This window comes from Centroberyx affinis, unplaced genomic scaffold, assembly GCF_046629955.1.
Source record: "Centroberyx affinis isolate AG114_WGS23_722 - 3 ecotype Tasmania unplaced genomic scaffold, CSIRO-AGI_Caff_v1 ptg001163l_1, whole genome shotgun sequence".
NCBI lineage: Eukaryota > Metazoa > Chordata > Actinopteri > Beryciformes > Berycidae > Centroberyx > Centroberyx affinis.
The window spans coordinates 34,796-178,974 of record NW_027279694.1 but is presented as its reverse complement, the minus strand read 5'-3'; the positions used below and the strand labels follow the sequence as shown (position 1 = coordinate 178,974).

Sequence of the window (144,179 nt, the reverse complement as noted above, 5' to 3'; positions counted from 1 at the left end):
CACACTTTGATTGAGAACTCTGCCCCAAGGCCTCAACTTTACCAGCAAGTAAGGCCAGCCAAAGGCTTTGCTCTTCCTCATACTGTCCAGTTGCTGTTGTTTTTAGTCCGTTCTGCAATGCTCCTCCTCTGGTGTCCAAGTCCTCATGGCATCTCAAGATCAATCTCCCTGTATTGTTTGTATTGCCAACACCTCTTCATCCATTGCTTTTGACTTGTCTCCTCTTCTTGTGGAAAGTCATACCGATGTGGGCATGGCTTGTAAAGAGTAGTATGATGTGTATGCTTCACTGTCCAGTTAAATCCCTTCCTCACTGTCAGGTTTGTGTGTGCGGGCTGGATACACTTTATTCCCTGGTTACTGCTCTTTTAGAAAACACTCACAAGCTTTGGAGGTAGCCTAGCTAGCTGTGGGACTAGCCTAAATTAATAGCACAAGCAAAAGCTATGATTGCACGCAGATTGTCGAAGTAGGCGAAGCCACTTGTCTTTATTCCTGTTTTCGCTTGTGCCTTAACTAGAGGAGGTTGCAGTGTGTGATTCTTCATAACCCTGTGCAGAATGCCTTCCTTCTCATTAGGCAAGCCACCCGGAGTTGGCAGGAGGACTCTAATTGGTGTGACTTAATTCTGTGTTGCCAGACTTGTCACTCCTCCTGCAGAGCACAGCTCAGTTCATTATCCAAGTACTATGTTTTTTTTTCTGTGAAAAAATGAAGTGTCCTATCTAAAGTCAGCAGGGGATTGTTTTTAATGGCGTAATATAGAGGAGGCTGACTTTCACTTTTAGCATCCCTGTTTTAGTATCGGGAGGCCTAAATATTCCACCATCTTAAAGAAGATATCCGTGCCAACTTACAATACAGACACCAGCTACAATTCAGTTGGAGCCACGCAGTGTTGCCTTGTTTATTTGCGTCCTTTTCCAGTCAGTCAGATATTAAGACTCTTAAGACAGTAGGATTTAAGGGTTTAAGATTAAACAAACCGGACCTGAGCATACTCTGTGATGTAGGACTCTGTGCTGATAAGTATGCTACGGAGGTTTTTGGGTACACAGAGACAGCTGCTTTCTAGGTCTACTCTCTCTAACTCTTACCTGTCTACATTCCTCTCCCCACTCCCTCTTGTCATTCTGCTGATGGAGGGGATAAAGAGGGCCCAGCTTGCGTGTGACGATTGCTGTGACATCACTCTGCCACTTTTGACACCGCCTCTGGAGGTGTAAAAGTGCTGCCGGCTGCCCCCCACCCACCCCCACCCCTCCACCTCATTGGCATACCAGCCCAGCAACAGCTGCATTCCCACCTGTTCAGCTGCCAGAAGTCTGTCTCCCTCCTCCCCCACGTCACTAGTCCACACCACGCCACACCACACTGAAGCTCCCTGAGCTGTGGGAGAGCCTGCATGTTCTGTGTGGAATGCCACCTGGTTCACAGGTCCCACCTGCTTTAACTGTGCTGTGTAGTTCAACTGAGCAAAAAAGGTGTTCAGAAGAGAATTTGTGTGTCTGTGTGCAGGTTTGGGTGTCAAACCTATAGTATGTTTTTAGATTTAGAAGAGTGGGTGAATGATGAAGCATTATTTCATGAATGCATTGTCTGGAAACATGGAATCCAATGCAGTTGAAATAACTTCCCCTGCTTTTAGCAGTGTCGCTTTTTATTTCTTAAAAATAAGTAGAGGAATATAATATACGAGTAAAGAAGGCTGCGTTTTCCTGGTGACCTGGAGCTACATTTATGCAGGCCTAAAGGAGTATAGAGTAGTTTAGACTAGGCCGTTTTTCAAATACAACTGCAGTGCAGTCTGACATTAGCACCATGCTAAAGCAGTCATTAGAGCTGCCTGTGTTATTTAGGTCAGTATTTTGGCCTGGATTAAAGTAACTAAACTAAGACCTGTTTATCAATTTTCTGAACATTATAAGGTATATTAAAATTCACTAAGGAGGTCTGTGGTTAGTTTGTCAATCTGGGATTATTTTTAAGTAATATTGCAGTTTTACTAGACACAAACACACACACACTGAAGTTGACCACAGTTACCAGACAGGCAGATTCCTTGGACCACTTAGCTGTGCAAAGCATGTGCTGGAGAACAACACAACCGCTGGGCACAGCCAATGTCCTGATACTGGAGTTTAGTAAGCAAGATTGTTTTACATGCCTTCCCCTTGCACTGCCAATGAAACCACTACATTGTGCTGATGGAGACAAATGATTGTGGATGTTGAAATGCGAGGCACCAGAACCATCAGAATAGAGCCTATGTTTAGTCTGGCTGCTCTCCGACTGTTGGTTTGCTAACTTAGTTTGTCTGATTCAGTGGAAATATGAGTTCCAACCCAAGGACAAAACCCCTGGCTCTGTGAGAGAGCCTTGTCATGACACTGCATTAGATCTCCTGATTCTAATGTGTATGTGCATATTTGGTGTCTCTGTCCTGACATTATCTGTCTCTCTCCCCAGTTGAGTCCAGAGGACTACAGAGAGCATGCTTACATGTGCAGGCCGGAAGAGGTGGACATTGATGTAAGTCCAGTGTTGCACTCACTTTTTTTTATAACATGATGCTCTATTCAACTATATACTTTATACTGCTTCTTCTGTTGTGATCCCTTACAAGGAGCTGAAGATACAGGTAAGCTGGTATCTGATCCTAAGGTCAGTGGAGGCATGACTCTTTATTTTGTTCTCTTCAGGCCAAACTTAGCAGGTTGTGTGAGCAGGAAAAGGTAGTGGGGACACAGGAGGACAAACTTCAGCAGCTGCACAGAGAGAAGGTAACCAAACACCATTGCACTTACCTTACAAAAATCACTGCTCTAGATATATACAAAGAGGTGGGGCTAAGTGGAAAAATGAGAAGGAAAAAAAAAAAACACATTCGTGTGGTACATGCTCCTCCCTGCTTGTTGATTCCCATCCAAACCACTTCCATTTAAATTGTTGGTAGGCCAAATATAGCTTGAGTTTAGTTTATGGGCACAAATGATAAAAACACACACACAAAAAGAAGAGAGAGGAAAAATACAAACTGAAAATTAACATCTATATTGTATTCTTGTTTGCCTGTTATGATGCTTAGCCATGTCATCTTAAACATATTTACTATGTCCACTGTCAACAGAGTGTAAAATGGTATTGATCATCAGTTAGATGTTCCCTGCAAATACATGGATGGCTTGGGTTTATCTATGTACATTTAACATAATCTATTAGTGCGGTCACTAAAGTTAGCTTATCTAGGTGGTAATGATGACATATTACACGTTCATGCTGTGTGTGTGTGTGTGTGTGTGTATGTGTGTGTAATGTTGTGTACTTAATGTGTGTTTCTCCAGCACACCTTGGAGACGGCACTGCTGTCAGCCAGTCAGGAGATAGAGATTGGCTCTGATAACCCGGCTGCCATGCAGAGTGTCATCCAGCAGAGAGACGTACTGCAGAGTGGCCTGCTCAGCACCTGCAGAGAACTCTCCAGAGTCACCACTGTGAGAGACACACACACACATACACACACACACCCACACCACAGACACTCTAGTTCTCTTTCTTCTGACATGCTAGGGAAACCAGAGCTGGGGTGCATGTTGATATGACAATGCGATTCAGTAAGTGTTTCTCTGTCCCCCACCAGGAGTTGGAGCGGTCATGGAGTGAGTATGACAAGCTGGAAGGAGATGTGACTCTGGCCAAGAACAACCTGCTGGAGCAGCTAGAAGCCCTGGGAAGCCCTCAGGTAGGATCAGTCTTCGAAGTAGAGCTGCACAGCTTTGATCCTGCAAACACTAACACTGGCATGGTATGATAGTCTGTCTTTGGTTGAAGTACATATAGAGCTTCAAAGTAAGCAGAAAATGCAGAAGATTCCCATGAACATCCAGTCAACCTTTTTTGTCGGCACATATTTGGGAAGAACTTGAGTCAATTTCTTGGCTCTAACGCTTTAACTGTATTGCAGAGTGATGTAACAGAGAGATCAAGGCAACATGGGGAGTGACTGATGATTCATGATAGGAGAAGGCTTAATTAAGTCTTTTATCTTGCCATTCAACATGAGAGAAGTGTAGAGATGGAAAGAGAAAGTGTTCTAACTTTTATTCCTGGTTGAGCCTGAGTCAGAGTCCAGGCTAATTCAGGCTGAGAGGGAAGTGAGAGGGAAGTCAGAGGGCCAGCAGGGAGCCTGGGCAGCCTCAACCTGAGTGCCCTTCACACACAGACAAACCCGTCATCAGGAGGGAGGGGATAATTACCTGGCCTTTTGTCTCGCTCTCTCTTTCTCTCTCTTGTTCCGCTGCGCTCCCTCTCTCCCTCTTTCTTCTGCTCTCTCTCTCCTCATCTCTCCTCTCTGCTGCCATGGCCCTAATGCCTTTCTCACACAGGAGCTTGTCCAGGTCCAGGCATGACTGCACAGCTCAATAGATCCATTACTCTCCCCTCTCACTATTGCACTTTCTTGTGTCTTTCATTTTCTTCCCTCATCTTACCTTCTGCCTTTTGCTCACCCCTTTACATTGTTAGCCCTGGAGCTCAACATCAAATGTTCAACAGCAGTCTGTGTGAGTTGATTTGTGGATGTGTGCATAATATCTTTTTATCTGTGTGCATCCAGACAGAGCCTCCCAGCCAGCAGCATGTTCACATTCAGAAAGAGCTGTGGAGGATCCAGGATGTGATGGAAGCCCTCAGTAAACACAAAGCCCAGAGGAATGCTGATGGTACAAACTTCTACGGATCCAAACCCATCTCCAACAAGCACAAAAACGAGGTGAGGCATCACTCACAAAACAAAAAGACAGTATAGATACTGTTGGTCATACAGTTCTCGTTACCCAGACCTCTTTTAGTTGTCTTGATGGTGATCGCGTTGTGTTAGAGCTGCCGGCCCTGCACATGTGCAGTATGTGTGGTGGTATCTGAGTGGATGTGTCAGTCACCTTGTAGCAGGCTGTGAAGCTGTCCCTGGCTAATCGGCTGTTTGCCCAGCCTGCGGGCCGACCCTGTACCAGATGGCTGTTGCCCTGAGCGGGCATGGTGGTGCCATGTGTCACCTTGCCTCCTGTCCTGTCCTGTCATGCCCTGTATGATCCCCAGGAGGAGGACTCGGTACCCCCACGGCCGCCCCTACCCCAGTCCTACGAGCCCAACCCCCCCGCAGTGCCCCCCCTGCCCTCCCATGCTGGCGTGCGCCCTTCATCACTCCACAGGCCGGAGGACAGGAAGGCCAATCAAAGGAATGGCACGCACAGCGTAAGCCTGTTGACCTGCTGACCCCACGGTCAACCTCGCCCTCAGCTCTGTCATCACTCGTCATCGCCCACTGTGATCGTTTTCACTTTCATTTTGATGGACGTCTCATGTCTGTTGGATTGTTTTTGGTTGGATTATACCCCTACATTTAGTTGATGTTGCACCTCCATCATACATTTTGTTCAACAGCTAGTTTGATGAAGCCTCATCCGCAAATTACTTTATTTTGTATTTATTTGCTCCGAAAGGTCCTGTTTTCTCTTTTTTTGTGCTGAAACGTCTTGTTTTCCCTTTTTGTATGTTGAAAGGTATGTTTATTTTAGAGATTGATTCTGTTTCCTAGCAGCTTTTGTTGTGCCCTGTCCTTGCTTACAAAGCCATGTTAGTTGAGTTTGAATGTGTGTGCTTGCTGCTTATTTTTTCATTTCGCTGTATTGCGGTGTGATTTGAGCTGAAATGGTGTGGAGAGTTCTAGTCCAAACTGCGATATCCATTTATCTGTCAGTATCTCTAAAAAGATCCAGTCTGAAAAAGTTTTTGTCAACCAAGGACAAGTTATTCCCTCTATGTTATCTTTTACAAAATAACCACTATTCACTATTGAGCTATTCTGTAAGACAAATTTCACTTTTTTCAAATGCTGGATATCTCAGTTTGGAACCAAACTCTTCAGTCATAACTGTAGAGCAAAGCCATACTGCTTGTGTGCTGAATCTGTGTGTCTCTCCTCCACAGGGCCCAGACTATAGGCTGTATAAGAGTGAACCAGAGCTCACCACCGTAGCTGAAGTGGATGAGAGCAATGGGGAGGACAGATCTGAACACACGTCTGAGAGAGATCCCTCCGGAAACAAAGGTACATATACAATACTCTACAAGTATCATGACACCAAGAAGTATTAGAAGACTGCACCAAAGAATACTGAAAAACTACTTGATAACTGTCATTGGATGTTTGGAGTTAATAAATAAATGCTGAGATATGCAACAGATGCACCTCCTCTTGTAGCCCGTTCTGGCTGGGTGCTCTGCTACAGTCAAAATGTCACGACAAAGCAGTGGAAAACCTAGGGTAGCAGCACTCAAAATATATTAAAAACGGCGATATATTTAAGACAGCGAAGGTGCTGTCCATATGCACTAGAAATTTTTATACTAATGATACTGTGATGCTTTAGAATCTTTGGTATCAGAGGCAGATTAAAGGTTTTCTATCAATATACTTTGGTTGTATTTTAGTATTGTGCAACGTTAGTACACATAACAGTATCTGTCGTAAAACAGATGTATTACTCCTGATTGAATAGCTGTTACATGTAGTACAAAAACAGGTGAGTTGTGTGCCATGGCACACTGACCTCCTGTCCCTCTTGCCTGCCCAGGGATGTCCTACCCAGTGGGAATCGTCCCGCCCAGGACCAAGTCCCCGATGCCTGAGTCCTCCTCCATAGCTTCATATGTTACCCTGAGGAAGGGCAGGAAGCCTGACCCCAGGACGGTGAGTACCAGCTTTCACTCCTCACTGCTCTGGTGTAGACCTCGGCCTAATAGTCACTGCAAATAATTCTTAGCATTTGTGTTAACCTTTTGGAGTATCAGATGGATTATTTTTGCCACATCCTATAGTGTCAGCAGTTGTCAATGACAGAATTGCAGACTTTAAAATAGGCTTAACTTTCTGGCAGTCACTGTCCTATGTGGCAAACGCCACCCATCTCTTACTCCAAGCAGGTAAAAACAAATGTTAAGAATACTTTACAAAAACTTTTTGACTCAAGTCTGTCCTGCTATGCCCTGCTTGCCATCTTATTACTGCCACTGCTCATTAGGAGTCCCATGTGGGCAGCAGTGAAGTGGCCACCACTTGAATATCTAGAGTGACTGAAGCGTTTACTCCACCCTTAATGGGCTGTTTTGTTTATCAGGCTGTTTGTTGAGAGCTGACATGTGGCAGTGGAAGCCACTCATACTGTGGCCAGGGTGTGACTCATTCTCTCCCAAAAGGGCTGCAGTCAAATAAACGCCAAGCCTGATTTATACACAGTTTCCAGCCCCAGACACTCACAACTTTAATCTACTAACCATGTTATTACGGCACCACACTGTAGGGTGGTGCCCTAATAGAGGCAAACACAGGCATACACACAGCCCTGCCTGCAGGCTGTGGTCTACTTTAGCCACATAGCCTGTGGTGGTAAGAGATTGTGTCACAAGCCTGTAGAGTTCAGCTTAGGCCCTAGGATACTAGCCTCCTGAACAATCCGGCCAGTGGGAGCTGCCTTTCCTCAGGCTCTGGACAGGATCCAGATCTGCCAGCCCCTCCAGCATGGCACAGACCTGAGAGTGAACAACTTCTCCCCAGTTCAGTTCACATCATTAGCCTCTCCTTCTCAGGCATTAACAGGCCCTCAGTCTCTCTAGGTGCACCCATGTGTGCCAGCAAGAGCGTGTAAGTGCACAGCAGTCAGGTTATTTCTGTATGTGTGTGCGCGTGTGTGCATTTTGGTTCAGAGAGAGTGAACATTAAGTCTATCCATGCGTGTGTTTGCCTGTGTTTCTGTGTCCCTCTGTGATCTGCATGTGTGCACATGATCGTCCTCTCCGGCTAACAGGAGCGTCCACGCAGTGCGGTGGAGCAGCAGCTGTGTGCTGCAGAGAGCGGCCGACCCAGGATGAGCGTGGAGGAGCAGCTGGAGAGGATCCGCCGCCACCAGCAGGGGGCGCTCAGGGAGAAGAAGAAAGGCCTCAGTGTCCTGGGCAGCCAGGAGAACACACCCTCCCGCAGCCCCTCGTTCACTAAAGAAAACCCCTTCCGCAGCATGCAGGTATGGGGGAGTGCATACATCAGAGCTCATAATGTTGACACACTAAGGAAGCAATGAATTGAACAGGCTGAAATCTAAATCCTGATATTGTGTGTGTAATCCACTCTGTGTGTGTGTTTCTGTCTTGTGTGTTTTGTAGTCCCAAATGAGGCGCAGAGATGAGGTGATGAGCAGTGACATCCAGGAGCTGGAGGCCTCTCTGAGGCAGCAGGAGGTGGTGAGGGAGCAGGAGACACCCGCTGAGGAGATTGCTCGTCTCAAAGAAGCTTCGCAGACAGAACACTTCAACATGGACCGAGAGGTAGGGCACAGCAGCTGCCTGGCTGTCTTACTCACACAGAGTGGTCAGAAAAAGTGGCTGTTAGTATTGCCACGTACATAAAATTTTGAAATGGTTACCAACACCAGAGTAAGTATCATGGTTTTGATACGACAGCATAAACTATGTGTATCAAAACTGAAGCAGAATAATAAAAAAAAAACTTAGAAATAACATAATAATTAACATAATACATTTTGTTTTATATAGTTGAAAGCTAGAAAATATGATGTGAAGCACTGTGATACATGATGCTGCTCTGAAAAATTCTGCTATTGAACTGGTTCTCAAATTAAATTACCATGGTGCTTTACCACTATTGATACACAGTACAACACCCCTGGGTACCTATCTCACTTATTAGGCACATATATAGGAAAAGTTGGGCTGGATGTCTCACCCATGCAACAGAGGTAGCTGAAAGGCTGGCTGGGTTGTTGACTAGACTGAGCAGCACAGGAGAATAATATAAACTTGTTTCTCATTTGATAGGTAAATGAATTTGCAAATGCATGCTACTCCCCTTGGATATTAGCCAGATAAAGAGCCTCTACATGTTTCTGTGCGCCACCTTGCCTTTGACAGGCTACTTCTCTCTTTCTCTGTAGCTCTCTGTGCCTGAGAAAGTGCTGATTCCTGAGCGTTACGTGGAGTCAGACCCAGAGGAGGCACTGAGTCCTGAGCAGGAGGCTGACAAGCAGAGGAAAGTGGACCGCATCAAAGCCCTCATAGCCAAAAACAGGTAAACACACCACCAGGGCCTATCTGCACCAATAAAGTGACCGCTTGGGCTCCTTATCACAGGCATGGTCAGCCCCCAATATTTGATAAGAATCCCTCTGTGAAAGGGCATTCTTTGCAGGTGGGCAGTGTTGATATTTCCCAGCGGACAGCATGCATGACATAATTTCCGTAAGGACTAAAGAGAGGTGGGGAGAGGGGTAAGTTGGGGGACGTAGCAGGACATCACCAGAGACAGCTTAAAAGGAGCCACAATGCTTGCCTGCTCTTTTTATGCAGATCAGATGTGCAGAAAACTCCATGTGCATCCCTCCCCACTACAGCGACATTTCATTCTAAATGTCAGCCCTCTGGAATTGATTTAAAAGAGATATTTTGTGTCTGTCCTGGGGTAATTGTGTGTATGCCGAAGCTGTGCTTACAATTTGTTAGATCTATTGCACAGACCAAATTGTCCGTGTATATGTATGATTGTGTGTGTGTGTGCTTGGTCCCAGCATGCAGACTGTGCTTCCTAGTATGGCTCTAAGCCCAGAGGAGGAGGCTGAGGAGGAGGCTACGGTACAGGAGAAGGAGAAGATGATTAATATCTCCTATGAGCTGGCAGCAGAGGCCTCTAAACGCAGCAAGCTGGTAGCAGGTACACCTCTAGAGAGAGAAGAAGGGAGGGGGGGCAGTGAAATAGCATCAAAACAATACATTTGATAAAACAAAAGCTAGAGGATGGCTTTTTTTTTTTTCAAGGAATACTTTCTTTTGTGGGGTCTAGTTGGCTCCGCTTATCCACAGTATCATCAAACTGCTGCTACTTCCATTTATGTGCATGTGGTCAGTCGTTTATCACAATCCTACTCACTGTCGTCTCAGTAGTCTCTTAATTTGATTAATCTCAGTAATTATTTTTTGTGTAGTCTGCTAGGCTATTTAGTCGCTTAGTAGCTACTGACAATTTGTTTTTGCCATTTTGTCTGCATTCGTATTTATGTGTGTCTGTGTGTGTGTCCAATATGTTCCTCTGTATCGTTGCAGTGAAAAGCCTGTCGTCCTCATCCCCACCCCATCCACAATCTCCTAACACACCCCCCCAGCTCACTGACGGGTCTCACTTCATGTGTGTGTAGTAGCACCAGTAAGAGTCTTCATCAACCTGTTTTGTCTATACTCACAATGCATAAGTATTCTCAGTGTCAGGATTTTTAGTCTCGGGGGAGAAAAGATACATGAGAATGAGGAGATTGATATTTTGATGCCATTTCATTACTTCTCTCTGGGACAAGGGTTCTTACAAAGGTCTGGAAAAAATGGAAAATTAATTTGATAAGTCTTAAAGTAATGCAATTGGACAAAAAAGGAAACGTTATGAAAAAGTATGGGAAAAACTGTTCAGTCCTATTTATGCATTCTATGTAGCTGTAGACCCACCATTATTTCATATTTTGTGATATTTGTTTTTGTGAAGGATAATCCATAAAGTGATCCAGATGACAGTTATATTGCCCAACCATATTAGCATAACCTATTTATCTGACCAAATTCTTCTAATCCAGTTATGAAGTTAATGTCTGGATAAAGTTTGGGCCTTTGAAATGGAGAGTGCATGGGAATCCCGAGGTATCTATCTAGTGTCCTCTCATATATTGACTGTTGTGGAGTGTTATTTGACCTTTGCCCTCCTGATTGAATCTCTGCCTCTCTCTGTAGCCCAGGCTCTGGCCTCAGTGAAAACTTACACGTGAAGGAAAAGGCAGTGGAGGTATAAAGATGCCCAGCTGCCATGAAGACTCCCCCAAGAACATCAGCACAAAGCCAAGGCCTACAGAGAGAGAGAGAGAGAGAGAGTGAGAGAGAGAGAGAGAGAGAGAGACCTACCACACCACACTCTGGGGCCTTACCTCCACCTTCTGAATGCCTCACTGTGACTGACATCTTATGCTCCTGTGCCACCAACAACACTTCCTCTGTGACTTTTGCCCCGTGATTGCCACTCTCCGGGATGCCACACACTCGTATCGCTCTCCTCAACTTGGCAGCAGCGAGACAATAAGGCTTTGATACTGTTGTCATTGCAGTTCCATTTTCATTATTTACAAGGTTTTTAAGTTCATTTTCATTATTTATAAGGTTTTTAAGTTCTTTTTAAGTGTGTGTGTGTGTGTGTGTGTGTGTGTGCGCGTGTGTGTGTGTGTGTGTGTGTGTATGAGCAAATGGACTGAGCTCTGATGTGAGCGTACAGGCCTGTATATACACAGTCCACTGACATGACGTTTCCTTTATCATTGCAACAGGCCATGCCAAATTTTCCGTTCTTATTGGAACGCCTGTTCAATAGGGTTTTAAAAACATGTTTTCACATCATTTTAGTTTGGCTGAATCCTTTTTAACTCACCCAAATTCTGTTTTTATCACACATCAGTCATTAGCACCACCTTACTATTCATAGTTTGCCATTTAGTGTAAAGAACTGTTTATGTAAAAGATGAGTATATATGAAATATAGTTCATTTATAATTCAAGGAGGTGCCACTTTATTGCTGCAGATTAATAAGATTTGTAATTGTTCTTTTTTTCTGGGTTGTAATTATTTAAACATCCGATCTTTTGCAGTCCCTGTCGCATCGTTGCCGACACACATGTGAATGTTTTGGCTTCAGATATGCTATACTGTTTTTTTCTATTGCTGAGAGATATATTTAAACTGAGAAGGAATTTTTTTCAGAGTTTGGTTCTATTTTATGACTTGTTGGTTCAAGGTCCTGGAACTGAAAAAGGAATAGCACATGTAAAAAGCAATAAGGAAGTTTGTGGATCCAGGATGAATTGTGTTGTGTTTTTTTTTGTTTGTGTACAAAATGTAATTACCAGAGGTTCACTGTGTATATATTGTACATGGTACACTGCAGGATGGGAGGATGTATCCATATGGTTACATACTAGACTCGATATGCAAATGTTCATATCCCATCTGTTTTATATCATGTTAAATAAATGTTGCTGTTCTTACTGAGTGGTTTGTGTGTTTTGTTTGGTATACTTTGAAAAAAACAAAACAAAACAAAAAAAAAACATTTCATAGAAAATAATCAAAATTGTAGTAGACCACTGAGGGTACAGTCAGTCACATAAGAGTTCAGCAGTATGAGGAGTGTGGGGGAGTTGTATTCAAAGTGAAAAAAATACAGTGACATTAATTGAGGATGAAATAATTTGTGACTCAGCATGGAAAAAGAGACATTGTGGGAAATAGTTTTGCTTTTCCTAGATTATTGATCTTTGCATTCAGGTCTTTCAAATATTAGGGGACAATAAATCATTTTGTTTGAATTATTAACTATTGAATCAAAAAGATGCTTTTCAATCAAAACATTTCATGATATAAAATAGGTCTCCTGTACAGTTAGATGAACGTGGGTTCATGGCGTCTGCTCAGATTTTATCAGATTTGACTGGCCCTTACGGCCTGGATAGTAGACAGCGTGTTTAAAGCTGAAGCTATGGCTCCATCTTGCGGTCATTATTGTGCTACTGCAATCTAAACATTACATTACATTGTTGTATTTTATTATAACCATATTGTTATAATATTGCCATTGCAGTCCATGAAATATATTCGTATTCATAAAAGAATGGCAAAATGTTAAAACCATGCGTATATGGAGGATCATATTATATCCTATTATATCCTATATTATATATTATGTGCTCCATGTGTTTATGCGTGCATGGTTATGAGAACTTGTAATAATATATAAATAAATGATACATAAAATAATAAATAAATAGTAATTATTTTTCTTGTCGAGGACCCCCACACCGATAGGTTTGGACTAGATACGTCATTTAACTAATCTTGATTTTGCTGGGGACCGCCAGAGGTCCCCGGACCCCAGTTTGGGAACCACAGCCCTACTAGTAAACACTGGCTCCGTTCGTAAAAGCAAAGCTGTGTGATTTCGGAAACACGTGGAAAGCCCAAATACCAACGTCAGGGCCGCCCCGCCCCCTGCTGCCTCTGTCCAACCAGAGAGCCGACAGTGTGGTTTGTCACAGCCTTCCTCCTGCACTAGGACATTTGACGTTGCTACGGGGAAATTTTAATACCGAAAGTGTCCCCGGGTACAGGGTACAGGTAGGCCCGCTATTGAAATGGCTGCTACCGCTACGGAAGAAACACCAGCGTTGAGTATAACGGACGATGAACCGCTTGCAGAGAAAACCGCGGAGGAGGACCAGGAGAAAGAGAAAGGCCTTCCAGAGCCGAAAATAGAGGAGCCAGGCGGTGGCGTAGAGCCGAAAATGGAAGAGGCGGACGGCGAGCCTGGCGAGGAGCAGCCCGCTGCAGCGGCAGAAGAGGCCGCGGCCGAGGCGGTGACAGACGCCGCTGTAACGGCCAACCAGGAGGCTACAGCCGCTCCTGAAGAACCAGAGCAAAAGTCGGAGCCACAGCAAAGTCCGGGGGATTGCAATGGACCTGCCAGCGACAACACAGTTAAAGACATTAAGGAGGAACAAAGAGAGGAAAGCCGATCTCCAGGGATAGACTGCGAAAAGAGCAAAACGGTTTGTGAAGACGGGGAGAAACCCAGCGGTGGAGGCGGGGAGCTCGGCGACAAGAGGCGGCCGAGTGTTGAAATGTCATCCTCGGACGGTGAACCGTTGAGCCGGATGGACTCCGAGGACAGGTTGGGTTGGGGAAATTCATCTTGACCAGTTTTGGGTGGTAACGCGTTACAGTAATGTCATTACCGCCCCTCAATAACGAGTAGAGTAGGCCAACGAAATATTAGGTCAGTCTCAGTGATAGTAGCACTTACCACCAAAAAAGTAAGTCGTTTCTTTTATCACCCTCTGTTAACATACAGGTGGAATAACGTTACACCCCCCGATTGTTTTCTTTTTAACTAGTCGTCGTGTTCTCATAATATACTAGTTTAGATGAGAAATCTTAGAAACGTGTATCTCTGCTCAGATTTTGTTGATAAAAAGGATGACAGTTATGGTGGTGGAACGAATTGGTGTTCCCATTGAGTAGTGAAGTTTCATTAGTTTTGAAATAACTGATGAGTAAACTGTTACTTTTTGTGTTACCAGCCCAAATACTGATCCTGACAGCACTGCAACAACCCAGTCGTAGTGCTAGGAGCATTGAAACAGCATTGAGAAGGCGATATGTTTGATTTGGTATGAGTGATAACAGTGGCATGCGTGCGAAATCAGTGTCTGCCCTGAGGTTTCACGCATACTAGCTGCTTAATGTGGCTAGTAACATCTGCAGCTTTCCCTCAAGGCTGTGGAAAGCCTGATTGGGAATATTAAGATGGTGTTGATGGCCTCATTTCTCATGTTTTATAGCTGTGGACCTGTATTCTGTCTCTCTCTCCCCCTCCCTCCCTGGCTCTCTCCCTCCCTCTCTCTCAGTATCAGCAGCACCCTGATGGAAATGGAGAGCACGGTGTCCAGTGGGCGCTCCACCCCTGCCATGATGAATGGACAGGGCAGCGCCAGCTCCTCCGGGGCCAAGCCGGTGGCCTATACCTGCTGTTGGGACCTCTGCCCGGAGTGCTTCAACTCCAGCCCCGACCTGGCCGAGCACATCAGGGGCATTCACGTGGATGGGCAGAGAGGAGGGGTCAGTAGGCCTGGACTTGTGGATGACTTGTTGTTGATTTCTTCCTCTATTCTGGCTCACAGGTGTCGTAGCGAGCTAGACTTCACATCCAGCTGTAGCTGGAAAGTGACTGTCTAGAAACTTGAGATGGAGCTGAACAATGTGTGAAAGTTTTATTGGTTGCCAGATATTTCAGTCAAATGAGGGAAGGCAGTGTCATTGACTTGCTATGCGCCCATAATTTACCTGATGTACAACAACATGACAAACTTAAATAATGATGCCCATCATTTTGACCAAGCAGTGGACGCAGGTGTAAGCGAGCTTGGCCTTGTTGTGAAAGCCAAGTAGGTCATCTATATAACTTTTAAAAAAGGTTTTCTACATGTTGTAATGTGCAATTCATTTTCAAGTTCTGCTCGCACAGCCTACATAAGGTTTTACAAATTCAATCAGCTATGACGTTTGCACATTTTCTTTCTCTCTCGACAATGACAAGACGTATCAGAAAATGCTCCAATCACAACAACACCTGCCTCCTCAAAGGTGACGCTATCGCTGTAGACAGCATCAAACAAAGCCCCCTGGTTAGGACCAGACAAGCTCACAGACTCTGCCTTTGAGAAATCTCTCTTTTGCTTTCTCTCTAACAAAGCCCTCTGTGTAACTACCTCCTCTCTTCCACCATATGTTTTGCAACCTGTCACTCTTTTTCTTTTCTAACCCCTCTCCTGTATCTTCTTTCTCTTTGTCTAATTCCCTACTCTCATATATCCACTTCTCCTGTGGTAGTGAAAGACCCTCTCTTTGTGTGTGCGTCTGCATGTCTGTGTGTGTGTGTGTGTGTGTGTGTGTGTGTGTGTGTGTGTGTGTGTGTGTCTGTTCCTCAGGTGTTTGTGTGTCTGTGGAAAGGTTGTAAGGTGTACAACACACCATCTACCAGTCAGAGTTGGCTGCAGAGACACATGCTGACCCACAGTGGGGACAAGCCATTCAAGGTACGACTCCAAGAACTCTGATATGATGTACATTCTCTAGTTTTCTAGCCTTTTTGTCTGTAATTGTAACAATCAATGAAGTATCATGATGTTTTGGGAGACCTATCCCCAACCTGCTGTGTCCTTTCTGCTTTGCTGCAGTGTGTAGTTGGGGGCTGCAATGCCAGCTTTGCCTCACAGGGAGGGCTGGCCCGCCATGTACCCAGCCACTTTAGCCAGCAGAGCTCCTCCAAAATGTCCAGCCAGGCCAAACTCAAGGAGGAGTCGCCCTCCAAGGCCGGACTCAACAAGAGGAAGAAACTCAAGAACAAACGCAGGCGCTCCCTACGTATGTACCTAGCTGACACAACAACTGACTTCTTTCTAACCAATTTCTCAATGTGATTTCATACTTTTTCTTTTTTTTGTCAAGGATTACAAGTTTAACAGGATTTCCAGGCATTGTGGGATGAATTGTAACACCTTTCTAAATAGTGCTTTGGCTATGTGACATTTTTCGCTCACAGCTTAGCTGTGAACTTATCTTGTGAGCAGAGGCTGTGTGCAGTATGTCTAAAGAGATGACTTCAGCTTCTGACCTCCCACATCCCTTTGGTGGAGAAGCTAGAGCTGGACCACACACACACTCACAGGCAGACACACACAGGAACAGACACATCTGCCTCATGAAAAGCCAGGCTGACAGATTTCCCCCAGGGCAATTTGAAGGGATGTTTTGGCATTTCACAGAACAACTGTGAGTTTACTGCTGGAGCTTCTCTCTCCCAGCCGGGTGTCTGTGTTCAGGTAGCTAGTTAGCTCCCTGGGGGCAGGCTTAGCCTCACATGGCTCTGTCTATCACAGCATCACACAATCTGGGCTTCAGCTTTTTTTTTCGCTTGTACCCCTCTGCTTGACTTGGTTCAGTATGTCTCTGGAATTGAGAGGATTCTAGGAAATGGCCATGAAGTGGTAGCTGATGCATAACTGTGTGAGATGAAGTGCAAAAGAAAGATCTACATCAAGGTAGTGTTTCTGCATTCCTCTCTTTGTAACTGCAGGGATGTCATTTTTTTGTCGGTCCTGTGGATCTGCCATGGTGTTGCAGCAGAGCTCTGTCTCATATCTTTACACACACATGCACACACACAAGCTTTTACTCTTTATCTTAATTAGGTGTTCCAAGCACCGCAGAGGCTGGAACCCTATTGTTTTTGTTAGGAGTTTTTCTTCCGCTTCTTTTTCGGCTTTAAAACAATCTGGAGCTGACACCGTAAATCCCAGAACCCCCAATTTTAGTGGATTGGTTTCAAATCTCCCCCACTACTCAGCCAAGAAAATTACACTAGTTGTCAGATAGTGGCACTATCACAAGCAACTTTATGTTTTAGCCAATAACTCCTGAACTGTATAGCGTAGAATCTTTTTTTTTTTTTGGCCATGAACACAGCAATTAAATAATGGGCTCTAGCTGGATACTACAATGCATTTTGTGGTGATCCAATATTCATAAAAAAATAAATTCAATAAATTGGGATTACAGATAGGCTAATAAAGGTTTACAGATACAATACAGAACCTTCTGTGATTTTATTCTCATAGGCAGGTCAAAGTCAAGTGTCTGATTTCTTACTTAAAACATTCTTACCTAAAACTTAAAGGATAAGGCTGGTGTTTTTTAATGCATTGCTTACCGTCAACAAATCCTATGAAAATAACAAAATCAACAATGCGTTTGCACTACTCCTGTTACTTTCTGACTAAAAACTACCGTTTTTAGCCATCAACCCGGAAGTCATTAGCTCCAATTGTAAACTAAAAACCTTGAAATACAGCTCACAAGGGCATAGTTTCAATTTTAAAAATCGCTAACTGTTACCACGAAAAGTCAGGCTGTTGTAGTTATTACCAAATCAAATTCAATGGGAACAAATTCTTCATTACGCCGGGAACTATTTTCGGTGCTACGGAACTACTTTCCTGAGATTGAAAACGTGTTTACAGCCGTCTTATTAAGTTGCCTGAGGAAAAAGTTGGCTGGCCCGGTGCATCACGATGATGAAATATGCTGCCCAGAGCAACAGCATGTCTCTTTGACATGTTTTTAATGTTTTTTTTTTTAATACAATGGAGTTCTATGGCTGCTGGGACATGGCTTCATTGGGCACCGGCTACATGGACAAGACTTGTTGGTAAAACAAAATCATTGCTGATTTTGTTATTTTCATAGGATTTGTTGACGGTAAGCAATGCATTAGAAAACGCCAGCCTTATCCTTTAAGCCAAGCGACGTTAGCCCTGATCAATTAGTGCAACTGAAAGCAACACAAGATGGCATGTAGCAATCAACAGGTGGATAATTGAAAATGGAGTCACTATTCCTATGCTCATATAAGAGATTATTTATCTCAACTCATGCACCACTGAATATCCACATATTTACTTTTCAGCAGTTCAAAAGCTCCTGCCTACCAAATCAATGTACTGTATGTGCGTGAATGTGAACCTCAAAGTGCTTTGGCGCCATCATGTGGTGGTAATGTTCAACAACAGCACAAACATAAATCTTTGAGTGTGATTTCAAAAGAAAAGATCACTGGTCTGGGTGTCTATGTGTGAAAGTCAGTATGGTACATGACTGTACCTTATATAGCCAGCACTATATAAGGTCTTCAGCACTGAAAATTAACTGGGAAAATTCTTCTTGGCAGGACCGTAGTACTGCAACTGGCTGCTTGGTTTCTGCGTTCGAAGGTCAGGTGCATGTGGGGTTTTTTTTATTACTCTTGCAAAGTTGGCTCCACCAAGTTTTATAAAGTGAAGATGTGCAAACCTTAATATAGTTTTAGACTAATCAAATTTCACGCACATATTTGTGAAGGGGTTCCAAAGTGCGATATCCCACCTATCTGTGTGTGTTTGGCCCATGGGCTTGGACCCCACTAATGGCTGCTTGCGGTGATTTGGGTTTGCTTCTCTCTAGTCTCTTGTCATTAATTGTATGTTTTATGTTTTATGTATGTTTAATTGCTCTGTAGAGCACTACGTTTTTATTCAAAATGCTTTATAGAAATTTTTGACTTGACTTGGTTATTACTTGGTTGATTTTTCCCACTCCTTTGGCATTGATACTAAAGCATTAGCTGTTGATGGAGATGATGGGAAGGAGAGCACGCTGTCTGGACCTGCTGTAGATCTACTGGTCATAATGTGTTACTGTGTGTTACAGGTTCCCATTGGTCATGGGCTTCCTGGAATATCATGGAATTTGCGGTGTATTCCAAACAGGGAAAGTCAAATTGATAAATTATCTGGTCAGCATATTACAAATGGGTCACTTTACAGGAATATACTGAATGTATTTTACACTTCTACACAGCAAACCCAACTGTAGGGGAAACCAGACTCTTTACTAGGGTTTGTTAAATATTCGATGGCCAGTCAGTGCCATCCACCACCAATTTGATAGAGGTTCCTCCCTGACCATAGCTACATAAATACAATCTATAAAACCTGTGTATGATATTCTTTGCACATTTATTAATTACATTTTTCAATAATAGGTTTGTAAAATAATGGGTTTGTAAAATATTTTTTAATTTATAGTTAGTAATATATCCCAGAAAGATTTTCATTAGTATGGTTTTAATGTCCCATGATCTAGCCTAACTGCTATGTTTTAGTGTCCCATGATCTAGCCTAACTGTGATTTCAGAGGCTTTTCCATCCTGCCAAGGGTCAAATTCTGGGGGGAAACACAGAATACTTGTAATTTCTGGCATGAAAATGGTGAAATTTAAGAATACTTACTACTGGCACAAAATATTGGCTATTAGCAGCTTTGGTACAAAAATATTGGCACAGGTTTCCAAAAACCCATATCAGCCGAACCCACCTTTTTATCCCATAGAAAAAAGGCATAGAAAAGTCAAGGAATTTTACAGCAGGGCTGCAGTGGGAACCCTGGTGTTCTGTTTGTGGGACTTTGCTCTCATCCCTGTCTGTCCCCCTCTCCCTCCAGCGAGGCCCCACGACTTCTTCGACGCCCAGACCATGGACGCCATCCGCCACAGGGCCATCTGCCTCAACCTGGCCACCCACATCGAGAGCGTGGGCAACGGCCACAGCGTGGTCTTCCACAGCACAGTGAGTCTGTCTGCAGTTTCACTAGTTTTCAATAAATGTCTCCCTCTTGCCATGCGTTTCCATGTAAATGGTTTTGAAGATGGCCAGTAGCAGGGAGAAATTTGGGAGACTGGGGGTGAAGAACGATAGCATTCTCTTTGTTTGGAGAAATGATCTGAATCATTCCCCCCGGTTGACTACTGAATTTATGTAAAATATTTGCAAAAACAACAATTTACATGGTTGACTGCTCCGTAACTTGTATGCTGAAACGTGAAAATGTTCTGCAGAAACCAAAATCTCAATTTAAAGCATCACAATATTCAATGAATGAATGAATACTTGTGTTACAATACCAAAATGCGGGCTTGGTTTCAGATATATTACTACATAGTTGGTATAATTCAAATGAAGCCCTAGAATCAGTAGACAAAGAGTTTTGTCTGACATGAATCTGTGATAAAGATACATTTGTTTTTAATACCTTTTGAAGTTGCTTAAGGGGAAATTAAGTTTGTCCCAAGTGTAAACAGCTCCCTTATTTGTATTACTCTCTGTGTATTATTTTATAAATAAAAAGGAAATATAAGGAGGCCGATGATCTCCTGGTATTGTAAGCATTCTGATTGACAAATATTTTCCTTCTAAACCATTTTCAAACTCTTATCTTGAAAAGGTCTATGGTTTAGTAGTAGTGTTACAATACACAGAACAAAGCACAATCAAAACACAGCTCAGACACTGCTGAAAACATAATTAACATACAGAAATAGGAAACAAGCCTGTTTTTCTTTTGTTCTGTCCTAGTCCTCATCACAAAAGGAATTATAGATGGACTCTAGTCCTTTGATGCGCCTGATTGTTTGGGACTCTTTGGGACAGATTTTTTGTGACCATCTTTTTGTAATTTTCTTTTCAGACAACAGGGGGCATTAGAGACTCACTTAAAAAAAAAATGGCTTTCGATCACTGCAGATTTCCTCAATGCACTTGAAGTGAACCTTGTGAATTGCCCCAAGGCTTAATGTTGTTTTTCTCTGAATCAAGCCTCACAGAAAAGACAATTGGCTTGTTTTTGTGTATGGTGCTCGGTTCATTCTGAGCCTCGTGTGCGATACATTATTAATGAGCTCTAAAGTGCATTTGCACCATCCGAAAGCCCACGTGATACTGAGGGCATATATGAGCACACTCAGGGAGAGAGAGATTTTTTTTTTTTCAGTGGAAGATTCTCCATCTCTTACTGACAAAGGCTTCAAAGCCGAGTTGGTGAATGAATTTTAGATTAGTGGGGAGTTTAGCTATGATGGCATTTTGCATGTGGAGGTTGAATGGCAGTTTTTTTTTTTTTGAATGACTGCTATTCTTGTGCAGTTCCTCTAGGGAGCGCTGTGTCTCCTGTTGAAGAAGCCCAAATTGCAGGATGATATTATTTTTTCCTTAAAAGCAGAAACAAGTAAAGGTCATCATCTGCTGCATAACTCTCTCTCTCTCTCTCTCTGTCTCTCTTTGACATACACACATAAACACACACACTCCCACTCACTTGTTTCTCAGCACAGTGTCCCATCATATTCATATTGCAGCTAACTCATTACTCAGTTAAGTCTTAAGTGAATGGAGAAGGAGTTGCAGTTGACAGTGGGCAAAAATCTCTAACTTGTTATATCTGCCTGTAGAGCTTTGGAGAGACAGTTTGTCATTTGGCGGTGTTTTTTCCCCAAAGAGTCCATGACTGCATACATTTTACATTTATAGAGGATGTGCCACTCTGCTGTGCTGCTGTGGCATGCCACCGCTGCCTAATCTAGCAGAGACAATTAGAGTGTGTGCATGAGTAAAGGAACTCCACATTTGCACCCCTAAGAGGAAAGTGACAACAGGACCTAGGGCGCTCCAGATGTGGAATTAAACAGCACAGATTCACACACTCACACACTCAAGTGCAGATTTGAAGGTATGTATATGATGCTGTTTATGTGATGACAGATGTGAGTCATCACAGAGAGGAGCAGAGAATCTATAGCTTGTATAGGGTTTTATCTCTGTGTGTGTGTGTGTGTGTGTGTGTGTGTGTACGGGTATATGATACACCTGCAGGTTATATAGGCATGTTTCATGCATGTATGTACATTTCCATTACGCACACAGTGAACGATAGCCATGAAGCCATGTCTTGCATCTTTTGCACATGTGGCTGACTCATGCTTAATACAGTTTCACTTGCAAGAATGTAAGCACACAATGTTGAATGGATTTTTAGACAAACTCACTGCTAATGTTGCACAGTTCCTGTCCATGTTTAAGTGTAGCTAAGAGTGTTAACATCGGTGCTATCATTGCTATAGTACGGCTCTGCTCTCAGCTCAGTCCCTCTCCTCCTTTCTGCTCTGCTCTGCTCCTGGAAACCTCAACTGCTCGCCACCGGCCAAGAATTTTAAAAGAGGTGCTCAGAAAAAAAACCCATGAAGATAAAGCTTGGGAAGAGGTTAAGAGAGGTAACCGCATATTTGGACACAGACTCAGAAGGAGGAAGAACGAGCCAGGGGAGGGAGAGAGAGAAATGGAGAGAAAGAGAGAGACTGAGAAAGAGAGAACAAGGAAAGGGGGTGAAACGAAGGTCAGGGTCATGGAATCGGAAGGAGATCTGGCCGTGTCGGGCATCCATTCTTCTTCTCTCTGACCCCTGGAAGACTGTGGTTGAGAGGGAGGGGGGTGCTGCGTCAGACTCCCGGCCCCAGCGGACCCTCCCAGGCCTGGGGAAAAGGAACAGAGCCATGGGGGTCCTGTGGAGTTTGGCCAGTGGGCCTGCTGACACGCCGGAGCTCCTCAGCCATGTTTATGGTGGGATATTTTTGTTATTGCGCCAATCTGCGTCATCCACAGCTTGACCCCCTGACACTAGACAGGCACCCAGATTTAGCAGGCCTGTCCTCCCCGGTTCTGGCCCTGCATTTTTCACTGCCTTGAGTGCCTTGTTTTGGAGCCACACTAATATCCAGTCCTCACTCCCTACTCTTCACTCTCTCTCTCTCTCTCTCTCTCTCTCTCTCTCTCTCTCTCTCTCTCTCTCTCTCTCTCCTCTCTCTCTCTCTCTCTCTCTCTCTCTCTCTCTCTCTCTCTCTCTCTCTCTCTCTCTCTCTCTCTCTCTCTCTCTCTCTCTCTCTCCCTCTCCTTCTCTTAAAAGATAGATTAAGATCGATCCCTCAAGACACAGAGACCTGACGTGATCAAACCATTCAGCTCACACATCACTGATTTCATGCTTCTTAAAAACAGGCCAGCGTCCTCACTTTCTGCCTTTACATACATGGTCGCGGCCCCTTTAAGTGTGGCCCGGACTAATAAACATTAACCTGGCGCTGTGAGGAGCCCAAGGCCACAGGCTGACTCCCATGCTTCTTTAATTAAAAGGGCAATAAAGCAGCTGCTGGTGTGCTGAGTCTCAGCAGCGGGGCTCGGGACAGAGATGGCGGGGCCCGTTGCGACCAGCGCAGAATTCAGCCCAACGCTGCAGCAGGGCCTGTTGTTGTTGGACGGGGCTGGGAATAGGCCATCTCTCTTCCCCTCCCTTCGTGTGGATGTAGGTGTGGCTGGGCATTGCAGCAGTAGCCAGCCAAACCCTGGTGGGGAGCTAGCTGAGAGCCTCTCGGGAGACAGGCGCTAGTCCACAGCAAGCCTCTGGAAGGCTTCTACCCAAATCAAACACTCCTCACAGTCCGATCAAGATACAGTGGAGGCAGATAAGCAAGAGTAATGCGAGATACAGTGTGAATTTATCAGCTTTACTGGGACTTATGGCCAGGAAAAGCTGGGAGGGAACTTTTAAAACTTTTAAAGATTGCTTTTGAAACGTCAAATAGGGGCCTTCTTCTGTGTAATGGCAATTTAAGTTTCCACAAGCAGTTCAGCAAGAGGAGTATGTTTTGATTGTGTATTTGGGTAGATTGTGTCTGTGTCTTTGTCTGTCGGCAGCAAATAATGTCTAGTCTGGCCTATCACTCAAATCCAGCAATAGCAGAAGTCTCCACTTAAGTACCCTACAAAGTCAAGCTGCAGTAACTCATCTTTATGTGTTTTAAAGGTCAAAGGTCATGGCTAGCATTTAGATTTCATATTAACAAAAATTATCTGTATAAATGATATGAAATGATATCCTATTTCTGTATCAACAATATTCTGTCGGAAAAGGGGATGAATGCATTTTCTCAGTTTCATTGCTCACACAGTTACTGCTGTTTGGCTTTGTAGGGCATTAATTGTCAAGCTTGTTCCCCTTCTTGCCCTGCCGCTCAAAGGGTAACTTGCCAACTCTGTCTCTGAAAGAGAGAAAGATGAGTATACACAAACATGTCCGTACCTAACAGTCGGCTGCTATTTGCAAAACTTCTCCCAGACACTTATTAAGGCACCAACCCAGCAACAACAAAATTCATATCTCTTAACATTTTGCATCTCTCTTCCAAAAAAGTGAATCAAGCTGGAGCCAAACAAGCCTGTTTTCTCAAAATGCCTGCCAGACAACTCTACAACTATCAGCCTGTCAAAATATAAATATAAATCCACACACCGGTTTATCATCCACAAAGCCCCTCCTGTATTGGTAGCAAAAAGGTATTTCCTAACGTATTAGCCGGTCTTCCATAACAAGTTAATCAAGCTGCCAGACAACTCTATGGGTAGCAGCCTGCCAAAAGCAAATAATGTCCCCTAACATTGTCCTAGCCTAGCAAATGCTAATAGGCATAATATACTCATGACATGTATCTAGACCTATTAATCAACATCTATTCTAATGCACCTGTTTGCCTTCCAGACAAGTTAGTAAGTCAAATTCTGACCAGAGAGCTCTATAGCTAGCAGCAGAACAAAAACAATTAATATACACAACCACATATGTCTCCCAGACAAGTGAATCACGCTGTTTTCCTCTTCCTCTTTTTTAAAACTCTTGCCAGGGAAACTATGGCTAGCAGCCAAGCAAAAACAATTAATATATCTCATAACTTATGTCAGCCAAGTTACTCAAGGTGTACCCTAACAAACCTGTTTGGCCTTCAGATGAGTTACTTTAAAGTCAAGTCAGAATAAAGTCGACTCTATAGGTAGCAGTCTAGGAAAATAAATGTCTTCTAAAATGTTTTCTTCCAGACAGTTTTGCTCTATGTGGCGAACTCCATGCATACATGTTTAAACATCAAAATTCTGAGTGGACCAAACATGCAAATCCTAATATACTATATACCTAATGCTAGCATTAAATATCTTCAGGTCGTACAATATGCTGCTGCCAGAATCTTGACCAAAACAAGAACATTAGACCACATAATGGCTATCCTTGCCTATCCTCTCCTCCCAACACTGGTGCCCAATTCATGCCAGATATGATTCAAGGTGCTTATGCTAATATATACAATATTATATGGGCTTGCACCATCCTATTTATCAGATGCACCATATATATCGCCAAATGCCCTCCATTCGCAAGATGCTGGATTACTTGAATCCCAGCTGTCAAAAACAAAGCTGCAGGCAGCAGAGATTTTTTCCTACCACACTCCCTTTCTTTGGAACAGTCTCCCTGTTGCAATGAGGGATGCAAATTCTACTGATGTCTTTAACTCCAGATTTAAAGCCTGTTTAGTTTTCACTATCATGTGGTGAATCTTAGCTTTGCACAATTACTGAAAGTGACTCAGTCTCTTCATCGAGTTACTAGTTAGTGCTAGTTCCAGTTCCTGCTGATGGGAATTTTTTCCTGGTCTGTGTGCACCTGTTCATTCATGTTGTTACGTGTGTTTGTGGGAGTAGGAGTAAGCAAGTAAGTGGGAGTAAGCAAATGAGTTCTTCTGCTGTCTATATGGGTGCGTTTCCTATCTTTTCATTTAATTTTGTGGCTGCGACTGGGCAGTATTAGCTTCCTTTGTGGTCCTCGACTCTTTCTCCCTGCTTGCCTGTGTTGTAAGTTGTTGTTGTCTGAGTTGGCGCTGATGCCCCGCGTCAGACGTTTCATCCAAGCGTTGTTCATTCTGTGTGTTTTGTTATGTTCCATTTTTTAAAAAGTATTTAATTCGAGCACCCATTACACGCCTAACCCTCCTGGAATGGGGATTGCTCTCAGTGAGGCCCTTCCCAATGGCTCTTCCATGGTTTTTTTTCCTAATGAGGTTTTCATTGGAGTTTTTCCTTGTTCCCATTAAGAGTTTAAGGGGCGTGTCGTTTTCATTTATTGTTTCATAATATGGGCGTTGCGAAGCCCTTTGAGACTGTAACCATGATAAAGGGCTATTCGTATAATAAATAAAAATAAATAAAATAATGCTGTACTACACACAGCCATCCGGTGACATATCAGTTTTGTTTTAAAATTTGGTCTGTGCATTTAGAGGAAACACTAACATGTATCACCATGTAAGGCCACGGCTCTTCAGCAGTAGGGCAAATGGTGACACAGAGTTGTCCATTTCTGAGATGTTGATTTTTAACAAAAAAAATTGACCTTTTGTAACTGTTTTTTCACATATATCTGTTTTGTATATACTCAAAGAGAAAAGCGTCATATTATAATCTGTTTTTGACCAGCTACTTCCTGTCGTACAATATGTGGTCAATATGTGGTCCACCAAAGTTTTACAATAGCTGTGTTCAGTCAGTCAAGATGCAAGTACATGCAAATGAATTGCAGCAGCATCTTGAGGTCATTGGGGTTACCGTGCACGGTTCCTGCCAGGCTGTGGTGTGTGATGTCTGTGTTCCGCCGTGCCTCTCTGCATTTATCCCTAACTAAGGAGCAGACCTCAACACACCATGGGCTGGGTAGCGTCCCATCACAGCCCCGGATTTCACCCAGGAAAACTAATGGCGTGTGCGCAGATACACAAGCGCTGGGCACCTGTGTGATCCGAATAAACAAGCCTTCAGACAGCAGGGCCTCAGATTGATCCCTAAAAAGAGTTGCACAGATATTCAAAGGGAAGGAAAGGGGTAGTTAAGAAAAAGAAAGTAGGAAGAGAGACAAATAATGATATGTAAATGAGTATTCTTTTCCTGCTGGGCAGAAGAGAAGAACATGGATGTAAGGATAAAAAAATGCAAAATTGTCAGATCAGTGAGATAAATAAAACAGATTGAGGTTCATAATAATTAATGCGTGTTTGGCTAAAGAGTGGGAGGGCAGGAAGAGCTGTGGGGAGAGGAGGAGAGAGAGATTCTAGGTCTCTGTCTATCTCTTTTCTCAGTGGAGCCTCCTCTCTCCTGTCCTCAAACCAGTTTCCATCAATGCCTCAGCCAGTCCCTAGAGTCACAAAAATCATTTCAGATATTCATGTGCGTAAGAGAAGTTCTTCACGTGTGAGCTCATTCACCAGCCTAAAAATAGACAACCCTAACAAAAAAGAGCCAATTGACGCAAGAGGTTGTATCTGGAGCTATTTTTGACGATCCTGGTTATTTTTTCTAGCTTTTCTTTTCCCCACTGACAATATTTGTGCAAATTCCAGACCAGTTTTACTATAAACCATCACAGCATGATAGCAAAAAAAATAGGCCAGCTATCCAGCCAATCTGTTACTGTCCCTACTGTATTTTCAAAAGTAGAAAGCACTAGACTTTTGGGGCTTTGCAGGCAGATCAAGTCTTTATCCTGTTGAGACCGTAGTTAATTTAGGTAACAAAACTCAATTGCACTTGATATGACTTGCTCTGTTACTGCAGAAAACAATGGAAACTATCAGACCCAGGACTGTCAGAGGTGCAGTCTGTGGTGCTGACATTATCCACAAAGAGAGCAATGATTTGTTTATGGCGATCACTGTCTAGCCTCATGTTTATGTTCCTGGCTCTCAGGAATGTCAGCTATGTGATCCACAATTCTCAGTCAAGTCTAGATATTTTTGAGATATCTGGCTTGTGCCTGGATTTAAATGCCTTGTTCTTATATGTTGCAGGGGAAAGTGGGATAGATCCCATTGAAAATAGAAATCTTACTGAGCCCTTGCATGCATTATTGAGAGTGCTCACATTGGTTATTAGTGTAATGATCAGCCACTGTATCACTTGATGAGACGTTTGAAACACGTAGCCTCATTACTAGTGGGGGGGGGGGGCAGGATGGGGGCATGTCTTTGAAGCCAAGTCTCGATAGACGAATGTTGCAGTATGGGCCAGACACACTAATGCAAATCTAATGCTGGTAGAAGCACAAATTGGCTTGTACTTTCTGAAATTAGACTATAATCTGTAGATTCAATTCTATTCCAGCACGTTTTTGGTGAAATGGTGGTGCACCACAATTTTTGGCCACGCCCACTGAGCTAGGATTGACTCGTATTAATAAGTTGCTTGTGATTAGTGGAGCTGATTACAGGTTCTTGGGCCATGCATGCCCAAAATAACAGCAATGTGGCAGGGACAAGCTGTAGTGGAATGGCAGCGAGAACACAGCAGTAGTCAGTGTCTGAGGTTCTTATTCAGTGTGTGGTTTTCTGTAGCATGACTCGTGTCTTTACTCGGTCTTCTCTGTGCAGGTGTTGGCCAGGAGGAAAGAGGGTTCTGGTAAGGTGAAGGTCCTCCTACACTGGACACCTGAAGACATGTGAGTAAAGCTTGCCCTACACTATATCCATATATCCTTTACCATTGTAAAGCCTAGGCTTTTTTCCCTCCTTGAGCAACAGGAGCGTGTACATGCACATATGCATATCTATAGTGTATGTGTATCTGTCTCTGATAGTTGTACGATTCTCTTTCCATCGACTCCGGCACTCAACATGCCGGCCTTTCCTTTACGCCAGGACTCACTATAAATCTCCCCAATGTTCCTCTCTTGGCTGAGCTAATATTTGTCGTGGATAGCTCCCAGTGCGAGGAGCCCAGGTCCCATTACAGTGCACAGCACTGCCTAGCTCCTCTACTTGGAGCCCCAGGGCACTCCTCAAAGGGAGCTGGGGGCATTCATCAGTCATGGTTATCAGCCAGTAGACTCACTCAGTGGTATGATACTCACGTTCACGCCTCAAGTGCTGATGGTGAGAAAACTGGACTAGGCTGATGTCAGAATCTGCCGTGTCCAGCTCCTGTCCCTCTACGGGTCTGGCACTGGTTTTATACCATCTGCTTGGCTTAGTGTAGCTCAGATAAACCATGGACCAGTCCATTGAAGTGTCTCTTAAACGATGGACTGGGATTCAGAATGAATTGCAGGCCTATATTTTTGTGGGTCCCAACTAAACTTCTCATTGAGTCTCAATTTAGTGTCCACACCCATGTCGGTAGAAATTTTGTGCAACCTCTGGACTAACTTGTACTGTAAATCTAGTTCAGCCTATTGGGGCTTGAGCAGCTCAGCCCAATCCTCACTACCTACCTATTCACAGCTTAGCCTCACTGAACTCAGCCCGGTGTAGGTGAACCCCGGCACCGCTGAGCCCCAGCTCATTTAAGCCGTTGGGCAGTAGGGCAGCCAGGATCGGCTCTGTGCTAATGAGATGGATCTCTCTCACAAGGAGAGAGCTTCAGAAGACACCGTGATCCTCAGCAGGGCTCTGGCCGAGGGGAAGATCCCACCACACTTCAGCACTCCCACACTCCCATTAAAGGGATTGCCTGCACCCCCTCTGAAGATGATCAGAGAGCAGAGCGAGGAAGAAAGTGCGCGAAGGAAGTGGGAGAGAGGGAGAAGTGGGCGGAGGGGAGACAGAGGGTGATGGAAAAGAAAGACAGAGAGGAGGAGCAGCACAGAGGAAAAAAGAAATACTAAGGGCATGATCAAGGAGAGAAGGAAGGAGGTGGAAACGAAAAAGAGAGGGGGGCATGGAGATACAGAGAGCAAAGACAGCACTGGGCAAAAGAGCCGGGATGATGCAACGTGAAGTAGATTGCAGCTGACAGCTTCCGATGAACATACTGTAGCTAAAGCCCCCCACCTCCCCGCTCCACCCCCCTCTCAGCCCTCCGCTGCTTCATCCCTCCTTCCTGCCTCTCCCTCTCTCTTTTGTCCCCCTCTGCTACACCTCTGCAATCTCCTCCTCACCCCACATGTGATAGCTGAATCGTGCCCATAGAGAGAGAATGTGAGAAAGAGAGAGCGAGAGATGAAGTGCAGTGACCGGGAAAAACTCCTCGGATTAATCCCAATCAGAGAGACAGAGATGGAGATGGATAGAGAGACTCAATGAGAGACAGAGGCAGAATGGATCACGGAAAGAATTGGGCAGGCAGAGGATGGAAGAGAGTGAGAGACGGGAGTGGGAGCAAAATGGTTGAGAGAGAGGGTGGGAGAGACAGAGAAATGTGAGGAAGAGACAGAATGGAACCGGAGAGAGTGAATGATAGAGAGAGAATTGAAGAGAGAGATAGAAAATGAGAGAGAGAGGTCCCTTTTGGGCTCCGTCCATGCAGGAGAAATCAGTGACGCTACTGAGTCATAAATTCGTCCGGCGGCAGGCGAGTGCTCCGGTCATTAATAAGCAAAGCCAATCCATAGAGGGGTGGGGAGGGAGAGACGCATGCTGATGGCTTAAACTGTGAGGGTGGCTGTATTATCCCCTTACAGCGCAAAGTTTATCAGTTCAACTCAGGGGATTAAAGTGTGTGTGCATGTGTGTACATCCAAGTAGTGATTTTGTGCGAGAGTCTTTTTTGCATGTGCGTATGAATGTTTTGAGACACTGAGTCTTGGTTTTAAGTGTGTGACAACGAGTTTCAAGTTAATGTTTAATGTTTGACTCAGTGTAGATCTAGCAATCTAGTGATGTTTTAATTGAAGCTGCACAGTTCCATCAAGTGATATGACCCTTGACACTGAGGTCAAGTGTCTGGACCATGTGTGTGTATGTGTGTGTGTATGTATGTGTGTGTATCTTAGTGACTGGCTGTGTGATCAGCAGTGTGAATGTGGGAAGTCATGTTTATTAATGCTGGAGCAAACCATTCACATTCTGACTGACACTCATTAACTCCATTTGGATTAACGAGTAACTCTGATTAACAATTCTGAACATGAACATGCCATTCTGAACATGAACCCAGCAGCAGCTCACTAGGGAAGGAGGGAGGGAGGGAAGGAGGGAGGGAGGGAGGGAAGGAGGGAGGGAGGGAGGGGTGACCATGCTTGCTGTCTCATCTTTGACAGATGGTTGAATGGATCCCCTACACGCTGTTGAATACTTAAGAATAACAAACAGTAGAATACACAGTCACAGACAGTTAAGGCCTTGAGCAACTGGATCATCACTGGCACATCACTATGGACATGTACAGCATGATTTTAGCTATCTATTAGCTATCTATTAGCTATATTATTTCTGTGGTCAAATGATTTTATTACTTTCTTGTAGTTTAAACAGTTAATAAAGTACAGAAGAATTATTATTAGTAGTAGTAATTATTATTGATTGTATTCAAAAAGCATGCATAATTAATACCAGTTAGTGTTTATTGTGCTAAACAAGCAGCCTGTTGAGAACATCTTTCACTTATCCCCCCCTACAGTACACACACGCACACACACACAGACACACACAGACACACACACACACACACACACACACACACACACACACACACACACACACACACACACACACTCATCTCTTTAACATTTTATAAGAACTGAAAAAATTATATTGATTAAGCTGTGTCCGCCTGTATAGCAATTCAATTCATATTGCAATCACAATATTGATTAAATAGTTTTTGTCAATATTGTGCAGCTCTATTCAGCACCTTTGCTGTTCAGTCCCATTCTTTCAGCTTAAGTTTTTCTAGAGGCTGCTGTGAGTTGTGCAGGTCCTGAACCAGCTCCACTGCTGCCTGCTCTTTCCTGCTTTGCAAAATGATATAGTTTAAAAGGACATAGGACTTCTCCTGGAGTCATTTTTGCTGAGGTCTAAATATATACAGTAAGCTGTTTTATATTCAGTATGCTGCTTTGTGATGAACTTATTGCTCCTGCCACCACTGGGAGCTTCAAGGCCTGGAGCCAGCCATCAATCCAGGCTGGAAGACTGGGCTCCGCTCTGGCAAGCACCCCCAGTAGCTCTCCCCACAGAGGCCTCACTCACAATATACATTTCTGCCTCATAAAGAAGCCAGCCAAATAACAGTCTCCTGTGGAAAATAAAATAAATCCATTTGTCTTTATTTGGCTTGGTGTGACTGAATGGAGTCTTTGGGTGGAGATGTGGATGATGGTAGGCCCATTTTGTGTGTGTGCTGCTACCTTGGTTGGTTTGGTCTTTTAAAAGCTGAGAGTGTGTGTGTGTGTGTGTGTTGTGTGTGTGTGTGTGCACATAAACACGAGTGTATGTGTTTGTATGACACACATCTGTGTGACATGCAGACCCCCCCCCCCAGTGAAGCTCTCCTGTGTGACTCATCCATCAGAGCTTAATAACTCATCAGCACCACAACGCACTCTGACATGTTTACAGTGACTTTGGAGTGGAATGTACATACACACACACACACACACACACACACACACACGTGTTTACTGTGTGTTTAATGCTCACCAGGTCCTCCTCTGTCATTGGAGGATTGCCTTGTATGAAGACACCAAGTCACGACTAAACCAAACTTTAATGCTGCTTTGAAGGGGACTGTTTCTTGTCTTCCCACTGCCTCTTCCTCTCAACTCCCCCTTCCTTTTTTCCCCACCATTAAAGGGGATATAGATATCACAGCCACACAATAAAGAATAAAACAACTTTTCAAAAGGGTTACATTTAAGAAACAACTATAACCAAAGAGCCTTCCTCTACACTGGCACTACAATTTGGAGCAGTGTTTCCCTATCTTTAAGATCTATTGGTGCTCTCCCACATCTCAAACATCAACACAACACAAAGAATGCCTCCATATGGGTTAAAACCTGGTTAAAACACACAGTTAACCAAATCATGTTTTAGCAGATATTAACCAGACGTCTCTTGCCATCATTTCCCCCATGCTCAAGTACTGCCACACGCATGTGCAATCACTCTATTTCTCGATTGTTCTTTTTCTTTTGTCTTTTTTCTTTTTCTACTTTGTACTACTTGTATTCTTTTCCCTCTCTCCATTTAACGGGAAACCTGCTGAGAAGACAGTTTTTTCCTCGATGTGTGTGTTTTTGTTTTTTTACTGTGGCAATAAAAATTTAAATTGTGTTGTGTGTTTTATAATTGTGTTACTGCACACTGCTGTGTTTTTAGCTTTTATAAATAAATAAAAGCATAGTGAGTGTAATGTAAGTGTACAATTCAGTTGAGGAGCAGTAGCTGCCTCACTATCAGATGGGCCAGTCCATTTCTGTTGAAGCACAGGGGTTGGGAGTTGGGCTTTTTGGCTAAAAATCTTTTGCCTCTGGGCTCTGCTCCCCCATTCTTTTGTTCTCTCTATAACCCCTACACTTTTTGCAACACATGCATGCATGTGTACACACTCATGTTGGACTGTCGTTAACCAGATCTGTGCCTGTGTGTGCATGTGTGTTCACGAGCAGGCTGCACACACTCACACAAATTCCCAGGAATGATCCTGATTCACATCTGCAGTAATGTACAAATCAAACTTGGGTCATATGCTGGTTGCAAATAATTCTTAGTCATTGTGTTAACTGATGAGTCCCAGATGGGTTGGATTTAGCACATCAGGACAGTTGAGATTCAGGTGAATTTCAAGTACACTGCTGTGATTGTCTAAACTTTGTGATATTCATTGAATTGTCCTGTATGGCAAACCCCACCCATGTGGTACTTACGTAGGCTAAAACAACCCATAAAACTATAATTTTACCCAGGTCTGGTCCAAATTGTTGTACGTTAACTTTATTAAGCTACTTTGCTTTTTTTTTTCCCTTCCTCTCTCCCTCTACCTGTTTCGCTTTCTCCTTCTTTCCTCTCTCAATCTCTCTCTGTCTCTTTTGCCCTCTTTTGTTCTTCATCTCTACACACATACAGTGCTGAATGTACAATGTGTGAAATGCTACCTGCACACCGTCCCACTGAATGGGCTGACTAGGCGTGTGAGTGAGTGATTTGGCTGGCTGGCTGCCTGCTTGCCTGCCTGCCGCCTGCTGTGTGTGTGTATGTGTGTGTGTGTGTGTGTGTGTGTGTGTGTGTCTGTGTGTGTGTGTGTCTGTATCTCTGGGGGCTCCTGTGATGACGCACATGGTGACGGGGGGAATGCTGGGGGTGGAGACGGAGGGGGGCTGGAGGAGGGAGGGGAGGTGCAGTCGACTCGCTAAGCTCTTTGTTTCTTTCCTCTGCACCTCGACTCGCCACGCCAGCGCTCGCACACTCCCTTCTGTTGCAGGGGGATCACGCCGCTGCGGGTACAGTACGGTGCAACTGTGCAGTACAGTACTTGATGTGTGTGTGTGTGTGTATGTGTGTGTGTGCCTGTTACTCCAAAGACATCACCTCTCCACCCTCCCTCTCGTTTTTGCACCCTTCAAAGAGGTGTAAGCCTGTGAGGTTGTTTTGATTTTAAGGTGCAAGGTGGCTGTACTTCAAGCTAGTTTCATGTCCAATCATGCGGGATACAGAGGTGTGAACACTGGAACGTACACACACACACACACACACACGCACACACACGCACGCACAAACACCATTGTTACATTTTGTAATTCGTCTTTTAATCTCTCAGTGCCCACAAGTGAACGTCAACTACGCATGGAGATAGAGAGGTTACCTTGATAATTGTCTACATTGGAGGACAGTACACTTTGTCCTCTGTATGTGTGTGTGCATGTCTGCACGCTCGTGTGCACGTTTGTCAAGTCCCAATGCTGTGGTGAAGGCCATGTTACTTATGGAAATGTACTCAGTGTTCAGAGGAAGGTGTTAACATGTGCTCTGGACTCAATGAGGCTCTTTGTCCATCTCTCACCCTCCCTCCACTCACCCTTCCTCCTCCTCCATCCCCCCTTTTCTCTCCCTCTCTCTCGTGAGAGCCCATACCCTGACCACATGTCCTCTGTGTGTGTGTGTGTTGTCCTGCAGACTGCCCGACGTGTGGGTGAATGAAACAGAGCGATCTCAGCTGAAGACTAAAGTGGTGCACTTATCCCAGCTACCGCAGGACACAGCCATGCAGCTAGACCCCAACATCTACAGGTGAGTGTGTGTGTGACAGAACCAATGACCTCCTTGTGCACACAGACGCATATGCACACACAGACAGACACACAAGTACACACAACCGCAGATCCAGGTGGTGTCAGTCAAACACATGCTGCTTGTGTCTAAATATGATCTAGTCCGTAACAAGATCAGTGCAGTAAACTATTACGGTGCAACAAGAAAATGTGCTTAAAAGCTCTTGCCTTTAACTTCCACACCCTCTATCTGTGCATTCAATGGTGCACCACCTGTGTGTGTGTGTGTGTGTGTGTGTGTGTGTGTGCATGCGTGTCATCCTGAACACTTTCTTCCACCAGGTGGCACCAGCCCTTGGCCTCAACAATCAGGTTAGAAGGGACAAGCTCAGACATTACAAATTGTGTGTGTGTGTGTGTGTGTGTGTGTGTGTGTGTGTGTGTGTGTGTGTGTGTGTGTGTGTGTGTGTGTGTGTGTGTGTGTGTGTGTGTGTGTGTGTGTGTGTGTGTGCAGAGCAAACATTTTCTGCTGCACAACCTGATCACGAATGGCAGCTATGGTCAGACATCAGAAACAGGGAAATACTGTGGCCCTGTCATCTAAGTAGACGTCCCATCAAAACTAGATATTAGTGATATATTCAGGTTGCCCCTACCTGTGTATGTTTTTCAGCTGATGGATATATGAAAATAGATGCATTTGAGGAAGTGACACGATCAACATTGCATCATTTTTTTGAAAATAGAAATGATCACAGCTAAAAATTTCAAAAGGAAAAACCTTTTGTTGCTACTGTGCAAATGCAGCTCCACAGGCTACATCCTCTCTGTGTCCAAGTGCGCCACATTCCTCTACACATTAGCTATGATATGATTTGAATCCTGTCCAGGTCTCCAAGTCTCACCACTCCCATTGCCAGTGAAAGGCAATGAGAAAATAAGGTTAGCTTTATGGCACACCATAAAAGGCTGAAAATCATTCCTGAAAGAGGAACAATGTGCCTAAAATAACAAAGTGGTCATCCTACCGGAGATATATGGCACACAAGTGTGCTGATCAGCACACAGGCTGGCTGATTTTAATTGGACCTGAAGGCTCAGTAACTGTAAGGGCTGCTGCTGGACTCTGGTTTCAAAGTTGAATATTACCGTCAGCACTCAGCCAATTTATGTCAAGGTTGTCCTAATGTATGAAATCCCCAAACAAATGAAGTTGCTGGTGCCTATGGTGGAAGATATAGCAGGGTGTTCGGACTGACCAATGTACATGTGGATGTGGTGGAGCAGTTTGGGATTATCTTATATGAGCAATATTTCCCTGTCCATGTTGTTGAGTATTCTTTATGGTTGGCTGTCTCTGTCACAAGCTCAGTAATACTTGACTGAAATCAACATAAACAGGCAATCACACAGTCAAACATGCATACATATAGTACACACACACACTAAAACATTCTTGCACATTGGCCTCACAAGCGCTCTGTCCTTTTCTTCCCAGAGCACTTCCCCAGAAGCGGCTGAAGCGAAGGTAAGCCCTAGCCAGTTCAGAGGTGTGAGTGGGGGTTTGGGATGGGAGATGCAGGGTGAGCTGGAAACTACTAGTACAGTATGTTCACACTGCAAGCAGCTTGAGACCCCAATCCATTTCCAGAGGTCCAGTAATTTTCTATGACAGACAAATTGGCTGATGCTGATTGCGGTTGCTCCGTTTCCATGTTTGTTTTCAAGGAAAAGTTGCCTACAGCCTTTGAACAACATTGCCCATCAGCAGCCAATCATGTACTAGTTTTGCTACAGTATAGGCCCCACCTATATCTGCAACACCATAGAGCAGGATAGTCATGTGGTACCGTGGTTCAATAAGTGATTTTCCCCATATTATCTACCCATCCAACTTCATTCTATTGTTAATTCTATTAGTCAATCTGTATCAAGTAGGCTTACATGGCACATACAGTAACACGCCGATGTGGTTGCTAATGGTTGAAATGCATAGAAACTGCAGTCCTATTGTAGCTCACAGCCTACAATTAATTTAAATTATTTTAATTCAGCAAGTGCAACGGGTGCACAAAAATGCTGACTTTCAATTTGATGCTGACATGACAGTTACACAGTACAGGACACTAGGTACTGGACCAAATGTAACAGGGTCACACATACTGTATAGTGCAGACAAGACATACTATATAACAACAGAATAAACATAAACTACAAATATACAATGGAGAAATATTAATACCAGGGAGAAAATTTGAATTTGGCATGCTCATATTGAACCGTATATATACAGTATATTTGTTGAATAAATGAATTCAAAGGTGACTGCCTTCCAGTCAAAGTCCCGGATGTGTGTCTCAGGAAGCTGAATCTGAATTAAGAAAACTTAATTTGAATTGGGAAACTGTGCCAATATGGCAGCACTGACATAGGTGGTGCAAAGTACAAAGTACAACTAGGAGAAGAGCAAAAGAAGCATAAATGACAGATGTGTAAGGTATGACTAGTTTGATAGATACTCTCAATAGCTTTTATCAGTGTCCATGTGCAGATTAGCAGAGTTGAGTCAGTGTGTCAGTCCAGAGTGGTGAATGTGTGCGTGTGTGTCCACTGTCCAGCCAAAACAACCTTTTGTCTTATAATAACTGTAGCCGGTTAACTCAGCGGGTTAGTCTTGCATGTTAATTGTACCAGACACATTCAAGTTTCAATAGTCTTTCTGCTGTAACATAGATCTAACAGAGTTGATGCTTTGATGGTAAAGATCAGAGCCTCGGGAGTGTAACCCCCTAGTGCTGGCTCCCCTGTGGTGACACATCATAGTAGCTGATTGCTCTATCGCCCACAGTTTGATGGTTCCCATGTAGCGTGAAGCCAGTTAATTGGGAAACAGGCGATTTCGAAGCCACGACCCTTGGCATTCTCTGGTTTCACTCAAATATGAGGTCATATTTGATCGTTGTTCATTATTCCATTAATTGACCCGAGTAGCTCAGTGCAGTAAAAGGCACTAGAATACATAGTGTAATGTGTCTGCAAGCAAGTCAGCTCAGTGTCTGTGCATTCAGGATAAAACCCATCCCTCATACTGTAATCTCTCTCATGTCACACTGAGACCGACTCTCTCTCTCTCTCTCTCTTTCTCTCCTGTCTTTGTACTCAGCCTGTAAGGACTCGACTGTGGACTTGGTACTTAAAGGGAAATCCTTGTTCATAGGAGGTTTATCTATATGGGATGGGACGCTCTTCATCTGTCTCTGCTGAAAGGGAGGAGTGAAGTGGAGAAAAAAGGAAGAGAGACTTGGTTATGCCGCAGTTCTCCACTTTCCCCTTCTCCATCTTGTATATTTGAAACTGCTTTTGTAACCAAGTGTGGTATGGAATTGGATTAACCATTTTAAAAGGTTCTGTTCTTAACAAACCTAAATGAATGTTTTATAACAAGCGCCAAACTGAAAATAGTCTTAATACTCAATGTTGTAAAAAAAAACAAAAAGTGTTTTGTGTGATGTTGTCAAAAAAAATACAGCATATTTTATAAATGTTTTGTGTAAATATTTATGCAGATTTGTAACTTATTTTTATACCATAAAATCCTAGTGTACTGTGGATTTGTGTAAGGTTTTTGACAAAAACCGTATTTACTGTGATAATCTATGTGGACTGTCACTTTTAGGGGAATTGGACATTTCTAGTTGTCGTAATGGTGTTTTAAAGGAATGAAGTCTTATCAAGTTGTCCTATTTATACTTACTGTATTCAATGCTGTTGACAATGTCGATGATGATGATGATGGTGATGATGATGAAGCCTGAGGTGTGCCAGTCATCTCAGACACGTACATGATGCAGTGCATATTGTTACAGGAGCAATAACTTGATAATTAAGTGCGCTCCCACATAGCTTGTCATCTGCACATCTGGAAGTAGTACAGCCGAGCATGACTCTGACATTTCAACTCACATTTTGACCTTTGACCTCTGACTAAAGCAGTGTTAACCGCCCACCGCCGAAACATGAACTGTGTAATATCATTGTTGTCATGATAGATTTACAGTACCGCTGTTTAAGCCCTCAAGAATTTATGTTGTTAAAATATTTGTGTTTTCTACTGTATGTTGTCACTGTTGGAAGTGGAATACTGTCTTTGTAATAAAACGGAGGAAACAACGGATATTTTGAAGCATGCAGGATGTTCGACACGGATAAAGATGCGAGGTGTTTGCACCTTGCTTGGAATGATATACAGAGGAAATGCTTCCATTCTGGTATGAATATGAGTTGCTTATGACTGCGTTGGAGGGGTTGGCTGGGTTATTTGGCGTCCATTAACAGAACAGCTTTGGGAGCGTGCTGTGGAGGAGCTAATGACTGGGCCAGCAGGGCAGAAGCCCCGCCGTCCTCAGCTGTTAGCGAACACGCCTGCAGAGAAAACTGGGTTCAGGAAGAGGTCTGCTACAATGCTGCTCTCTTGCTCTTCACTATCTAATGCACACACACACACACATACAGAAGTCATGGGGATTTAAGACTGTTGTCCAGTGTTTGATATAATGAGATCTTCAGGTGTCGCTCCATTTTCGGTTAAAACGTATTATTTACAGACTTCTCCTTTTCAGAAAGAGTAAGTGCCCTCCCATTTCCCAGGATTCACAAGCAGTAGAAGGAAGAAACAATGTGTTTTTGACAGCTCATGTTAAAAGTTTAATTTTATCTAGCCCAGGTGTGTTGAATCTAACTTAACTGGTTTATTTTCTTTCCTCATTTCTTTATTTTTATGCATTGCTTGAAAGTTACTCAGTAATCCATCAGAGCCCATTCAAAATATAGACATTTATTTCATTGTTTTATTATTTATTTATTTTTTTTATTTGCGGTAACCCTGACTGGTTCATTCCAATAAATAATGTTAAGGAAGGCTTTATAGCATTCTCATATGATATTCCACTGAGAAGCATGTCAATGTCTAAGAATCGCTGCCATCAGACTGAACAGCCGCATTTCTTTGATGTCCACATCTCTCCTGGCGCACCGTATCTCCAGCATGTCCTGCGAGCATTGCCGTTTTATTCGCAGGATGTTTTGAAGATAACCCAATGACGTTGTTGCCGAGGCCTGTCCGAGCCATCATCACGTCCGCAGTGACGGCAGTGGGAGTAAACGGGCTGATGGACAGAAAGACCAGCAGATAATAGAGGAAGCGTCCGGCGTTGCCTGCAGAACCTGCTGTAATCCTGCCTCAGCCTGCCTGCATAAGAAACACTGGGATGCTACCCTGAAGTGACGTCTGCTCACTCATCCTACTAAAATGAGACGAGGTGCTCTTCCTTCAGCTCCTCCTCCTCTGTACACCCACTCTTTCGCCCGATCCCTTCAGTCCTGTCTAGATAGGAAAAGCCCAGATAAAAAGATATTTGTTTTGGAGCAAGCATAGCATGCGTGCAGATAGAAATGTATTCATGTCATATTTTTTTCATATTGATCCAAGTTACAGTGAGACATCCTCGGTAATGAATCTTATTCCGATCTCTTGTGACATGTGAACCTCATTAAGCCGGTTCATTACTCATGTTTGACAGTGTGTCTGTTTGTAGGTCTCGTTCATTGGTTCTGTAGTCCAACTGCTCACTTGGAACCTTTCCATTGTCTGCAGCTCTGCTTACACTCGGTTCTGAATCCCCCGTCTGAGTTTCTCATTGGGCACAAAATCTTTCCTTTGCTTTGGCTACATGCACCACTGTCTGAATGAAGAATGGAGGCATTACATCAAGAACAAAAGCGATGAGCTGCTGCTCTAAATCCCGGTCTGGAATTGTGTTTTCCCACACTGCTTCACATAGTTCAGAGAAGGAAATGCTCGGAAATGAATAGGAGTTGCTCGGTGGTAAACCTGAACAATTCAGGAGTATTATTTTATAGGCTGTGTTCAATTATTGTGGCATGCTAAGGGCTATTATCATGCTTTAAGGTTGGAAACAGTAGTCAGTAGAAGAGTACTGTTCTGGCAGTACACTCTGTGACAAAAAAATATAAAATGCATTAAAGCTTAGATTTTCAGCTCTGTTACTTATTTCCTCATAGACGATACTGTTCATGGTTTAGGATAAAATGTTTAACATTGGCCCAGACAGTCCTATAGGCCTCTGTATGGCAAATGCATTACATTTCACAAGGCTTCACACCTCATCAACAACATCTGGCTTTGGAAACGCTGAATGTAAAAATTACAAAATCAAAGAAATCATATTACACAAACATGGCGGTTTCACATGCACCAAAGTGTGACAATAGCCCATTTAAGGGTTTTATGAGGGGATCTGGAGCAAGTATATGCATGGTGCATGCGTGTGAAGAGGAGACAGGAGTATATGAGGCGCAAGACAATTTGTAAACAGTTTAACTTGAGGTACTTTCCCTCTTCCTTTGTAGATGTCATTTTCATTGGGTTTTCGTCATATTGCTGGTTCTTCTGTTGGTGAAAGAAGCTCTAATGGTATTTTTATTGAGTGGCCTCTCCATCTCAATCAGTCGTGTTTTTCTTTTAAGTCCATTCGAGACGCTGCAAATCCATGTTGTGACAGTACTGTCCGTCCATAGCTTCATCTCCTTGTATTATTCATTCCCATGGATTATTCATTTGTTTAAGCATTTGGCAAAAACATATTTTGACAGCTTTGGACCCTTCCTTTACTCCAGGCCGCATTCTTGAGGAATGGTCAATAATCTGTCCTTAAGTGGCCCTGACTGTTGACCCTTCCTGTCAACACAAGGACTTAATCCTGGCTAAACATCTGCTAGCTACTGAGGCTTGGGAAGTCAGTCATCCTCACTGGTGGTCCCTAGCCAGCTAGCCATCAGGCTATAGTGCAGGCATTCCCTTCATGTGGTGTGTTTCAGATTTCGTGGATCACTGGGATTCTCTGTCCTCAGAATGGGGGATACCTGCCATAAAAATGTTGGGGAAAAGCCCTTGCTGTAGTGGTTTATAATGCGTACACCATATATTATTAGCATCATATATATGTATATGATATTTGCTGTGCCTTTCAGCATACCTATAGAGAATGCCCAGTCCCCGAAGATCCGCATGGTTGTTCCCTCAGTGCAGCGGGTCTGGTAGACTGCAGTCTACATCATGCAAACGTCACAACAGGACCCTCTGAAGGAAGGAGTCAATGCATAGAGGTTACGTAAGTCATCATTACAGTTGGCCTCGGGGGAAGCCTGAATGAATGAGTTAACATCACGCTCTGCCTTTGTGCTTGCCCAAGACCCCTCATTGCTGTTTTGACATTAGCGTTCTTCTCCGAACGCCGCCACAGTGGTGGAGAGCCCTTTGGCCATTTAAGCAGATCCAGCATCTCTCTCTCTCTCCCTCTCCTCTCTCTCTCTCTCTCTCTCTCTCTCTCTCTCTCTCTCTCATAAGGCTGTGCAGCCGAACAATAGCAAAAGCTTTTATTTATAGATGATAGTATTTCATCAGATCCACAGTGTGTGTCATCAACAGTGGAGGAAAAGCAGTAATAATGGAGAATGGAAGAGAAACTATATATGCCCATTTCAGCTCAGAATAATGTTAAGTGTTTTCAAAGCAGATATTTTTTAGTAGTTTATTTACCTATAGCAGCCATCATATCTCTTTTTCAGAATAAGGAAGATGAGAGTTCTTGTGGGATTGGATCCTGGTAGGTGGGTAAACTGTAACGTCTAGTCAGTGATCATGATAAGGCAAACAACCACCAATATAAACACAAACCAACTGTTTCCAGACAAGCATCAATTTATGTTGGTTTTTGTTATTTTCTTAGAAGACCTTACATTGTCATAACTTACCCACAAAAGTGGGTAAACTACTGTATTGCACAAAAAAATGAGGTTAAACTGACTTTAGGTGGCTTTACCCTCGACTACACCCCTGATTCCTGGCCGGCACGAGCATGTTTGGTTGCAGAGGTGGGGCACTTAACTCAGTCTAGTCTCAGTTTTGACACCACGTCTTCACCGTGGCAGAGGTGAAGGGCTGATTCATGAGGGTCAAGGGCAGAGGATGGAAGTGATTGCAACATGCCGTGTTGTGACGTTGTACACGTAGACAGATGGATAGGGCTGTTTTCTGTGTTCTAATCTGAGGCCCTGGGGAGCACCGGTTAGTCAAGGAGCATTAGCCATGCCCAGCGTCAGCCTCCCTTGTACCACATGTGAAATGGAATAAGTCAAAGCTACTATCCCGATCCTTAAGGTATTGAGCCGTACCACATCTCCCATGCATATGTCCCTGGAGGATGGAGGTCAAAGGTGACTGAGGTTGCCACAAGGGAATAATGTCACGCTTCTGCTCTGCTTTTAACCTAATTTCCTCTTGTCAGATTGCTTGAGATCATCCTCAACCTAAGAAAGAATGGCAGTGACTAAATAAATGACTTTCTCATATGACAAAGGGGACGTGAGATGGAGCGATATTGATCAAGATAATGTCAAATTAAATGACTCATAGGAAAATAAATTAGACAGTAATTATTGCCAGTACAGTATATCTTATACTCATTGGCATTATCTCATATCGTTGGCATCTCCACTGTCATCTCTACTGTTCATAGCCACGGTCAGCGTCAACATGGTAATTGGGGCCTGCTGGTTGTGTTGAGTTTCTTCCTCTGACTGAGCTGGACCCCCTTTTTCTCTGATGATTAAATACATTTGTCGTTGAAATCTGATTGGCCCGCTGCCTTTCCTCTTGCGGCCTCCCATTTTCCAGGCTTCAGTGATTTGTCACAATTGCTGCTCAGCTTTCTGTGTGGTTTCTCTCTCTTTATCTCTTACCCTCCTTCCCTCCCTTCCTCCCTTCATTATCTTCTTATGATATTTCAAGCATTAGGTTTTGACAGCTACGACTCTATTCCTCTATTCCCCCCTCACATTAGGCATCATCTGAGAGTAAGAAGAAAGTCCATCAATCCCATATGGATTCAGTAGGCCTGCCAGCAGGGAATAGAGTATGACGTGTATGATTTACTGAGAGTGAGTGAATTACTCACTTACTGTACACCAGCATGTTTCTCTTGGCACACTGTGGTGTGCAAGCATCACAATGTTGACACATTGCTGTCATGTATACAATAAACAAAGCAGAAGATATGCTGGTAAGATGCTTTATTATGCAGTGTTATGGGTCTCATATTGTGCAGGGGATACAGCTCCATTCAGATGGTTCATTAGATGCTGGACATCTCTGGAGTCGATTTTTTTTGCTGTTTGTAAACACTCTCAGACACAAAAATGTACCTTTGTAAAGGTGCTGTAGTCACAAAAAGTACAGTTTTGTCATGTTTTTGAGGACACAGGATCACTCACATCTCGTGCAAATGAGATAGTTGAGCTTAGCTTGTTAGATCCAGCTGACTCGTGAGGTTGGTGTTTAGCTGCCTGCTCAGGTCAAGTTACTTAATGCACTGGTGTGTGACCAGTCTCAAACACACACACACACACACACACAAACACACACAAGGAATGGGCATGTCACGCCAACTCTGGCATGGATGCTACCTCTTTCATCTAAGGGCCAGCCCACCTCTCCTTCACTGAATGAATTGGCTCCCCAACTCCAGCTACATTGCCTGATATGGAAATAACTAGTGACTGTTAAAGTGTTTGCGTGTGTGTGTGTGTGTGTGTGTGTTTTTAAACAATCAAACGAGTCTCATCTCTGCTGCACTTAAGCCGTAGACGTAGGATCAGGCCCCAGACAATGTGAGAGCCGCTCTGTTGCCAAGTACTCCATAGCTTTCCAAGGACGGCTACGAGCGCTTTTTACTTGTCAGAATGAGTGGTGTTTGCACAGAGGTAATGGCTAATCCAACCATTAGCCTATGTTCCTTTTCCCCAGAAGAGACCACTTGACAGCTGTATCCTCCAGATAGCATCATGAGCCTCGGCTCTTCTTATATTAAGATGTTCCCTAGAAGATAACACCAAAAGATATCTAATCTATGATGACAACGCTGTAAACTCTAAACACTATTTCACTGTGCTTTTAACCAACACATTGCTGAAGTCAAACAGGGAGTTTTTATTAGACTGCCTGGACTGTTAAATGTTGCTTTTCTTTTCTAAATCTATGTTTTCCAGGACTGTACGTCATCTTTGTCGCTTGGTATTGGTCCCACTTGTGTGGTAAATCACAGTTGGGGAAATAATGGTTTAGCATGCAGGCAGAAAAATGGAGTCTTGTATAAATACCTGAGCAGGATTAATGTTGACCTATTGTCCGCTTCCTATTGAACACAGAGCAGATTGATTGGCCGTCGTGGTTTGGTCAGTTTACTTTAATCTGGACAGCAGCCAATCAGATTGCAGATCCCAGATGAAAACATAAACATTGATGTCTTTTTTCCTCTTTTAATGGATCCCATTTTAGGACCTCTCAAATGAAGAGTGGAACATTTTTTCTCATCCATTATGAAAATATTTAAGATCCATTCATCTTCACTCGGAATAGTACCCAGGTCTGTACCCTCTCACCCTCATGTCCTTATTGGCCAGATTATCTGACCTTAACTTCGCGGTGAGATACATGACAGCCGCACATAGCAGCGGTGGCTAAAGGCATGATGACAAGCTGCCTCCTGCTCTCAGAGAGACTGAGGGAGGACATTGATGATAAGGGCTGTGCACAGACCGCCGCGGTGCGTCTTGGTGTTGTAGTTGGGGACGACACGTGGAGGGGGCCTGTGCAGCCTCCTGCCTCTCAGGGCTCCTTTGGCCTGTGTATAATTGATGAGCGGAGTGAATAAGAGATGAGTTTGTGACTGTCAGCCGGCCTGATGGGGACGGACAGAGCTCACGTTTGGCTCTCCTCATCTGGCTGATGATGACAGTGATGGTGATGATGATGCCAGTGCTTTCCTCTGCTCCGTCCTGGACTCTTCCCCGGCCACGCATCACCACTATCATCACCGCTACCTCCTCTGGATGGCAACACAAAGACAGAGGGAGGGTGCTAGAAAAGGGAGAGGCAAGGAGCGGAGAGTGTGGGGGAGATGAAGAGCGCAAGAATGGAAGATAGATGAAAGGAGGGCAGAGGATAGGAGTGGGGGAGGGGATGACAGAGAGAAAGCGAAAAAGCGCTTAGAAGAAACGATGATGTGGAGTAGAGTGAGAGAGGGATTCAGTTGAAGAACAATTGAGTAAGTACAGAGAGGAAGTTGGCAATCATGTATTTAAGCAGGGAGAAATTATGGCAACATATGTAGCACCAGTTTAGCCTGGTGCAATACATTCTAGGTATCAAACCAAGACTATTCTCAACCATTCAGAACAGTGTTACGAGTATTGCATTCATCATAATCACACCCCTGTTCAACCTCCTCTCGCTTCTCCCTCAAAACGAGCGAGAAGATAGAAGCGGGTTGGTTGAGAAATGTGGGGGACTCAGGTGTTCGACGGTAGGTCGTCCCTCATGAATACTTCCATCACGGCGAGGTCAAGTGAGGTCACCGGGCTTTGGTTCGCCGTAAGCCTTTAAATCCCACGGTCTGATGGGATAGTTATTACAGTGGGAGATGAGCTCTCCCTGCCTGTATAGGTCATTGTTTTTCCACTACACCGCAGGGGTCAGGACCTTTACTGTGCCTCTACGCTCTGCTGAGCTCTCCCGGAGAACTGAGATTGATGTGAATCTACGCGGGTTAGGAGCAGGGAGAGGGAAAATGTCAGTACATACCTGTCATATAGGAGCCACCGTCTGGATATGAGATGGCAGGGCTGACTTTAATGATGCAGCAGAGAACGGGGAGGTGGGTGAAGGCGAAAAGCTAAAAGCCTCTGAAAGTAATTATTGGTGGAAGAGCATGGGTTTGATGAACACTTCCTAAGAGCTGGGGAGTAAGAATGGGTGCTGGCTTCACAACGCCCAGGAAGGAGCTGGACCTATTTCTAAGCTTGTGTTCAATGGAGATTTAGCAACAATGGAGCCATTCAAAAAGATTGCTGTGTTAGAAATAAACTGTTTAAAATATGACGTAGAGAGTCAAGGCTTTATTTTGGAATATTCGTAACACACCAATCTAAAATGGCCCGGAGAGAGCCTCGGTGGTTGTTTGTTTTCATATTTAGAATATCTATTTTCACTCCACCGTCGCCATGGAGTGTGAGATGGATTTATTCAGATATTAATGAGCGGTTAGGCCGCAGGTTTAAGTGGTTATTTTCCTTTAATTCTGCTCCATTGAAAATGTATCCAGCAGAATAATAAAGAAATGACTGAGGCAAGTACTGGTGGCGGCACATGTTACATTGGAAATGTTAGGACAGGAGTGTGCTGCCCCAGTATGAATACATTACAGGGGTCGTCCATGAATCATTTTCAATCTGTGTCCCCTTTTTAATAACCATTCTCCCATTCTGAGACAACAATTTACATATCAATGTGTTCCTTCAGAGAGGGATTACCAACAGAAATTGGACTTGTTACAGATTTGATGGAAAGAACCATTCTACAAATGGCTTATAAAGGAATGCATTTCTGCCTCCCTGACATGAATGCTGATGCTAAGTTCTCATTGTAGTGTCCAGATATATCTGTGTGCAACCTTGCTACAGGGCAGTTTCAGCACAATACTGTAATGGGTGGACTTGGCTCGGAGAGGTCAATGATAGTTGCCTTCTATATTTCATGAGTTTAGTATTATTATAAGGTTTGATCTGTGATAAGTGGAATTTTGAGAGGCTGAGAGTATACGTGTTCACACCCTGCACTGCAAAACAAATATAAACATTTTAATCTGCATTTTCTTTTTTTTTTACTTTTTAAACATTTTCAAAAATCTAACTATGATCACATGTAGAAAACCTGTTTGTAGAGCTGCATAATGTGAAAACCAAATTTTTGACCAAATTGCCAGATGGAATCTCATAATTCCAAGGTCACAATTCATCGTAACGGTGCCAGATGGGCTGTCTGTCATGAGCCAAAACAATGTTGCGAGGGATGATGTGGTTTACTTTTACATGCTGTAATCCACTTTCTACAGAAGACAATGCAATAAACAATAAAAAAGCAACACAGAAAATTGTAAGCACCGCACTTTGTATCTACTAAACCACTACGGTTCTGCAAATGAAATGACTTCATTTCCAAAACGCTATCTATCCATTGTGGAAAAAAACATCATCACCTGAAGGTCACCGTTCAATATCTCTAAAATATAGACGATTCGGTGCGTAACAGTGTTGCTATTTTGTTAACCATGGGTAGGCATAGTGAGTAGGGAGACTGTCCTTCACCTGCAGGACTCGGGTTCAAAACATCCACCCTGCTGAAGTGTCCTTGAACAAAATCCCTACCAGGTCCAAGGATGCTGTTCTGTAGCTCACACTGACCTCTGACCTCCCTATGGAAGTGGGCAAGTGCAAGGAGAATTGCCTCAATGAAGTGGCACATTATTTGAGGATTTGAGTCACCTACTGTCCTTTACAAAGTATGATCATTTGTTAGGATTTTGCTCTATCACTCAATCACTTCGCAATAATAGATGACACTTTTCTTAAATGGTAGATATCTCATTTTGGCAGACAAACTCCTCAAAGATCTTTCTGTCACTCAAGGACAGTGGTGTGCATGCATATCGTCTATAACTGTGTGCGTGTTCCATCTTTTAAAAGTGAAATAGTCAAGAGACAAGCTATGGGAATCCAATGGTTTAGTGGATGGCTGTGGTGGTGCCATGGAGAAAGACAGTCTGCCCTTTACACAACCGCTGGGACTGGGTGACTGACATTTCTGCTAATGCCATCACATGAGCCGTGCCATTTCAATGAAGGCATGGACGGATGCCACCCTGTGCTCACACCACTGTGACCACACAGGAAACTCCATGTCTCTCTGTGTTTTCAAGTGAAAGCCTGTGGAGGTAAATTCTTATAGCCATCTATGGAAGTGTGCTCCCTCCTTAACGTCATATGTTGAATTCTTCAAATGATCAATGACCGCAGATGACAGCGCGGAGAAAACGCAGCCGAGTATATGCTATGACATTGCGTGGCCACACCAAACATCGCATGGCGAACCATTTATATATTGCAGTTTTACAGCTTCAAATGAATGTCAGACATGCCAAGTTGCGTGTCTGAATGTCATTTACAGCTAACATATTGCAATGTGTTGACTTCAGAGAAATCCTATTCGTTCACAATATAAGGTCCACTTTTACACAGCCCCGCTTGTAATCTGAGGCGAGTAGGAGCTTGCAGAGCTCAAGGTCTTTCTCTCCGCTCTCTGATAGACTGCACTCTCCCTCCTCTACTTTGTGTCTTTTGGGGGAAGGTGTTAGTTGGATATGAAGCAGGCGGGTAGGCAGGCGGTGCAGCGAGGGGAGCCTGAGCGTGGAGTTTCAGCTGAGTCCAGCGTTTTCCTCTCCGCTCCCTGATGGCTCCCAGATGTTTTTTAAAGCAGCCGCTCACTCGGCTGACTGGAGCGTTTACTTCCCCCTCTCTCTCTCTCTCTCCCCCTCTCTCTCTCTCTCTCTCTCTCTCTCTCTCTCTCCCTCTCTTTGTGTCTTTCCATCCCTCCCTTCTCCCACATATTCTGCCCCCCTCCCCTCCTGTCTGTCCTTCTTCCGATTTTCTCTCTCTTCAGGGATCACACCCTTCACAAAAGTGCTAGGTTCACCTTGTCTGATCGTAATCACCCCTAGTCAAATAAACACAGTCGTCCTCCACACTTGTTCTCTTTATTTCTCTTTTGCTTCCCCCCCCTCTCTCCCACTCTCCTTCTCTCTCTCTCTCTCTCTCTCCATCCCCTCATCATTCATCACTCTGGTCTGATGCAGGGGAAACAGCGTTCCGTCTCTCCTGTATCATACTGGACTTTGCCATGTCATGCCAGAAGGCCTGCGGTGTTAAACCATGGAACCGACGACCAACTTCACCACAAGTCACAGAATGAGTCCTGATTCAAATGCATTGGCCATGCAAAATTCATGCAATTCTAATGCACTCCACTAGCAGTAAGATCTTGACTGCTTCCTCTCATTCACCAGCAATCCAGAATGTGGTGGACAATGGCTGAAACACTGAAACACCTTTGGTTCGAGTACAGAAATAGCAGCTTGACCTGAGTGCTCTCCATGAAAGCCCTCTTCCTCCCGTATGTGTGTGTGTCTGTGTTTGTGTGTGTGTGTGTGTGAGAGGGGGGGGGGGGGGGGGGGATTGACAAAGAGAGACTGAGGAAGACAGAAGTCTGCATGACCCCCTCCTCCTCTTCCTCTTCCTCAGCTCTCCTGAGAGTGCAGTAACTTCACTCCTGTGAATGAAAACAACAGCCTTAATGAGAGACTCTCAGGGCTCGGGGACCCATTCACCACACACTCAAGCACACAGCCTTAAAGGAATACACCATGTTTTTGAGGTATTGGCCCATACATGTAAAGTGATGAGAACATAGACACCAGAAGCATACATGTACCTACGTGTACCTTCCCACTGAGCAAAAGACGTGATTTCAACGTCACGTCTATGCTTTAGCTCTCATATAGCCCAGGATCATTACGGCTATGTATAGACCTATTTTAGACCAAGCAGTAAATACATTATTACAATGAATAAACATCTGTAAATACCAAAAATATGCACCAGAGAAGTCCTGTAGACTAGCCTACAAGATAATTATCTGAGCACAAGAAGTAATTTCAACATTGCGTCTATACATAGCTCTCATATAGTCCAGGATAATATTGTCTATGTATAGACATCTAATAAACTTTCACTTTTCAACCCCATTTAAACGTAATTTAGCCTAGACGGCTATGGCCATTTAGACGTGTTTTAAACGTCTAATCAACGTAAAATTGCTCAGTGGGTTGCAATCGCTTTGGTGCCCCATGCCAACACGTCAGCATACACTGTGTTGAGCGATTTTAGGTGACTAGTATTATCTCAAAAGTGAAAAGATGAGAACTTGCAGCAGGTCTAAAGCTAAATGGTAAATAACTTTAAATGTTATGCGGGCACGTCTGGCAGTTTTGTGTAGGAGATTGGAAAAATTTACATGAAATGTGATACAAAAATAACATACTAGATGATTATCAAGTCCAAGAACTCCAAGTCAGTACTTGTAACCTTGTGGAGAACGTTCCTCCTGAGTTGTCTTGGAAAGACTACTTTCCCCGTCGAAAGGTCTTTCTTCTCATTACACTTGGAGTGCGACTTTTGTTTCCATAGGAAATTAATGTAGGGGATGATGGGAGACTGTGTACAGCTAAATATCACTGCACAGCAGATGAATATGTGTTTACTCTCATTAAATAGTTCTAAAAATAAACTGAGTGGAAGATCTACATCAGATTTTCCATTTTTAAAATTTATGAATCTACAGTTCATATAATAAAAGCTTTTTATTACTAAAAGGTCAGTCTTCTTTCTTTGGATAATGCTAGTTGCACACAATCACTTAATATAGTGTATGCCAAAGTATTAGCATGGAGCTCAAGGGCAAACTCTTTACCGGAGACACATGGATGCTTTTGGTGTGTATGTTCTCATCACTAAATTGGGAAGTTAATCAATGTGCCAGTCTCCCAAAAATGTGGTGTATTCATTTAATCCTATTTATTTGACCATAGAGAAACGGGGGGAGGAAATTGCATGTAACTTTCCACAGCTTTCTCACATACTGCTTGAGCATTAGCTGGAGTGCTATATAACTGTGTCATTGTGCGACAGGGTTTGTCAGGGTCTATCTATCTCTCCTCTTACTGAAAGAGGCTAAGAGGCATGTGCGTTCCCACACGCGAGGCAGCCATTACATGCATGACCCTGGATGAAGGAGAGCTTCAAGTGAAGTGGCCCTTGTCTAACTGTGTTGGCTGGTGTGTGTGTGTGTGTGTGTGTGAAATACAGTTTGTGTACAGTCCCACTCCATTATTGTGAAATCTCCTAAAGAGACTCAGATGTTGACATGCGTAGTCAAAGATACGTAGGTTACAGTGGGTAGCTCTTTGTCAATATGAGTAGAGTATTGTGTGGAAATTTTTGCAGTGGTAGAACCTTTACTTTACTCTTTCTCAAATGCTGTAAACCGTTATGAACTTTGACAGCGCACAGGTACAGGAGTGAAGCTTCTGTCATCTGGCTGACGGATCGGAATTTGTCCTTTGTTGACCAAGGTGGCTGTGGCATCAGCACTGTGGGAAGAAGCAAATTTCAAGATAAGGCATCCACAGACCAAAGACGATTTGCCTGTATGTGAGCAGTTGCATGTTAGTCAGATATGAGGGTCATCTACGGCAGACGGCTCTTAGAGAGTGTGTGACTGTTGAAGGAGTTCTTCCTCCCTCTATAGATACAGGTTTCATATCAGTGTTCGCAGAGAGACAGTGAAGTTGACTGTAAACACTGGCCTGTTTGGATGACGCACGACACGGTGCGAGCTCATTGATATGGAGAGGGAACTGAGGGCAGTAGCTTCCTCTTCATTAGCAAGCACATTCCTGTGCCAGTGACTACTTCACTGTTTACAGTATATTTGTCTAAAAAACTAATTTCAAGCATTTAAGCATAAGCCTTCAGATGAAAATGGCTTTAAGATAATGAAAAACATATTGCATTCAATCAGGTGTGTCCCCACTTTTTTGTAATGTATATGTGCATGAATATGTCTGTACATGCGTGTGTCTGTCTGTGTGTGTGTGTGTGTGTGTGTGTGTGTGTGTGTGTATGTATGTGTGTGTGTGTGTATGTATGTGTGTGTGTGTATTCACAGAAACAGACACACACACACAAAATCACAGGTCCCTCTGGAGCAGCCCAGCTCACACACGCCTCAGCCACTTGTCACTTTCTCTTCAGTTTTCTTCTGTTTACTCCGCCCCACGCCCCCACACCCCCAAAAGTGTGCCATCACCATTGTTAATGAAAAGCAGACATGTTTGTGGTAGTGCTGATACTGGAATTTGAGTAATGTGATGGGTAGAAATCCATAGGGAGGAATTCTGCTCTTCAAAAGAGACTGGCGTGAATGTAATTATCACACAACAATGTCTATAATTAGCATGAGTACAAGCTGGTGCACGTTAGCGCAATGACGAACCCTGCTCCAGATTCTATGAATCATATTGCTTTTTCCTTCATGTAAAAATGTTCATTATCATATGATGAACTGAGATTGGACCTGCCCTCTGCCTGCACCCATCCCTCCCTCCGCTTACACATACGCCCCTCTCTTTTTCTCCCTTCCTTTCTTCTCCTCATGCTTGTCTATACCTCAGCTCAGAATATTTACCCTGCTCTTGTCTCTGCCCTCTCCTCTTCCCGCCACCTCTCTCTCTCTCTCTCTCTCGCTCTCTCTCTCTCTCTCTCTCTCTCTCTCTCTCTCTCTCTCTCTCTCTCCCCCCCCCCCCACTGATTACCACTTAGAGAGCCCTCCCCATGCTATCTCTCCTCCTACCCTCCACCCCCCCATCCCTCCCTATTCTTATTAAAAACTCTCCCAGCCAGCACACTTTGGAGAAGCCCTGGCCCAGGTCCCACTAGCCTGCACTAAATGGTCAAAGGCATCCTCCAGGCGCTTCTACTCTCCTCCATTCTACCTCCCTCCCTCCTCCCCTCACCCCCACCCCCCTCCCCCTCTCCTCTCCTTCCTGCTCTGTCTCCCTGGCTCGGCATGCGGGGAGTGACGCACGGCCCTGCTGTCAGGGAGAGATAGCAGACCTGACTCTGGCTGTGACGTCACCAGGTTATCTACTCTCTGTCCTCCTGCACAGCTCAGCACAGCTCAGCCCTGCTAACGCTGCACCTACACACACACACACACACACACACACACACACACACACACACACACACACACACACCACACACACCTACAGTATGTGGTTGCACATATGCACAGACACACAACACTGTATGTGCATACAACATGTGTATATCACACACACACTTACACACACACACACAGGGACACTTTTTGCACTTTGAAAACCCGAAACCAATTATCAGAGCACATACCTCTGTGACACACTTTTGCATACCAGTCACACTCACTGAGAATCCCTTTAACATCCACAACCAATTTTTTACTTGCTAGTTTTTTTTTTACAAAATGGGTGTGGGGTGTGTTAGGGGGTTAGGTTTGGGAGAAAGGATATGTCTTTTTTTTTTTTTTTTTATGGCTTTATATGTTTATCTTGTTATCATTATGTTATGCTATGAATTGCAACTGCCCAAACTGCCTTTAAACCCATGAAATAAAAATAAAAAACTGATCGCAAACATACACAACCAACAGAGAAAACATATAAGGGAAGGGTTGGTGATGGATAGGTATTACATTTCTGCTGCATTATTCACTGTTCCTCAAAATATATTGACATACAGGAACAGGACAAATAATTTATCTGTTTATTGACTGTCCAGATGCAAAAACTATATCCCCCTATAAACATTACTCACATATGAAAGCTCAGCATACAGTCTGTGATGCAGTAGTACCGCGAGATAAGTTCATGTCAATCTGGCAAGTAAAGCCATGCTCCAAAGACAGATAATGGAAAAGTATCCCAGCCATCTAGCCATTATTGGGGCTAATTTGGAACCATTAAGCTCCAGCGCTGCTCCATCTCCTCCTATAATGAGAGCAAGAGATGAGGTGCGCTGTGGTGTGTTTTCACAGGTGGGCAGTGGACCCAGACTGTCCATGATGGATGGATAGGGAGGCACCAACCCCTGGACAGCTGTTTCATCAAGACTCTGAGCCAGTAATTAGGTTCACTGTGTTCCGGACATTCAAACGAGCGTATAATCTCATATTTGTTCTATGTCATTTGTCTAATTTTCTCTCATTTTCTCAGTCGTTCTTTCTTTCTTTCTTTCTTTCTTTCTTTCTTTCTTTCTTTCTTTCTTTCTCACTCTCTCCCTCTCTCTCCCTCTCTTTCACTCCCTCTCTCTCTTTCTCTCCCTCTCTCTCACCATCGTCTCATCATGATGTCATTTTTCATAATCTGTCTCATAAAAAAACAAAACCATTAATGGTGATGATCGTACAAAGGCGGTAGTGGGTCGAAATGGTTTATTCATTCCACATTAACACTGGTGATGCAGCCCCTTTTATTCAGTTTACGTCCAGTTTGAAACTGTCCTAATATGGCCTGCTTCTAATAGAAAGGTAAGTTTTGGTTTTGTTCTTTGTTAATGTGACTGTGCTTATCCCAGAGGTGCTGTCGAAAGTGCACCAGCTCCATAGAGATCCACATGGATAGAGAAACTTTTTTTTTTTTTTTTAACTTTTCAATGCCTGATTTCACATTTGCAGTCGATCTTAGCGTAAACCCCAACTGAATCCCAAACTGATTGGGACCTTTACCCACAAAGCAGAAAAAAAAGAGTGTCTCTCTCAATATTCCTTTGAAGTGGAAAATCAGGCAATGGCGAAGTTCAGTGGGTTTGGGTGGGATTCACATGAATAGAATTGGACGGCTCGCTTTTTTTCCATTTCATTAAATTCAGATCAGGAAGATGACGCCAACTCTTAGATGTGTCGCAGCATTTGGCAACACTTGTAATGGAAGAGACAGCTGTATCCAACAGCCCCCCATCAGAAATCTAGAAAACTCGAACCACCCCCCAGCAAGCCTCCGGTTGGATCATCCATTTCTTCGTTAGAGCGAGTTTACAGATCCTCCTCTCTCATCAGATTCAGATTCTCTACTTCTTTCCTCGAAAAGAATCGATTAAAGAATAATGAATTTCATACTTTTGTTCTCACATTTCATACCATTGTTCTCAGGATACATCGTCATCATCATCACGGCTCAACATTTTGCAGAGAAATAGGACAGCCAGACACAGGCAGATGTTTGGAGTGGTGTCTGGGTGTGGCCAGGGACAATATCAGTGGACAATAGGAACTGCAGGGCAGGCCTCCCCGAGGTAATGACGCCGGGCATGAGAGCAGAGCTGTTGAGTGCTGCGATGGATGGAGCCGCAGCGTTTTCCTTTGTGTTCGCCAGCTTACATCAGCCAGCCATGATGCAACATGGCAGAGGAGGAGAGGCTCACTATAGACATCGCAATGTTGCAGGATAACACTTTGAACATGAACTTTGTGTGAGACTATGATGTGACATTTGCAGCTTGTCACGAACAGTCAGATCAGATTTTTCTTTTTGAGCTGGAGTAGAGAGCTGATGATACTCTGGCCATTTGATCACCCTCTGCTCCTCCTCTCCTCTCTCTCTGTTCCCTCACAGCTGGTTGAAACTGAGCTTTGTGGGTGGGTGGGGGGGTGTATGGGTAGAGGCACACTTGTGTGCAATAAAGAAATGCTGAAACCAGATGAAATACAAAGGGGATAAAATGTTCATTCTAAAGAGATTTAGCATGTCACACATTTGCACGCGTGAGGAATTTTACATCTCATGTCTGTCAGTTTAATCAAGTGCCTCATGTGACAGACGTTGTACTTGGGGGACGCAGTGACACTGTGGCTCTTCTCCTCCCACTGTGGCCCCTGCATTTTTTAAAACCTATCCTGTAGCAATCACATGGGCACACTTACCTGCCAACCTCCCCAGATCCCTTCCGCACCACCAAGTCCAACAGTAGACATGCAGATTTGAACACATACACTGGAACTGTGAATTTATTTTTGCGAACTGTGTTTCTGTTCTGTATTTTGGGCTTGCTACACATGAGCATGTAGTCATGCCCTATTCTTACATAATTTTAGGGATGAGTGAAGCAGTTTTTCAAAGAATCAAATGCAGCAGATGCGACTGTGGTCAGGTTCTTGCTCCAAATCTGCCACATGCATTAGTGTTCCTATGATATTCTGCCATGTCACCAAGGCAAGCTTGATTCATTGGAACCCATAAGTAATTCAGAACCATCAACAATGCTCCATAAACAATGCATGGATGCGACAAGTGAACTAAAAGTGAACTGAAATATACTGAGAATGGATGGGTGGAAATCGCCTGAGAATGGCATCAGTCCCTCCTGATTACATTAGAGCTCTCAGCGTCATAATACTGTATATTCATGATGCGAGAGAAACAGATGCGACACTGCAAATGGATTTATGGATATGGATGATGGAGGCTCGTACTTTCATTTTTTAATGAGGCTCATTGAGTGTCAAACCACTGGTGCCATTCTGTCGGGATGGATTCAAGAATTTCCACAGAATTAGACGCCGTTTCAAATGACTAATTGAAATATCACTGCCCAAATAGAAAATGCACAAGTTCAATCCTTGGAGTTAAATGGTAATTTCATTATTTTAGATCATCCAATCATCCTGTCACATCTCATTATGCGCAGCACACCTGAGATGCCTTGATGTTATTGAAAGATGATTTGGATTTGGGGTTTGAATCGTGGGGTACATATCAATGATACAAATAATGCACACATTCGTACTTAATGTCTGGCCCACCTGAATGAAAGAGAATAATTTTAACAATGTGAATAAATCAGTGGTGAAAATGTGAAGCTTCAAAGACGAAAGGCATGGAGGGGTGTTCCTTTGATGTTCCTGGCCTCCCCCTTGCTGAATTCTTCAACACATGTGACAAAACACCAGGCAGCGCACACACACAGTCTTCTCCTGCTGTTGCGTCACACAGTAGCCAATGTGTTATGAGGACTCTCCTCTCTTATTAGGACCTCGCTCTCTCCTGCAGGCCTGAGTAGCGTGATTCATAACTCATCCAATTGTCAGACAAGGGAAGGGGAGAGCAAGGAGAGGCACAGTGACCATATCCTTCTGCGGCTTCAGCTGTTCAGGAGAGCTCTTAGTTCGCTCCTCTATGGTGTGAAGTGAGAAATGAGCAATTTGAAAAGAGATTTTGTCTCTTGAGCTAGGGGCTTTTAACCTGAGAGAGGAAGATGAGAGTGATACTTGGTTCTTCACAGTGATCAGAGGCGTCACAGCATAGACAGCGCCAGAGCCGGGAAACAACCTTTTCATTTTCTTGACATCAAATGAATGTGCTGTCTGCTAATGTAACGGCTCTAAAGAGGACAGGAGGGAGATTAGTAGGGAATTTAAAATGGGAGACAGATATTCGTGTCCTGGGTTTGCTTTGGCAAGATCCTTTACTTACTGAGCCAGAGAAATCAAACAGGTCAATGAACTATGTGAGCCAAATAGCCCCAAAACCTCAGCCAGTTTCATCAGTCACCCTTCAATGATGGCGGATCTTATTCCTGACTCAGTGTATAAGACTTATGAGGATTCAAATGATTCACACTGCAATTTTACTTCTCACTGATTACTGTGTGCTATCTATAAAAGTTGTAGCCCAGTTTACTTCATGATGACAGATAGATAGATAATAAAAGTCCAGAGTGTGTCCAAACTTCATGCTCTGAAAAAAGCCCATTATTCCATGCTGTGCAGCCGGGGAGGATTAATCGGGCTACGTGATTGGAGGACAGTGAACTGCCCGGGGTCTTTGTAAGAGGTTGTACCTACCATGGAAATGTCCCTGTCCCTGCCTACACCTGCTGTCAAGGGGCGGGGACTTAGGGAATTTTCTTGGGTTTCAAAATACAGTTCCTGCTTCATTTTTAAGGTGGTTATAGACTAAAGATTAAAGTAATAATCTGCATTGTTTTTCATTTAAAGAAATGCCAGTTTGCTACATTACAGTAGTGATTCAACCTATAGCAAGTTCATGAAAGTTCTTAAACACCCAGCGTCGGGTAGGATTTTCCCCTCTGGTGCACAGGAAGAGATGTGATTTACATCACAGTAAGTTAGTTGTTGCTGGCATGAACAGTGATAGCCACCATGCTGTTAGTCCAGTGATGTCAAAGTACTGGCGACACTGTTGCAAAGTGATCACTGGGAAGTATGGTGCAAAACACCAAAGCAGTGACAGCTTATCACCAATGGTGTCGGCAGTATCACGGATAATCAGATAATCACTTTAAGCAGTCAATCATATCAATTAGTAGTACCAAATTACGTTAATGGTGTTCTTGTAATAAAGTTGTAATTCCCCCAAATCAAGATGTGATTACAAACTAGGCTACGCTTCAGTGCACAGTGACCTTCGATCCTGGGTTCCCTTTGCATTTCTAATTGTCTACCTGAAATCTTAGGCTTGCATGGACTGCCACCCATCTAGTTATCCAATGATCTGGTAGATAATCTCCTGGTGTTGTCAGTAGGACAGTATACATCGCAGGCCAAACCCAGAGGTTGCTGTGATAGATTACTCCAGTGCCCTCGACACTGTTTATCAGACCCCGTCCATTTTACAGCCTGCACCTATCAGGCTCACAGTAGTTAAATACTGAAGATAAAAGCATACAGTGCAGGGCCCACATAAAAACATTCACTTAGCTGATTTATAGGTTGCCATCCACCAAGGACCTGTGATTCTCAGTGCCCATAGCATCCCATTGGTCCACAGAGGCGCAGTGATGACTCTCTTGCAACATATTGTGCATCCGCTCCTAGTGCTGTATCCACTGAGAGCGCTATCCTCCATGCCTTGTGGCAATAATTGTCACCTCCTTAATGGCTCTGTTTTTCTTCTTTGATGCATTTTCTTGTGTTGGTGAAACATGGAGCTACTTGGAACAGAGGGTGCTTTAGGTGGCTTGTTGACGTCACACTAAATGCCAGCCTGTGGCACGTGCCTGGCGTTGCCCCAGAGTTTGCGGTGCCACAGATGATTTTGTTGTTGCTGCTTCTCATCTCACTCTTTGAAATACAATAGGTCTCCCAGTCAATTGGGTGCAATGGGAACTGAGGTTACACACCACCCTTTTGTAGTGGATTCATAGAAGGACATGATAAAATATCACCACACCATCCTGTTCCTCATGTCCAGTTCTTGGACCTTTAGGAGATTGTTGACAATGGTATTTGGCACTTCTGTGTGCTGCCCATGGCGAATCTAAAGCTGACACCGTGATAGTTGTTTAAAATGTGCTGCCTGTAGTTCAGCTCTATATTTGATTGACATTTAGAGATAGCAGAGGCTGATGGAAAGGGTGTGTTTGCTCACAGCCAGGCAGGAGGGGGCTGGGCAGCCTACAGAGCGAGAGAGAAAGGGAAAGAGAGAGAGATGGACAGAGAGATAGAGAGAAAATAGGAGAGCAGAACGTCCAGAACAACGATAACCTCAAGCCATCAGGTCCTCTTCTGATGACGCATCCTGCCATCTCTGCTGTGCTGATTATGATGACATCATTCTTGTTCATTTTAGATTGGTCTAGTCTCTGCATCACATTCCTATGTTGAAGACACCGGAAAGGAAACACATAGTCTTTTTTTGTCCTCCTTGGGAGCAAAGCCTCCATGCATCTCTGCTGTTGTAATAATGGTACTTTGGCAATGATTGTGGGTAACTTATACTATCATTATTATTTGCATGAGCATTTTCAGTCTTTGAGGAGCACAGCAATCAGAGTAGGAAGAGGAGAAAATATTTTTAAGACAACTGGCAACTATCGTGGTTCAGGAGAATTATTGAATGGCGCCTTATTTGTGATAGTCTGAGAAAAAGCCGTGTGCGGTCTGACTGGAGATAACTTTACAAGGCTGTTGATAGGGAGGTATGGGAAAAACTGCTTCCTGGACTCACCAAGAGTTTTATGGCTTTATGGTGAAATAATCTTGAGAGGTTCCAAACACCACATTCACTGTGTCGTTTGATCTCATTTTACAAGTGCTATCATGACTCGTCACTCCTTTTTCACTGAAATGTGTCCCTTATCTGCTTTGATAAATTCTTATTCTCTGAATTATTAGGTGATGAATTATTAAGCAACATAATCCTACTGTTAATTATCTACTATGATAATGAGTGGGTTATTGATCTCTTGTGGATGCTGACGCACATGCTGTCCTTGTCTTGGTACCACATATTTAATGCATAGGCCTTAGTTAATGAATGGCTACCGTTAGACTTTGTGGTATTGGCTAAATGCTGAATGAGGCGGAGGATTAAGAGAGTGGATATAATATTCTGTCATGTGCATCACTGACTAGGGCTTTTACGTCAGTTTTCTGAAAACATCTCACTGTGTGGTTGAGTGTCTGTTCCTGCAACACAATTTGGTGTAGCATGCTGGCTCCATCGCATGAGTGGAATGTTCAGTATGTCTTCGTGTTTTCATGTGCCTTATGGGTATGTACTGTATATTTGTGTGTGTGCGTGTGTGCGTGTGCATGTTTTGTATGCAGTAATGTGTGCGTGCATATGAGTGTTGCATGCATGTCTCAGTCTCCAGAGGATCTCCAAAGCCACTGGCATCTTTTTTCATCTTATCATGTTGTCTCATTTCATCTCATATATGAAATCATGAAGGAGACATGGTAAATGAACACTGCAGGCAGGCTATAGTTCATGCCTTTTATGCATGCTGGAACAGAGTCTTTACATGCATTTTTGTTTCCATTTCGATGTTCTTCTTTTTCAGTAAATTTAACATACATGCTTTCAGTTCCAGTGGACATAGACGCAGTATATGATTAGGATCTTCCAGCCAGTTAGCCTGACCACGGCCACCGCTGCCGTCACCACCGCTGCTACAGTCCTTCTAAGAAATAGATCGCCCCCAAATATTGTGTTACATAATCTTTAAACAACTGCAGATTTCTCTCTGCTTCTTTCTTGAGAGACATGGGACCACAAGCGTGCCTGCAGGCCAGATGCAGATGATGGTCTGTCAGTTTGCGGACCCATGGTCAGGCCGTCATGATGACATTAACACTCCAAGAATGTCTGTAGCACTCACCCTCAACCATCTTTCCACCCTCAGCTCAAGCAATGTAGGCTAATTCTCTTCTGCAGAATGTGGATTGTCATGTAGGATTGCTTGTATAGTGTAAAACCGCCATGCTCGCTCTTTAGGTACTTTTTTTTCTTTGTGGTATATGCACTGTACATCACTGATTCTCCCTTCTTTGCAAAAACTGGAGGCATCAAAACACATGAGCAAAATGAAAGATTTTGTATGGGAGAGTTTGGATAAATTTGTCTATATATCAAACTGAATCAGTTTGTGATTCAGATCTGATTTGCAAACAAGTCGGTGACCATTGGGGTGAGTGATGGAGTCACAAAATGAAAGCCTTGTGAATGAAAGCGTCTTGCCCCCAACTCAGTCTCAACTTGTGGTATAAACATCTGCCAAGGGCCCATGCTATGTGTGATGTGGTGTGCACGTTTTGCAACAAGTTCTCAGCCAGTATTGGCCGTTCAGGCAACGCGATGCAGCATCAAGGAGTTTAAGCGAGGGCAGATGAAAAGTGATTTTTCAAGCATCACAGAAGTCCCCATGGATCTGGCCATGACATGTGCATAGCTTCAAAAACTTTGAGGAGGTCAAGCACGCTTCCATTGGCTGCGTCTCACCAGCTGATCCCAGCGCTTCTCCTCCTCCTCCTCTTTCTGGCCTTTTTTGTCATAGCAGCCGTGGTATGATGAGGGCTTCATGAAAGAGAGATTCAGGCAGATCACAAGGCTGAGCCCCTGCTTTGAAGCCCACGGTGGTGGTGTTGACAGCAGCTACTGGAGCGCCTAATTAGGCTGCGGAGACTTGCACCTCTGTGAAGACTTCTCTGATGCTACTGCGAAGGAACCTAGCTAATGCCACCGCAGCAGCATTGGGTGGATAAGACCTCCAAACTAACTGATTAGTCTATTTACACTCTGTGTCACTTATATCTCTGGCATGGATTTACATTCAGAATGTAACTGCCGGCCACGTTGGAGAATTGCCGGGAGAAGTTGTTAAGCTGTTATTACACGACTGAGACTTGAGGTTAGCAGGGAGCACGAACTGAGCCTGCCATATCCCTCATGTTTGATGTACAGCATACTGAACATAAATCTTGGCCCTGAGTTCCATCTTGATAAAATATCTGAGGCAGGAAAGTGGAATGGCTGTCGCCTGTAAAGCCAGCTTCCTGTATGGAGCCTTGCTCTGCAGGGCTTGTATGAATTAAACATGGACTAGGGCCATTATAAATGACAGGGTCAGAACAGCCAAATGGGGATGTTGGAAAAACAATATGACCAACAGAATCTATCATCTCTGCCAGCTCAGTGAAACTTTGTCAAGTAAGGCCAAGTCAGCAACTGTAAGGCTATAGCTCCAGTGAGCAGCACCCTAATACAGACCGGATCTGAAGTGAACAGAGAGGCTCATTGAAATGAATATGACATTAGGGTTGATGGCCAGACAGGAGCTCAGTGAAGTTGGTACTGTATGCTGCTATTGCTAATGGTATGTAGTGGATCTGACAGAGACTACTTATTAGCCTATGATCCACACATACACAAAGCATGAGGATGGTACAGTGCATCCCTGATAGGTTATAATGTCTTAAGGTAAGGGACTTCTACTGTATGTGTTCTACATTAGGTTGTGATTACAATATATGAGGCACTTCTGAGATCATATGTGAAGACTAGCATTACTCCGCCGAGAGGTCTTAAAATTTAATGCGCAATCATTCATTATTCACCATTAATCTTGCCAAGCTAATGTTTACGTTGACTCCTATTACTTTCTTCTCTCCAATTCTCTTGTCCCCGGAGACAAGCTCTCTCATTAACCAGAACTTATCTCCTTAAACGAGCCATTAGTTACTCAAATTTGTTCTACCTCATGATTTATTTTGACATCTTCACATGAGCTATGATTTCACTCAAGTTCAGTTTGTGCCTAAGGTGTTTATTTGTGTATATGCACAGAGGCCTGCAAGACGCCCTGCTCTTTCCTTTAAAAAATGAATAGCACTTGAGTATTTAATGGATTTTCAAACAAAGCGTCGGCACTTCACTGGCATCACTGACTTGCCACTAGCAAAACATCTCTTGGCTTGGCTCTTGGCTCTCTAAGCATAGCATGTTTTCAATGTAAAGAGGTTTGTTTTCACCATGGTGGAAATGCACATCAAGGTTGTGTAAAAAATAAATAAATAAGAGGAAGTTTATTACATAGTGATCAAAGAGAAAATCAGATTAAGTGCCGTTTGCAGAAGCTTATGATGCTGGAATGCTCCCTTATTAATTATCATTCTGGGGGGAAACATTATATCAAGTGTATTCATGTTCATTTATTCATTCATATTCAGTTGTGCCATTCTCTCACATCCTCCAATGTACTGTGGTATTGTTTCTCTGCAGGCGTTGGTTTGTCACATTCACCCAGCTTCTTAGCTGCTGATGACACTGAAGCCAGATGCCGACAGCCTTGCAGCTCCATCCAAGTCTGTCACTGGCTAAAACACGGACTCCATGTTTGTTTCATATTTCTGAGCTTTGTTATTTGGACCAGGAACAGACATATTGATGAAGTGAACTCTTGAAAACGGTGGAAGCAGACCAAAACACATCTGTCTCTCTCCTCGTGAAAATAAACCAAACATATACAGTATTAACATGGAGACCCTGGTGATCCTTACTGAGCTTGCCTGAATCGGTAAACAATGTTCCACTTGTTTAATTCTGAGACATCAACAAGTTACAATAAAGCAGCCAATCATTTATAAGATGCCACATCCCTTGCATGATTCTAACACTTGCTTGTTTGTGGAAGATATACACACATCAGTGAGTTCAGAGAAAACATTTGGAAGGATGGATAGTTGATTGTCAGTGCCTTAATTGATTGTCATAAGGTTTACAATCTGGAACCAGTTTTGTGTTTGTTTCTTGGACTTTAACTAGTCTCGCAGTAAAATATCTCCAAGTCTTGCGAGATGCTTCACCATTTCAAACAAAGTGACTAAGATTAAGATTAGGAGTACTCTATTGAGTCCACGTTACACAAGAGTTGAACATGTTTGTTTATTTATTTATTTTACTCTTATTTTATATAAACTCTTATCTTTTTGAGATCACAAGCCACTAACAACAGTGATCTTAGTGGTAAGGTGCTCTTTAGAAACTGGGTTAGTCCTTTTCATCCCCTGCCTGGAGATGCTCACTATTCCCTTGACTTTATCTTCTCCGCTCCGGACCTTTTCCCCGTCTTCAGTCCAGTCTTTTATGAAACCTTAACCAAAGCTCTAAAAACCTTCTAATTACACATTGCTAACCAAACAGATTCTTTTGTTGATTACTGTGTAGAAACAGTCCAGCTGGAAAGTTTCCCTCCTAGATTTGACCCTGAGGCCTGAAGAACCGGCTTTTACTCTGACAAAAAGTGATCGGTGGGGCGGCAGGGCAGCAGGGTAGCCTTGTGTTTAGGGATACCCGGCCTTAACTGAAAGGTCACAGATTCGATTCCCATGCCAGCAAATGTGTGTCCACCTATTTGTCCTGTCAAAGTGTCGTTGAGCACGCCACTAAACCCCTACCTACTCATTCACTGCAGGCCACTCTGAATAAGAGTGTTAAATGATCATTAAGTTATCTTTTAATCCTTTTGGATGCACTGTGGGGTTTGGTTTGAATTGTCGGCCTCCTGATTTAGATGACTGAATGTTAAGGTTGATATAAAAACTGCTTGAAGACATCTTCATGGTGCAAAATATTGTACGTAGATATACGTCTTAGATTGGTCAGGCGAACATACAGTATAATGTTTCTCATCCACCCAGGTTTGCCTTTTCTAAAGGGTCAGGGTGACATTGTTTTATAAGGTTGACACACAGTGGGTGTCCTGCAGTGTTAGTATGACTGTCTCTCTGGCATTCTCCCTTGTCAGATACACTATCGTCTAGTGTGGTCTGAAAGGTAAACAGGACCCTGGGGGGTCTGGGAGTTCCAGTCTGCGTTCACTCCTCAGTGTCAGAGTCAAGTGTTAGCTAATGGAGCCTGTCAAAATCCCTGTAGCCTAAAACCACCTGCCTTGAGAGGCCTTGTGTATGGAAGTCAACACACTATAGTAATACCCCCTAGCCCTACAGCTAGACTCAATACTGTGCTGTCACACTTGATTTATACACCAAGTGGAGAGGAATAAATGCTACAATTAATCTTAATTAGGCCTTGGTAATCCTGACAGAACTCTATTAGCTGTGACTTGTGTGACCTCTAAATTGAAAATGCCTCTGTGTTGACTTGGTCAATATGGTAACTGGCCCGCTGTATTTCCGTCTTGAGGCACAACTGCATGGCAAGAATTTCAAATCAGTATTTTGCAGTATGATATGTGGTAGTTTGTAATTATGTATTTAATTGTTGTGTATGCTTTGGGCTTGCGATGGATTCAGCCCTAAGTTAATGGATGAAAGCTATTGAATGAATTATATAACATCATGAAAAGCCCTTCTGAGTCAGGATGCTTTTTTGGTTAAAAAAAAATGATATGAATGACATGATATCATGTCTCCCACAGGCTGTTGGGCCAAGTATGTTTCTCCCACTGAGTGCAATGGAAATTCCATACTGTAGCTACTCTGCCAGGCATCATGGCTCAGCGAAATATCCTGCCAAGCAAACATAAAGATACTGACTGAGCATGCTCCTCCCATACAATATACCTGCTGTATCAGCCAGGCATGATGTACATGTGCCCTCAGCCGCAGACACAAACAAATATAAAATGCTCTCACACACATGCTCTCAGTAAATGTAGCTGCTGGCTCAGTTTGTCACGCACACACAGCCATGGTAACATGCTCACACATCCATCCTCTACTGCCGCACCACTCCCTTAATGGCCTTTATCTTTGGATTCCTGAGTGGTTAGTTAGTCTGCCGGCTTATCTGGCTGCTGAGGCTAAAGTCAGAGTGCATGTATAGAGGAAGGAGCACTTTCCTATTAGACCAGAGTAATAACAAGGCCTGGTGGGTTTCCTGGCCCAGCACAGATTAGATCAGGGCCAGGGCCCGTTGGTTTGGCCTGTCTGGGAGCTCCGAGCCTTTGGCTTTTACCACTTGGACTACGTGGAGGCCCTCTCCCCAGGGAGCGGTCCAGCCGAGGCCAGGCGGAGCGGAGCGCCACAGGGAAAGTCCAAGTCCAACACACTTTGGTCTGAACACCAGGAAGCACAGACAGGAAATGACCTGGGCCTCTGGAAGTCATTAAGACCTCATTCTGATCCTGCAGGGAGAGGACGCACTTCAGCAGCTCCCATCCCCTCTCGTCTGGATATTTTATTCAAAGCTTTCCAGTGAATTTTTCATTTTAAAATCTTTATTTGATGTACAGAGAGACAGTATTTGTTTGATTTGACTTTTGATGACGAGTTAACTAAATTATTAAATCCATTAATGTGCTTTATCTTTTAATATTTCAAAATCTAATGCAGCATGCCAAAGGCAGATAACCATTATCTTGTCACCAAAATGGTTCCAACAAAGATAGCGTCAATGTAATTCTGACAATCAAATATTGATCAAATTAGGAAGTTGAAAAAAAAAAGGAAGCACACATCAGGTCAAAATCCTAGACTGGGTGTTTTGTTTTCTTCGTCATTTGAGGTGTTTTACATTTCTGTCTTCCTGGTTGTTCTCTGTGACAACAATGTCCTGAGTGTCCTCCTTGATACTGTATGTGCTACACCCCCTGTGAACAACTAACTGGTAGGAGAGTGAGAGGAACAGCATAGTGCACGAGTCCAGCAAAGGGGGGTGTTTAAATTTTTAAAGATATGCCATTTTAGCACTTTAATTATTGAAAGCTCCCAGTGAGCCGTGAATAACTTGTGCATAATGCAGACCCACAGAAATGCTTCAGCACCATATATTCTGGAGAATTTGGCTCACGTCTGTACTCACTGTAGTACACGATACCTTTTTCTGACAAAAAAAAAAAGAAAGCAGTCAGGCGTTTGTTGCGTCACAGGACTTTGGGCAGAGAGCCAACATTTGTCAACACAAATGCAAATTAATCGAGAAGATGACCTTGACTTAAAACCTAATGATTTATTCATCAGGACTCTTGTACTTGAGTGGATACTATTCCAAATATATTGGTACTGATAAGAAACTATGCCAATGTAGATTACAGTAAACACAGAATAGAAACTCAGAATCATTGAAGTCCTTTGCCTTCGCCCTTACCTTGACTCACCTTAGACCTACAGATGCAAGCAAAATAATCCCTGAATGTGTTGCAATAAATTAAGTGAGGAAAAGTGCACGGTTGTTAAGGTGCAAAGTTGTTACCTCTAAAAATGTTTCTTGTTCAGGATGTTTTACTTCAAAAGCGCTGATAGCTTTATTACTGTAGTTCAAATCCAGGAACAACTCAGACCACAACTCAAAGCAGATGCGTCCCTCATCCTTAATCATTATTTCAACAATAACATGTATCTCAGCTGCCTTTGCCTTTAAAAGGTAACACAGATCTGTTGGTGCAGAGTGTCTGTGCATGTACCAGGCTCCTATAAACACTCCTGACATTGGGTAATGTTCAGTGTATCCAGGGGCACACACGCCGTCTGTAAATTGAACCAAAACTCTTTGGCCTTTAACAAAGGGGATTCAGACAAAGCTTAAATTACAGTTACGAGGAAGACACTCATATATTACAGCTTTCTCATTTTTAATTTTCATGCCATAAAATGTAGTAATAAATGTTGAAGGTTTCTGGGTAAACTAAAGGCAAGCCCTCGCTGTGCTTTCTGCGAATCTCTGTTTAAACAGCCTCAATCACAGAGACATCATACCTTATTACCAACAAAGCGCTGCATTTATAAATTAATCCAGTCAAGTGCTTTTGCTGAGCCGCTACTGACTGACTGTATTATATTTGTGTCAATTTCCATAGCAATCTAGTAAATATTTTTAGGCTGAGTACTTGGCCAATTTAGAGCAAATGACTTGACATGTGAACATTAACAAAACAAGAGTAGGAAACACGCTGAGCAAGAGAGGGTTTCAACAAGCAAGCGAAGTGTTTGCATTGTCACCACCATGAGTTTGGTGTTTTGGCCAAAACTTCTCACATGTCTTCCAATTTCAGCGCAGTACCTTGTAGGTTTTGGGCCTGGTAATGCTTAGATTCCAGAAAATATGAATATGTGATGAATATGTCTTACAAAAGAACCATAGTTTCCTGATCCACAGTATGAGGAAACATGGACTTGAAATACAAAGGTGATTCATAAGCTGTGAATGGTATACAGGTGTAACATTAAGCAACTGTGTCTGAACAGCCTTTGCTCTATTTGATAGTGACAAATCATGAAGCACCTGTTACAACAACACAGAAGTTCATCTAGCATGGCAATGCTGTTTATTAGCTCTTGTCCTGTTGGGGTCACGCTATCACTTATCCATGACGTGTAAATGTTTTATGTCATGCTAAATAGCTGACAGATCTGTCTGGATGTCTGAATCTATAACAGGCTGTTAGGGTATCAGGGAATGACAAAAATTTCATTTCCATGATATGAGGTAAATGATTCATGGCTTTAAAATGTGTTGTTATACGTTAAAATCTAACTTGTAGCACGTATTGTACTCAGCAAAGGCGCATGTTCTGTTTGGCTTTGAATGGTGGGGATCCTGTGTGATTTCTCCCTGACATTTACAATGCTCAGGCTTAACCAAATGGCAAGTGTGAGCTGTTAGAGGTTTCTCATTTTTTTGTCAGTTTACTTAAGACAGCCTTTCCTCCATCAAATGACGTCAAACGGCCACCGGGAAGACTAAATAAGGCTTTTTAAGTATGTCGCAGTCTGCACAACTGTCCTCACACTGTTCTTAATGGGGTATTTTTAGACCCCCTCCAGTTGATGAAGGGAGAAAAGTGGAGGGGTGGAGATGTTTTATATTCTCAATTTAAGAGCCAAAAACGTTGCCTTAAAAGTCTCTGTTTAGGGTATCAACCACGTAGGTGTTTCCCATAAAATGTTATTGATAGAGGAGGGAGCGAGAGAGAGAGAGCCAAAGTTTGTAAATGGATGCCTCAAGCTGCCTGCTTCCTCTTGAGGGGCCACACGCTTTATGGATCACTTCCTCCTCTTCTCTAGTCCAAGAACGGCCTGACATGTGCCGGCGCCATGCTTTGTGATGGCAACCAGGATAAACGCTGCAAACAGGGGGGGATACATGGCAGCTTAAAAGCCTCTCTCCCAAATAAAAAGTTACAAAGAAAGAGGAAGAGAGAGGGGTTGTCAGAATCAAGAGATGAAGACCAGCCATGTGAGATGCTAGCTGATTGTACAGACGTTCGGGACGAGGCTGGATCTGCTGCTACCTCTGCTGCTCCGGGACAGGAAGTCTGCTGTGGTGTCCTGTCTTCTCTCTGTCTTTCTGTCTGTGTGTTTAGGTGCCAGTTTGCCTGTCTGTTGTTTTTGTCTGTCTGCTTTGCTGTCTGTCTTTAATTACTTACCAGGTAAACAAGGTGAGATGCAGGGTAGTGAGTGACGAGCACCAACACTATCAGACTCCATAGGCCAGCCAACATCAACCAGAAATTCCCCTTTTACCATAACTATGCCTGCTGAAGTTTGGAGGATTTGGCCCCAGGAGAGGAAAGTTGACTCGCATGCTTCACTGAAAGCCCACAGCTATTGGCCGATTCTGAGTGGCACCCTAAAACGTTCCGTAGGGTTTCATCCTCACTGATTATTTGTGTCTGGCATGTGAGAGACCAATAGGATGTGCTCCAGATTCCTCTGTGTATGAAGTCCTCCCTACTCAGCCAAACACATTCTCCAATAGCATATTTACACCCCCGAAGAATAAAGTAGACAGTCTGGGCTATGTCACTGAATTATTACATACAGCTTGGATAGGCTATAAAATATAGTTGAGATGGGTTGTAGTGTAGCCTTTTATTACCATATCTCCAAGTCCTATGAATTGAGAAGAAAGCTAAAATTAATTTTGGCTATGGCTGGTTTCATCGGCCCAGGGGTCATAGAATTTTCTCATCCTTAGAGGACTGTGTGATCTTTCAGCTGAAATTAAAACATTGGAAAAATTAACACAATTGGAGTTACAAGGTTTTCACCATGACCGCGACGATTTGTTTTGAGGCTTGTTCCAGGTAATAAATCATTTGAACACACAGAACAAGGCAGGGATATGCTGCAGTCCATAAGGGTTTGTTTGATTGTTGTTTGTGATTGTGCTTTTGGAAAAGGCTGCCCACTGCCCTCATCCCTTTTCCCACTGGAAAGTTGCCGTGGAGCACTTTACACATGACCCCCTGTTTCCCTGACAAGTGAATAGGGTCTAAGGATCTGTTTCAGGGCCTGCGCTCCCAACAGCATTCCTTGTGTTTAGGAAAACATGTAAACTGACGTCGAAAAAATAAAAGTGAGCAGTCAGCTCTCTTGGCCTCTCTCCCCCGGCCCAAGTGCCCATATGAAAGCTGACTTTTGTGTGCTGGACAGCTCTCATACAAGGTGGACGGCCAGTGTTTTTCCTGGCATCGCTTGAACAAACACAGACCAATTACACTGGGCTGCCTGGTGTGTCAAGCCATGATCTACAGTTTTATTTTGCATTATTTGAGAAGGCTTAGGAAGTAAATCTGTACTCTCCAGAACAAGAGAGACAGAGATATATAATACAAGTTCCTGCAGTTTCCTCGGGTTAGCATAAATCCCGGACTAGAGCAGGTATCTAGTGTCTAAGACAAGCACGCAAGTCCCACGCCAGCTAACTGCCACATGGTCTGAGTGGGCTGCGGTGGCAGAACAGCTTTGAAAACTTTGATCTGAAATATTCAAAACTCATACATGCAACTTTCCCAACTCTCCTGAATATATGCAATAAAATGTGTGGCGCCTTTCCCACTCAAACCTTGGAATTGCATTATTCATCTGAGGCTGTGTTTCAGTGTTTCAACTCTCTCTCTCCCTCTCTCTCTCTCTCTCTCTCTCTCTCTCTCTCCCTCTCTCTCTCTATCCCCCTCTCTCTCTCTCTCCGCCCGCAGCTCTCCCACCCACACCAGTGAATTAAGTACCCCTCTTCTAATTCAATCCCAATTTTCTTCCCCAACTCTCTCAAGGAGTCGTTCTCCAGAAACAGGCCCTTCCAGTGGGGAGATGTGCTGTCCGTCTGTGCATGTTGGCGAGAGATGTAACCACGTTACAACCAATAAAGAGAGAGCTTTTACCTGGTGACTCATCCAAGACCTAAATAACATGTCAATTTAAAAAGAGCGAGGTTACATGATAAAAGGGGGGTGACTTCATCTATTAAGTAATGTATATTTGTGTGTGTGTTAGGGTTAGATTGATATCGATGATCGGTTTGGCCTTTCATTAAAGGAATAGTTCACCCAAAAATGAAAATTCTGTCATCATCTACTCACCCTTGTGCCAGTTGAAACACAGGTGAAGTTTAGCCATATAACACACAGGGAGGTTGCCAGCACAACTCCGTAGCAGCCTTCTCCAAAACAACTGAAGTCAGCGGGGACCAGTTCTTCAGAGTTCCAAAAAGACCTACAGTATATTTACACCATAATTTAGTGCAAATCTTAACTACAGCTGATTGATTTGAAACAAATAATGGTGTTTAGGTGTTTCTATTCACAGTGTGATTGTTTGGCTGTTTTTGTTTTGGAACTCTAAAGAACAGGTCCCCATTGACTTCAGTTATTTTGGAGAAGGCTGCTACCAAGTTGTGCTGGCGACCTCCCTGTGTGTTATATGGACTAACAAATTTCACCCGTGTTTCATTTGGCATGAGGGTGAGTAGATGATGACAGAATTTTCATTTTTGGGTGAACTATCCCTTTAAATACTGAATATCAGCTATAGTCATATCATCCACCACCAATATGATGGAAGTGCCTTCCTGACCACAGCTGCAGAAAAAACAGCATATTTTATTTATTTATTTAATTGTTCAATAATGTTTATTTAAAGTCAGTAATGCATCCTCGAGTTTCCCCTTCCATTAAATAGGAAGGGTGGGTCGTCCTGCCTTGAAGGGCTGCTAACCCTAAAAGAATTTCATTAGTCTGGGTTTCAATGGAGAGTTTTAATGCCCCATTGTTTAAATGTTATTTCAGAGGCTTTCCCGCCATGTCAAGGATATTCTGTTGGAAACACTGAATAATTGTATTTATTTATTTATTTTTGGGTGTGAAAACCAGCACAACAAATCAGCTATTGGCAGCCTCAATACAAAAATATCAGTATTGGTATAGGCTTTCAAAAACCCATATTGGTGAAACCCTAGTGTGTCCATGTCTATTTGTGTGTCACGTGTGTGTCTGCTATGTCTGTTTGTGTTTGCATGCGCATGTGCTGTACATGTGCATGGGGTACCTATGACGGTGCCCTATTTTATAAGCGTTCCTGTAGAACAACATACTTTATCATCAAGCACAAAGGGAAGTTAAAGAGAGAGCAGATGACTTCAAAAGTCGCTCCCCCACGTCTACAATCGACTGCAGCGCACCACAAGCACTGGATTACAAAGTTCTTTCTCATTTAATGAGCTTGGATTCGAGCCCCAAAGGGAGATTACACTTCACATCAATAGTATTTTGTCTCATCATCGTTGGCCTGAACATTTCACATTATCTATAGCTTTTGTGCAATTTTATCTTGGGAGACTTCTAAATCCTATAGTTCTCTTTTTACCAACGAATCTGTGGATTCTAATGGATTTAGATTGGAATATTGATGGGAATGGTTGGGGAGAGGGAATTTAGTTTCATCATTGTCGACTACAGATTTCCTAACGGATCACATCAGAAGCAAAAGCTTAATTTCCACCCAATGAGATGATGAAATCACTGACCCAGAGTCATACATTATGCAATTGGCTCTAGGTTCCTGCTGTATTTTTGCCCTGATTGTCTAATACAGGATAACATGGACTAGTTACAGGTTGATGAACAATGGCAGGTCAGATCCATATGTTTCTAAAGAGACGAGAAGCTTGTTGATTCCCTGCAGTCAGAGGCTCCTGTGGTGTGTGTGTGTTCACAAACCTGTGTGTACATGCACGTGGGCAGATGAATGATTGTGTCAGGGAGTGTGTGTGTGTGTGTGTGTGTGTGTGTGTGTGTGTGTGTGTAGGTGTATGATGGTGGTGGTGGTGTTTGTGTGTGTGTGTGGAGAGGGTTGTCCACAACACCTCAGTGGAAACTTGGCCATGAGCCGACCAGTGCCCATGAGGGCTGGTAAACATGCTGCTGCAGATCTCACACTCTGCATACAAAGTGTCAAACACAATGTAAACTTGTTTCCATCACTCCATACGCCTCTCTCACATTCACACACACACTTTCTTTGTGTTCTTTTGTCTTTCACTTCTGAAACATTCGATCTGCCTGAAATTTGCTCTGCCACTGCAATCCTCCCGCTCCTTTGACTGGCTCCCCGCATCTAGAGAACAAATATCTGGACGTACCACTCGCAATGGTCACAAACTTAACGCCCCGCTGGCAAGAACAGTTCGTTACTACAATTCTCCAATCCCCTACCTCACAAGACTCATCAACAACCATACATGAAAGTTTTTACTCTTCTCACTTTCCCCTTCTTTTCCCCCAGACTACTGATATTACTACAGCCTTCTTCATAGGATTTGCACTAGATCTGGCCTGACTACCCTGTTTACATTTCATTGTAGATTGTATATGCTACTACTTTCACAATTATTGAAAATGTATTTTTTATCTCCCTGCTGTTTTGATATACTATATGTATGCAAATTGGTGTGTAATTTCAGTCTGTAAATGACTGTGAAGCACTAATAAAAAGCTACTACTACTACATCTATAAACAATCCGACATTTGATAACTTAATCTGCTTTTTGGTGTTTCAAAACAATTCCTGCTCAAGTGTGATGAAACAGACAGCTGCTTCTCAGTGTAAGATGCAGGCCAGTCAAGGCCAGATTTGCCTGAAGTTTAAACCTAATGTCATCAGAGTTCATTTTCATATTGGACACGAGCAGAGCATAGGGGCTGCAGGGTAAAGCGGTTCAATGGTAAACAACTCTGTATGGGGTGATACGTGATCTGTGGAAGAAGCAGGCCTTGGATGCTCACACTTCCTTGAGAATGCATCAGATCTGTCAGGCGCAGCCCCAGAGGCCAGCGCAGGTCCCAGCCAGGTCAGATCAGACGGCTGCCCCCCGTGCAACATCCAAACCAGATGTCTGATGAATTGCTCCTCATAAAAGATTCCTCTTTTACAATGGACCGTGCCATTGCCAAATAGGGTAAGAGGGTTACGTGTGCGTTCCCAAGTCGTTAAAATTCTTATGGGTAATTCAGAATGGCCTCAAGACATATTTGTAGGGACAATTGAAAGAGGTTTCACAATGATCTTGTCCTGGGCCGCTGAGAGTAATGTCTGCTGAGAACTGTGGCTACGTGATTCATCCTCATCTCCCAGAAAGTAGATCTGAACCAGAAACTGATGTTATTCCTGGGAAAAAACAGGTCCTGATGAACGTCATTCTTCCTGACCATTGGCACATCATAGAAAATAAGGCCAGCTGTTGGCTATCACATTTGATAACACCAGTTGTGCTCCAGATATTCCACATCTGGCATGACTGTAGTTGTTTCCTTCATTTTCATTCCGGCTCATAACACAATCTATGTCATGACATTGTGTATTACACCACCACACACAAACCCTCATATGGTGGATATGCCTCTGCAAAGTAAAAATTGGTTACATGCATTATTCATGCATGGGCAGAGTACCAACAAACTCACCATACGGCAGGTTTCCTATGAGTAAAATGGGTACTTGCATATCTCCGTTTTCTGGCTAACTTCAGCTTCTCTCTTCTTTGTCTTACTCTTCTCTGAGACTTGGGAAGAAGAAATGTTACTGTTCCTGTCAGTCACAAAATAAACAAGTCGGATAAAGTAGCAGTGTTTGAACTCTCCCAAAGAAACGCTTCCTAGACTCTGATGAGGTCAGAAAACACATGCTGTCACAAAAATCTGCTCGCATGTTGAGTCGGCAGCAGTCCTGGGTGATACAGTGTATTGGAAGTGCTGCTTGGCACTCGGTGAACATGTGCTGAGAGGTGATGGACAGGCCCTGACCTCCTCCTGCTCCTATCTCTCCCTGTTAGCGCTCCTTCTCCTCCCTGCTCACCGCTAAACACAACTGACAAGGGATACACAGGACTTTCTCTCTACACCGAGGGATGGAAATGGTTTATCTGACCTGTCTCAGCCTGGTGGAATGGGGCGCAGATAGAGGTTTGAGGAAAAAACAAATCTACATTTCGAACATCGGCTTCACGGCCGTGACTCTGTTACTAAATATGTCACTCTTTGTTTTTGACGACTACAGGAATTCCATAAAATGAAGAACGCGGGGCTGCGAAAACAAGAGCGTGGCATGACAGAGGGTTGTCTATTAGAACGCTCCATCTTCATTTAGATGCTGTGAGAAGTCCAGATGTTGAACAGCTCCGGGGTTGAGTATATGTGTGTGTGTGTGTGTGTGTGTGTGTGTGTGTGTGTGTGTGTGGGAGAGAGAGAGAGAGAGGAAAAGAAAGAGAGTGACAGAAAGTAGAGAGAGAGTGACAGAGAAAGAGATTGAGTACATGCACACTTGTATGTGCGTGTGTGTGTGTGTGCGTATGTGTGTGTATGTCAGTTTCTGTGTACTGTATGTGCACCAACAAGCGTGTGTTTGTGTTACCAAGTGAGGGATGGAGGCAGGGAGTCTGTGTGTGTGTTTACATGTGCATGCTTAATTGTGGATGTATATGTGTATTTGCTTGTGCATGTGTGTGTGCTTCAGTGCCAGTGCATGCACAGCCATGCCCATACGTGAGAGCTTGTGATCCCATGAGAGTGTTACGGACATCTGAGTGCTGATCTGAGGTACAGTACACATGTGTTGCCCCCTTAACGGTGAGCGCATGCACTGTACTTATGCACACGGAAGATATGTGTGATGAAACATTGATGGAAACCTTCCATACTGACTCAACACATCATCGGTGACACTTAAAGTGAGATGAATATTTCAATGACCTGGTGGAGGTGGGACATTAGGAGTCAAGCTGGAGAGCAGCCACTCATCTACTCAGGGAATTACACTGCAAAACCGTTTGCATGCATAGCTCTCACATCAACATCTAAACACTTCTCTCCAATTAAAAATGAATTCATGTCAGTGCAGCTTCAGCCCACAGGTCGGCTTGGTAATCTTGAAAGGATATTGCACCAAATCCACATATCAGACTGCACCCATTCAGATATAACATTGCCTGAAATGTTTGTACCTCAATACAGCTTATTCATTCCATTCAAATCCAGAGAGATTTACCCAGTAGGAAAATATAGGTCAACCCCATTTTAGAAAAAGAGATTTTGCTTAGGTTGGAATTTTCAGAAACAATTTCTGATAATAACATAAGGATGGGTATGCAGATCTTTGGCTATAACAGTGAGGATCATTTTCATGTCATTTTTCAGAAAAAAAAAATCCAAACAGAAGTCACATCTAGTGAGGACAACGCCTGCTGGGCTGGCTGGGGAAGGATTTGGGGGTTTCACTGCTGCTGCAATATCATGCTCCCTGTGTTGAGTCGGAACTCGGGGGTGTGAATGAGCTGAGACTCACGGCTGGTTAGAGAGCGGGTGACAAACACTCCGGATTCTCCCCTCAAAACACCGAGCAACAACTTAACGGACGCACAGCAAAGCAGTTTAAATTCCACAGCATGGTTTATCCTCGAAATTAACCGGAGTCTCTACCAATTCAAGAGGGATCGAGAAGTGCCCAAACAATGGACACAGAGAGCGCGTTTTGGCGTTAAATGTTCCTGGAACGGGACTGGTGTTTTTGCAAAGCCTGCTGCTGCACGGAGTGGGGGAGAAGTGGAGCGACAATGAAAGAAAATGACACCAGAAGAAGTCAAAGAGACGGCGCGCCACAAAGGAGGGCAAAGCAGGACGCGTGTGTGCAGAGAAGCAGTGCCCTAGATCTGTAACATCTGAGTTGTTCTGTCATCCAGGCTCCGTGCATTCTGTTTCGGGAGGCAGTTCATTCTTTCAAACCTGCACCTGGAGAAACAAAGAGAATGCTTTCACTGACAACTTGTCTCCGTGCGTAAATGGAGACGCATTTGTGCGTATTGGCTCTGCTTTTATTATGCTTACAATAAATGGGGTTTGTCTGATGTGTCATTAACCCATGCCCCGTCTCACGACCCCGCTGGTATAGATGTATTATAGACTTCCTTATACTTCATATCTGCCATGAGTGATGGCGATGCCTGCAGAATCTGACAGTAGCGGTGCGCAGAGCAGCGCTCATGAAAAAAGCTTCAGGGCTCCCGATCGCAATGGTTATGTGAAAACATGTGTCATCCCACTGTGCCGTGACCGGGACTACGAGTCGTGGGTGAGGCTAATGCTCACAAAAATATGGAGTTCCCAGAGACTCCGGTGTGCGGTGTGTGTGGGGTCGCTTTCGGTTATTCTCGCTCTGCTGGTTAAATGTGCAGACTGGAAAGCTGAGGCCAGCAGCAGCACTGACAACAGACTCTCTTATTCAGCGTCTCCCATTCACTTCGTTTCAGGCTGCGCGGCGGAGCTGTTGCAAACTTGCTGGAGTGTGGTTTCGCCAGTGTTTACCCTTGTATGTGCCTTCTTTTGGGTTGGTTTGTATTTGATCCGCTGTGGACTTCTTATCCAGACCGCCCTTTTCCTCCTAACGTTGTGCCACCTGGGCGAAGCAGCGGCGTGGTCTCTCCTGGACGGGACGGATGAGCAGCTGTTTTCATTCACGACAGCGGCCGTGGTCGTGCTCGTCTGCCTGGCCACCGGCGCACTCATGGTAGCACGACTAAATCAGGGCATCTCTGTAATCGTTTTCATCAGTATAGTTAGGACTATCTCACTCTTCTCGCTGCACAAAGTGCGGGCCACTTGGAGACCGTACGTAGCGTACCTGGTTGGAGTGCTGGGCATCCTACTGGCGAGGTATGCTGACAAGCTCCTTCCCAACCAAGGGAGACACAAGGAGGGCTGCACCCCCGTGACTGGAGCCAGGGAAGAGATCCCTGTATTTAAAAGGCGCAGGAGGTCCAGTTCTGTGATAGCCTCAGACATGGCACACAGTCAGTCCAACAGCAAGTCACATCGCAGGACCTCGCTGCCATGCATCCAGAGGGACCAGGTAAGGAGTTTCTGTCCCATTGGAGTTTTCTATTTCTGGCTTGTTTTTAGTTCGTTTTGGGATCTTCCACTCCTGTACCATGGAGCCTTGGGTTTGAGGCAAAGCAAAGAAAAGAATGAGTAATAATGGCAATAAAATAAAGACTGCTGCTCCTTGTTATTAATAGTTTAAATATTTTTGTGTTATTGGTGTATTTGTGGTTGTGGTTGTTAAGCAATGTTATTAATTTTAAGAATTAGAGGTTTTTGAAGTTTTCTTGAATACCATAAACAGTGTAATAAATGATCATTTTTCATTATCCACCACGAAAAACAACAATAACAACAACTACAGCAACAAAACAACAACAATAACAACAACAATAATAATAATAATACTAAAATAATATTAATAATAATAACAATAATAATAATAATAATAATTCTGACTGTTATTGGCATGTTATGATTCCTATTTTTCACTATATGTTACATTACATTGCGATTTAGATATTAGGATTTGCTTTGATGTGCTTTGATGTTAGCAGGAGCGTTCCCATGGCTGTGATCTCCCCAGATTATCTGGATTGATATCTTGTCATATTCTGAAGAGCCACTTGCAGCCATAAGCAGGAATGCATGCCATCATAACAACGCACAAGAGTGAATTGTTTTTTTTCTTTTCTACTGGACCTTCACAAGAGTTTTCTGTCATAAAGGATTATATTGAATTTTTAACATTGCTTATACAAATCAATGGCTGCCTCATGAGCAAGACATTTTCATATTAATTCAAATATATTCTCATATTGAAGAGGCGGTTGACCTTAAGATCTTAAATATTTTCTTTTGAAAACATTGTGGCCTATTCAGTGAGGTGATGCTTTTGGTAAATTTGTGAAGGCCTATATTGTTCCTAGTCTCGCTCTCTTCGGTTCTCTGATGATAAAGTACCAAATTTGGTATTTTGTTGCCAAAGGGATCCTATTTTAGCAACAGCTTTCAAGTGCTGATGAGAAAGGGGAGCTGAGGATACGATGTCAGTGATTCATCTCATCCCTTATTATTTATGTCAGACATTTTCTCCAGATGATCTCCTATCCACTGCCACATTATGCAAAACTGATGATTACATTTTTATCCTTCTGTCCTGGACTTTTTTTTTTTTTTTTTCACGCCACTTGCTCCTCATCAAGCTGTCCTAAACCCCAGGAATGCCCAGTTAGTTGCTTGAGCTTTCAAACCTCCTCTGATACTGATACAGACGCATACCTGTGTTCAGAGGGGGGGCTTCACTCCACCAGACTCATATCAGCTCCTCAGCCCTCCCTACGGAAAATCAATGACCATGCTGAGCATCTGAATGGGAAACACATTTTTGGAGTGATCAAAGCTCTCGTTGTGACCTGTGTGTGCAGTTAGGCTGGGAGATGAGAGGCTGCACTGTCGGCCCAGCCACTTGAAAGATGCCCTCAGCTCTCAGGACCAGTTAGTGATGTAGTGTGCTTGTTTGTTTTATTTTGCGGTCAAGGCCCCCCACCCCCACCCCCCCACCCCTCCAAATCATGGTGATTGAATATAAAAAAAACCCTCTTATTTTAGATGTTTTATTGCTTACACTGTATTCTGATTTAAGCTTGATGGCTCAGGGGAAGCCTATTCAAGTGTCAGTCATTATTAATTTTACAGCAGATATGCAGTAGTTGCGCTGCTGCAGGAACGGGATGTGGATGCAGCTTTGTTTTTGAATGAGTGATGAGCTGGAAAATGGCTTGCTATAGTTTACATTGAACATTTACTGCATGGCCACAAACAAACATGCGTGCAGATGGCTGGAATGTAATCATTTTTTACACTCTGCTGTTTTTAAAAGAGCAGTGTCACAAATGAGGGAAAGAATATCTGAAACATTTCATTTTTCAGTCTTGTACAAATAATTTCCTTTTAATTAAATCTGTGACTAGAAATATATATGACACTGTGCTTTTATATATATTTATTTTATTGTATTATATTAAATATAGTAGTTCTAACTTTAAAACCATGTGTATCTGCCCACAGATTAAAAAAGAGGAATTTATTTGTAAAAGATTTAAAAGAACATGTTAATGTGGAATTATTTTTTTTCCCATTCCACACAATTGTATTTTTTGTTGTTGTGAGGACTAGAAATAAGAATACCTTACCTTAACAATTTCACTCCTTGTCCGTAAAGGAATTAGACTATTTTGAGGACATCAAATGTGTACAAAACGAATGTGGATGGATACCATTATATAGTAGTCCATTACTGTGAGGGATTCAATATGGAGATACTTAGAGCACAATAAAAACGTCCCTAAAATCAAGACATTAGTTGTAAACAGCTCTCATCGATGCAACTAAAGCAATTAACACATTTTGGTCTGCTATCGAATTTTTCTTGGGGAAATGTTCCAGTAAAAGCTAAGTAGCGTGGAACCATCAGACACACAAATTGTCCAATATCATGGAGAGGATGCAAACATTCATAACATTTCTGATGCTCCTCTGCCCTGCCACCTGGGCCAAGCTAGAGCCCTCTAGTGAGAACTGCTCTCTATTGCATGATGTTGTGGAAGGCAAGGACACCATTGCTCACACTGTCATGATAATATCAGGCTATGAAGATAGGATCAAAGCTGTGAATGATTGCACAGTTAAGGATCAACTAGATTTTCAGGAATGAAACCTGAACGCTCTGCTGTCCTGCTCATCTTTGGTGGCGGTGGTAAGCAGTTGACCGGTTACGGGCTGCCTGTAATTGAGACACACATGGTGTACATATGCTGTCTTGACCGTGCCTTGTCTGTGTGGTCTGTAATGTGTAAACAAGCCCATGCTGACCCACGCTAGTCATCGCCTCGCTCACACGGGGCTCTGGCCTCCCAAAGGGGGGTCAGACACCGGGGGTGGGGGGGCAATGCAACCACCACATGGTGATGGGAACAGGGAAGACACCAGACTGTATAAACTACCTGTCTAACTGACTCTGCCTGGACTCTCTGGGCATATAGGGAAAATAAAGGAGATGGCCATAATTTTCCTGGTTGAGGTTCCCACTTGCATAGATGATCTGAAGAGGTTGTATGATGTTTTTACAGTTCTGCCCTTTGGTTGTGTTCAACAGAGTTGATGTTTTAAAGAACCAGTGGGAGAGGTTTGACAAGGAGTATATCTGCACTTTGTTGATCTGATGAATGTTTGCATTAGTGAAGAAGAACAGTGTGAGGTTGGACCATGAGGTTTACAGTCAACACTTAGCTCTGTTTTTCTCAGGAAGCCTCTCCCACAGTCCTAAGTGTCTTATATAAAGCCCTTCAGATTGATGGTCAGTGCGTAAAAACAGTTTATTCATAAAATAAATAGAGCAAAGAGGAATCCCTCTGTCTCTTCTTCCTTCTTCTGGCCTAAAGCTGCCATATTGCCCTCCGCTGCAACTGGGGCTCTGTGCAAAGCCATGCTCCGAGGCTATGGTTCACTCTGCACAAGTGCAGATTTAATAAACAGCCATTTTCCCATCTTATGATTACAGATTGGCTGCCAGCATCTATCAGCTCACTAAGTAGCTGCATTTCACAACGCTGGGATCTTCCTCCCCGTCACGGGCGTAATAAAAGAAAGTCATTATCAGCTGATCTGATAGGGGGTGGTGGGGCCTCTCCGGGATAGGCTTAGTTTTTGGGGCTAATGCAAAATGACAGGCCAGTCTTCTGTATTTCAGCTGGGGATATTGAACTGGAGGAAGAGGTGTGGACTTTGGATCACTTTTCACAGCTTGTAAGGAAATTTGAGTCCAAGGCACTCCTGCTCCAGACGTCAGCGCTGTCATAGAGCTTCCCTCCTCAATATCGTGGGCATCCACCGAGGAAAGCGATCTACCGCTTTTTCCCAATAATGTTTGGCCTTCACCACGCAGTATCCAGGTCCACATGGCAGTTTAAATCAAATGCTTTAACTCGTCTTAATTGGGCCAGGTATGTTTAAGCTGTAATGTTAGAGCGTAAGCTGACAGAGAAGGGAAGGGTTTGTGGATGGAGTTTGGACATTAGTAGGGTGCTTCTGCTTTTTCGATGATCCTTTTACGAGGCATTGGAAGCCACTCCCTTTGCTGTCGGCGGCTCCGCCCCTCCCCACTGCGCTCTGCTCTCTGTCCTCTCCCTGACACCAACACAAATATTATCCCAACCAGAGGAGGAAATTCTTTCTTAACTTGGATGATAAAGATATTCTTGAAATCTATGATAATGACTTCCTGTGGAATGGGATCCAAACACAATTACTGTTGCTGTTGTAAATGTTTCCAGTTACTCTATTTTTGCTGCACCGTCCATAATTGAATTGTGTTTTGGATGGGGGAGGTTGTTGATAGCCTGTAGGGCAGTGATTTACCACTGGGCCAGTGCGCACTCTCATCCCAAACAGCTTGTTTGTATTCTAAACACATAGCCTCGTGGGATATGATGTTTTTTTCTCCTTTTTTTTGACTGGACAGGCCTCTGGGTTAGGGATGGACTCATTGAAAACCTCCTCCTACCATCTGGAAAGGAAGCTTATTTCAGCATGGGGTCGTGTGTCTTGTGTTTGTGCGATCCACTTCACGCTTCCAATCCCCATTCAGTCCCAGTGTATTAGCTGGGCTGTGTGCATGTGTGAGGAGGCGAGGGGTGGAGGAATTGGGGTAGGAATGAAAGTAGGTCATTCGAGGTTTTGTTTAGTAGCCAGGCAAAACAGCAGGCTTACTCTTACCCCCTAAATGGTGGAGGAGTGTTGTATTTGAGTGATGCAGTGTAGCCACTTTGAGCGTGCTTTTCCTCCGGATTTGTATGCTTTACCTCTGCCCCGTTGGCTGCCCAGTGTGGAGCCACATTACGCTGGTTTCTGGTCTGCGGGCAGCGTAAACAAGAGATCCTTTGCCCACATTGCATTGTCACACCAAACAGACAGGTATTGGACACAGTGCTGTGGTGCCTAATTCTAGACACTGGCCAGCTCCTATCTGTTTAAACTCTATACTATACAACGCATCTATCTTTGTCAAATTCTTTCATCGCCTTCATCCGCAGGAAGAAGACTTGTTCATATCCTGATTCTCGCCCTGTCTCACTTAAGCTAGTCACACCAGAGGTCCAGGTCAAAGTTGACTAGGTCCACAGAAATATTGTGTCTCCTCCAAACCCCTGGCAGGGCCATGATCTGGCTCCCTACTCATTACCATGGAAATTATGGAAAGAGGTGTGTGTGAGCATGTGTGTGTTTGTAGGAGTGTGTGCGCGTGTGCATGTGCGTGTATGTGTGTGTAGACAGCAGCTTGATGGTTGCCAGCTGTTGCAGGCGGAGAGGTTGAATCCGCTCGGAGAAACACCGAGGGCCTCAAACCACAGACACAACCCAAGGCAGCTGGAACTGCTAGACAGGCGCAGGCCTCCGGTCCTGACACACAGCACACATATTAGCACCTCAGGAACCTAATAACACCCTCACATTTGAGTAGAATGATAGAATTTCAGTAAAACTAGCGTTTTTTTTTGTGGGGAGATAGTGTACATGCTGTTGTTTCTTCTGCTGTCTGTTCTAAACTAAAGCAATTATGTCACTCAAGTTTTCTGTGTTACCATAAGAGACTGGCTATTTCAGTGATGGAGGTGAACAGAATGTTCCTGGCACAAATGTGTGTATGCGTACGCGTGTGTGTGCTTGCGCATGTGTGTCTGTGCGTGTTTGTGTGTGAAAGAGAGACACAGAGGCAGAGAGAAAGAGTGTGTGTGTTTGTGTGTGTGTGTGTGAGAGAGAGATTGGGCGCACTTGCATATGCTCATATGTTAGGTGCATGTGTGAAACAAATACCTGCGTGTGCAACGCTCAAGCAATGTTTTTGGCTCTCAGTCACCCTTTAAAGGACGGGCAGGTTAATAGGTGTCAGTACGTATCCGGGACGACAGCACATCACTTTGGGGAACTGGATGCAATGCCTTCGTCTTTCATCTCTATTTATCCTCCTGAAGGGCCTTTTCAATCAGACGAGCAGCCCACCTTTAAGACAGTGATCCCTTACATGAGGGGACATTCCTGTGCTTGCCCTGCTGCTAAATGGACTGGAATGTGCAGGTTGAGCAGGCCCTGAAGGACAGGCCAGTGGGCCCATTCATCTGACGCTGTGCTCAGCACCCCCCCTCTCCCCCGCCCTCCTCTCCCCGCACACCCTGACCTGAGCCAACACCACCATCCTGGGCTGTCACCAGGTGTGCAGCTGGCCTCGGCCGAATGAATGGACACTCTCACATCGCCCCGGGAAGTGTGTGCGTGAGCGTGTGTGTGTGTGTGTTTGTGAGAGAGAGAGAGAGAGAGAGAGAGAGGGGAGGGAGGATAGTCCTAGACGTAAATAGCTGCAGTCAGTAGAATGTGTGAAAAACGAATGGAAGAAACAACTGTTAATTTCCCTCTCAGAATGCGCACGTGCACGCTGACGACTGGGTCGCGAAGATCAATCTCAAGGCCTTTGATTGCTGTCCAGGTTCGGGGAGGAAGTTCAGCTAATCCCCCGGGTCCATTCTGTCCATTCTGTCTCTGCTAGAAACAGAGCAGACCACAGTCACTGTTGCTGCTGCCATGATTCATTTAACAAGCAGGAACATTTTGAACCTCACTGACTGGGACTGTCCAAGAAATCTAAACATGGTGAGCGATGAATTGATTGTAGATAGATTGTGATGCTTCTTCCAGGAGCGTGTCAAGAGAGGCTGTTAACACTGATGGAAGATTGCATTTAGTAATCCAGTGCCTGGTTGCTTAGTTATGGCTACAATTGGGCCAGCTATTGCATATATTCAGCTTGATTCATATTCTGAGTTCAGCATGCAATTTTCCCTCAAACTTCACAACTTCTCCATTCCATTCCAGAAATGTCTTTCCAAAACTTTGCATATCTATTGCTTGAAATTCATTGCACATTACTTCAAAACTATACTATTTATATTCTCATACTTTTGTGAGCAAATATCCTTAGTAATGCAATACCTGCATAATCCATAGTTTTGCTTTCATGGCAGCAATCACTGGGTAAGAGCAGGAATCACAGTTTTCAGTTGGTGGAGATCTCACTTTGGAATGAAATCCGCAGAATGTAGATGTTGTAGATGTTGTGGAGTTCAGGCAGCAGGCTGCATGTCCGTCTTGCTCGGCAGCGTGGTGAGAGGAAGTGTGTTATTGTAACCTCTGCCTGGTGAGCCCTCCCCATCCATCCAGCCCACTGCCTCTCTGGCTCGCCATGGGCCTGTCTGTCCCTGCAGCCAACAAGGCTTCTGCTGTTCCCTGCTCAATGCTATGTTTTACTCTCTAAATATGTTTGAGAAAAAAAAAAAAATCTGTCTGTACATCTGTCTGTCAGTCGAGTTATTTCACTCTTTGCAGGGGCTAAAGTCTTAGGTTTTGGGTTAAGGACTGTTTTCTCACAGTCACTTTCAATTAGTCAGATATTAAAAGCGCAATGTATAGCTGTAGTTCTGTGCTGAATTTGCATAATGTTATACAGTGTCTATATGATTTAGATTTTTGTGGATATACTGTATCCTGCCAAATACAAATGTAGAAATGTTGGTTAGTGGATGCTCAGTTTAACAGCGTGGAGCCATTTTGGTATCACTTTGGTCATCTTGCTGAATCCACTAATGGGTCAACTCAAGGAAATTAGTTCTATTTATTCATTAAAAATAGAAAACGTTGTTTCTCAAAGTTTTCGAGACATTATCTGTGTGATTCTACCGTTGCCTCTCCCATTTATCTGTATTTGTTAGCACAATTCCCTGTAGATGGAGTACAATCTGACAAGTGTGTGTAAAGTGTGTGGAAACACTATGCAAGTGTCTACATTCTTATTTATTTATGTGGGACACAAAGTCGAGAGGAACTTTTTTCCTTAAATGTGCTAAGTACAATGAATTATTGATTTTTTAAAAGTGAATGTCCTCTCAAGTTGGCATCCAGTTTTTAGAGAAATGGTGAGGAGGAGACACCCAAAAGGCCCCAAGATATTCCCACGCTTCCAAGAGTTCATCTACGCAATATATTATTCGGTTTGAAAGTCTGTGTCTGTTCCGTTCACCAAGAATTGGTGAGGGCAAGGCAGCTGTGGCTCCTCTCCAGTGCACTCTCCCAAATCCCTACCCCGGCCCGGGGCTTTCTGCTGGTGAGGTGTACAGTAAAGTATTGACACCCCCGACCCCCTCCACCTCCTTTCCAACACTGTAATCACCTGCTAATACACACAGACATGCTCCAGCAGGCTGGCCAGAACCACGTCTCATTGATTTGTGGCTGCTTTGCCCTGCATTGCCTGGAGACGCTACGCGATGCCAAGGCCGACGGACGCTTGTATTGGTGACATCCGTTTATACTCGGCTACAATCGATGGCTATGAATGGCAGACTCTTCTGTGCGTGTGTGCATGTGCTTGTGTGTGTGTGTGGCCAGGCAGGTCCTGCGCAGTGGAGATAGTGGGCTGCTGGTTCCACACACCCCTTCCTGACCCAAGGTAGCCAACCAACCAACTAATTGTTTTTTGGGGCACAAGCCAGCCATGATCCATGGACACTGGTCCGGGTTAAGGCTTTGCCTGGAAAATGAGAAGTGAGACAAAACATGCCATGACAACATGTGAGCCTTGCTGATAAGACGCAGGGCACTGTTTCAGAAAAAAATCAAATGAATCCCCATGCATAGCCCTTCATGGCACATAGCTGCATGCTCTGTATATTTGTGAAAAAGTCTTTCTGTGTAAAAGAGAGGGTGAAATTGAAAATGGGACTCAAAACAATGTGATGGGGGTGAGATTAGGCGGAACGGGCCTTTACTTTAATGGTTATGCGCCTGGGGCTGCCTCAGGTTTCTCTTCCATCTCTCTCTCCATAATGTTTTCCATTAGCTGCTGTTCCATTCATACTCTACTGATCCCCACGTCGTCTCCTCCCGGGATGGATGGCTGAAATGAAATCTCCATACCCAGAAGACACCTTCTTCTCCTCTCCTCTCCTCTCCTCTCCTCTCCTCTCCTCTCCTCTCCTCTCCTCTCCTCTCCTCTCCTCTCCTCTCCTCTCCTCTTCTGCCTGTCTCTCTCTCTCTCCCTCTCTCTTTTTCTCTGATCTGTCCCTCCCTTTGATAGTGGAAAGAGTTTAGTGTCAAGGGCTCAGGCTTTAGGCAGTGTAGCAGCCTCAGATCCCGGATCACAATGATGGTTCTGAGACTACAGATAAATGCATGACAGATTCCCTGGGTACAGAGCAGTTCTACTGACATTGTCTGTAAGTCTGCTTGTCTGTGGATTGAGTCACATCTCTCTCTCTCTCGCTCTCTCTCTCTCTCTGATTCTTGTCTTGTCCTCCACCTCTTATTGGTTCATACTCCATTGTGCGAATGTGTATTGACATTTTCAGTGGGGTGTGTCTTCTGCAGAAAATCAACTGTGACCCTTCACCCTGTGTTTCATTGTTATGCTCAGACTCACTACAGTGTTAACATTTAAGAATTGTGAGAGGTTTGGCTGGTGATTCATCAAGGCTTCCATTTACCTCTTGGACAGAGCGTTTCCATTGTAAGGATGAGGAATGGCATGTGGTGGTTTTGGCATAGCTCCACAAACTGGAGCGGCAGAAGGACTTTTGACGTCATCGGGAAACGTGACCCACTTCTCGGGAGGCGAGAAGCCTCGGGCTGGTTGAACAGATGTGGCACAGATGCGCGTGCGTGCACACACACACACACAGACACGCACACATGCATACGTGCACCTATACACACACTCCACTCAGCCTTTCTTTTCCGTTAGAATACCCACAAAAACAGAATCAACGGAGCAGGAACTTTAGCCTGGTCTCATTTGGGTTTGTGGTTGTGCACAGGCGTGAACAGACGTGGTCAAAGGCCTGTGAACTGGCAGAAGAGGTAAAGCGAGAGGAAAGGCAGGGTGTTTGTGGGCTATTCGGGCCACATCTGGTGGGTTTCTAAACAGGTCTCAGAAGAGTAGAAAGGAGCCTGGAGCAGCCTCTATGTCTTTCGGCTACAGCGTTCCCGTTACGTAAGGTGGATGTAGGGGAGACGCAGTGGTGTTGGGCCCGAGAGAACCGCTGGTTCCCTTCCACTGGCTTCATCCGCCGGCTCTGTCCCGCCCACCTGCCAGGGGCAACATCCTCGCCTCCCTCCCTGCCATCACTCCAGTGGTTCCAGCCCGTTACGTAAAGCCTTCCGTTCGGGTCTGTCAGTTGGACATGGTACAGTCCAATAGGCTCTCTTCATCTCTCTGCTATACGCACTTTCAGCAAAAACGTCACAGTGCCTGTCATAGTGCCTGTACCCGGAGATAATCGAGTGGTAGAGCCACGTGTTCCCCCACTGGACCGGCACAGAATCCCACCAGAGCTTTCTGTCCTGTGTCTCCTTCACTATACTTTCCTACCGTTTGAATAAAGACCTCTCTTCTTTTTTAAACACTACCACTGCTCTCTTATTGAGTGTTGTCTGTTTATGGGTCTTAATGTGCTACCATCTGAATCCAATTCCCCTTGGGAGTTGATAAAATTTCACCTAATCTAATCTCACTCCCTAAACCGAAACCTGAGGATTTGTGGTGTAACTTATCTTCTGCATAATTTGAGGTGATGTGAAAAAAAACAGAATTTGCCTTTCACATAATTCTGTTGAGTAAATGATAGCATGGATTTTGTTCACAATGCTGCCAGTAATTCTCTGAGAATCACAGAAAGTAGTGGTGGAGCGGTCTAGCCTGCAACCTGCATGAGGTTTTTATATAGTTTTATATGAGCAGCACAGGTTTGACTGATTCTCCATGTAAACATCTGATCTTGGTGCATTTTTCCTGGTATCTTTCTTTGTGATTAGTTGAACCACTTCTGAGTTATCAATCCAGTATGGGATCAGTTAATATATTTTTGGATTGCCTCTACATTGCATATAAGCAGCTCTATCCATAACAGGGTCAGAGCATTTCTCATTTTCAAAAAATTGCGTTGCTGTGCTATCTGCCAAGCCGCAGCTGGCAGTCGGTTCCCAATTTCAGAGAAAAACCTGCCAAATAACCTAGATCTATGGAAAAGAGGAACATCAATGTCTATTGATCTCCATCAGAAGCTTGGCTGTTTGCTATTGATATGTTGATATTGTTTGGTTTTTAATCTATCCCTGTTTTGGCAGCCGTCTCCTCTTCATTTGTTATTTTATCCCCCAGGGAAGAGTTAGAGGCTATATCTTTTCAGACAGATGTTGGGTTCGGCTCTTTTCTGTGTGTTTAGAATGCAGACAAAGTCCAGAAAACAAAATGGTGGCTCCTCCAGCGAGGGGCCGCTCGCACTGTCTATGATGAGCTCATTATTTCTGAAATGTCAGTGGTAATGAAGATTGGTCACCTTCAAGAAGCGACTCAATTTACTGTGACTGAGGCCTTTACGTTTCTCGTCACGCCCGGCCCCTGCCTCTTGTAGCTGAGGGCAGCGGTGAGAACACTCCCAATGACATTACATGCTTACAAAGATTACTCCTGCTTCATTTCACATGTGCCGATATTGTTCCTCGGCAGCAGGAATGCACTCGGATGTCGAGGGAAATACAAACAGACAACCTTCATAAAATACACACGCGCGCAGGCAGGAACGCACACACATGCATGCGCAAACACACACACACCTGTGCGAGGGGGCCAGTTGCTTGTGATGTTACCGCTGATGTAATAAGCGTTCATTCATTTCCAACTTGGCAGAATGTTAAGACTGATTCAGGGGCCGGTAGATGAAAAGGTCAGTGGGCTTGTTTTGAGTGAGTGTAAGATTTCCATCATCACGCCGCATGCTCTGCCAGGCCCGGGCCAAACTACACAAACAGTGTCTCTGAAGCCCCTGACAGCCTGGATCCCGCCATTAAGTCAATAATCTGCCCTGTCCTCCCCTCTCTCCACCCCTCACGACTAACCTGCTGTTGGTTTACGTACTTCCCCTTTTACTTACCCTCGACAAAGCTTGTCCAAACAGCGGCATAACTCTCCTGTGTTTCCCTTCCTCCCACCACGTCGTTTTCCACAATTCTTCCACTCTTTCTCTCTTCAGATCCACCCCTCTTCTCACCCGACACCTTTCATTGTTTCCAGACAGTGGTGAAACATATTGAGGGAAATGTGTGGAACGTTAGAGTCTGTTTGTGTGGAGAAAGAAGACGGGGAGACACATGCACGCACACACGCACGCACGCACGCACACACACACACACACACACACACACGCACACACACACACACACACACACACACAGGAGGAATAGTTCCAGGAAAGTGGCATCTGTGCAGGCCATTAGATGGGGATTCAGTGGACCTGTGCAGGCCTTTTACATATGGTGGTCAGCTGCTGGAAGGGAACTGGAACCAGGGGTCACATTTGAAAGAAAACGCTAGGGGATGTGATGCATGTCGGACACACACACACACACACACACACACACAAACACACGGACACACACACACACACACACACACACACACACTCCAAAGTCCTGCATTGCCCTTCACCACTGCCCAGGTAGCGTTGCGCTGGCCAAGTCGTTTATATCCACAGGCCTTGGCTGCGGGTCAGAGTGGCCAGCCACCCTGTGGGGTGCAAATAAACTCTCACTCTCACACATTTGGAGCCATCCACCCTGCTCAAACACATTCTAACACTTACCTCCTCCTGGGCCTTCCTCGAAGCCCTGTTAGCGCATTTGTATTACGATATCATAACTGTCACTTTTAGGATTTTGACCGCCTCTTGGCTAAAACATGAATCATAACCCTTGAAAATCGTTGTCATTTGTTTCGAGGAAGTCTGTCGATCACGAGTAAGGGTGTGGAGAGAGTAGAGGCCTCTCATCAGTAGCAACACAATTATTATTACAGGAAAAGTCCACCCTACTGTAATGGCTGCTGTAATGACTCTCCAGAGAGTGCAGGTCTACCCCCTCGACTGGAGAGAGAGAAGAGGAGCGAGTGAGGAAGTGAGGAGCAGAGCGAGGGAGTAAGGGAGTGTTTTGTGAAGGCTTTTTGGAAGTGAGGAGGAGGGCGTCTGTGCAGGCCCTGCAGCTGTGTTTCATTAGTGTGTTTGTGTTGCTGGGTCTGAGTTGACTGGACCAAGTATGGACCCAGTGAGAGGCCAGGCCAGGATATACTCCCTACTGGGCCAACTGCTCTGCCCCCGTATCTAACTTTGAACTTTTCTTACTGTTTTTATGCCAGTGTGCCAAAGAGAAATTCCTACTGCATTTGTAATGGACAAAACAAAAATGTATTCTATTCTATTCTATTCTATTCTATTCTATTCTATTCTATTCTATTCTAAAATATGGAGCCAAACCGTTATCAGGCAAGGCGTACTCTGAAAGAGGCAAGGCTGCAGGAGGTTTTATCCCAAGCTTCTCACCTAATGAACCTCCTGTCGTAAAAATGTTACTATACTGTACATTCAGCTGGAGGTTATGAGAAGGATCTGCCACCCATTATTGAGGCTCAGTTTTGTTTAAGTTATCGGTGGTGGGCTTTGTCGTGGGTGGTAGATGGTCATGGCGACGGGTGTCATTGTTGCTTTGATTGGAAAACATCCTGGGTGGCAGAGAGTTAGTCACAGTGATATTACATTATTTAGCCCAGCTGATGTTTGGAAGGTTCCTCCCTAGGCTGCAGTTAATCACGATAATAATATTATCATCATTTAGGCAGAATGTCATCCCTCCTGGGTGGTAGTTGGTCACGATCTTGATTGAGGACTAATGGGCTACATGCAACAATATTACAGTAATGACAATTCAAAAATTGGTGATTGTTATGTATTACTGTTACTGAGAAAATAGAAAGTAATCACATTACAGATACTTTTGAAAAAAATAAAAAGTAGGCGATTACCAGTTGCACAGAAATATGTTCAAAGGAAAAAAAGGCATTGTGATTTCATTGTGATTGATTATAGACACAAACAGCATATAACATAACTTGGAATAATGTTCAGTAATAGTTATAGGCAGTAGTATACTTAGCGCCATTTTAACTACTGTCATTAAACCGGAGCAGATGGTCCATTTAACTTCATATGCTACAGATTTTGAAGGCAGAATAATCAGATTCCATTACAGAAGGCAGAGTAAATCAATATGATTCTAATTTTAAGCAGGTAATCTGTAATTTTCAAAGGATAACATTTGAAAGGTAACCCATGCAAGTAAACCCTGGTTCAGACGCGGAGAGCCTCCTGTGTGGTAGTGAGGTAGTCATAGTCAGGTAATATTATTAGGAGCAATGTTTTAAAGGAAAACGTAGCTTCTGGGTGGTATGTAGTCGGTCATGGTGATATTACGAGAGGCACGGCCCTCTGGGAGGCTCCTGCTCATGTTGTTTGAAGATGTGTTGTGTCACAGCACCTGGTCAGAGCCCCAGGCAGCGGATGTGGCTGCGCAGGAGGTTGCATGTCTACGAGACTCATTAAGCTCACTGCCCGGCCAGGTGGACTGCAGCTTGCTTCAACCACACACGCTCACACACACACATGCACACGGTTACCCACACACACATGGCGTACACACGCTCGCATTCAGACGTATGGATGTAGTTGCTGTGTAGTAGTTACATGACAAATAGACACATACACCCAATACAGGGGCAGTGAGAGAGAGAGGCTCTTGGGCTCTCAAGCTCTCTCTAATCAGATCAACTCAGATACAGTATCAGTGTAACCAAATCAGTGATGATGCAGAGTATAGTATATCAGGTTTTGGCCAGATCTCAGTCACATTTGTGGCACAGAAGTGACACGGACCACTTGTCTCAAACGCAATAACTGAACTTACGTCATGCACATTAAGGCCAGTTGAAGATACAGATATCGGAGTGTGAAAAGAGAGTGACGCTGGACGTAGCTTATACATGTAACACCTTGTACGAACAGAGAGACACATTCGAACATTCACTCCTGACTTGAGCCGCCAAAGTCCCTCGGCAGCAGCTACGTAGTAATCTGTCTCTTGCTGCCTGCTTGGAGCTAATCCGTCTCACCAGACACTCTTGGCGGGGAAAACAAATGAAGAGTGTGGTTCCAAAATGAGACATCAGTTTGAAAAATTTGACATCTACTCTTACAAAATAAAACTCACAATGGTGATATGATACTGAAGGCTTCTCAAGGCATTTTCTTACAAAATAGTTACACTTTATCAAGATGTGTGTGGGTGTGTGGGTGTTTTTTTTTTTAAAGTTTTGCGCAATAAGTATCAGGTAATATTCTTTTTCTTAAAACCAGAGCTTTCCGAGATATAGCCTGTTGGACTGAAAACAGGTAATTCCACCACAGTTCAAAATAGCGGAGCCAATGTTAGCTTGTTGGAGCTTAGGCCTGGGTTCTGGTGGTCTGCCTGGGCTTACTTAATGGTCTTTGTGGTAGGAATGCATATGGTCTTAGTAATGGAGTCTGGGTCACATGTTTGTCTCCACACGCTGCCCTCTGATAGGCCAGTGGTTCTTAATTACCACGGTGACTGTTTATCCACGCTGTTTGCTTGGATCCTTATCAGCCCTAACAGTGTTTTAACTCCCAGAGGAGAATGTCTAGCATGAGTGTGTAGGAGATGGCGAGAGGAAGTGTGTGTGTGTGTGTGTGTGTGTGTGTGTGTGTGTGTGTGTGGTGACGCATATCTTTGTACATGTGCGTGTGCATGTTTCATGTTTTTTGTTAGACATGGGTCAGAGTGTGTGGAATGCAGAACACGCAGATTCTGTCAGTGATATCCCGGTTGCGGTGGCGCTGATGAGGTACAGTGTTTGCGCTGCTCATGGTAAAGACGCGGAGTCGGATCTGTGGTTAGCAGTCACTGAGGGGACACTCGTGTTGAGGTTTGGCACTGAGATCTTTATGGAGCGCTGAGTATTCAGGTTATTGCCTCTTTACTCAGCGCCAAGCTTATGAAGCAAACTTTTGCTTTGCACGCCTTGCATTCCAAATCGGTGGCCCTAATAAAATGGTGCCGATTTTACTGAAACTTGATTGTAAAATTGTTATGCGTTCATACAGTTACTGAGTGAGTATGTATCTTCAGCCTGCCTTTTCTTGAAGCGAAGATGCTAGAATGAATAATTTCCTTGGTAGTGTGTGTATAAACGTGTATATTCATATGTGCATGCCTTTGTGTGTGTGTGTGTGTGTGTGCGTGCACGTGCAAGCATGTGTATGTGTGTAACCTGAGCCCTGGCCATCTCCCTGTGTGTGAGTAATGGTCCCTGTTTTATTGGCCCGCTCCTCAACAGACTCTATGAGTAATCACATAATGCCTGCTCTGACGTCAGAGCTGTTTCCATGGTAACACAGTGCGCCCCACTCTAGGGAGGTGCGTTCATTTTTTTTTTCGTTTTTTTTTTTCCCACATCTCGTCCTCTGTGCGCTCACAGCTCAGGCTCCGGATGGAGACACTACTCCTCCAGCTAAAATCACCTCCCACTAATCTATAGTTTCACAATACAATGTGCTCTTATGATTAGAGCGTTGGACTTTGCTCTTTTTTTTACCTTCCACTTCCACTTTTTTTTCTTTTTATCTCCATCTCCCTATCTCTCTTTCTCAGCCTCTCCTTCTCTTATTTCACTGCCCCTATTTTACTCATCCTCTGTGTCATCTTACCTCCCAGCCCCTTCTCTTTTATGATTAGCCCCCATTTTGCTCTCTATCCTCTCCCTTCCCCTCTTCTTTCTTCTCTTCTCCAAACTCTGCAATGCCCGACAAACCACCTCTCCTATTTCCACACCAGATGTATTCATTTTTCTCCCTGCCTTTCATGCACTGTTGAATTCCACTGAACGACTGACCTCTCTCCATTCTAGAGGCTCTTCCTCTTTACAGTTTTGCCTTTTCCTTTCTCTTTCCCCGCTTTGGTGAGAGGACAGGCTCAGGCATATTCGGATGAAAGGAAACATACTCCCTCGTGTATCCATGCCTACGTACGATTCATACAATCCCAGCCATCCCCAGTGTGCTCAGGGACAATAAAGCAAGTTCACATTCAGTTTAGAACAGAATTGAAAAAGAGAAATGTGTGAAAGAAGAATTTCAAAGAGCATATTGGAGAATGATCTAAGATAGGAATCAACTGAGCGCTGTCTGTCTATCAATTCTGTAATGGGGTTCAGATTATGTTGGATATGTCTGGCCGTTTCATTCAAATAACCATTGAATATATCTTTGACCCACTGTGTTTATCTGTGTAATCACAACTACCCAAAAAAGTTTAAGCAAAATAGGCAAAAAGCCATGAGAGATCCATAGAGTCTGACTTTTTTCCTCTCAAAAGCCTAAAAAGCATCAAAATGTCAATAATCAGGCCAGCCCAGCTCTCTAGCTAGCAGCGGCCCGTTCTGTCTGGCTAGCCAAACAGTTACACAACGAAGCAGCTAATGGCTCTGTGTTATGTCTGTTGTCATTGCTTGGAGAGGCCGGGGCTGAAAGCATTACACCGGCCATTTCCTCCCCCAATTGAAAATGGTGCATCTCTGGTACGGAAAGGGGTATTGCTGTCTCCCAAACAGCGCACCGGCTCTGATCCACCACTGCCACTCTGTCCTGTGGATGCGTCACTCATCCAGTCAGGAGTGTGATTGGTGGCTGGCAATGGAGACTGACTGACTGGTTGTCTGGATGACGCGTTCGGGTCAGGAGCAGAGCCGCTCTAATGGACTCTGTGTCTCTCGCTAATCAACTGGGCCCGGCTCAGACAGGCGTCCGTCTTCATTTCCCAATCAATTAGACCGCAGTGGAAAACAGGCCGACTGACACAGGTGCATGTGTGCGTGTCTGTGTGTGTGTGTGTGTAGTTTCTGTGCATGTGTGTGTGTGTGTGTGTGTGTGTGTGTGTGAGAGAAAGAGAGAAAGGCAGACAGACAGACAAGGGAAAGAGGGAGAAACAGGGGTGTGTATGAGTGCATTTGTTGTGCCAGAAAAGCACACATGCCAGATGATGGCCGTAAAAGTGCTGCCTTACCCTTCACCTCCCAGTCATGGCAGGGTTTCTGGCTGACTTAGCCCACTGTTTCAGAGGGCCAGGGACAGAGCTATACCCATTATAGCACTCAGCGCGCTGTTGCATGTGACTGGAGTTTTGACCCAAGACCCTGGGCCATTGAGAGCATTATCGAGGCCTAACCCAATGAGCCACAGTCCAGGGCTGTATAGCCGGAGGCAGGGCCCGTTCTGCCAACTCACACCCCCTCCCTGCCCACAGTTTAGCCTGGCACTGCCCATTCAACAGAAGCATCGATCCCACTCAAGGGCAAGGATAGGGTGAGGCTAAGGGCCAGGCTGGATTTACACACTACATATGGGATGTTCTAAATATGATTTATTCCAAGAATTTTAGCAGAATTTTTGAAGTGAATCATTCTCATCAGCAATGCTACATTGTTACAGCCTATCAGTGTTAATCTACCATTTGGTATCACACTGCATGAGAGATTGGAATTAAATTTGACACATGGAAAATGCACTATTTGACTAAAACAATCTCCCTTTGACCTGACAGGCATCATTTAGCTACCGCCTTCCAGTTTTTGACAGCTTATTATTGCCATCGTGATTAGGTCTGGGATGTTGTTGTAATCGTTGACAGTGAATGAGTTGGATGTGGATGCAGGTTGGGTGAGGTCTGTCTGTGGTTTCTTACCCCACTCTCTGGCTTCAAGGTTTACAGTGTGACACAGGGAAAGACTGCCAGATCTGTGAGCTCTCCATTCATACCCCCCCGCCCCTCCTCTTTATCCCCCCCGGGTTCGCTGCACCAGATCCATTTGGTTCAGCCTGGTGCAGCAGTACTAATCAGGTTAGATGGGGAGAACTAATTTGTTTTGGGGTCTGTTTTCCATTAGATTAATGTGCACGGTGTAATAAACACGCAGATTTCTCCGATGGAAAATGATGACCATTTGCCCAAATTTCCATGGATTTTAACTCCAGGGTGGCCGTTTTGTATTTACAGGTCCTACATGGTACAACCTTATCAACTGTGCATTTGTAGCTGTTTATGGCTCAGTTTTATGGTACCTCCCTTTCAGTCTACCTCCCTAATTAATTGAACCACTTCCCATTACGCTGGATTATCCTTTCCAATTGGGCCTTTTTTGAAGGGGGTGAAAACAATCCTGGCTCATGGTTGTCGTTTGTTCAGAGCTGCGGCAGACATTATTTGTTGTACTTTTACATGGTCTAGAAGGTGCAATTATAGCAATTATAGATGAGAAGTCGCACTGGCTTCAGGCTACAGACCCTCTTTGTCACACAAATACAAGGATTGAACCTCGGCTGAACATAATCTCTAACACAAGATTAATCTCTCCTTTCATTGGCTGATTAATTATCCTGCCATCGTTACTGATTGGCCAATTAGGAGAATAACAAATGAGGGATTGGACAGTGTAGTGACGGAGTGAAGTAAGCCACAGCCTCCATTCTGATTCCATTACACTCTCCATCACGCTCTCTCCTCTCCCAGCGATGATTCTTCAGATGGTAGCAAGATGACCCTGCTGGTCTGTGGTGTCTTTGGACCGTGGCGTGCGGAGCAACATGTGAAAGGCAAAGGTCTCTGCAAATTGTTTCTTCAGCTGTGCTGCAGGGTGCACTGTTTAGGATACGCTAAGAAGTTAGAAACCCTTTTAGAGTTGTGTTGTCTTAAACTTTCTCTGTTGTGAGCGTTTTTGTGGTTTTCATCTACAGCATGCAACGTAATAAAAACACCATTTTGTAAAGGAGAAAAATAAGGCCGGAATGTGAGAGAAATGGATGGGCAGTTTGTTTCTCTTCACAGTAACAGCCTGGTGTTGTCTTTGTGTTCATCTTCTGTTGAGAATCAAAATCATTTTAATTGACAAGGACAATAAATGTACAAGAATTTGTCCTGGTGACATTTGTGCAGAGATTTACTGACAACTCAAAGTTTCACACTACATACTGATACACTTGGCACAACACAATGTCACATACAATGAAAAGGGATAGTGCACTACACACTATGACCAGTAAACTATTCTTATCACTCATACATGTATGTATTTGCAGTTTTTTGGCTGTGGCTAGTAAGTTAGTCTACTCCACCAGCAACTTTGGGTGGTAACCAACCATCAATCGGAAGTCCTATTCTATTCTATTCTAAAAACCTAGTTGTCTGGTAAAGTAGTGGGAGAATTTTGTGATATATCATCCATTTTGGCCAGTGGACAAAATGTACATACATGACATCACTACACACTGTACCATTGGAAACAAACAAATAAATCATTCTTCCTTCCATTACCGATTCTACCGAAGTTAGAATATGCCAAGTAACTACATGCAAGTGCAGGGAAGAGCAGAATCAAAGGATGAAACCACATGCATTAACATACATACACAACATTGTTAGATCCTTATTTCCACTGTTGTCCTATATCACACAAGATAGGGAACGAAGTAAACAATTCTTACAAGATGAGCAAAAACACGAAACAAAACACACAATTAAAAACTAAAACATAGCCATGAATATTTATCTACTGAGGTTTTTTTTTTTCTGTAACCATCTCTTGACAGCAGATTTGAAATTATTTATGAATTCCATGTTTTTAAGTGGAACAGGAAGACTATTTCAGGCAATAGCTGTTCATAAGCACACTGCTGGTTATGAAAACAGATGGCAAACACGAGGTAGTGCTTATTTATTTTATCAGGGAAAGATAAATATAGCAAATACAGGGCTTGTGAATTATTGCTCATTTTTATACTGTATGATCTCTGTTCCCTCTGTTCCTACGCGTCTGAGACAGTATCGGTGAGAACTGAGATTGATGAATGCGTGGAATGCATGCTGACGTCATTGGAGGTACTGTAGCTTCAGTCACATGACTAGGTAAACAGAAGTAGCCGTTTGCCCTGGGTGTGTGGGTGGCACCGGTGGCTCTGATCAAAAGGATACAGGAGCAAAGTGTTCCTTCGAGTTTTTCTCCGTGTTGTGGAGTGTGAAAAAAAAAGCAACAAAATGCTTTGTGTATTTTTACTAGGATTCCTTCCATGTTTAAACAGCAGCCTAACAAAGTTCTTTAACAATGTTTTCCTAGCTTGTGGTTTGCTTTATGCTGTTCCAGATTCTGTGCGCACATGCATACATGCACACGATCATCCACAGAACACAGAGCCATGCACAAACACAAGCACACATACACATACATATACTGTACATACACATACTCATACACGGATACGCATATAGACATATACACACACACAAAAGCACCTATATACACACAAATGGATGTATAAATGTAGTTGCTGATACATGCAGGCACTTACTGTGACAAGCAAACATGCATTCACACTCACTCACTCACTCACAGACAAACACACACATACACCATGCAAGCACACACAAATTCACAGTTTCAATTAAGTGTGTCTCCATCCCCTAGTGGGCCTGTGAACAAGACACTCTGGGTGGTCCAGTCAGAGAGCTGTTCTCACTTTTCAGCAGAGGCTCTGCTTTAACCGTATATCATGATATACCTTTGCCAAAGTATTAACTGCATGACATGGCGACAACATATTACTGCCACGCTGTCTTTGGTTATTATCACATCATTTATCATTTAGGCCAGAGAGACACAGAGCTTAAAGAGAGTATATTTTGTTTATTGCTTGCTAAGCCTCTTTGAGCCCCAGTGAGTGTGTGACAGGAGAAGATGGCTGTCTGTCACTCACTGAGTCTGCAGCCTATTTCCCCAGAGGACCTCCAGCATCTCCTATATCTCATATTCCCTATTTGCTTTGCTCTAAGCCAGCTTTCCTAGCTATCTATTAGCGCGATGGCCCATTCTTAATGTCTTTGCACATTGCCTCACAGACGGAGGCCCAGCGGAGTGTCAGCGAGGGCCGTACCATGTCTCATGCTCCCCTGTACCTTCCTGGTCCCTGCGGACCCCCTCATTTATTCTACATGGGGAACTGGAGCCCTCTGGGAGTCCCACTGACAAAGCAAGCGTTTTACAAGCTAATGGTAGAAAACCTGCCCATGGGGCTGACCTGAGCCTCTTATAGGGGAAACAGCCTCAGCAATGCAAATCCTTCCACCTGCAGAAAGAGGAAGCAAAGATTTATGCCCCCATACAGGTACACATGCTGTTTATTAGAGGCTGGGATTCACACACTTGCACGCACACATACACACACACACACACACGCAGGCACACACACTTACCGTACATCAACTGCTGTGACATAGATGGTGTTCTGACTGTACGTTTATGTATCTACGTCAGTGATTTATGAAGGGCGTAGAGAGGTGATTTAAAGGCATACGCTTGAGCAGACAGTCCCTATCTGTTTGTTTACTGTAGTCCTGTGGGAATCTTGATGGGATTGTAAATGTTCTGTGTGCAGTTAAAGTAGTGGGGAGATGTGTGTGTGGTCGTCTCTTAGAACTCTGATGGGCACAGACCGTATGGAAGGCCTTGCTGAGTCAGTCCTGTTTATAAAAGATGTAAAACAGAGAGAAATAATGTATGCGTTGGAGGCAGCACACGCATGAATTCCTATATTGCTTTCATAATATTGCCTTTCATTGAATTTGAGCTTCTCAGTTCCTCATTCCTTATTCAGTGCATTAACTTATAGCAAAGCATAAGCTGGATCCTGCAACGCTCTTGGTGCTGTCAAGCTAGAAAAGTGTAATTTCAAAAAGTATAGTTCCACACCTCATTATTCACCCAAAACTGTGTTTAACACTATTCCAAAGTACAGTGTATTGCTTTAAGACCTCAATTCTCATTCCAAGGTCAGGTCCAAATTGTTCTGTTATTCAACTGTTCATTAACTTTAAAAAGCCTTCTTGACGCAGATCGCCTCCTCCAAAAGAAATATTACCCGCTGCCCCAGTCAGACTTATGGCTTCATAAAAACATTTTACAGTGGAACTGTAACACCCAGCCCTTTTGTTTGAGACCTACACTACACACTATACTAGCAGAAATCTGTCAATTTTTCATAGCTAAATAAGACCTGTGAGCAGCAAAATGGGGAAATCTGTTTTGTAAAATGTGGCTTAGCCCTTTTTTTTTAAATCTTCCAACGCTCCCCATCCACTGGCCTTTCATAATGTAATTCATAAATGCTACAGAAAGTCTTTAAGAAGACACATAAATCAATATTACCATTTCCATTTCATAATGAAAGCTCAGCTGGAAAATACCCAAGTGGCTGAAGTAGGCTGAAGGGCTGAATCACCAAGTTGATGGACGATGGGGAAATGCACTCTTTATCTCAATGCTGTCCATCTTTTATCTGATGAACATGAAACCTAGCCAATAATACATGAAACGGATGTAAGACAGAATTTGTTGTACTCTTGATGTATCTGATTAGCCAATCAACAAGCAGGTGCAGTCGCCTTTGGCTAATGTACTGACCTTTGATTGACTGGCGGTCCAAGCTGAATGTCCCCATAATTCAGAGGAAAGAAAGTTGTCACGCTTAGATTTGTTAAGTGAATTTCAGTGTCATAACCTATTTATTCTGACATAACTCTTTGAAACAAGTGTGTGCTGGCCGGAGACTGCCCACTATTGTTGACACACTGTAGCCTGTTCGAATCGACTGTGAATTAAACCACACAAAGCCCACTGGCACCTTGCAGACTGAACGGAGCAGAGCCTTGTAAAACAAACAAACAAGTGAGTGCTGTGTTCCCTTCGCAGCTCTCCAGGCCCCAGCAGTAATCCTGACTGGACCATTATACACTAATGGGTTTGGCATGCTGGTTTGAGGTGGGCTGCCAGGTCTGCCCAGCCAGATCCCCCCTTTTTCACCCAGCTGAACGTGCGGGCCTGGGAACCTAACTGCTTGAGCAAGAGTCGGCCAGGGCTCACAGCAAGGAAAAAGAGTGTGCACAAGAATAATATCACAAAAGATAAACGATGTCTTCTTTTTTTGTTATCATGATACCTCACGGATATGATTCTGAAAAATATTTATAGCATATGCATTTCGGCTTTGAGACCTTGGATCTTGAAGAGATTTTACGCTCTCTAATTGACACATTTCATGCCGCGGTGCTTGATGGAGTTTTTGAGGTCAGTATGTGGGGTACTCCCATCGAGCTTTACTCTGGGCCATGGTGTCCTTGTGGCCTGTGCCATCACCCTGAGAGACTGACAGATCTATCTCTGGTAGAGAGAGGCCTGCAGGAGTCATACGCTGGGCCTCTTTTAGGACGGGCTGAGTCTCCCAGCAAACGTAAAGACGACAAATCCCATTGGTCACACTTCAGAAATTGGAGGAGTCTGAGAAAGGAAAGTGTGAAGAAAATGGGAGGGGTGAACGCACTGTAGCTAGAGTGCAGATACAGCAGTGGTGTGTGACATATATGCATATCATGCGATCATATCTGTGTATGTGAGTATTTTTGTGTGCGTATAAGTGTGTTTTTGTCTGTGTATATATGTGTGTGTGTGTGTGTGTGTGTGTGTGTGTGCCTGTGCGTGCCTCCGAGAGAGAGAATGAGCGAGAATGTGAGAGTTTGAGCATGCCAAACAGCTTTTAGGTGTGCGTGCGCTAATCTATGCATACACACAAGTGTGTTCCTCATTCCCTCCACACGGCCCCTTCACTTTGGCAGCCCACCTCAACAGTTCCCTCCAGCGATGACGCAAATGACCCACACTGACTGACCCCCATGGTAAAACCTGTAAAACATTAGCCAGCATGAATAAGAATGACTCTCCATACTTTCCTTCAGCGGGCGGGCAGGTTTTTATACGAGTCGTCCCACAGGACGGCTGCTGTGCTTGGGGTGTAAGACGTAGAGGAAAAGGTGGGGCAACATTTTCATGGTCACCTGGACCAAGAGCCAGACAGTTTGGGTCAGAGTTGGTGTCTGCCTGGCTCCTAGCCTTTCCATGCTCCACTCTTACTGTTATGTACTGTACACACACACACCCCCATCAATGCTCAGCACTTCTCTCCAATATCAGTTTTCCTTTACCTTGTATTCTTATTGCCTTGTATTCGATTAAATCAGGGACAGTTTATGAAGAGATTTTCCACGGAGGATTTTACAGTTTAGTCAGTGAAAATGTAAGAGAGAGAGAGGGAGAGATACAGATAGAGAGGAAAAAAATATACACCATGGATAGAAAGAAGATTCACACTCATCCCCTGCTCATAGATTTCCATTCAAATCCTTTAGTAACACTAGCAAATTAGTTGTACGCTGTGTGTGTCTACAGTTGAGAGTGAGATAGGTAGATAGATAGATAGATAGATAGATAGATTGATTGACCGGGGTCTCAATTAACCAATGTTCTTGCACTCAAATTCAATTTTTGCAATTAATGAAAAACTTATTTTGATGTTACAATCAGCAGATTACACTGCTTTTCTCAAAAATGTTTGTCTTATATCAAAAGAAAATTTCTCCCATTATCCAAGATGTGGAAGCTCTAGATGTAATTTTCATTTATTTTATTCATTATACTTTTCAACATGATTGTACAATAGATCATGCAATCCTCCAGAAAGGACAGATAAGGCTCCAGGAGAAGGCATCTATATGGTTCTAATCATGAGAATACCTCCACCTGCAGGTGCAATACAAGATTACACCTCATTTCACAGCCTTAATGAGTAGCAGCGCTGTGGCTGTAACTCGTATGTAAGTGAGAACAAGGATCTTTGATTGGTGCCGCTGTCCCTGACACTGTCCTTACAGTTTGGCCGCTGTCATTTCTGAAGCCTTCAGATGCTGAGACTAGTAAGTGGGATCTGACCTACATTTTGACAGCTGAAGTGAATATGAGTGGAAGGATACCTGGATGAAGCACTGTAAACGTCAGGATATCTTTGACAGAGAACAATGATAAAAGAACAAAGGAGGAATAAGTAAGCAAAATATTCTGAGACCTCAGGGCAGTGGGTGCGTGTGTGTGTGTGTGTGTGTGTGTTTGTGCAAGTAGACATATGTGTGAATTACTGACTGTGTAGACCATAAGCGAGAACATGGTGAGTTTAATTGGACGGCGAGATGGCGAGTTCCCAGCCCTCCAACACGGCCTTAATTAGCCCAACTATACTGTAACATCAGCACAACATTCACACCAACAGCGTACTTTCTCTCTCTCTCTCTCTCTCTCTCTCTCTCTTTTTCTCTCTCTCTCTCTCTCCCTCTCTCTCTCCCTTCCTCTCTCTCTCTTACTCCCTCACTCTCTCTCCCCCTTCTACCCCTCCCTAAACAGGAGCTCTCTCTTCAGTGTCCTCAACGGACACTGAAGTTTGAGCTTTCCAATCTATTTGTCCCTCCTCCTCACCCAGTAAATCCAGCGCGCTAACTAGCTAGCAGGGCTACTAAAGATCCAAGTAGACACACATCAACTCGTCTGATATGAAGCCACTAATGAGGAACAAAATGGGATGCAGGCTGAGTGGGAGAGCTGGAGAGAGAGGGAGGCAGAGGGGAATGAAGGCCTGATCATGAATGAGTGATTAAGAAACATTGCTAGCAGTAATCTTGCACTGAGCTATATTAGGACAAGGCAGTTTCCGGTCTCCTTGTCACACAGATTTAGACAAGTGCGCTGTAGTAATGTGGAGTTACTTGAGGACAGAGGGCCAGACTCACCAAGGCTTCAGGTTGAGCTCTGTGAAAGTGGAACAGGGGGACTCGACTATGGGTGCTGCAGCTCACACCGAGTCACACCCACAGGGAAGTGGTTCTCAACTGGTTATTGGCGAAGGCCGGTTAAACAAGTAAGCATATTCCAGTAGTTTGTTTGTGCTTTGACACCATGGTGTTTACCCAGCACCTCAGAGGCAGGGCAGCTTGCTGTGGGCTGTGGCTCAGAGCCATGGTGGTGGACAGGGCATGGCTGCCCATTGGCATCCACACTGCTGCCCTCTTAACACTCTGGGTGAGAGGAAGACTGGGGGTTAGCTTGGCTGGCACTATGTGAGTCATGAGTGTGCAGCTCATTTACAGAGGGCTGTTGGCATGCGTGTTTGCTGGCTGCTTCCTTGTGTTTTGCAAAGAATCTGACATTTCCCTCTCATCTGCTTAGTAATATCCCTCTCATTGTTGAAAGTGGAAAAGCTTTACTGTTTGATTGATGCCTACATATGTCCCATATGTCCCATCGAGCTAGACAGTAAAAAACAACCTACAGCCAAGAGACGCTCTGCTCCAAGACGCTAGCTAAAATCCTGGCGTGCCTGTGGCGGGGAGCACTTCCTAAGTGGCCCTGAGATCACATAGATCCTGCTGGCACCTCCAGATCAGCTCCCTTGCATCCTGGAGCAGGAAAACCCCCCATCCCTGGTCCACAGGGCCCCAGCAGCTGCAGATGATCCTGGTGTTGCTCGTTTCAAATTGATTATGCCGAAAGTTTCCTTTACCTGGGCACACCTTCCATTGACACACAGCTGAACTTTGAACTAACGTCTTTTGTTTCTTGAGAATACCACTTTGTATCATAAAAGTACAGTAAATCTCCAGAATGCGTTCACAATGGAGCCAGAGTCCCATAAAAATGCCTTAGACCTTATTGAGTGTGTCATGTTACTCTGGTAGCTAGCGCCATGATTGAAAGACATACTTCCATTTTCAAAGACACAAAACATTTTTTTCTCCGAAGGACTGGTTTCAGTCCCCTATAAATCAAGACTATTGCTCTAAGTGATGGAAAGGCACTGCTAGACCTGGCTTATTTTGAATTATGGGGCCGCATAATGAATCTAGCAGAGGGTGAAACAAAGGGCATAACTTCTGCTAAGTTGTTATTTCTCCCAGTAGGTGCACTGGAGCTTTAGGACAAAAACAAATCCATTTGGAAATTTTACTGCTTCGGCTGTCTTATGCTGCCTGGAGGGTGTCCATGAAAAACCGTGAGATATCTAAGAAATCATTCATGTGTGGTTTTACCTCTTCAGACATAATATAGGCAGTGGGATGTCAGATGTTTTAAGTATAAGCTTAGACTGCTCTCTTACATCCTCCTCAAGCGATACAAGATAACAAGCCTGGAATAATAAGACTTCTCTGTTGTTGTTGTTGTTGCTTTGTCTGTTTTTTTCTTTTTATGCGGGATTTATGTAACAAGCTTGTACAGAATTTTTTTTAATTTTTTTTTTCTGTATTGTTGTATTTCTTTGTTTCTGCAGTGAAATATATTTTTTTGTTTCTGTGAGGATATTGTCTGGTCCCGCTGATTTTTATGACTTTCTTGATTTTGACTGTTGTTTTGTTTTTGAGACATTGATGACATTTATATTAATGTCACTTTTTTTTTGCAACACCGGTGATTAAAATTTGAGGACACCAAACTTTTTTCTTGTGCAACATTGATGATTGCTTTTTACTGATATTTTTGCATCTGGTGAAAAATGTTTGAGAACAGTGGCACCAAATAACTGCACACAGACACAGACTGCTTCCATTGTTTGGTTTAGTAAGTGAGTAACACAACACCCACATACGTTTGTTGATCAAACTTTCAAGCCAGTCTCAGAGGAAATGAGCTCCACTGTGGCCTATAAAGTCACTGTGTGGAAGAGGCTATCTGCTCCACTTGAATTTTATGCTCTGCTTTGATTTTGTGTGGGTTTTTTGTTTTGGCACTTCAAAGGGCGCATGTAGAATTCTGCGTGGTCTGGGTCTGCCTCTCAGAGCGAGGAGATGAAAGGTTGGGTTACGTAAGAGCGTAAGACCGAAAGGCTGTTTATGTGTGTGCGCCTGGAGAGCCTCACTGATACTAGGACCTTCTAATGGAGCGGGACTCGGCCGCGACCATGGAGGAGCCCGCTGCCAGCTCCTATACTGTAAAAGCAAAGCCCTGTCATCAGAGCAGTAAAAGAATAAGACAAACAGTTCACTGGCTGGCTGATGCTATCATTCACAGTAATTTACATCTCATACATCAACCTTTTACACAGCTGAGTGCTTGTTGACTTTCTTTTCCAACGGGCAGCAAGTATGGTCATTTTAATGCATGAGAAGGTACATGCTTGATAGAGCTTTAAAGTGACTCACAGATATTAGCATGCTGGCGATTAGAGTACCCAGGCTCTTTAAGCTGCAGTGCACAGTCTAGAACAGTAATTCTCAACCTTTTTCATATCAAGGGCCCCAAATGTAGTCCACATTAGGGCCACGGACCCCCATTTAATGAGATTTTGTCTCTCTGACCCAAATCTGAGAATATTTTTTATTGCTAGATATTATTTTGTCCAGAATTCCATAGCTATCTGTATTGTAGGTAGAGAGATAACAGTGAAATTATCAAAATAGTCATTCTTCTACATTCTCCAATTGTGTTAACGTCTTGTAAATGAAATAATGCTAAAGTTTAACAATTTTTCATTTTCTGGGGACACCCTGAAACCACCTCAAGGACCCCTGGTGGTCCCCAGACCTCACGTTGAGAACCACTGGTCTAGAAATGGACAAGAGGAGGAAAGACAAGAGGACAAGAGGAGGAGAAAAATTGAATCATGCTGACCCAACCTCAGCTGATTTAAATGTCAAACCAATCACTGGAAAAACAGTTACATTTGTGTGAGTGACTGTGCATTCCCTAGCTTGTGATTGTTGTGATGGTGATCTGGTTCGCGTAGTTCAACCCACTGCTGCCACAGCCTTGACCAAAGGATGACGTTCAGTCATGGCACAGAGCAGCCAGCAAGCCGACGCTGATGCTCTGCAGCTGATTACACTAAACTGACCTTACGATAAGGCAACAGGAACGGGAAGTCCACTATTGTGTTTGTTTAGAACTCAGCAGCACTGTGGGAAAACGCTCCACAAAACAGCACCGCTGTCCAGCCAGCCCCATAGTCCCGGCTACTACAACTCGCTGTTTCCCCAATGTTTCCACCCGCGGCATGACACAACTCCGCGACCTCCCCCGACACAGTAAATTACACCTGAATTATCAATATGGCTCTTATACTGAGCTCCCTGCCTCAGTGTGTGCAGCTGCAATTTGTCACAGCGACATGCTAGGTTGGGTCAGGGCTTCTCAGCGCCGGGGCAGAAAGCCCTAATCGAGGCAAAGGGGTTTTATGTTTACTTGGCGCTCCTGCAACGTGTTCACCAAAGCAGACAGCACATGATTGGTGACAGCGCTGAACTGAAGCGTTGGGTGACTCCCAGCGGCTTTACGAGGCCTGTGGGAGGACACAGTGGCTGGTAATTAGACAGCATAAAAGTCCTCAGCCTCCACCAGCCCATTAGGCAGTGAATAGGAACTAAAGTAAACCAAACCTGACTGTGAAATTGAATTAGAAGGCTGTGCTTAATGGAAAGTGAAAAACAGACAAACCCTCCAGCGTTTATGAGCATCTCCGTCTCCCCACCTCCTCGGCTCCTTTTGTCGCCACTCCTGCTCCTCCCCTTTTCTGCTATAGGACAGTATATCTCCATTATGGTTTTACCGTCGTGAGGAGGCAAGGCTGTTGTAAGATGCTAACAGGAACAGCATGCACTGTGGTTTGAATATGGTCTCTCTCTCTCTGTTTTTCCACAGATGCTCCCCCACTCAGAATGGGACCACAAGAGAGGCTCCCGAGGATCACAGGTTAGCGTTGTCCACAGAAAAGACACAGACCAACTGATAATAACAATAATGACAAACAGATGAAATAAAACTGCAAAACAAACAAGCACACACACATAGAAACACAAAGGAATTAACTACTGTGCTGTGTCACTGATCTCTGTGTCACTCGCCTACACACACCTTATAAACGAAGCAAATAGCAACAGTTCTACCACTAATAGGCCACTTCACCCACTCATTTCAGCCATGGTTAAACAGCATGTTCAAAGTTGTCACTTCCCACCGGAGTCTTTGTTGTACTAAAGGACGCAGGTCTGTGATTTGCCTGTAAGCCATTGCTAAAGCCAGTAAGGCCAGGGAATTGAAACTAGAAGAATTTGCAGGCGCAGGCGACACAGGTAAGGGCTCATAGAGGGCAGACACACATAGTCACATCCTTGAGATTACCTTACCCATCTTTTTTGTGTGTGTGTGTGCATGTTGGGGATTTGATGTATTGAGCTGCTATAGAACCACAGGGCGGGACGCCGGAGCACATGAAGAACAAACAAAGCCCCCGGCGTTGGCATGACCATATGTGTGTTATCTGTACTGCATGTTCCCCTATCAGAAGGATATCCTCCTCAAAGTGAATAGATGGCGCGTCTATGCTGACAATGTGTGCTCGGGTAGCAGTACATGCTGCAAAGTTGCGGTTGGGGGAAAATTAGGGGATTTTACATGAATAGCAATCATAACTGTACAGTGCAGGATATGGCTTGAAATGAAATTACACACTGTAGAATTTCCTAGAGATACCAAGAACCATATTGTAGTGTTATAGTATATTATTTCCTTGCAGTACTATCCTGCTGCACCGATAGCTGAGAAGTTTGAAATAGCGTACCCTTCTGACATATTGTCCAAGGCTCATATCAATTTGTTATGAGGGGTTACCAGGAAAACACATTGTTTTTGATTGATGCATTCCCTAAGCTGCCATTTACACTCAGCGGCCAGTTCAGTCGTTTTTTATTTGGATAGGTAGCATGGGTTCGTCAGTGGAATCTTGTAAAAGTCCAGAGACTGACAAGACGTGTAAGAAGCCGAGGCTTGTGTTGGCATCGCTTTCCATCTCGTGGCTATTTTCCTTTGGCTCTCCTTTCTTGGACCATGTTGTTGGTCGGAGAGGCTGGTAGCGCTTCACTACGCCATAGTAGCTCATAGCATGTGTAAATCACACACTCCGCTCTTTAGCTGGTGACCAGAGGGGGGGTTGATTGATTTCTACTGTGTCATATTTGCCAACATGCACACATTAGCAGCCTAATTTTCCAAACCGCATCTTTTTTTCCCCCGAAGTTTGCGGTGGATGTTTTAGCTTAGGAATCGACAGTGAAGTTATGTATGGAAAGAGCTCTTCAAATATTTGTATTCGACTTGAAAACACATTGGTTTTGGAACATTACCCAGGGAGATTATCGGAGAAAAGGGTGCTTGTAGGCCCAGATCTTGTGACTGTTATCCTAAATTACAGAAAGGCTGGAAGAGTGTTCTATGAGGCAGACAAGCCATGACACGGCAGTCATGTTGAGGAGTTGTCAAAATCGTCGTGGGCACTTCAAACACTTGAGATCAGCGTTTCTTAAATTGTGGGTTTGGGAGTTTAAAAAGGTCACAGGCCTTTTTCTGGTTGGTCCCTTCATGACGAGTATGTTTCCATTAAACTGAGTCCTGTGGCAAGACTAAATATTGCAAATGCTAGTCCTGGGCTGAATATGTTTAACTACCTTTGCTTTAGATCATGTCATCTGCCTGGGAAATAATTGGATCTGTCACAAACCATACAGCTGCATTAGCAGTTTTGGAGCGCCTACATTTTATGACTTGCAACAGTGAAACGCTCCTGGGCTGTCGCTCTGTCCCTGAGAGGAATTGAGGAACGGAACGAAATTCAAATTTTGTTTTATTTATAATACGCCTATTTGGTTTCGCAACATTTATAAAGAAGTGGCTGTAACCACTGCTGTACTGATGATGGATATATGTTTAACCACTTGTATCATATCGTAAACCATCGTTCACTCATCACCCAGCATAAGCCATCTGTTTTGTCTCATGTATCTCTCTCTGCCTGTCATTTTCTCTGCAGCTCTCGATTCTCTCTCTATCCTTCATCCTCCCCTCTCTCTTTGCTTCTGCCTTTCTATCTATCTATCTATCTATCTATCTATCTATCTGTCTCGCTACCTCTCCCTCTCTGTCTTGGGCCGGCTCCTCGGCTGGATTCAGACACCCTGAACACGGGGAAGGGAAAAACAAGCCTCTCCTTGGAGACGGGATGGCTGCATGTTAGGGGTCAATTGGACTGACCTTTCCCAGTAAATCTTTAATGAGGCAGTTATTCTTTTGTTTTGTTTTGATTTTTCCCCCTTTTAATAAAATATGGAATAGCGTGTAATTGTATCCTGGCTGCAGCCGAGGGTCTGGCTCAACACTGACCGCCTCAGACTTAGCTGACAGAGGGGATGTGTGTGGGGGGGGGGGGTCGGTTGGGGATGTTGGGAAGTGGGAAGTGCAGGGCTGGGTGTAGTTTTGGCTGTAGGAGTTGAGGCAGGGAGCGAGGAGTGTCTCAGCGGAGTTTTGTGTTACCATGTTCGGCCGTGATTCACACTGTATCACTGCTCTGTTTTTCTAAGCAGAGAACACCACCATCTCCCAGGCTCCTCTTCAGCTAATCCATCTAGACAGATACAATCAGGGCCATTACACTAACTGCACTGCCGCTGAAATAGAAAACCGCACGGTAATGATTTTTCAAACATGCTGAGAGTTTTGTGTAAATGAAATCACCCTTAGGAAAACAATGGATGTCTTTAAGTATTTTTTTATGTATTTCCATGACCTCTTGCTCAGCACATTCCTTCATTTGTCAAAGAGGGTGTGTGTATGTGCAAACTCACACATGACAACATATATGTGTGTGTGTGTGTGTGTGTGTGTGTGTGTGTGTGTGTGTGCGCGCACGTGTGTCATTAAGAGTGGGAGTTGCTTACATGAGGTTATATTGAGCAGTGTTTGCTCAGAGGATCAAATATCTTTCTCCAATCGGCCCTTGAGGGATTTGTCCAGTCTCTGGACACAGCATTTAACTCTCCTCTGTGGTACATTATGTTCTCACTATTGCACAATTTTAGGAAGCCCACATATCACTGGTGTTTTGCTTGGGGCTTAGAGGATTGTGTGTTTAGATGAAGGAGCTGAGAGGTTAAAAGTGCATGAAGTGGACCATCTTAGAAATTACAAATATGTGACCTCTCCGTTGTTGTATTCCATTAATTATCATCATGAGACAGAAGGATCAGCATTTTGTCTTTTGCAACAAATACCGTACATCTGTCTTCAGCTGAATTATTGGCAAATAAACATGTGGATGTAGCAGTAAGACCAACAATCATATTTCCATTACTCAATGTTGTTGCAACAGGAGATGCTGTGGTTTGTAGTGAATGATTCACATGAGAATTGTGCACACACACACATACACACACACACACACACACATCCACGCATACATACAAACACACACTTGGATACACACACTTGGATGCACATGCGCATGCCAGTATTCGCAAATGATTGTCAGTGCTGTTTTTTTACTTGAAGTGTGGGTGTGATTTAATTCAATTCATATAGTGTCAAATAGGTTGTTCATCACAGAAAAGCATTCTAAATTAACTTTTAAAATAGTGTAAACTTTCTAGTCCAAACCCCATTCATCTGGTACGCCATTCAGATAAAACCAACATGAAGAATTATTTGCAAATACTATTTACAGCAACCAGAGCCATAGACACAGTTCACTAGGGCCCCGAGTACAGAGAAGCTGTGTGGACAAATAACTTTTCACTCTTCAGGAATGATTGCTGGAGTGTTTTGACTGGCCCTCAGTGTGGTTTACATTAACTGTTGCTTGGGTGTTAATCTATGGTGCGTCTATTGACATACTGTTCCAAACTCTGTTCACAGGGGCTATTAAGACCATTGATCACGTACACTGTTGTTATTCATTGTGAGATGTCATAACAGGATGTTCATGCATGGTTTAGCATACGTCATGGCTTGTTAGAGGGGTCACAAAAACAGCGCGTTGACGGTTGTAGGCAGTAATATTTTTATCATATGTACGTTAACATGAGAAGCAGGCCTGGCCACTGGTTTCAATCCCTGTCTGGGTGATGAAAGTGAATGAGTAACGCTCTACTCTCCCTCAACAACTACTGTTAATGTGCCCTCGAGCAAGACACTTAACCCCCCAGAGTTCAACTTAGAATGGATATTTAACGACTCTAAAATTCCAGTGTATAAACTAGCCTGTGTTGCATATTGTATTTATGGATGAGACCTCACAACTAACTGATAGAAGCTTTCCTATAAATGTATCCAGCATTTGTAACACCAAATGTAACATGGAAAAAAACAAAGCAAAACAAAAGCCTGAGTGGAAATTCAGTAGGCTGGTAAGTCTTTCCATTCATCCATCTTGCCAATAAATTAATCGAACTTAATGAGGGATTGTCAGCTTGCCACTTTGCCAACATGCAGGCTAGGTGCTGCCGGCTCGTCATGGGCATCAGCTGTGTGTTTGGTGCCTTTAAAAATGAGTCAGCTCAGTCCACCTTACTTGGAAACGGAACAAGATTGATCGATCATTTTCAACCCAATGAAACTATTGTTTCCACTATCAAAGAAATAACATTTTAACAACCTTTTTGCTTTGCACTCCACACACCTCTCTGAAAAAAAGAGCATGCTTAGTAAAAGGTTAAAAAAAAATAGAAATCACTAAACATACTACATGCTGTATATCACATCACTGGCAGGATGAAATACACTGACTTTAATCATGGAACGCAATGTGCTTTACAAACACAGAAGATGTGTCTAAGTCCACCTTGGTCCTTTCAGAAAGATCATTGAGCCATAATTGAAGAGAACTCTGAAGCAGTCCATCATAACATCTGTCCAAATACTCTTTTCTGTAATAGTGCTCCTTCCCAGACAGGGGTCACTCTGTGGGGCACATATGAGATCTCCCCTGTCAGACATCTCAGAGAGAAGCCTGCTGCTGCAGAAGTGGCTGTGGCAGATGAATGAAACTGATCATCTAACGTGGCAGGAATTGCTTATATAACCTTAGGATATTATGTGACTTAGTCACAATTTGATATTTTACAGGATGTCCACTGATGATGCTTCAGTTTTAGGTTGCAGATTGTTGGAAGATAAGGGGAATGTGAACATCATAGTGTGTCTGCCAGAGGACCCCAGCCAAAACACACGCTTTTGATGGACACACAGCAATTTAAGCCAAGGATGACCAAGACTTAAGCGTTCTTTATCTTGCCCTCCAGTCAGATTTGTTTAATAGTTCAAAGCTCTAACATCTTATCCAACAAACATTCCATAGATAGGTCCAGAGAGAGGATTTTGAAAAGTAGATACTGAATAATTATGTAGCCATATCTTTAGTTATGGTGCACCGATAACGCAGTGAGATAACGGCTGGTTTACTGTAGCAGACCGGCAACAGTATAACCACTTTTTGAGGTCAATAAGAAAAGTAAAGATTCGGTGGAAGCAGGATCCCCACTGCGCTCCAAAGCTCACGTCTCCAATGCTACCCATGCACCTGGAGCCTTTCTCCACACTTTATTTTTCATGTCACATTTTGGGCATTAAGTAGCTTGCTCCCAGTGCAAAATAAAACACAACACATTCATCATTCCCTCCCTTTTATGGCTTCTCAGATCCAGTTTTGGAGTTGGTCAAGCTTTGCGTCATGCTCATCTGCTGTGCGAAGTGTCTGTGTCTGTGTCTGTGTGCATACATGTGTATTGTGCCGTATGCTCAGGACTAGGCCCTTTGCAGATGTGTGTGCCAATCTCAGTGTATATTTCTGTCTCAGCCTTTGCATGTTTATTGTTTTCCTTTTCACTCTGCTTTGTGAATGTGCATGTTTGTGAGAAGCCTGTGGTGTGAATAACTATGAGGAAAGTTAGTAGAAGTAGCAGATGTGTGTCTGTGCCTGTGTGTGTGTGTGTGGTGTGTGTGTGTGTGTGTGTGTGTGTGTGCGTCACGCATTTGGTGATGCTGCGACCCCCTAAGGGTCACTGTTGGCTTTGTCCAGCCAGCTGTTCTCCAGCAGCCATGTCTTCTTTGCCCCCTTCTTCACCACACTGCTAAATCAGCCAGTAGATGAGCCGAGAGACATTTGTTTACATCTCATCCTCAAACCAGATGTTAGAGGAGAGTATAGGAAAGGAGGGAAGGAGAGGAAGAAGCGATGAGAGGAGGGATGAGGGGGAGCAGAATAGTCATCTGTCCAGCAATTTTCCCTCAACCCTCCCACAGGACGTTTCCTCTTTCTTGAAAGAGATTAGCTTGGGCCCCACGCTCTTCATGTGTCAGATTTATTGATAACTCTTTGTCATCACGTGTGGATTACCACAGTGTGAAGGAATACACTCGCACCCATTGAACACACACCTTTTGTATTTTTGCGGAGCCAAACAGAAAATCGTTTAAATCCAGCGACTGATCTGATGTGACTAGGAAAAGAAAATGCGAAACCTTCACCGTTCCCACAAGTAAAGGCGAATGAAAGGCGTTCACACATGTGTTGTTCAGGCAGAGGGGTCAACCTCTTGCTACTTAGCCAATGTAAATAGAATAATTCTGGGTGCCTGGCAGCTGGTGTCAAAGTGAATGGGACTTTGGGGGAGAGAAATCTGATAACATTCTTTGGGGGAAAAGGGAACTCTCATGTGCTTATTAGATAAATTTGCTGGCAGCCAAGGCCTGACCTGTGTTTAGTTGTGGTTGTTCAACTGCCCTAGGCACAGCAATTAAGAGAGGGTTGTGAACTTTTCATTTTGCCCTGCAGAAACAAGGCCGTCTCACACTAGTGTGGTGTCCTCGAAGCTGCGGGCAGACAGTCAGAAACAGACCAGGGCTGTTGGCCGTCTGTGAGGTCAGGAGTGAGAAGGTCAGAGGTCAGATTCTAGGTGAGACATTGCTAATGAGCCCATTCATTTAGCGTCAAGTAATGCCCAGCTGTGGTGAACATGTTTTTCAGCTTAATGTTTTACATGGCCTGTCCAAATGTTTAAAAGGCTGTGTAATATACAGTCATACAAGTATGTCGACTCCTACTACTGCAAACTACCACTCCCTGCTCCTCCTGGTGTTTTTGTTACTCTGTGAGCTAAAGGGAGCCATATAAGGTACAGAATAACACCTCTGATGTGTGAGTATATGTGTGTGTGTGTGTGTGTGTGTGTGTGTGTGTGTGTGCGTGTGTGTGTGTGTGTGCGCGTGTGTGTGTGTCTGTGTGTGTGTGTGTGTGTCTGTGTGTGTGTCTGTGTGCTTGCACATGAGTATGTGTGTAACTTGGTTTGTTACTGCGACTATAATATACTTTACAAAGCTTGGCTGGGGCTCAGGTCGGCAGCATGACTGAATATAACTCCGACAATAGCAGTCCAAAATAGGCTGTTTATTGTTTCCTTTGTGTTCACATTATTGTATTTGGGTATTGTTTTTGGGTATCATTTGTTTCATTTTGTGCCACATTGGTTTTTCCCTGGGTTAAGTGCACTTTTGCAATGTGATTTGGTTATGGCTGCGTATGCTGTGATTGTCCTCATATAATACACTCTGTATTCACATGGGGCAAAACTCCTGACGAATGCTAATTTTGCTGCTCTACAATTGGCCTCCCACATTATTTTTGCATGCAGACTGCTACAGTTTCAAGTCAGTCACCAGTCTTTTGTTGTATCAGTTGCAGTTGTCGCTGTTGAAATCCAAACAGCGAAAGTGGACAGTGGCAAAAGTAAGTGAGAGAGGCAGGCTGTTCGTCTTTGAGCAAAGACAAAGGAGGAAACTAACTTCAGCGTAGTGTGGCTGCCACTCCTGCAGGAAAAAGAGCAACATGAGTGATGCCAATGTCACCCATAACCATTTTATCCCCTCACAAGGGAGCCACTGACATAGTGTATGCACCTGCTCTTCACACCAGCCACTGAGAAGCCCCACACAGGCCCTGTCAGAGCCAACCGTTACTTAGCATCACTTCGCATTAGCCGCAGTAGCACTGACGTTCGTTTCTCCTCTCTCCGTCTCCCTGTCACCCCGCAGTCATCAGGCACCAGTGTGACGGTGGACATAGCAGTGATGGGAGAAGCCCATGGACTAATCACAGACCTGCTGGCAGACCCCTCTCTGCCCCCCAACACCTGCACCTCACTGCGGGCCGTCAGCAACCTGCTGACCACCCAGCTCACCTTCCAGCCCCTGCACCGGCCACGCCCTGCTCCCCTGCTCAACCTCAGCGACGCCTACACCTGCTCCGACTCAGAGGAGGGGCCTGAGAAGGGAGAGAAGACGTCCATCCCCAAGGTAAGGAAATGATAGGAATGGGAAGTCAATGTGTCATGATTTGTACTTCTTTGGAAAGGTATGGACTACTAGGAAGTAGAGATGAATGTAAGGATAACTCATCCAAACATCAAAATTCACAACTGTTCATCAAAAGTAGTCTAAGGCCAGACGCAAAATATTTTTTGGCGTTTTTTTATATTGTTGAAGTATTCCTTAGATGTAGTCCACCCTATTAAGTCCAAATGATTTATATACCACACAGCATTCCACACATATGTTCATCTTTTAGCCCATGTTTCGGCTAATGAGTGCTCTCGGAGCTTTTAGCATCAAATGAAGGACTATATTTTCATAGAGTTGAGTGAAGAAAAATAGAGCGCGTGTCTGCTGCTGGGAGCACTGTTTTCCCTTTCATAGCCACAGCTGTGTCAACATGACAGATGTGTAGAGCCAGACAGTGTGTGTATGTGAGGGGGATAGGAGAGGAGAGGCTGGAGATGAGGGCAACATGAAGGTGAACACATCTCTCAGAGGGTACAAAGAGGGACGACAGCGTGTGTCTGCACAGCCGGACCCCCCTGGTTATGACTCACATGATTTATCTGAGCCGTTGTCTGAGGAAGATGCCTATCCCGGATCTCTCGGAACCTAGTGTGTGGTCGACGGCCGCCACGCCATCAAGCCAATCACTTAGCTGACAGGTGTATTTTTAGATCGTCTGCGAGACAGGGAACTTGGTAAAAGTAGCTAAGACAAACTGCGCCTGTGGAGCAGCAGAGGCCCGGCCGCGAGGCTGTCCTCATTAGGTTTCTCCTCCCCAGAGAGGCCTTGCCCGGCTCTAAGTGCCTGGGGGGAGAACTGAAGGAGGAGTGAAGGCGGTTAGTGGAGGAGTGGAAAGCCCTGCGCTTGCTTTTCTTCCTCCTGGCTAAGAGTTTGATGTCCACTGTAGTGCATACTGATGCCTTTCTAGTGCTTTTCCAAAACTTGCTTTCTCTCCAACGCAGGGCATGTTCTCTGAGCCACAAAGAGAACCGCTGCAGTAGGAGCGCATGCAAACATGAGAAACATGAACGTCAAAACACATCACCATCGGCAGAATGTTTGAGGTTCCACTAATGACACGTTTCTCACTTACGTAAGCAAGCAGTTACAGAGATAAAAGATGTATGTTAATATGCCATTCATTTCATTTAAGCAACATGAAATATTTAATGCTCTTCGTGACAGGGGGAGGGATCAGCTGTCATTTTTGTTTTGAAGTTGGCCTGGTTTTGCCATGCTGCTGCTGCTGATGGTGATGTTTGTGTGTGTGTGTGTGTGTATGTGTGTGTGTGTGTGTGTGTGTGTGTGTGTGTATGTGTGTGTGTGTGTGTGTGTTTGCCTGCATATATGTGAGCGTGTATGCGTGTGTGCATATGCATTTTTGAGTGGATAAGTGTGTGTGTGTGTGTGTGTGTGTGTGCATGTCTGTGGGTTTTCATATGTATGTGCAAGAGTGTATTGTGAATGTGGGTTTGAGTGTGTGTGTGTGTGTGCGTGTGTGTGTGTGTGTGTGTGTCTGTGTGAGTGTGTGTGTGTGTGTGTGAGTGCTAGCGCTCAATATGTGACGCTGATCCTTGCTGTGAATGGGCTCATTCAGGATTCTGAGGCAGTCTTTACTAGGTCACCCTGCAGAAGGCTGAGAGAGAAAGCTTGCCATGTTTAGCGCTGCTCTGCCAAGCTGCTGCATGCCACCGAACAGATGGAGGCGTCACAAGGGCACAGGCCACTGGGAATCCCAGAGAAAGAGCACACAAAAAAAGAGGAGGGAAACAGATAGAGAAAGAGACAGAGAGAGAGAGAGAGAGAGAGAGAGAGAGAGAGAGAGAGAGAGAGAGAGAAAGAAGCGAGAGAGACTAACAGAGAGAAAAAGAGGCAGTGATAAGTTTTATCTGTTCAAAGCAACACTGCCAATGAATCTAATAATGTGCCATGAGGAACTGTTAGGTTTCACCGCTGCCAGCCAGTATCCCCCAGTGAGCGAGGACCACAGCGCTGATCTCTCCTGATCCAACGAGGACAAAGGAAACAGTGCCTCCAATCATGAAAAATTTCCTTGCTCATATGAACTGCATCATTTGTTTCATTGTGGAAAGGTTCAGATAATACAACTGTCTCATCTAGATGATGCATTTGACAGAAGGCAAAGCAAATAAACATTAAATTTATCTCACGGAGGGGTATTTTATCTAAATGCAACAACAATATGAGTCTATTTTGACAATGTTATGACTCCTAGGTGAATATGTTGTGACTAGGAATGAAATTCATGAGTGTAGTGTTCAACTAGTATTAACAGTAGGCTACCTCTGTGTGTGCGCATGTGTGTGTGTGTGTGTGTGTATGTGGGGTGTATGTGTGCAGCGTCTAAGGCGGAGCCTCCACCCTGGCCTTCTGAGGAGGATCTCTTCCACGTGGACCACCACCACCTCCGCCACCGGCCTGCCCACCATCGAGCCCGGGCCCGTACGACGGGACCGCAGTGCCAGCATCAAACCCTACCACGAAACACTCACCTGCAGGTACCCACATCACACATGACAGATGCCTTATGCCACCTCCCTAACTTCCCTCTCTTTCATTCTCATTTTGTTCTCTCTGTTCTCTTTTTCCTTTTTCCTTTTTTTGTTCCTTTTGCTCTCTCTCTCTCCACTAGCGATTATACATATTTATTTCCATGATGTCACATGCATTTCTTACCAATATGGTGCTTTACCATATACAGAGCTCACTGGCTGTGGCTGTTATTACAATCACCTTTTATTTTCCTATCAAGATGGCTGTGTGGTAATCTAACAGAATACTATGGATAATGTTTTATATTTATACTTGAAAAAATAAATACTTTAGTGTTGTTGTTGTTTTTTTCATTCTGATAAATTAGTTTCAAGTTGTAGATATAGCTAATGTAGAAGTCCCACTTTTTAGTCTTAGGGAAGGACTTTTGGTCCTTCCCTAAGACAAATTATTTGGAAGAAACAGGTTTTACTGTTTTCACCGATGGCCTGGTAGCTACTTGGTTGAGAGACATTAGAGATATGTGTTCTACTGTATAACATTGAATATAGACTTGTCTGCAGCACGAATGCAGGATACATGCAGGATGAATGCATGAATGACTTCTGCAGCGGCTTCCAGTATGACACATGACACTGAAGGTTATGAGGTTCATTCCCAGTACTGTGGCTGTAGTTATGCTGAAGACATCAGCATGAGTGAACAGTATGGCCCAGCAGTTCGGAAATGGACCGTGTGTGCAATGTGAGCCAGAATGGAAATGTGCCCCACAGGCAAAGGCATTAACCTGAATAACTAAGACACGCATCAACCCTCAGCACATTAGTGGGGAAGATAGCATGAGATTCAGGCTTCACAGAAGTATCATGGTTCAAAGGTAGACTCTGTGTGCATGTGATACAATGGACAATGAGGGCGTGTGTTTATGTGTAGACGTGTCGAGGGCTTTCGTGCTTAGGGAAAATGGTAGTAGGGTGGGGAAGGTTGCAGGTTTTGTATGTGTAAGTGTTGATGAGTGTGTGTGTGTGTGTGTGTGTGTGTGTGTGTGTGCGTGTGTGCATTTGTGCGTGTCTGTGTCAATGCATGCGTGTGTATGACTGTGTGTGCACATGTGAATATAGTTTGTTTTGCAAGAGTTCTTGAGAAACCTGACCACAGAGAGTGATGTAGTGAATCAGTTGAAATGCCAAGACAGGAAAGTCCCACATTGTTTAAAACACAACAAATAACTATTATATATTTTGATAGTAAATCAGAATGATGCATTAAACCAAGAATAAACTCAGGCTGCAATTTATTATAGTAGTTATGATTAGCTGATTAACTGTTTCACCATAATTTACAGTGATCAGCGCAGGGGTTGAATTCCCTTGCAATTACTTTGTGATTATCGTGATGTATATTTGGAGTATCTTAGAATAGCTCAGGGCAAACAGTGTTTTTCTTATGAATTTCAAAGGGGCAGATGCTGGAGATTCAGCTTGGCGAATTTCATCTGTGTTTGTGTGTGTGTGTACTACAATATGAGTTATCATGCATACGTTGTTTTTAAGATGCGTGTGTGCCGGAAAGCACATGCCCCTTGTCTTTAAAATATTAACTGCGCCTCAGCAGGAAAGGGTTCCTTCGTGTTTCATCCACCTTATTCATTTTTCCCCCATCAAGTTTGTGACATGGACACGAAAGCCCTCTCTGACGGAGGCTAGCGTTTGTCTGTAAATATGATGATTCCTGGCAAGCCTGCTGACTCTGTGGTACAAAGGAGCGTCACAGGCAGAGAAGCCTGTGGTGTGTCAAACTAGAGGGAAAGTAGACGTAGTAGTGTGTGTGTGTATGTGTGTGTGTGTGTGTGTGTGTGTGTGTGTGTGTGTGTGTGTGCGTGTGTGTACAGTTGTTATTCAGAGTTGGTTTTATTTTTAAATGTTGCGTTAGAAAATTTGTCTGATGTCTGAATTGAGGCTAGAGCTTAATTATTGATGTTTAGGAGAACTTCAGATTGCCGTGTCTGATGTCTGACTCAGACACACAACACTGAAAATGGATTCAGACAATGCTGGCTTGAACTGACGTTACCTCTTGTGCTGTTCAGCTGAATTAGTGTATGTATTGTGTGTGCGTGCACAGGGATGGGCAAAAATACATCAAAATGTGTCTTGTTGGAAATTAAAAATACTTGTTCATCAAATGTATCAAAATAAATTACAAAATACCAGTGCTAAGAAATGTATTTAATTCAATACATTGTGTGTGTGTGTGTGTGTGTGTGTGTGTGTGTGTGTGCGTGTGCGCGCACATGGATTGAACTGAATTTACCTACAATAGGAGTAGATGTAGTAGAAGAGTGTGCATGAGTGCGTGCATGTATAGTTTCAACTGAAGTTACCTCTCGCACTGTTGGGTGGGAATTTACATGTGTGCGCATACTTGCATCTGTGTGTGTGTTTGTGTGTGTGTGTGTGTGTGTGTGTGTGTGTGTGTGTGTGTGTTTGTCCCTGCATATTTTGTCCATACTGGTAGATGTTTGACAAATTCTCTGCTGACCACTTATGAAGTACAGCACTTGCAGATTTTTGCAGTGCAGGTGAGATGATCGGCCCTCTAAACTAATAGCACTCAGCGCTCTGCAGGCTGCCAGTCACATGGCGTTGTCAAAGTGCCCACCTGCTCTATAGTATTAAAATTAGCTGAGTCTTGGATGGCCAGCCAGCAGCTCCTGGTTGTTACTAATGGAGCACCATCCACACAGTTCTGAGAGTCCATTCTACCTTAATTGTTCAGAGAGTTGGGTAAGCTTTGGCTTCCTACACACCAGCACCGGTTTCAAAAAGTTCTTCCTGGTATCTCATTGTGAATTCTTATTGGAAATGAATAGAAGGGTTTTACAAATATGGGTTTTTGAAGGCTGATACTGATATTTTTGTATTGAAGCTGCCAATAGCTAGTATTTTGTGCCAATATCCAGTATCTTTAAATTTGACCATTTGACCAAGGATTCAGTGTTTCCTCCAGAACTTTATTCTTGTCAGGGTGGAAAAGCCACTGAACCAGTATTTAGACCATCATGTGACACTAAATCTCTGCACTGAAACTGTTTTAGGTTGATTGGCAACTTGTTATGGCATGGTGACCCACCCCACCTATTCAGTGGGAGGGAAAACATATTAGGCCTTTAAATTAATTCACCAAAAAAAAAAAGTTACTGAACTATTAAATGAATAAATAAAATGTGCAAAGAAAATAAAATTTTATTACAGGTTTTACAGTCTGTTTTTATATAGCTGTGGTCAGGGAGGAACCTCTATCATATCCGAGGTGGACGACATAACTGTTTGATATCTGACATTTAATAAAAATACAGAAATCGCCAGATATACTTGCAAACTGATATATCAGTCTAACCTTAGTGAGTATATCCAAACTTCAGTTCAAAATGAGGGACTGGTACTGCCAGGGATTTCCTGTATACTGATTTTTTTGGAGTCTTGCACCCTCCAAAGGACTGTGTGGGCCAGGTCTGTCAGTGGTTTGTTTGGCTCTATTTGCACAATGACAGGATGATACTTTAACAAGTTCCATCGCTGTAAGCACACTGGGCAGCTTCTGTACACAAAGCCCTGTTGCCTGGACCTGCAGCCCGGCCCAGCACAGCAGCAGGCCCCAGCCACGGCCACGTGTGGTGGTGTGAAGGTAAACAAACACCTGGGCCTCTCTCCAGTTACCGGAACCCCACAATTAGTGTGCACACACACACACACACACACGCACGTGCTTACACACAGTGTCACAGCTGCCCATTCTGGCAGGGGACTTAACAGACACGACCGGAGAGTACAGAGAGTCTCTGGATTGTGTTTACTGCAGCTGAGTGGGCTCTTCTGGGGAACACTACATTTACATTTTGTTGTAGGCATTTAGCTCTTATCCAGAGACACGGGATAAGAGAGCAGGTAGGGGTTCAGCATCTAGCTCAGGAACACACTGTCTGTTGTGGGGATCAAACCTGTTATGGTCTCTTTTGGCTGACACTGTCTAAAGAGCGTCATGTCTGGAGCAAGTTTGAACACTCCTAAGCTTATTCATCAACATCTTTTAGGGAGTAGACTAGTTTTTTTTTAATTTATGTAACCTTTATTTGAGACCTGGCCAAGACAGCAGCAGCATATTTACATATAGTCCAAATAAAAACATTTCCTGATAAGTAATGGATCTCACAAAAGTGTAAGGAAGAAATTGAGAGAGAGGAAAGAGAGAGAGATGGAGGGCACATGGAGGAGAGGGAGGAGAAAAGGAACACATGGCTTCCATTGCCTTCTCTCTGCTCCATCATCAAATCTGTACAATCTTAATTAGGATATTAGGCTTCTTTTTTTCTCCCCCACTCTCCTTTTTCCATCATGTCAGCTTTCAGTGACGTACAGCCGAGTGTTAAGCAGGAATAACGCCAACTTCAAAGCTACAGTATAGACTTTTTTATCTGACAGATCAGGTCAGAGGGTGATTCAATACCTTCCCTCCCCCCCCCCCCCCAACCCCAGCCACTGTACTGTTATCTCCTTCACATCTGGCCCAAGAGTAGGTAGATTACTGGAAGCGGAGAATAATGGCTGCTGTGTTTATTGTGGCATGGACACTGTTCGCTTGGGCTCTGAACCAATGGTAATCTGTCAACCTGCTGTGAGGGGTTGAGTATAAAATCTGGGAGTAAACTGCAGCGGAGAGGGGAGCGGACAGAGGCCAATCAGAGCTTATTGCATGCCTCAGAACATTAAGATAAGCAAAATGAGGGTGGGGGGAAGGGTGTTCTCAAACAACATTGCAATTTATAGTTCCTATTGGAGGATAATTAACTTGATTAAGGTGCATACTTCAGGATGCCAAGATGCTTTTGCGTGAGAGTGTGTGAGAGAGGGAGATTGTAAGGGGGAAAGAGTAATTTTCTACTTCAGAGCCGGACTCCCATTTGACTGTAGTACAGCACCTCGGCTATGTTTTAAGATTTCTGTGTAAAGCAAGAAACAGACCTACAGTATGACTTGTTGAAATCCGGATTAGTCTTGTAAAAGGCAAACAACTGACAAACTGCAGTGTGCGCTGCAGCTTGTCCATATTGTAGGCATCCCACTGGGACAGTGAATTAATGAATTACTATAATTACTATAAATAATTACAGTATGGAACTCTATTAGTTTAGTCTGTTATAATAGCAAAGTCACTTGATACCTGACTTACACATATTCTTCAAGAGAAAATGGCCGGCCTTCTTATTTACATTCTGTACTGAAGGCTGAACGTCAGTAGCTAAGGTTATTCTGCTGCATTGGCAGAACAGGAAGAGCGTCTGCCAGTTCTTCAACTTTCATTAAAAGTAAACCTTTTAAGCCAAGCGCTGCTGCCTGCCTGGACCCCCCTGACAATAATGTACTAACTGTTCGCCCGCCAAACTATCAAACTATTTTATATTCCACACCTGCTAGGCATTACACACAGTGGTCTGACCTGGCCATGCAAACACAACAGAACTCTCTTTGTTGGGGCCTCAGGATCATTAGGCAGGGTGGGTACGGCTCAAAAGTGCACAAGAAACAATTTATCAGAAGGAGATAGACACACTACAGGCCTTTGTGCTCCCTGTGACACCATGCTCTAATGGCAGGCATTTCCTGCTCCGAGACGGCAGGTTCTACAACATTTGGGGAGAGGTATTTTAATTGGAACCACCTACGGCTTGACAGCAGCCTCAATGGAGAACATGGGAAAGCTGTTGAAAACAGCTGGGAGACTCCCTGTGGTGTCCTGAAGGTAACTTCCATCACAGGTTCTTTCCCAAGGTTCTTTCCATAAAAGATGATATTTTGCCCTCTTGGAGCATATGGACGTTAAGATTGTTTATAGCTGAAAAGAAAAAGGGAAAGTGAAGGCGGGTGGGTGATTTATTGCCCAGTTGATAAACATGAAATTTCTTCATCTCTCTCCATCTCATTTTCAAAACAATTCAAGAGACAATGTAGGAGTTTGTGGATAGCTGTAAGCTATTATTCGTGCTCACACTGTCATAAATCTAAAAGAGGGTGGGCTCAATATCTCACTGTCAGACTCATTTATATCAGCACCAATACCAGAGACTGGTTCTGATTTGTTTTGTTGTTGTTTATTCCGATTGCATTTTGTGTTAATGTGTGCATCCATAAAGTACATTAATGAGTATTTTTCTTACGGCATCTGTGTAACGTCTGTTTAATGTGTGGACAGCACAGTAGGAAACCCATTAAGTGCTTTTGACAACTTCTGCCAACTAGTCAAACATCAAAGACAGATGTAGTGAATGGCATTATTCCCAATTCTTTGGCACAGCTACAGTCAACAAAAGCTTGCACATTCATTTTGTTTTTTCAAGCACACACACATGTAAAATTTTGTATTTGTTCCCCAGTGCAGGGCTTTTTATTTCACCACTTTCTGTTGATTTTGGGTCTGGTGTTGGGCGGTTTCGACAATCTGCTCTGCCATACAGAACCAACTGTGTAAAATTCAACATCACTAACATCATGACAGGCACCCAATTTTCCTACAGGAATGATTAAAATTTCATCATATCTTATCTGACAAAACTAGAAAAGAGATGTTTATATTTGATTGACGATCGAACAGGGGATACATGTGCACTCCTGATAACATGTTTTTCCTATTTCCCCTCACATCTCTGCATGTATAGCCTCCAGCACAGAGCTTCTACATTTTCTAATCTACAAAACATAGAGATTGATTGATTCTGACTTATTATTTATTTATAATGTATTTATAATTGCATAACAGGATGAGTTGTTACATATGGAGCACCACATTAGGTGCAAACGTCACAGCATCACAAAGGAGAATGGCATACATTACTGAATTGAAAGAAACATGTCCTCTCTTTGCACTTTGCTCTAACTTGAAATCCCCTTCTTGTCCACAGTTGTGGGAGGCCGTACATCAGGCTGAGCCATGGGGAGGGCTCTATAGACAAAGGGGACAGGATACCACGGTCAGGTATGGTCTCAATCTTCTAGTTTCAATCCTATCTCTACCATTTCCACTTCAACTACTACCTCCAAGCAGCATGTGTAGGGAATTAATGGGCGTGCGTAGCATAGTGTTTCCCCATCCTTCTAAAAATGACAGTCTGGGCCCACTAAGAAGGGCTATGCCCAGTGGTGTAGACAGATGATGGGGTGAGTTCACTGCTGAAGAGTTGTGGGTACACTGTGATCCTTCACTCCTGTAATCCTTTAGTGGTGACTAGGCTGTTAGGTGGGAAAACTCTAAATAGCCAGATAAAGAAATGTGTATACCCCATCCTAAGTACACTAATGGCTACGCCCTTTCTAAAACAATCAGCTTTTTTATTAGTGTCAATGGACAGTTTTAGAGTCACAATGGATTTTGAAGGCTGTTTCGTAAGCCTTAAAGGAACAATCCACCCTAAATACACAGTTAAACATGTTGACAATGTACCTTGCATTCCTGGGCCCATTTTGTTGTTTGGTGGTGTATTTTTCTTATTCCCGCGGATAACTGGCCAAATGTAGATGAGGTGACATTACATGAAGATATTCCCAGAACTGCTTCAATGGAGTGTGAAAGCAGATTTTTTTTTTGTCCAGCTATCAATTGTAGAAAAACCCTATCAATGGTAAATGTCAAGTTTTGGTGTCAGCCTCTCGGAATCTAAAAAGAGCAAGGGCTTCTCCTTACACCATTTTTCACCAGCGTTCAACAATCAAACAGGGAGAAATTCATTGTTGGGAGAGATACTAATTTTTCCAATGACACTAGCCTCAATAGACCAGCATGCAATGCAGCCACAAGACATGTTGCATTTTTAGTAAGGGGTGCGGCCGCGATCTTAGACACCCCAAGTGCCCCTTCTCTGGGGTTGTCCAAAGTCATTCTGGGAAATCTAGGAAATCACTAACTGAAATAGACACAGCAGGATGAGGAAAAATGTATACACCAACAGTACAGTAAATTGCAACACTTTATCACAAAATAACTCCTGGAATGCACAGAACATCACAAATTGATGATATCTAACAGCTGAAGAGTATTTGAAGGTGGATTTTTCTTTTAAGCCCCAACCTATACACGTGCTTTTGGGGTGAACCCCAGCATGGCATCTCTTTGTTCCTTCTTTTGCCAGCAGAGGACCAAGTGGTAGTGTCGTCAGACTATGATAGCACCCATGAAGCCAACCACAGTGACAGCAGCGATGTAGCACATACAGAGGAGGACACAGAGGAAGGCAAAAACGCCTCCCAGAATGTCATCCTCCACCCACTAATACCTCCTGAGGTAAGAAATAAGATATACCTCTTTAATAAAAATAAATAAATAAATAAACTTTAATGCAAGAACAACAGCAACAGCAACCTCTTGGTAATACAACCATACTTCAACACATACATCCATACAACAGTGTATACAAGAATGCAGACAGACATACAATCATACAGTTATGTCATTAGACAATTACATACATACATATTTTCCCATTATTGACATCATCACGTGTCACTTGTACAGGATAAACCCATTCTGGCCCCGGAGCCATTGTTAATGGAGGACTTAGAGCCCCTGATGAGTCAGCTAAACAACTGGAACTTCCCCATCTTCAGCTTGGTGGAGAAGACCAATGGGAAGTGTGGACGCATCCTCAGTCAGGTGAGCCAATCAGGCAGGACCATTCATTCAGCTCACAGGCCAGCGTGAGTGTCAATCAAACTGTAAGGAGCATTTGGTTAATGATATTTAGGATTTGGACAGTAATTTCAGTAATTTGTAAAGTAGTCCATTACAGGTTACTAATTACACACTTAAAATAGTGAGTAATGCAAACCGCTGGAGTATACAGACTCAGTAATATAAGATGATTACTTTCCGTTCATTTGAGGTTATTTTTCCTCCAAAATACCTTTAATCTTATCTGTTATGGATTGCAGTTACTCGATTATTGTAACCCACTTATATGTAATCTGTCAATTCCCAACCCTGGTGATGTTAGTGTACTCTGTGACAATTTGATTTCTGTATGTCAGGTCGCTTACAGGCTCTTTGAAGACACTGGCCTATTTGAGACCTTCAAGATCCCCGTCCAAGAATTCATGAACTACTTCCATTCCCTTGAGAATGGTTACAGAGACATACCATGTAAGGATCAAGCTTGAACAACTTACCCCCTCTTACTATTTCATATGCTGCCTCACTTTTCACTTTACTTCAGATATGGATGTAATATAAATAGACAGCCACTAGAGGGAGACATTATACAGTTTTTCCTCCGTTACCCACATATGACTGTATGCAGACTTGCTTTTGAGGCTCCTAAAAGAAACATAAGCAGCCCAGCAGTGCACCCTGGTGGAGAAGATCAGACCCACTGAATACACTGTTTTCTGTCTCTCCTGGCCCAGATCACAACAGGATCCATGCCACAGATGTACTACATGCAGTCTGGTACCTCACCACACAGGCTGTGCCGGGCCTGCCCTGCCTCATTACTGACCATGGCTCTGCCAGTGACTCAGGTGTGTCCATGTGTGGGTGCGGATGCTAATGTATGTGTGTGTGTGTGTGTGTGTGTGTGTGTGTGTGTGTGTGTGTGCATGATGATGCCTAGTCAAGTTGCCACACAACACAAGAGCTCCCGATTTCTTTATGCTCCTCAAAGGTGTGCATATAGACCATAATAGAACAGCCCACTCTCATCATCCTGAGTTATCAAATTCAGTTTTTCCAACTTTTGTTAAACCAGTATGATCGCACACATTTTCTATATATAGGTCAAACTTCATTTTCTTTTAAATTATCTATCTGTCTGCAGTCCTTGTGCCTCACTGTGAGACGTCTCATTAATGTTAGAGCATCAAACCTGCAGGAGTGTGTGTTCTGATCCTACTCCCAGTTTGTCTTATCTTACTCAGGCTTTTGGCACTTGCATTTACGTAGCAAACACCATTTGAAGTCTAAAACAGCATGAAATTGCAGGCAGATTAGAGTTCCCCCTCATCCATATTTCCATAACCTCATTTGTATGCCTTACTAGGGCCATCCCTTTGATCCGCATATACTGTAAGTGGATTTGGATGTTCAAGTGTGTGTGCATGTATGCGTCTGCGTGTGTGTGTGTGTGTGTGTGCATGTGTGTGTGTGCCTGTAAATATCTATGAGCATATACGTGCAAGTGTGCATACGTGTGTTCTGGTACTTTGCTCTTCACTTATTCCCCTCTCTCTGTTCTCCTGCGGCCAGACTCTGACAGTGGCATAACACACAGTCATATGGGCTTCCTGGTTTCAAAGACCTACACTGTGTCAGAGGATGGGTATGGCTGCCTGTCAGGCCTCATACCTGCTCTGGAGCTCATGGCGCTTTATGTGGCAGCTGCAATGCACGACTATGACCACCCTGGGAGGACCAATGCTTTCCTAGTGGCCACCAGCGCCCCACAGGTACCCATACTATTCAGCCTGCAGGCCCACACACCCCGTTCACCCACAAATGGTCCCTCTGTATATGTAGTGGTATGGACAGTGGTAGTGTGTGTGGTGAATTGACCACCTTGAAGTTCGTACTGTAGACTTATTGAAGACTGAATTTTTAGCACAAACCATTTTGATTAAAGCCGTGTAGAATTGTATTTTCACGGCACAACACATGGGCATCAGGAGCCAAATTCAGGTCAGCCAATCATCAGACACTTAAGTTCTATAAACCAGTGCGCTATCACCAATTGAAATTATGCATTTATAGGGTACAGTGCAGTTGTTACATTGTCCCTCCATGGTTTATTTTGAGGTTACCAAACAGAGTGATACTCGCTCACTTGGTGTTACAGTCTTGCTATGTGTGTAAGCTTTGCAACTGCAGTGGCTAATCTATGTGTGAAAAAAAATTACATTATTATTATAAATAATTTAATAATATAGTTACAGCTACATTGAAAATCAGTTTGATGTAACAGGTGTGGAACTTATTTAAGTTTGAGCAATGCTAACAAAACATTTTGGCAAACAGGCTACTATGTTCTCATACTGAAAGACAACTAACCTACCAGAACCTCTTCTTATCTATTCTCCAATACATTGGGGGAATGTGTGAACTGTACAGCATCTGTACTTGTGGAATATACAGTACATCTCCCTCTGTCTCACTCTTTGTCTCACTCTTTGCCACTGTCTTTTGTGTGTGTGTGTGTGTGTGTGTGTTTGTGTGTGTGTGTGTGTGTGTGCAGGCTGTGCTGTACAATGACCGCTCAGTTCTGGAAAACCACCACGCTGCCTCAGCCTGGAACCTCTTCATGTCCCGGCCAGAGTTCAACTTCCTAGTCAACCTGGACCATGTAGAGTTCAAGCGTTTCCGTTTCCTGGTCATTGAGGCGATCCTGGCCACTGATCTCAAGAAGCACTTTGATTTTCTAGCTGAGTTCAATGCCAAGGTAGTTTTCAAAATATAATAGTCTTACATTGAATCTCGAACAGATTTGAACTTTAGATTTGAAGAGTTTAAGGATAAGGTGTTTAAATTAGTTAGATACTAAAGTAGCCTTGAAAATATTTTTCTGGGAATAGTTAAATCTTAAATTATTATAGAATTCTTGGATTATTTATTGACATTTCATTTAAGCAGTTTCAGCAGTTGCTGGATTTTTGGATGAGGTTCTGGATGTTTTTAGTCAATATTAACATTGGGTTATGAATACTAATCCTCAGATAGGAGGTGTAAAGGTTGTATGAGTACAGTTCATTCATTATGTTGTCTTTGGAAACTGAATAGGCTGAATAATGGATTGTTTGGTCCCTTTCGAAATGGTAGTATCTTATTCCATTTTTTTTTTTAGTCATAGCTGAAAACTGTAGAGGTGCTTTCTCATACATTCTTACCGCAACTCTCTTAATATTGAAAAAGAAGGTTCACTGAAAGGGAAATGTCCAGTGGCTTTCGAGGAACAGGTCTGTTTGTCCAGAACATTGCAGGACCTGAAATATATTCAGCTCAAGTCAAAACAATACACAGCTCCCCGCAGCTTTTCAGGAACTCATTTCAGTCTGGACAGAATGTTGGCTTTGGACTGGGGGGTCTCGAGTTTTTCCATTGGGAGCATTAGTACACTGGTGCTGCTAGCCGACCACGGCCTGTCAGCTAGCATACAGCTTACTGGCTTGCCACCAAAACTAACAGCACTGATTCTCACTGTGGTACACCGTGCTCTGCTCTTCCTGGAAGCAAATTAGCTTTCTGCGAAGAACCCATCTAGTTTTGCACTTGATCTGCTCAGCTTCCTGGGTTATTAGGTTAGAATGATAAGACTCTGCGGTCTGCCTTCTCCAGATCTGTAGCTCATTAAGCCTACCTAGAAATAATGAATTAATTCAAACTGTGTTGGGGAGATTAATGCAAGCATGAACTACAGATGTCAGCGTCATTCTGCCAATTAAAGCCACTCGAAATAAGATCATAATCAAAAGAAGAAAAATAATCATTGATTTAATCCTAAAGAATGTATAATTGGTTGTATCTTACAGAAGCTATAGTTGTACATATCTCACTGAATGTATTGTGACTGTGTCTTTTACATTTTTATATAAAATTCATTTCATCACAGAAAAAAAGCTTCTCATGTACTTTATGCAAGTGGTGCAAGGTATAGGCATAAAGCCTTAGTCCCATTTGCTTTTCACCCTTCCATAGTGCATCACAGTATTGCTGTATGGTTTTGCTCTGATTAGTAAATCCTCTAGATATGTGAATATGAATACACAGTCTCTCAACGGCAGGTCAATAGTATCACATTTACATAATATATACATGTCGCACGCTGTGTCTCCCAATATGTTTGCCAGATACGGTAAATCTCAACATGTCCATTTGTTGATCCCCTAGGTGGGCGATGATCCATCTACAGGTATTGATTGGTCCAATGAGAATGACAGGTTGCTGGTCTGCCAGATGTGCATCAAACTGGCTGACATCAATGGGCCTCTAAAGTGCAAGGACCTGCATCTCCAATGGACGGAGGGCATTGTCAACGAGTTCTATGAACAGGTGTGTGAGCCGTCTCCATCCTTAATAACCTTAATAACCTTAACCTTAATCAACCTGCCAAGAAATGGGAACTGTGCCCTTTCATGCATGCACTAACAGACAATCAATGCACTGTTTGTCACATTTGCACCTATACATGCAAATGACCACAGTTATTTAGTAGACACAGGCATGAACATGCACAAACATACACACACTCATACATGCAAACAGCTGAATAGATTTCAGAAGTAAATATATTTCAGCTCCTTGGATTTTTCTCACAATTTCTCCAGAAAAAAAACAAAAAACAAAGTCAGCTGGGGAATAGAACATAATGACTCCTGGTAGCTTGCTGTGAGATTCAGACAAAGCCACTCGATTCTGTATCAAAAACCCACAGAGGAAGAGAGTGCAGAAACTAAAGTACACCCCCCCTCCCCCATTGTTTCCTCCATACACATTTCTGAACTCAAGCTTGTGGGATTTGCATCCCCTTGATTCATTTTTCATTCAATCTCCCTGACATATTGAGATAGTAATGGCACTGCTCCCTCTGATTGCTCACGCTGAGATAACTCACCGAATGTCACCACAGCTGTGCAGCAGCGCGTGTGACGAGCCGTGAGTCATGTGATTCACAGATAAGACATATGTATCTGTTCTGCCAATACCAATCAGTTTGCAGTTCTTTATCTTTACCACAGCTCCCTATACCTTCTATGTTCTGTATTCTGTATTCATCAAGACCATTACCATTGACCATTTGTATTATAAATTTACATGACATTTACATATAAGCAGATGGAATGGTAGAGAAACTAGGGGGGTTTTTGCTGTAAGAATCGGGTACATGATCCACACCTTATCCCAAATTTACTAATGCCTTACCACCATGAAAATCTTTCTCTATGGCTTTATTCTCAGTCTAATGGACACGTCTCATCATGACCTCACTGTGCGTAGACAGCGCTATTATAACAGATGATGCATAACAGAATCGGGCCATGAATTCAAGCTAATGTCAACCTTGGTGACCTTTGTCACAGTAGTTCCCTGTGGCTCTGAATGACTGCTAATCTCTGCTAATTGCTCCTGGGACAAGCACGGCATGTTCAGGCCCTCGTGTATCCTGCTACTTCAGCTAGGAGCTAGAGCCAGCTAGTTACAGGCCGTTCTCAAGGGTATAGGGGAGAAGCAGGGCGCAGGAGCCAGGCGATAGAACAGCTCTTCAATGACAATGGATTGAGTGCGGCTAGATGTGGTAACGCTTGCAGGGTGCCCAGGCAACTGTCGCTCAGGTGGAGCAGCAGCCTCTGATTACACTGACAGCATGAGAGACCAACAACCTTGAACAAAAGCAGAAAAACAGTACATCTAGTCCTCAGTACAGAACATACAGACACACACAGGCATGTGTACATACAGTATATGCACACTGACACGCATTTCTGCACACTAGCTTTCTAATATACATACACACATACACACACACAGACACTTCCCAGCAAACATGTTTACAGGGCCTTGAGGATGTGATTTGTTCTGCCATGGTGAGAGGCATGCTGAAATAGAGTGTAATGTGTGAACCAGGACCAGACAGTTATTAATCCGCACTGCAACACTAAATCACAGAGGCTTATAGGCTCTGACACCCAATAAATAAGCCCTACTCCCGACCATGCACAGTAGTTGTTTGGCTAACTCAATACCAATTAGTATTGTATTAAGTTTTATATAACCACTGTACTCATAACAGGGTTTCTCACACATCACTAAGACATCAAACACATCACTTTGGGAAAGCTAGCCTTGCAATGCCTCTAAATCCTGCCCTATCTGTTTGGGAGGTAGTCATGGTGACGGCTGGATCTCAGAGCTTCTCCTCCCCCTCTGTTTTTCCCTTTTCATCCCCCTCACCTGTCGAGAAATTCCATCAAATTGCAGATCCATCTGAGATCCCTTCATTCAATGATTCTCTCTGTGTTTTACGTTAGCACCTCACTGCTCTGCATGAACAGAGACATGTTATAGTCTGCAGGATGACACTTGGGGTCAGTTGCCATGGCAACCAGGAAACCTTGCTGTGGTTGTTGTCCATTTACATCCCATCCAGACGTCATAAACAGCACACATGCTGCTGCCCCTCACCCTCCACCATATTACTGAATACTCTGTAGGCCTTTGTGTGATTGAGCTTTTGACTCAGTCCAGATATTAGATCTTAGTTGTCCCTTATCATCCTTTGACTACAATATTAGGTGCTACATGAAATATAGGCTATATAAGTTGGTTTGTGATTTACCGATATACAGGATGTGATATCCAGGGTGAGCATCCACACAGAAACCAAATTCAGATGTTAAAAGAATGATGTACTAATCTGCACATGTTACCATAGAGAACGTCAGGCTACGCCGTCATAACTCTACAGGACCATCGGACAAGTGCGCCATTCACTAACCACCTAATCTAGATGTTACAGAGTTGAGTGTGTGATTTCATGGTCCTTGGGGTTTGGCTTACAGGGCACATTAGCCAGGGCAACAGACCAAATTGTAGGCACCACAACTTTAACTTGTCAGTGCCTCTAACTATGTCCTGCCGTAGCATTTTCTCCTTGTCTTTTCAAGTTGCATCATACCACCTTCCTAAGCTTTTGACATGCTTCCCTAGTACTGTTGGAATGGCTTCATTATCTCTTCCTTATTATTACATTTGTTCAGCAACCTGAGTCATAGTAGTCAAATCATTCATTAGTATGCCTTAATGGGTGGGAGTTGCAACCCACCCTTTAGCCTTTCCCCACCTTCCAACCACTTTGATGCCCTAATGATTTGCCATAGATAAAGCCAGAGGGGAAAGTGCACACTGCCATGATGCCTATTTGCAGATATTGCCATGCTAGTCAGCTGTGTTTGTGTCAGACACATCTTGAAACTATCCCTTGTCATGAAGCAAGTAATTTAGGTCTTGTTGCAGGCTTGTTGTCTATGTCAGTTTCTGCATATACAACCAAATCACAACAATTCACACTGTCCTGAATGCTTCAGTTCTTTCAAACACAATGTGTATGGTGATATGTGAATCATACAGTCTCTTAGCATGCATGCATCTGGTAATGAATGGGCTCTAACACTGGTCATGCCCTCTGCAGGGTGACGAGGAGTCCAGCCTGGACCTTCCCATCAGCCCCTTCATGGACCGCTCGGCACCACAGTTGGCCAAGCTCCAGGAGTCCTTCATCACACACATCGTGGGACCGCTCTGCAACTCTTATGACTCAGCCGCCCTGATGCCCGGACGCTGGGTGGAACCCAACCCAGAGGCAGAGGGGCCGGAGATAGTAGAGAACGAGGAAGAAGAAGAGGATACAGCAGAGGAAGACACGTCCACCAGCTCAGAAGGATCACGTAAGCACAAGCATATAAGTGAAGTGTTCATGATAGTGTGTTATTTTGGTTTACAATGAAAGCCTGTTGATAAGTGAAATATCAATTTCAGTTCCATTTAAAGTCAGTGTCAAATGTATTTAAAGTGCATTATCACCAAGGGGAGTCTCAACATACTTCACATAACATAGAAATACTAAGATAAAAGTGCATATAAAAGAAAAGTTAATACATACACATATACATACATACATAATAATACAATGTACGTACATGACACTCATACTGCACATATACATAATCATACATACAAAATCACATATGAATACTTACACAAATACAAAAGCCTAAATGCATATATGCATGGCCAAAAGCCATCTATGTGCTCCTTACTTGCTTATGCATGTGAGCAGGCACAATTTAGGCTTTCATTGCTCTAAAATCAGATATCAAAAAGTTTTCAATCCAACCATATCTTCTCTCCTTTTTCCCAGAGAAAGCAACTCCCAAGAAAAGGAGGAAAGTCTTCTGCCAGATCACCCAGCACCTGCTCGAGAACCACGAGATGTGGAAGAAGGTGATCGAAGAGGAGGCCCAGAAACAGGGTCAAGGGGCAGAGTCTGTCCGTCTCAACAATGTAGCTGAGCCAATTCTGGCTATTCATGAGGAGGAAGAGGAGCCAGGCAGCAAAGAGGAGCTTGTAGAAGGGGAGGATCCAGAGGACGAGCCAGAGGAGGGAGAGGAGGTGGAGGAAACAGAGTGGCCAGTCCCTCCACAGGAAGACTCTGAACCTACAGAGGAACTAGAGGAGGGGAGTCCAGAGTGAAATGGCCCATGGGAAATATGGTGTCTGTCAGGGTTAGAACGTGAAGAAGAGATTTTTTTTTTTATCCTATCAACTGACTCCTGTTTTTGCCAGCACATCACTTAGACACAACACTGTAGAAGTTTGGGAAATGTGTGCCTATGAAGAAAAAAACAGGGTGGGCGAAATTGTGCTTTACACATTTTATCTGAATAACCGGTTTCACCAAACTTTTGAGGAGCTTTCCATATTGCAATACGGGATTTATTGATGTACTTTGGGATACAGACTCTTTTGCTACTGTCAAGAGAAGAGGAAGATTGGTCGCACAGGCCTCAACCCAATGTGTTAACACAGGACTGCAGAAATTTGCTGCCAATTTATACATAAATATTTTCTACATGCAATTATATATAAACATCACAATTACCTGTACTTGTGTTTCAATTTTAGCGTGGGGTTTTTTGAGGTCTGACACGGGCCACAATATGGTTTCCTTTTCTATATATGGATTATAAACAGAATCAATCAAATGAGAAACATTTGAGTATCATACTACCCCTTCATTTCTGCCAAAATGAATCACTCAGCCACGATCTTTTGCATCCAAAAGCAAACATTGCATCTTCCCATCTTTCATTGTAATTTTTACAAACTAGCAAGACTTTATATTCAGTAATGAAAATTCTGGCTCTTAGTTTTATCATCTGATGCTGCAGTTCCCTGCTTCGATATTTTACATTTATTGCCAAATGAAGTACTTTATACCATTACCTAGTGTAGTTGTATTAGTTTAGGGAAGGAGGCTTTGAGTTTCAAGAGAGTCCTCACACTCAGTGTGTGTGTGTGTGTGTGTGTGCGTGTGTGTGTCTGTTTAAGTGTGTGTGCAGATATGCATATGCATAATTCTTCTATAGGAGATGAAGTAAACTCATCAGATTAGCTGTTATCTGTGCCATCTCTGTTCTTTCCTGGGGTGGAAAAAGTGATCAGTGAAGGCATCGCTATCCCAGACATTGTTTCTCTGAGGTCTGCATAGGGTAACCAATAGTGGGATGTGTTTAATTCACAGATTAATGTGGTGCTGAATACAAGACCAAAAGAATAAAACATGCAACACTCACCTATTAAAGTGTGAGAAGAATAAATGTAAGAGAAAGAAAATACAGCATAACCATAGAACTTTACACCAGAGAGAACCAGCAAACATATTCTACTATAAAATATGAGAAACGTATAATACAATGTACAATCCTACCAAGTTCTCTAAGGGAGCAAAGGCTCTATCAGAATGTTTGAAACAACTAATACAAACCGAGAGTGATTCTGCAAAACCTAAACGCTTTTTTCCCTTCCCATCACCTGTTGCCACCCTGACGGTGAATTTGGACTGACTATACTATACTGTATACTTACAGCCCTCAAAATGTGAACAGCTGACCTACACCCTCACCCCTCAGGAATCATCCAACCGTTGTGACTCAGAGTAAACATCTGTGTCACCTGTGAGAACAGAAAGTCAGAAAACATGGAAGCATGGATCACAAGCTAGTTCAGATCATGTGCAGTCGAGGCTTTGAACAAGGCTGCAGTTTATGCCACAGCTCCACACTTTTCTGCTTTGACTCTTTGTGGTCTTTGGTCTAATGTCTTTGTGAATGAATACATAGAGAGTCCCTCTGAAATCCTCTCCAGGCACCTCAGGGAGACATCCATTCTTTCACAGTTAAGAGCAGATGGTGCAGCTCATATGATCCTGTGCACTCTCTGATACATTACTTGTGTTATGGAGGAAAATAACTAAATTAATGGCACAACATGACAATGTTGGATGTAACATCCTCTAGCTGTGATTCACCTCTTTGGGTCTTGTCATTTTACTCTCATTGGTTCACAGTCACTTGGTAGGTAGTAGTAAAGATAAAGAGTTAGTGGTTGTGAGAATCTAAGCTTGAGCACTCTGCACTCCAGACCTTTTAACTGTCAAAATCGATGATGCAAATAGATCAAAAAACAGATCAAAACGAATTTAACATTTTTGAAAGAGAAGCAGTTTCTCAGAATGTCCAACAACATGTTATTTCTGGGAGTGGAAGAGGAGAAAAAAAATCAGTAGAAGAAAGTTCCAATGTATGACTTGAAGGCACATGATAGCCCCTCTCCACTCAAAGACAGCCATCAGATGAACAGATTGCATGGCCATCTGTACAGTAGCTTGTGTAGGGAAAAGAGTCTTTTAAGGGACTCCTATTTTATATCCCATTCACATTTCACAATTCATTCACTTCCATAGAAAAGTGTTTGGTGACACATCCCAGATGAGGTAGACACTGAGGAGAGGAAAGAAGAGACCATAACTAGGTCTTGAGTGGAATCAGATAAGTGCTCTACACCCAGTTGGAGGGTCAAGTTACTGTCACAACAGATTGCAGTGAGGCAATCTGAAATGAGTTATCCGCTGCTAATCTTGTCCAGTTCTCACGACCTACATGCACATCTGACTCTTTTATGCTCTCATACCTCACCTTCTCATGCTGTAGCATTTGATTGACTGCTTCCCTGTAAGCCCATTTCTTTAAACCGATTTTCAAGGAGCTGAATTGCATGGAAGTTAACCTGTAGATGGGATGTGGCAAAGAAATAAGCAAAGTCCTTCTTCCTGTGAATGGCAATTTCATTGTAAGACTCAGACGAGGAACATTGCGTCCCTTTATCCCTGCAGATCCCATATTAACATGTTACCACACAGTGTTCTTGGCTGTGGTGAATGGCGCACTACATCAATAATGGCCTGTTTACTGCTGCCTCAACTCTGCTACTGTGTGTGCTTGAGGGGGTGGGAGCAACTCAGCCTGGCATACATGAGTAATTGAAGATAATTGGATGACCCACTGATTAGAATGGCATTACACACAGTCGATCATTTACCCATAATCCTATATCAGACCAGAACCGCTTCAAGCCATTGAACCAGAATAACTGTTCATCCATCTTTCATTTTCTTTTGCCATCAATGATCACGTGTTGCCTCACCCATTGTATCTGATGTACAGCATGCCTGCTATGTACTGTATGCTGCGTCCAGTTCATCCCTAATGAGCTATAATCATCATTACTGACACAATGGAAAATGATTATTCAGCTTTTGGAGAACCCGATGAGCAATCACCAATGTGATATAGGCAAGCTATTCAATGCATCACAGACATCTTGATCAAAGTTGTCCAGAACTAGATGAAACGCTTTTTCATTCCGACTTTCACTGGGATGACACAACTTCCATTTACAGCTTCCAGGTTATACAATTACGTAATTACACTCCCTATGCACAATAGTCCGCATCATAAGGAAGTCCATCCAAAGCTCTCGCTTGTATGTGTGTTTGTGTGTGTGTGTGCGTGAGTGTGAGTGTGTGTGTGTGTGTGTGTGTGTGTGTGTGTGTGTGTGTGTTGTGTGTGTGTGCAATCTTTTTTTTTTAATTTGACTTCTTCCCAGGACTCTTTGCAAATCTCCAGTATTTTTAGTCCAAGTTTTGGTTTGGTTTGACTGTTGCGAGGAGGGGGCTGTCATCTTGACAAGTAGAGCCAGTTGAAGAGTGAAGTGATGCAGAGTAATTCTTCAATTCTTGTCATATAGCCTCTCAGATTGTAGGACCTAATTGTTATTCACAGAAGGTCCTATGGCATATTTCTGCTTGAGCTTCCCCTTTGATCTGCGTACTGCTTAGCCAGCGGATTGGAGATACTCACTGGCAACAGCAGTGGAACATTCATCACATAACACCTCTTATTCAGCTCTAAAGGTGATGGGATTGTGTCCATTTTGGTAATTTATTGGTGGTCACATTGTTTTAGAGTGGAGGAGGTACAGTATGTATTTTGCCCCCAGTCACATCTGTTTCAAGTCAATACTTGCATTTGAGCTAATATGTCAGTTTTGATATTGTATTATTTTATGTCTTAATTGGTTTTATTTGATTGCCATACTTATTCACACATGTACTATAATTTTAACCATGAGAACCAAACAAGCTTTACAATTCTGTAAACAAAAATGAGACGTGTATTTTTATATAGTTGACACATGATTAAATGATTAATTGTTTTCTTCTCACTAGTACCTTGCACTTACCACATGTAGCAATACTTACACAAGAAAGAATATGTCCAAATACACAGTATTTGTGAAAGTAAAATGATTAATTTCCTTGCAGGTTGATGCTCCATTTTGTACAATATATATGCTGTACAGTAAAGAAATATTAAAACTACAAAAACTCTTTTAGATATACATTATTTATTTTTACCATTTTGTAATTTAGACACTATACTGTAGCTACTATATTGCCAGACTTACTGGAAGTGCCTATTGGTATTATGTATCATACAGTGAATATATTTGGAGATCATTAGAAGTTGTCACAAGCTGAACAATGTGGATGTTGTAATGTGAATACATTGAATTACAAGACTTTAATTTCTGTGGTATTCATGTCTCTGTGCATCTTTTTTTCATTTGAACATTGATCTAAAATGCAGTATGAATCTGTTTCATTGGAATTACAATATATTATTGCAAAAAAGACCAGCCCAGTTTCAAAGAAGAGCCCAGTGAATGACCCAAAATGTAGCTCCAGTTTGATGGCTGAAGCCTATACTAGATGTAGTCCCACTGCACAATAACAACAATATGAAGGGTAAGGATTATTAATGAAACATGTTCAGTGTAGTAACTAGTGTGTAATCATATGTCACATTTCCTTACTGCTTCTCACTGTCATGCTTTCAAAGCCAAGTGCTCTAATTCCAAGGTAAAGCACATTTTAGTGTGATGTGAGCAGCTTTCATCTCCTTTGTGCAGGGAGAAGGGAGTTGTGATCCCATGTTTCATCAAGGCTAGAGGCCAGGGTCAGACATGCCGGGCCATCAGAGTGCCATCAGAGGATGGTGTGTCTTTGAAGGCGAGTTTTAACAGAGCAAGGGAACGTTTCAGCAGTGCCAGATCAAACACACATTAATGCAAATCTCATGCCAGTAAAAGTGCAAATTAGTATGTTAATCATATTGCCAATAATATATTTATTTGATCAAACTTATCTTTCTATGTTTCATTGTCTCAAATAGTACAAACATATTGGAACAAGCCAGCTGAAGTGGGATATACTCTCATAATAATACATTATTTGGAACTGATGCAGCTGACTACAGGTTTGATACTAGTGTTAAATCACTGCTGGCTGCTGAAGCTGACCAAACATGCTGCTGATGTAATAGGAACAGGTCACAGTAATGCCTGCAAGAATATGCAAATAGTGATGAAAATTTGATTGCTGCAGGAATGAACAACAGAAACTGCATCTATTTTGCATGGCCATCATTGATGGCCACACAGAGCCACAACCAAATGGCATTCTTCCTGCCTGCTTAGATCCTCACTTCCTTGAGACACATTAACCTTATCTTACTGTAGATACATTTGCAATTTTGGTTACCCATTTTAGCATATTTTAGAGATCATAAAATAACTCTGCTATCTGCATTCTCCTCCTATCTAAAAAGTGCCAAGACCACTTACTATCAGGAGAAAATCAGCAGCGCCAAAGACGCCGGAAATTATTTTCAGCTTTTAACTCACTCCTCAAACCTCCACCACCTCCACCCTCAACTTTGCTCAATGCTGACCTCTTCGCATCCTTCTTTACTGATAAGGTTTCTACCATCAGTAATCAGTTCTCTGAGCCTGACCAACTCAGTATGCTGCCGCCAGCTAACAGGGCCTCACTCCTCTCTTTTTCCCATCTCACTGAGGAGCAAGTCTCCAAACTTCTGCTTGACTCTCGTCCCACTACCTGTCTGTTGGACCCCACACCCTCCAGCCTCCTGCAGGCCATTTCGCCCACACTTATCCCTGCAGTCACGCACATCATCAACTCCTCACTTACAATGGGTGTGTTCCCCACTGCTTTTAAGCAAGCTCGGGTTACCCCGCTGCTAAAGAAACCTACACTCAACCCATCTCAGGTTGAAAATGACAGGCCGGTTTCACTCCTCACCTTCCTTTCCAAGACACTTGAGCGCACAGTCTTTAATCAAGTCTCTGAATTCCTTTCTGAGAACAACCTGTATGATCCTAACCAGTCTGGCTTCAAACGCGGACACTCTACTGAGACTGCGCTCTTGTCTGTAGTGGAAACACTGCGATCAGCTAGAGCTGCCGGTCAGTCCTCTGTTCTAATGTTGCTTGACCTATTGGCTGCCTTTGACACGGTTAACCACCAAATCCTCCTCTCCACACTCGCTGAGCTTGGCTTTTCAGGATCTGCCCTCCACTGGTTTGAGTCCTACCTCTCAGGGAGATCCTTCAGAGTGTCTTGGAAAGGGGAAGTGTCTAAATTCCAC

At 43.6% G+C, this 144,179-nt stretch overlaps 2 protein-coding genes and 1 pseudogene across 2 annotated transcripts; all 3 read left to right on the top strand.

Moving 5' to 3' along the window:
* Positions 1–12,095, top strand: part of LOC139648149 (pleckstrin homology domain-containing family A member 5-like) — a 20,205-nt pseudogene extending 8,110 nt beyond the window's left edge.
* A 1,167-nt stretch (positions 12,096–13,262) lies between these two features.
* LOC139648150 (zinc finger protein AEBP2-like) lies at positions 13,263–39,096 on the top strand. Its single transcript, XM_071524186.1, has 9 exons — positions 13,263–13,817; positions 14,554–14,764; positions 15,634–15,741; positions 15,883–16,069; positions 19,742–19,866; positions 28,371–28,438; positions 34,833–34,946; positions 36,426–36,455; positions 38,091–39,096. The coding sequence occupies exons 1-9, from the start codon at positions 13,282–13,284 to the stop codon at positions 38,095–38,097; spliced, it is 1,386 nt and encodes a 461-aa protein (XP_071380287.1). The 5' UTR covers positions 13,263–13,281; the 3' UTR covers positions 38,098–39,096.
* A 38,919-nt stretch (positions 39,097–78,015) lies between these two features.
* LOC139648148 (cGMP-inhibited 3',5'-cyclic phosphodiesterase 3A-like) lies at positions 78,016–142,243 on the top strand. Its single transcript, XM_071524185.1, has 14 exons — positions 78,016–78,930; positions 109,513–109,563; positions 117,727–117,987; positions 120,373–120,530; positions 127,481–127,554; positions 128,705–128,856; positions 129,088–129,225; positions 129,600–129,711; positions 129,975–130,088; positions 130,813–131,012; positions 131,795–131,998; positions 133,444–133,605; positions 136,742–136,997; positions 137,471–142,243. Exons 1-14 carry the CDS (start codon positions 78,016–78,018, stop codon positions 137,800–137,802), a joined length of 3,129 nt encoding a protein of 1,042 aa, XP_071380286.1. The 3' UTR covers positions 137,803–142,243.
* Positions 142,244–144,179: the final 1,936 nt, after the last annotated feature.

Bases quoted from the DNA above. Each gene is read 5' to 3' on its own strand.
- LOC139648150 (XM_071524186.1), top strand. From the start codon at position 13,282: ATGGCTGCTACCGCTACGGAAGAAACACCAGCGTTGAGTATAACGGAC. The intron at 13,818-14,553 runs GTTGGGTTGGGG...CCTCTCTCTCAG, and splicing joins CGGATGGACTCCGAGGACAG to TATCAGCAGCACCCTGATGG. The intron at 19,867-28,370 runs GTGAGTCTGTCT...TTCTCTGTGCAG, and splicing joins GCGTGGTCTTCCACAGCACA to GTGTTGGCCAGGAGGAAAGA.
- LOC139648148 (XM_071524185.1), top strand. From the start codon at position 78,016: ATGGCGATGCCTGCAGAATCTGACAGTAGCGGTGCGCAGAGCAGCGCT. The intron at 109,564-117,726 runs GTTAGCGTTGTC...GTCACCCCGCAG, and splicing joins GAGGCTCCCGAGGATCACAG to TCATCAGGCACCAGTGTGAC. The intron at 133,606-136,741 runs GTGTGTGAGCCG...TGCCCTCTGCAG, and splicing joins TCAACGAGTTCTATGAACAG to GGTGACGAGGAGTCCAGCCT.